We start from the raw sequence: 144,179 nt of genomic DNA, 5'->3' as shown, positions 1-144,179 counted from the left end.
ATCTGCCCTGCAACTGGGGACACCACAGGGGCTGCAGTGGGCACTGCTGATTTCTCAGCTCTAAAATCTGGTTAATGATTCGGCCATTAAACTGAATTTTGGCCAGCGCAAGCAGCTAAGGAGAGGTTGTTCCTGTGTCACCCCAAAGAAGATTTTCTGCTTTCTGGTTCATCCCTTCCCCATCACCCCAGTCTTAGGGGCAGAAAGGTTCTGAAGAAGTTGGGCCAAATCAACAGAAAAACTGCAGTTAATTACCTGGCTGCAATAATAAGTCTCATTGCCCTGGTGCTAAGTAGTTTAACAGGAGGTGAGTTGTTCAAGCAGCGGATTGCTCTAGAGAAACTTTCATAGTTAGGAAGCAAGCAATCCCATTTCCTTGGGGTCCTGGCAGCTACTCATGTGGCACAGTCCCTCTCGGTTGCATGAGTATCTGCCAACCACAGAGTGGGCAGCACGGAAGTCTTCATGTGTATCCAAGATGCTTTGATGAAATCATACAATCTGTCTGCTGAAATCAGAAAGGAACCAACTTCTGATGTGTTTTTAAATAAAAATAAATAATCGATGTAATAAAAAATACCAATAAATCTTAATATAATTTGAAATTGCCTATTAATGTTGCATTTGTGGGTTTCATAGAAATAAAATTAAGTTGTCTGAAACAGTTGCTACCTGAATGTCTGCAAAATATTAGAACAACATGTCTGTTAAACACATAGGAGTCTCTTCTAATACCAAACAGGAAAAAGCAATATATATCTGCCAATTTATAAGGTGCCTCTGCCTGGAATTTTAAGCCTCAGGTGTTTTCTTTAAAATAAATATTAAAATAACTTGCATTTTTCCACATAATGCAGACTACATTAAGGCAATTAACATTTAATTAACAGCAGGTTTTCCTCAGCAGGTCAGATTGCGAAGGGCTCACTGTTGTTGCCATAGAAAGTGGAAGGCTGGGCTGTTTAGTTTCCAGAAAAGGAACAGCTGTGTTTGAGCCCTGACAGTCTGAAATCATCCTGGGTAGGCTATAATGCTCCAAAGGACAAGGAGACAAGAAGGTTGTCATTGTCACAGAGACCATCTCAGGCTGCTGGAGAATGTCATCTACGTTAGAAATCACTGTGCTGTTGTTAGAGTATTTTTTTTAATTGAACTGCCAGTAGAGCTTTAAAACTCCTGTAAGCACTCAGTAAGCTAATTTAGCTGTTTTCCTCTGATATGCTTCTTAATTGTGTGAACAGAGCAGTGCAATTATTTTTTACAGTTTTGCTTTTCATCTTTTATTTTTGCTGCTTCTCTTCAGATTCTTCATTCTTTCTCTTGGTAGCCATTTGGGGCTTGTTATGAATATTATCCAAGAATAGTTAGATGCACACATTTCATTAAGAAGTCACATTGTTGCTCTGAATTGAAAGCTGCTATCAAGATAGTGCAAACAATATTTGTAAAGGGATCTTTAGAAAAGACAGAAATACTGAAATGAATATAACAAGATAGATGTAGTGAATCTGTAATAACACAGACTAATGTCTCCTGGGAAAAAAGAAAAAAAGCAATCTCAGTGAGAACTTGGAAGAGCATGGGGGCTCCCAGAAGGCTGGTGGAGTTTGCCTTTTCTCTTTAGCAGCTGCAAGACAAGCTTCTAAATGACGATATCGATGAAATACAATAGCAACAACAACTGACTGTATTTTCCAGTTGCATGATTCAAGGCTTAATGCTGTGGAAGGAGGTTGTCCTGGTCTGCTCCTAGACTTTGACAACTGTAGACAGAGTGGCGGTTACAGTCCAGGGCAGTCAGGCACAGAGATATTCGGATTGAGAAAAATCCCATAAATGGCTTAGTTTGTGGTTTTATTCCTTGATTCTCTCTAGAGGAGAGCAATAGATCAGCCTTCCTTTTGATAACAGATTTTAACCATCAAAAGTTATCTATCTGTTCTGGTGAACTCGTTAGGTCCCGTGCCTGTGTGTCTTTGCTAAAGGGTTTGGTGGAGAAGAACTGTGATGTAGTGACAGACGTTAGGGAAGTTGTAATCCCAAGAATATTTTACATATATATATATATATATATAAGTCTTATGAGGAGGCTGGGAGAGCTGGGATTGTTTAGCCTGGAGAAGAGGAGGCTGAGGGGAGACCTTATTTTTCTCTACAACTACCTGAAAGGAGGTTGTGGAGAGGAGCAAGCTGGCCTCTTCTGCCAAGTGACAGGGGACAGGACAAAGGGGAATGGCCTCAAGCTCTGCCAGGGGAGGTTCAGGCTTGACATCAGGAAAAAATTTTTCACAAGAAGGGTCATTGGGCACTGGCACAGGCTGTTCAGGGAGGTGGTTGAGTCACCTTCTCTGGAGGTGTTTAAGGGACAAGTGGACGAGGTGCTGAGTGGCATGGTTTAGGGAGCGTTAGGAATTGTTGGACTGGATGATCCAGTGGGTCCTTTCCAACCTAGTGATTCTATGATTCTATGTATATATATACATATATGTAATGGATATCACATATGTAAGTCCCAGGAAAAGGAATGAATCCAGATGACCATTTAAAAACAGTATGTTGGTGACTGCTATGTTGATACTGTTCCTCAGACTTTGGAGCAGACTTAAAGAAGCACTAAGTACAAGAAGAAACTAATCTGCTGAGGGCACACAGGCAGGAGCAACAGTCCCTCTAGCTGCGAGCAGCATGGCCAGCCTTCCTCAGCATGGTCCTTCAGTGGTGTTAGGTAACGCTATGGAATGCACTGGCCCAGGAAGGCCAAGATGTGTGGCTAAGATACACATGAGAAACACACCAGTGGAACGAAGCTACTGCTCTCTGCCTTCACTTATTGGTGCCAGGAACTGCGATCAGGAACTAAATCTTTTCTATGTGAATGCATTTTGGGCTGCTTGTCCTTGGTAGGCTCTTGGGAGCAGAGTAGGGCTGTGGGCACCCTCCTTACAGGCCCCAGAGGTTCAGCCACCAGCCAGGGCTACGCTCTCAGGAGCTCTTCAGGTCTTCTTTCTCCACTTGGGGGGGTTCTGCTTTATGGAAAAAGCTTCAAAAAGAGAACTAAAGTGATTTAGCACTGTACTTGTCTTCAAGCATAGGTCTATGTACCTTTGATGGGGGGCAATTAAGAGTTGTGATTTTCTCATAGTCCCAGTGTGATAGCCTACAAGGATAGCTCTTTCAAATCATGTAAGGAGTACAACACAGAGAGGGGGAGACAGCAGGTTCATATAAATTTGTATGAGGGCTAATCAAAAGATGGTAGGAACCTGCCTACTTGGGTAAATCAGTGCAGAGTCATCAGAGACGAAGGTTTCTGGAGTAATAGCTCCCCAATGCTCACTCCTACTATGCTGCTGACTATAGCAAAAGGAGCTTTGGAAATCTTCCTGTTTGGATGAGACAAACCACACCAAAACTATCCTCTATGGAAACACCTTACACAAGCAGGAGGAGGGTCATTGAGATTTCCTGATACCTAGATTGCCTAGCGTCTGTGCTCTTCCTGGGGTCAAAACAGCATTGTCTCCAAGGCATAGGACGTTGGAACACCCCCAAAAGATGTGCTCTGTGTGAGGGTGAGCCACTGCAGAGTGCAGACTGCTCCTGGACAGGCTGGGTTGTTTCTGAGCTGAGTGTGTAGGGCCCAGCTGTTGTAAATTGGTTGCTATGCCTTGTCTCTCACCTTTCCATTTTTCTTTTGTTTCACTGTTATTATAAAAAATTGGTAGATGGCTAATATTACAAGTCCAGGGCAAAGCTACTCATACGTTTAGTGTAAGGACATTTAAATATTTAAAGCAGATGGTTCCCAATGACCTTACATGTCTCCTTTATAAATGTATGTACTGTCTTATAGAGCCATCTGCATCCCAACATGCAGCTCATATGTTTCCAAGTGTTTCCTCGTTAACCAGCAGAAAACTTTATCTTCTGTCTGACATGAGATAAAGGTTCAAGCTCAGTTACAGTCATGCAAAGCAGCACTCCAGTTGGGAGCAGCATTTAACCCAAGGTAGTGAGGTGTTGTCGTCTTATCTTTACATACCAGGAGCATGAGCAAGGGTAGGATTTGATGCATACTGGTAGGCTTTCTCAATAAGCTGAGTCTGGGAAGTCCAACATGAGGACAAATGATTTGCAAAAGCATAGTGACTGGTAATGACAGGGCATGGACACTGCCTCATGCAACTGCACTGTCTTGGCAAGGCTTTTTGCAAAATGCAAAGCAATGCAGAGTGATGCATGATTTCCCATCACCCTAGATCAGCCTTGCTTCTTGCTCTGCTCTCGTACAGAAGAGCAAAGCAAAACTAGTAAAAGCAATTTTCCATTCTCTGAGGTAGCCAGGGGAGACAAGCTCTGATCTTGTGCTTGTATCACACTCCCTTGACTCCCTGGACTGGCAGCCTTCCTGTGTGAGTCTCCACTGTGCAAAGCTGCTCCATCATTAAAGCAGTTTCACTGCTTTCAAAGAAAAATGCTTTAATTTTTTAGGACTTGCCCTGTGACTGGCTGTGTGCTACCTGCACATTTTGGGTAGAAAATCATCCTAAAGAATTGTTCATAAAACATATATAAGTGGCAGGTAGATGGGAAGTGGCATTCCTCTAATTTAAATTTCGATTAGAAAAAGATACAGAAATGTATTACATGAGGAACTGCTAAGAGTTGTATGGAATATTGTGTTTTAAGACCTACTGTAGATCTATGTCGGTGCCTGTGAAAGGGAGTATAATTAGTGCCCGTACTCTCAGTCATATCAGACTAAAGGTAATGGGGTGTAAGAAATGGTTCATTAGGCTCTCTCAAGTACTTTTACTGTGTCCATACTATTTATACCAGCAGAAAAAATTCAATGTCTTTAAAATCAAGTCAAAGCATTCGCCTTAGATTCTTCAGTTTAAGAAATAACATTGAGTGATGATCTCTTAAAGTCAAATGAAAAAAAAATGTACATAAAAAACCCCCTTAAACTGATTTTATTAGGTTTCTGTGTCATTCCAATGCAGTTTCCATGCCTATGAAAATCCTGCCTCCTTCATTTGTGCCTCTCTCTACATGTTTGACTTGCATAGGGGAAAATCCGTGGACACAGGAGGCAAGCAGGCAAACACATAGCATTCATTTTTGAGAGATACATGTGTACGGAATATAATCTGCTTTCTGGCCCAAACAAAAGAGCAAACTGTGTGGTGAACAGCAACAAATGTGAGTAAGGGAATGGAAACAATGACTGATAAAAAAGGGTTAAAAAACCGAAATATGTGTAGCTTGACTAAGTGGGGAGGACAGGATGGCATGCTACAAATGTTTGAAGGGTGCAGCTATCAAGCAAGGGTGAGAAAGTTATTTAGGCTGACAAAGGAGATATAAGTAGGAGTAATAGGATCAAGTTAACAAAGGAAAAATTTAGGTTAAGAATCAAGAAAAGCTTACTGACAGCAAAATATATAATACCGCTTTGGAACAATTTCTCATGGGAAGCGGAGAAGCCCCACAACATGAAGCCCTATGCATGTAAAACTGAACTGAAAAAGCATTAGAAAGTATAAGGAGGATAAAATACAAGGTTCCTTTCTGTGCACCATAGGCTAGACTGGATAACTGGGAGCAGCTACCCCCACTCTCCATTTTGACTTTTTCTTGTTCTTTGCTAACAATGTGCCATTTGTACTTTCTAGAGAAGTAACTAGCACAGCAAGGGTAAATTTGGGAGACAGTCTATTAGCATAAATTACACTATATATCTACAAGGTAATAAGGGCATAGCAAAGACACATTGTACTAATCCCGCATGCAATTCTGAGTGCACTTTTGAACATACCACATTTTTTCTTTTGCAGTCTTGGGCTTCTCCATTTTCAGAATTTGCCCCTAGGTCAGTGCTTAGTCTGGTACCTTTGCAGTCTCTGGCAAGAATTAATGAGCTATATTTGACGCTGTATGGTCCACAAGTGGGATGAGAGACACTGCATAAAAAAGGTGTGGTGCACCCACAGCTCCTGGTGGCTTGAAGGTGGAGTGGTGGTGGTTAGCATGCTTTGGTGGCAGGTCATTTCCATGGCTCATGGGTCAGCAACTTGTTTTGCACAAGGCTTCAGAAACACAAACCCAGGATTTTAAGCTTGACATGGCAGGCAAATATTTCACAGGGACAGAAAGAGCAAGCAGAACTGCATGACCCTGTGGTGGCCTAAACTTGAATCTCTTTGCTTTTGGGCACTGGAAAGGGGCTGCATTAATCATTCCAGTTGCCCTGGGATAATATGTTTTTCAATTGACCTACCTAGGGCATAGATTGGCCCAGTGGTCATATTGTGGAAGGACAGTTAGGACACTCAACTCTTTAACATACAGACAATGAACAGCCGCACCCAGAGAGAATACACAATTGAGGCATCCCGATTAGTCTCATATCACAGGACAGATATATAAGAGGGAAGAGGCATATCCTGAAAGGAGTGTAATTATATACCTATGCAAAATATATACAATGTGCATTTAAGTGGCAACATAAACTTGGTCTATTGCCACCTCTTCTAATATCACCCTGTGAGAGGAAAATCTTCTAACTGCAAAATATTATTGGGAGGTTTAGTTATACTAGCATTATCAATTGCTTTTGCATATATTTTAGAAGATGTGGCACCTTGGTTTTAGGAGGTTATGGTTTCCCTCATACAAAAGAACAACTGCATTTTGGCTAAACTAGTTTAACACAAAGATGGAAGTGTCTCAGAAACTTTTGTCTTTGTATATACACAAACAAATCTGTGGTAACCCACAACCTCTGCCTTGGAAAGTGCTTATGCATAACTTATGTTAAATACCACTAAAACTGCAGGCAATAGCTCATGTGTTTCAGATAAGCTTGTTCTTCAGAGCTCTCCTAGGTACAGGAACCAGAATTTTAAAAGACAGTGAATCAGAATGTATACTGAGCCCTCACAGGATGTTGGACAAAGATGATGAAGGTTTAGTGATCATCACACATGTGCGTAGGCTTTTGTGATGAGGAAGCCCAATGTTTTCCTGCACACACATACTGTTGCCTGATGTTTCACAGAAAGAACTTTTGTTTACACTGAGAATTTAGATCTACTAAAATCAGCCTCTGCAGTCCTTACAAAGACAGAAGAAAAGCTAAAAGTCCTGCTGACTTCAATGTTTGCTGGATTTCTTTTTTTTCTCCTGTACTAGGACTGCACCATAATTACTCAATGAGCTGAGTATCACTCACTGTGTTTGATTCTTTCTTCTGTAAGACAAGCTGAAAAATGGTTCTTGTGTTCCATGTTAGTTTAGAATGTAACAACATCTTCTCCATGCAGAATACAGAATGAAAGGTGCCCTCATGTATTACCACGAAAAATATTTAAAATATTTAGTGAAATTCCAGTGTACCCCCACTTTACCTCAAAATCATTGTGTAAATCAGCCTGAATTTATGTTACTTTTTCTTTCAAATTGTCCTCTGTAGCATGGAAGTGCTTAAGGGGACCAGTAACGAGCCACAATCCTGCTGTGCCAGGCCATGTGTGAGGAGAGAACTGAAAGATGATACCTGTGTAAAGGATTTAACACTGATTACACGTGAGAGCACTAAATGATACCGGCATCGTGTTTACTGCACAAGTTGAAAACTCTGGTCTAATTCTTGCTGGCACCAGATTTGGTAAAGGTAAATCAGGTACTTGGTAAAAAGAAAAAGCAAGGAGAGTGCCAAATCAGATGCTTGCCCTGTGAGGAGGTACAGAACATCCCCTTTTCCAGGAAACTGCAAGGAGCACAGCACTCTTGCAATCACTCACACCTGCACGCTACAGACATCTTCTTTGCCCTGCCATGACTCATTTCAGTACAGTGAGGTATTTCTGCACAATGCCCTTTGTAGCAGTCTTTTGGATCATTTCACTATTTCACACAGGGCACCTTTGAAAGTAAATAACTCACGCTTTTTTTTTTTTTTCCTCACTTCTTTGTGGCTTTCTCTAGTTACACCCCAGCCCCCACCCCCAGTTCCAAAATTCAGGGGAATTCCAGAACATTTTGCAATTAGCTAAGGATTATATTTCCTTATTTTTATTAATTTTATGTAAAGTGGGATTTATCAGTGGAGCATTCATTGACACTGACTTCAATTTATTCTGATGAAACTGACTGACATCTGTGTGTGCTGTTCATCAGTCATAATTTAAACCATTCTTAATTGCATTAAATGTAAATTAAGACATTCAATTTCAGCCATTATTTTTCATAAAACACTGTGAACTGAATTTTAGTGGGTCATGAGATCTTACATTCAAAATAAATAGGGTAAATTTGAAAGTTACCATTGATGTTCATATTTCACCCTTTGTCGGCTGTATTTCTTTAGTAGCTTACTAGATTGGAACAATTAATTTTCTCTCTGAAGGGAACATGAATGGTTGAAGATGATGTAGCTGAGTTTTTAACAAATTACTTTATAATTTCTAGAGCTTGCTTGTTACCACAAAGTATTAAATGTATAAAGAGAAAATGCAATTAACCTTTCATCTAAACCAAATGACAAATTAAAACAGAAAATGCAAACCAGAATCAGCCCTCTTATTTTGGATTCAGAAGGCTACGCTGCTGGATTTATTTGCTGAGCTTTCTGGAGGAGGTTTTGCAAAACAAAACCTGCTTAACAATGAGAGCTTGGGTCAGGCAACACCGAAAATAATGGGAAGAGGTGCAAGCTGCCTTTGCTGTAAAGGAGGATGGTGTTCAATTTGTGGTTAGGGAATTGTCCATGAAAGGTTGGATATCTCATTTTTAGAAGTTAAGACCAAAGCTCCAACTGAATCCAGTGGACCCAGTCTCTGACTAGCACAGCAACCAGCAAAACTCAACAGTGAGGATGTAATTTTTAAAATCAAGTGTGTTTTGCTCCAGATCAAGGTATTGATGGAACACTGTGGCTTAATGGAGGAAACAAGCCTGCCAAGCTCCCGTTTTGCTGGAGCACAGAGGGACTCGACTTATCCTTAGCTTAACAGGCTAACCTTGGCAGGGAAAGCTGTGACAGCCCCTAGAGCAGCCCTGCCTGATCCAGCCTGTAATTGGGGGATCAACCTCCTGGGCAAGAGGCAGCCTGTGTCCATGGGACTCAGCCTTAGAAAATCCACACGCTGGATCCTGGCACTTGGGCTACTGAGATGGTTTGCAGGATGGAGCTCTTGGGCAAGAGCTGCAGGGTTTCTCTCTCTCGTTCCTTGCTGTGAATTTGGATGGGCAGTTACCTTATTGTTTGCCATTTTATACAGCAGGGCTGCCAGTCTGGGAGTGGATAGCATGTCAGTGTAGCTGAGTGTCTGCACTGGTTTAAGCCAAATGTTACACCCATTTGGCAAAACTTTCCAGGTAAGCTTTAGCACCTGCCTTGTCGTGTGTCTAGATTGTATGCTCAGAAGGTCCTGATGTGAAACAGTGGTGAACCCACCTGACACCAGTTTTCCTCCTAGCATACCACTAAGGAACTCCCTGTTACATGCCTAAAGCCCTCATGTGCCCCGGATCGGAACTTCCGTCCTGGGATTCACCCTTACAAAGTCACCAAGTAAAGTCTACTCTTGTGGCTACAGCTCTTCATTATGGGGTGCAAAAGCCAGCCAGCAAAGTGTGGGCCACAGCCCTCTCCTTACATGTATAGTAAAATTTTCTGTAACTATTACATATGACATTTACGTTCCCATGCCAGTTCAACTGGTGGAGAATGAAGTGTTGCAATAAGCTTGGAGATGGGTAGTGATGCAATCATTCTCCCAGTTTCTTGCTATTAATATATGTCTCTTACTCATTTTTAAAGATAGCATAAATGAGAGTACTGAATATAAATGGCTTTTGTAAGTCATTGAGATCAGTGAAGCATGTCATTGTTTGCTACTTGAATTCCATGAAAGCACTGGTTGGCTGAGGGGCACACTATATACTTTCCTCATAAATAAAATCCACAAACAATATTCAGTATGTTTAATGGTAATTATAAAATAATACTCTGTACAATGAGTTTCCGAAGCCAGAACTAGTTGTGAGTGCTTAATGATATGACCTTACAGTGTCATCTTTAGTGTACGTGATGCCTATATGCCGGCTATGTATAAATTATTTCTCTGGCTGTACGTTAGCAAACATTTGATTATGATTTATTTTGGGGTTCTCTGAAAGATGAAGCAAGTTCTTTAATATTAGCATTACTAATGATTTTAATGAGGCATTAAAATGTTGCAGTATTGTAGGAACATTTTTCTTTTTTAATATTATTTCATTAATAGTTTACATGAACGTTAATGTTAAATTGATTATGGAACCTGAAAGAGTAATCCACAAAATGTCAAAGTGCCATTAGCACAGTGAAAGAGCCCTCCAAAGGCAGGGATCTGGTAAGAGCTAATGAGATATCTCTGCACCACATAACACTGAAGCAGCTTTTTCTAAAATTAAGACTGAAAATTAGTTTTTAATATCCTTCACTTTGGGACTCTCCAGCCATTTCAGAGACTGAGTGTTCAGCCTCACATGCTCAAAAAGCCAGCTTAGACCCCAGGCCCAGAGACTCCCACATAATTCAGTCTTACGTATACAAGACTCAGTGAAAAACTTTAAAAAGCCAGCTGCAAAAATATTTTTTTAAAAAAAAGGTGTTTCATAGGATGTGACAACTGTATTTCCCATATATTGACACCTCTGCAAAGTGGATCAGCCGTAGGGATTTATGATTCACATGCAGTACTGTACGTATCACTCTTCAGCTGAACAAGAAAGAGCACAATGAACACCCCTAATAGATTTTGCAAAGCAAATTATTAACTAATGCGCTATTTTCTTACCTCAGCGGTCAAGTGTGTTCCTCTGAACATGGAAATACGCTGTGGCGGAAAACTTATATGGCAATAGGATAAAGAGGGCTGGAGAAAGATCTAATACATGTCTGTGAGGTTCTCCCCTGATTCACAAATTTGGAAGGTAGGAATGTTTTGGGAGACTTGTCCCATAGCAGCTCTTGCTTAAGCAACTGGTACTTACACAGCAGATGAACCAAGGTCTCACCAACCTTGGCAGCTCTACAGGGGAAAACTTAATGTAAAGATTAAGAGTTCTTGAAAAATTTAATCTATGTCTTAGGTAAACCCATGTTATCACACGCTGTCTATAGATGTCTTGAATTTCCAATGCCAATTTTACATTGTCTGGGGCAAATAAAATTTACCCTTTAGATCTGACTTCTTCTTATAAGAAAAAATCAGGTGGTGAACTGGCTTATCTTGTGGTTCCCCCTCAACTTAGTCCCATGCTATGGAATATGTAAGAGTATCCAGGGATGCTAACTTGTGTAAATGCATTATGTTCACACCAGAGTGAAAAGTGTATTTTCTTTTAAGTATCATCATCAATAAGCATGCCTACTTGCAGTGTCCCAACACCTGCTACGACATTACATACCAAGTCTTGACTACCGATCTCTAAGCCTTTCTCCCAGGAATTAGTTCCAAGATCCCAGCTTTACCACCAGGGCCAGACTCCTCCCAGTACCTTTCAAACAGAGACAGCCAGGGGTTTGAATATCCACGGGCCCTGAGCCCACGGAAACAGCCACAGGACAAGGGAGGCGGCTTTCATAACTTCAGCCTGAAGCATACTGGAAGTGGGCCAGGGCTTTGAACCAGTACAGCACCATTCTCTTTCCTAAACTGCATCCTAAAACCACTAAGCCCTTATATCACAGCAGACAAAACTGTGAGGTGTTGAACTTCTTGTGGTGTCTAATTTCAAGTGGAGAGGAAGAATTCAGACTTTCTGTGGTATGGGGCTTTCCCTTACACTCTTTCCCTTACAGGTGTTGGAGGGGGCTGAGTGCTCAGCCATGAACTGGATGTAGGCAAGGTACCAGCCTGGCAGCCCTGGGTGGTTTATGATTTGAACAGCTCCAGGTATCCCTCTTCAAAGTCTTACAAGCAACCACAATGCTTGAACGAACCCCAGGCAGAAGCAGGTGCTGGAGGGAAACCCTGGTTCTTCACAGCCTGAAGCCATACTGTGCCATCCTCATACCTCCAAATCATCTTCTCCTGAGCCGAGACTCAGGCTGAAACAGAGCAGAGAGCTCAGTCCCAGGTGGGATTGATCTCTCTCTCTTGCCTGTGTAAAACTCTTGTTGCCTGGTAATGGTAATTAATTACACCAACAACACCCTTAGGAAAAGCACTTCTCTGTCACAGATGAGGAAACTGAGGCTCCGTAGCCTGATGCCTGATGCTGCTTGGCTTCTGTCTGTCAAAACCTGTGAAAATACTTTGTAGAGGACTACAAAGGAAGAAATGTTTCCTATAGGCAAAACTCATAGACTACCCATTATTTCTGGAAACAAAAGGTCTTGGGGAGATTAGTCTTGACCCCTGTATTACAATGTTCCATAGTGGTTGTTACCAACTCTACCCTCCTCATAAAAATTCCTTGATTGATTTCATAATTGACATACTCAGGATAACTTAATTAAATTTCTTTTTTTTAATTTTTTTTAATTTAAGTAGGAAAACTGAGTTGAAAAAGAAGTTGGATCATTTCTTTCTACCATAGCTTGTTCGTCTCCCTTTGGTTGGAACACTGTCTTTATGTAGCTTTGCCCAGTACATGGACTGAAGTCAGCAAAGCAGTGCTGACTGTGGGGCAATGGGCAGCAAAACACAGCCTCAAGTAGCCTTGAAAATGCACATAGCTATCAAAAAGCAGACTGAGGAGGCAGTCTTCCTCTTTCCCCTTCCACCTTAGAAATTAATGGTGGCAAACTTAATCGTTAAACCAACAACTTAAGAAAAGCAGTTAAGTAGTTAATAAATAGATCATTGTCCAATAACAAGGAGAGAGATAATCAGCTGAGAGAGATGGTTCTGGCTTGTAAGCAGATTTCCTCATTCCTTTCCCAGTCCATGTAGAATATTCTTCAGTTTAATTTCACTTGAGAGTTCTGCACAGAAGCTGATGGTATGATCTGCTCCGTTATACTTAAGGGGACGCACATTTTTTAATACCATTTGTTTATACAATCTGAATTTTCCAGCTCGCATCTAATAAATGGAAATTATAAATCAGATCAGTTCTGATATTCTGAGTGCAAGGAACATTTTTTTTCCTGTAGACATCTGTTTTCTTAAAAATTGGTGTTAAGATTAATATGATACTAAACTGTGTTGTGTTACTCCCTATACCCTTGAAGCAAAACTAACAATCTCTCCCTCCACTTGTATGCAGAAGAAACTTTCACCAAGCCTAACAAGAGATTTTCCCTACGTAAATGCCACAGGCTTGGCCCTTCATCCGTTCCTAATGTTGGTGAATAAGAAGATTTAACCCAGAATCCTTTACCATTTGCAATCCAGCATGCTGGTTTCCTGCTAGAGAGAGCTCGGGGTGAATTAATTTTCAACTGAATATGCCATTGAAGAACAGAATTCATTAATAACCTATCAATGCAGACAGAATCAAACTGAGCTCTGGTGCAAATCCTCTAGGATTCAAAGGAAATACACAACTGCTTATGGGGCACAGAGTCTGTATATGGCTAGTTCCTGCCATCAGATCTGGATATACAGGCAATATTGAGTATTCTGTTTAACACTGTACACTTACATTCATTACCACTCAGAATAATAAAAACTTCCTATTTTACAGTGACATTTATTTACCGCCAAGCATCAGCCCAGGCAGAAGAACTCCCAGTTCACTCCTGTACATAATCTCAGGGTCTGTCATTCACATGTAGAAAACTCAGCTCTCTATTTAGCACAGTGTTGGTGAAAGATAGACATTTACAGGGCCCCTCTGCCCTTGAGCTGTTCCATTAGTGCATGGAAAGCACCTTGCAGCCTGTGACAAGCGCAGCAGATCGGCACTAAATCAAAAATCAGTGCCAGCCGGGGATCTAAGCCACCATGAAGGTCACAGCCATCAGCTGCATGCCATCTCAATCCAAACAAAACACGCTGGATGCAGGGGGATTTTCACTACTCACAATAGGAGACAAACACATCATGTTAGTGTAATCCCCCGATAGCACTGAAATGGGTAACTGACCTTTTAAATACTTCTGTGCATTTAATAAAACTTTGAAGATGGGGAAAAGAAGTGTTGGTAATTTTTGGGTGTTTTTTATAGTGTAATTGAAACGCTGGCTCTGTGCCACAGCAATCCAAAATGTTAACAAAGAAATTCTCTCCCAGTGCTGAGAAAGCTCATACGCTTTAAAAAGCTCATGAGTTACTTCTCTATATTCAATTTTACCCCTAAATAAGTGCTCCCTGTTCAGAATATTTTTCTTTACTGAATGCTAAGAAATTTACCTGAGTATCTTTAAGCATTTGATTAATCTGAAGGATATTTAAGTGAAGATACAGTTGTGCAGAGTACCTTTACGAATATTGTCACCCAGAGCAATGTCCAGAGTTGCATACTGTTAACAACTGCACAAAGCCAAATAGGGGGAAAATAGAGGGATAGGAGATTAAAAGGTTTAAGCAAGGCAGTCAAGATAGTCCTCTACCTAAGTTGAAAGGAGATGAAGGGAGATTGTATCGCAGCATCCGAACTGACCGAGCCATGTGCCTTCTCTCAGTCAGGCTGCAGGAGGGGAACCAGGTGGCTGGTAGCGCTACATACGACTCCCCACACTGGTAGAGACATACGGCCTGATCTCCTCACTGGAGACTGCACAAAAGGTGCTGGTGTCATACATAGCTCTCCACCTATGCTCCACAGAAAGTGCCACCAAAACCTGTTTCCATCTTCAAAAGTTCTCAGTATCAAGAGGATAGAGAAGGAATAGCAATGATGGAGGTAAAACCAGAAATATTTCCTTCCTCTGTGGCCACCAGTGACCAATCTCCCTGCTCAGCTCTTTGAGCTGGAGCTTAGGGTCTTCTGTACTGCCATGAGAGCTTGACCACTGAGGTGTTGGGTTGACTTGCAATGGAACTGAGTACAAAGGTTACTGTTTGGGGTCCCCAGGTCTTCTGCAAGTTCCCCCTGGATTCACAGACAGCTTGTGGAAATTTGGGTGTTTGAGAGCTAAACCCCAGCATCATTCTACTGATTTAGCCCCTTCTTGTTGGACATATTTTGGAGCAAATTCCCTAAGCTAACTCCAGAGAAAAATGTCTTCCTTTTCCCGGGTTCTTTCCCTCAGCATTTGCTCAAAAGGAATCCTTCCCATTCCCTCAGGATTAACTATGTGCTCTGATGGACAGGGGCTTTATTTCCCCAGCTCTACTGTAACTTATGTTCTGCAGCTAAAAAGTAAAAAAATATCCATGTGTCTGTGCGTGGCACACAAGGCCTATGGGAGGGCAGGATGATTTCCCTTTCCTTACAATCCTAAACTGCAAAACTCATGTGCAACTGCATGAGAGGAGAATGAAACCTCTTTGGAAATAAAATATTCAGAAGATGGAAAGGAGACAGTCTTCCCCTTGGAGATCTCTATCGACCAATTCGGGAAAGGACCATTTCTGTAGAAATGTAAAAAATATAAAACAAACGAACAAAAAAGGCTCTGAATGGGTAATATAGAAATATAATTTATGTAATCTACCTGAACAGATCTATTGATGTGCCCAAGCTTATTTTACCTGTAGTATTTCAGCCTTTGACAGACTAATTGGCTACATCATTAATGAGCTAACTTAAATAAGATACAAACCAATGCAATGGGTCAGGCTACAGGCTCACTGGTGCCCAGCAGTGGATATGTTTTCTTAAGAAAAGCGTTTAAGAAGCAGAGCACGTATAGAAGTAATCCCTCCCGTACTGTACTTCCACATCTATGGGAATCACCATCACCCAGATATCAAACCATGGTGTTTAAAAGCCACCAACAGACTTACCTTTCATGAGACTGCTTACTCCTTTCCTAAAACTACATCAATGTATAAATAAAATAAAATAAAAATGAAAGACACTTCAACTTTTTTTTTGGGAAATAAAGTTTTCCCTTAGAAAAGAATGTTTGCAAACATGAACGGCATGTTGGCATCACCATGCTGCTCTAAATGTTTGTTACTAAAAAAAATCAATGTACATGTGGCTGATCAACAGTTCATTTTATATAGTTCATTTTATATAGGTTATATACATCTTATATAGGTACATCTTTATATAGGTTATGTACATCTTATTTTTGAGTCATATTATATGTATCATCTGTAGTTCATTTTATATAGGTTATATACAACTTATTTTTGTGCTACTATTATATGTATTATCCGTATACTCGCACACAGACACACGCAAAATCTTCGCAACCTACAGTAGAATCGTAGAATCAGAGGATAGTTTAGGTTGGAAGGGACGTTAAAGACCACCTAGTTCAACTACCAAATGCCAGCTAAAGGCCGCGTATTGCGAAACTGGCGACTGTGAGGCCTTTGCGACTAGAGAGAAACAGGATGAAGTTTTTTCCCAGCCCGAGAAGTTCCCCGGGATCGCGAAAACCCCCCAAAGCGCCGCGGAAACGTGCGCTGTGGGCGGCTGCCACCTGGTGGCACCAGGGATGGACCCGAGGAGGAGAACGAGATTCCTGCTCAGGCTTTTTGTCCTTTCAGGCTGAGACCCGGGGCCAGGATTTTGTCTTAGCTGTGCCAGAGCTTTAGGTAAAAGCACGTGCATCTCTGGATGATATTATTTGATTTAAATTCTCCTTAATAGCAGCTTCGTTGACTCTCAAGCGAGGGAGGCAGTTGAAAAGGAGCCAGCGTGAAGTGTGCTTTCCTCTTTCCTTTTTCTTGTTAGTTAATAAAGTTTTTGTGTATTCATCATTCATCAGGAGTCATCCAGGGAGTGTGCTCTGTTTAAATGCTCTGGCTTTTCACTTAATGCGTCCCATCTGTTTCTGAAATAAATTGCAATAATCCGTGTTTAATGTTAATCAATGTATTACTAAATATGCAAATTATATTAAAAGACGTGGTTTGAAAAAGCTTTCATTTGTAAATATGGTAGCTTAAAACAGGAAGCATATCTAAAAGCCATTTAGATACAGTAGCCTAACTCTAACAGTGTGGCTGATTTATAAAGCGGTTTGCAAGTTGATCTTTCTCCCACAAGGGGATATGTAGAACTGTTGCATATCAGATTTTGTTAACATCTGATGGGTTACTGCTAACAGTGTAAAAGCCTAATATTCACAACCATGTCTCTTATTTAAATTAAGGCAATCTTATTCCAGCTTTCTAATTTTTGTGCTCATCCTAACATATGAATTTGCATGAAGAGTTTATGAATCACAGGGAAAGCAATTTGAACAAGCTTTTTAATCAGTGCTACATCTTAGTGCCTGATTTAGATAATTCATTGTTTAAGGGGCTCTTCTGGCCTTCCCTTCTCCTTTCTGAGGGGCCCAGTCTATCAGGCTAGCTGTCCATGACGTTGCAGCCACAGCCTTCCCGCTCCACCACATCACTTCGCGGGAGGTTCCTACGCAGGGCCCTTGCGATGCTGCTGCCGCTGTCAATGTGGTTACATACCCCAGCTCAAAAAGGCCCTACAGCAATGGTTGTGCTGCTTTGTTAGACACACAGCAGAGGATTGTTTGCACTTGTTGACTTTCATGGAGCAGTGATGTTGCATGCCATAGAAGTGCACATGCACAAAGTTTACAGGCAGGACTTGATACCTGCACCCAGCCTCAAGGCCCTGAATGCAGGAGAGGGAACATTGGTGAGGAGCATTGGAGAGAAGTTCCATCTGAGAAGATGAACATTGTGAGATATTCTGCAAACAGAGCTGTCTCTTTGTGGTCTTGGACCAAGACTGGCCATTGCCTCTCTTCTATCTTTTTTTCTTGTTTTCTTGCTCACACACCACCTACCCTCACAAGACAGATTGCTTGATGAAATCATCTCTTCTCCATGGTGGAGCAGCCTTACCTGGAAGCCCTGTGTACTGCAGGCAAGGATGGGTAGGAGAGGGAGCTGTGACCACTGCAGTAGTTGTTCATGATAAAGCTGGGGGAGAAAGCACAGGAATTGCTTATCTCCATGGCTAAAACTGCCTGTGCAAGGGCAACTGCTACAAGTCCCACCCTTCCCTGAAGACGGAAGCTGTCTTTTCCTAGTTTTGTAGTTTTCCTTCAGCTGGCAGCATCTGCTCAGTTTGACAACATATTTTTATCTTTCCCTATGCTGTGTTACAGAAAATCCTTGCTGTTTCAGGATATGTCAACTTCTAAACACACTTTTTTGAAAGGCAGTTTAGCCCACACCTTGAGGGATGGTCAAGTTGTAACTGCACGTGGAGACGATTCTGATTTTCTTTTCTCTTTCTCTCTCTTTTTTTTAAAAAAAAATTTTTGCAGCTTCCTATGAAGCAGTTGGTGAAATTTACTGAGACATTCTACAGTAAAAGGACCAGGAGACCAATTAATCATAAACTCATCTGTGCTTGATGAAGATATCTTGAACCCTCATATATTTGCTGTAATTTCCACACCCTTTGGAAATGTAGGCACAATTTCATATTAATTTGGGACTAAGGAGGAGCAAATCTGGGACAGTGTTGGCTGGATGTCTTTCAAAAGAGATTTTGATGACACACTGTTAAACGTTTCACGGCTCTGCCACAGTTTCCATGTGAAATTGAGCACACATGACTCAGTAGTTAAGTTTTGCTAATTTTTAGGTGGCCTCAAACTCAGACCTCATCCTATCCATGTATGTTAGCAAACCTCTTAGAATCCAAAAGTGTGAGCAAGGTTAGCACAAACTCTGTGACCCCAAACTATTGATTTCTACATGGCTCCATTTGTGACACCACTGCTACAGCTCAATAGCCCTGTAACACCACATTATCAGGCAAAGAGGGAGAGAGTGAGTGCTACTGATATACTGTCATGCATTTACATTCAAATGTATGGAAACAATCCTGGTTTTTCCCTGTAAGCTTAAATATAGGGAAATGAAAAGCTGAGAAGTAAATAAAAACTCCTACTTTCTCCTTGAGAAGAAACAAGAGGGACACACATATAAACAATAATATATGAATCTGTCAGAGAAACAGCTGGATTATAGGGTTGAGGGCTATACTTCCCCACATGGCTTGGAGCTCTGAAGGAAAGGTAAACTGCTGAACCAGCTGTGATTTCCCTGTTGATTCTTCGTGTGTTGCATTTAAGCGATCAATAGCACACACATAGGGACTCCCAGTGGTACCCTGGGCAGGGTGACACAGCCCCCTGGTCCTCTTGGTGGACAAAAGCCATGCGTGAACCTCTCCCAGGAAGGACTTTTCACTGCCACAACTCCATAAGTTAAATGCCCACTTCTGGGTCTGAAGTAGCAACTTGGTTTGACTTCACAAAGCAGTGCTATTCCTTCACATCACGAAGCCTGGGGTTTGCCCTCAGCACTCTGGGGATTTCAGTGATGGCCCTATGTTTAGTGACTGAGATTGCCCTCAAGGAATTTTTTTTAATCTCATCTAATCAAATAAAAAAAAAGTTAAAGTAACAAACAGGTCTGGAATGAAGATCCCTATTCATAGAGGATTTATTGACAGTACCTTTGAAAGTACTGTTTAATATGCAAGGTAAACAAATTAAAAATCCCAGCTTGTGGTCCAAGGGCATTCATAAATTAGAAATGACCCTATGCCCGCCCTAAGAGTGCTGATGATGTGAAAGCTGTGAGGAGCTGAAGCCTCTTGGGAGGAAAGAGTGGGTCAGAGGGGCTTTTGTTGAATGTACCAATCTGCTCGGCTTTGACAGGCTCTTTGTCTAACTTGGGAGATGACAAGAGGAGCTGAGCTGTCTGGCAAAGGTAGGGATGTCTGTCTGCACAAAGCCACAAGTTTATGAATCCGTCACTTTGTATTCACTTAACTGCTGGTACCTCTTGACTGCCGAGTCCAGAGAAAACACTCCCCATTGCCTGCAGCAATAGGGAGAGAAGAGCAGCAGCCTGAGTCAGTATCAAAAAGGGTGACAAAAGAAGAGTCTTAAATCAGAAATCCAGTAACACCGTTTTGCTTCACAGCTGTTTTCATCACAAAGGTTGTGTCTAACCCAGAGCTGAGAAAGCAAAGAAGTCCTACAGTGAACTGTGTGTCTACATCTCACTTAAAGGCTGTCACGATGACTAGAGTGGTTGCAGCATTGTTATCAATTGCAGCAATGTATTGGTGAGGTGTGAAGGCTGAGCTGTGTGTCTTGGTGCTGCCAAGGACCCACATAGGAGCTAGTCTTCTCTCCAATACACTCTGATACTCAATGTCCAGACTACACTTTTGCTTGGGAAAAGTTACCCTGTCCTTTTTATTTGTCCAACTGAGCCGTTTTGGCGGCTATGCAAATCCACTGGAGATTCTTACAGCCTGCTCAAGAAGGCCAAGCTCTAGGTTTGGCCCTAGGGATACACTCAGAATTTTCCTTGACCCTGTTAAGAATATGTGTAAAGTTCTAGCCCCACTGAAATAAAAACTAGCTGTACCGTCAGCTGAAGACAGTGCCAAAATGAATGTCCACATGCTCATCCAGGTGGATATCTATGGAAATACAGATGGACATCTAGGAAGTGCAGGAGGGTACCCTGACATTCTTTGGCTGCTGTATGAAGGAAAAAGAATTTTCCTCATAATTTTCCTTTGTTTTTCTTGAATTCTCATTTGGATCCAGAACTAATCCAGCTAAGATACCACATGGATGCAACTGCTGCTACAACAAAAAAAGAGATGGTGGTTCCAAACCCATATTCACAAAGCAGTGCTTGCAGAAATTGCAATGAATAGAATTGCTCAACAATCAAATGTGATTTTAAAAGCTGCTGCTGAAGGCCTGCCTGGCAATGCAACAAGTTTGCTGGACAGTGGCAGAGCTGCTTCAGCTGCTTTGGAAATCTGCACATTTCAAAAGCTATTCCTGATTTTTTGGTATCTGTTTAGAACCCGCTGGAGATGCATTTTCCAGAAGCACTGAACACTGACAGCTGTAGACAACTCTCCCTTGGTGGACAGTGCTCAACACTTCTGAAATTGGATCTAAAGCCTGGCAACTCAAATCAAAGCACCTGAAAATATATTCGCTTAAGATGGAAGCTACTGAGCTTTGTTCTGGAAAGGTCCACTAGTATCCAAAGCCTTGGTAGTTTTGATGGGAAACAAACTTAACTGCTGAACAAGTCTCTAATAGAGAAGAGCAAGAGACTGACCAAAAATGTCTGGTTTTAAGGTCTTAACCTAGTGAGTCTTTGCCACTTCTCTCTTGCCTTCACCCTTGCCCTAGGCCATACCCAGGAGGTTTCTCTTGAGCCTTCTAGAGTGCTGAACACGGTCAAAGCCACAGCACCGCCTGATTTGGATCTGCTCAAGAATACCACTCCTTCTCCATAAGTTTTGAAGGGCCTCAGAGAGGGAAGAGGAGCTTTGGACCTGATATTTCCCCATTCCCTGACAGGAACTGGAGCTGGAGTCACAGGAGCTGTGGCTAGCCCCAGGGCAGGAATGTCCCTCTTGAGATCCCTCTTGAGATAGGGGAACCGATTCTTCTGAAATTCTGAAATGTATCTCCTGAAATGTAGAAGTGCTTTCACTCTGGTTTTGTTCTTTTGACCAAGGGTCCTGGTCCCATCAGTCACCCATCTTAACTGCCCTTTCTTCGCCATTCTTGTCACGAAGAGAACACATAAAAGGGCGCTAAGCAGAAGATTGCACCTCTCACCTAACTTCTCTTGCAGCCCAAATGCAGCATCTGCCCTTACTAGCTCTGGAAAACAACCAAGGCAAATTTTATACTGGAGGAGCGAGAAAAGCCAGCACAATGACAGGACAAATGACACAGCTGGTTAGCTGGCACTCAAATACACTATGCTACACCATCCAGGCTCTTCTGCCACAAAATTAGCCTTCAGAGCAACAGTTTTAAGCTTCCAGCTGTACATAGTACAAGGATTTATGAGTTCAAGGCCAAAGAAAATGGGGCCTCTCCTGACTCACTACTTCAAAGGGGAATTTGTATGAAAAAGGAGCAAAGGATATGGCCTAATACTGCTGTCTTTTTGTGGCATTTCAGTAGTTTCATATGGAGAAGGGAATCAGAATTAGAAAATCATTTTATTTAATGACATACTATGAATTAATACAGTAATATTTTTTAACCACAGTACGTGTAGAAAAGAACTGTTCCCTAGCTAATCTTCTAAATTATTATGGCTCATCAATTGTAATTTTTGTTTGAACTTATTATGTAAAGTTGAAAGACATTTTATTTCAAACTATGCAGACTGAAATGTGAAAGAAAAGAAACCCTCAGTATATGGTGCTCATGTAACCTACGCTCCATTGTATTTTTTAACTGGAGCAATAGATTTTATAGTCAGACTCTCATATCACCTTTTGTAACTGAGCCTTTGCTTCTTCAGATATTTATTTGTTTGCTCTCCTGTAACTTGACTAGAATGAATAAATGAAATAATGCAATATTTTCAAGGATTTGGTTTTAATCTGTTTTTCTGAGCAGGAACATTCCTCTTGAATAACAGAAAGGGTATGCCAATGGAAGTCAGTTATCAGCATGTGGTCTACATTTCATTTGAGCAATGTACTTAAACACAAGCTTGCCTTTTAATATTTTGGTGAATCAATTCAAACAGTGCCCACTGGAAATGTGATGGAAAGACTTTGACAGATTAGACCTTGGCAAATAAACAGTGACATTTCCGCATTACCCCCTCTCTCAGTTCAGAGAGCAGAACAAAGTATACACATCTTTTAATCCCATCTAATTGTATAGCTGAAGTGGGTAGCTAGTGGCCTTGTGCCAGCCTAGTGCACCGAGATTGGAGCATAGGCAGGGATTTCTCAGAACAATCATCACGTCTGCCCCTACAGGCTCTTTCCAAGGCTGCCCATGTGTATATACACAGCCGGTTTGGGTTGTTCCCCTCACTTTTGATCAAAAATCCATCTCAATTCCCTGCCGCCTTCTAGTAAGTGTCTCTGCAATGCACTATGGAGGGCTGTTATGCCCTTTCCATTGTGTTTGGTTGAGCTGAATTTCTGATGTCACATGGTGTTATCAGCACTGGGGGTCAGAGTAACTGCTCCTGGTTCACATATGGTTGTGAATTAATCTTTTCTGACTGGGTTAACAGAGTTGTACGTAACACAGTGAGTAAGGTCTTGCCAGGATCCTATGCATTTGCCTTAGTAAATCCATGTCTGTCCTAGAAGTATCTCACGATTGTGATTGCATAGATTAGCTGCGCAGTCACGCCACACTGCCAATGTATTTCTATGGTCAGGAACTGAGTGTCACCCAGGAAGAATTAAACAATTAATAGTACAGTACATTCAACAACTCTTTTGGCAAGGCCCCACATGACACCAAGAAGTGACTTATCCTCTCATTGTGGTGACTTAATGTGGTGTAAGTATTGAAGGCTTCTGCTATAGCCACAGAAGTATTCACTAGAGCTAAGGTGGTGAAGCTTTCTCCATTTTGGACCTCTTTGTCCAAAATGCATGAAATTTCGCTATGGTCATCTGTCAGGATATATTTCTCCTCTCAAGAGGATTTTTTTGGGATCTCTCAACTATTTCTGAATTAGGGAAGACAGGAATACCCTGTGACCATTTTTGCCTTACAGTGAAGAGGACAGGCTATTAAAATTATATTTGTGTGCGTAACACTTAACCATAATGGTACCTAAATACCACTAAAAAACACAGGATGAAAAAAGGTGATCAGCTAAAATGAAGGTAACTAAACAGAAATATATCAGTTACAGAGTAGAAAACAGTAAAAAAAAGGGTTATTCATAAGTCTTTATGGGCAGATATACACAGCTTTGTTTCAAATTTTTTTTGAATTCAAAGCAGTTCTTCATTTATTCAGTCCGAAGTCCAGTGATACCACCTGCAACTGGCTAGTATGAAGTACAGCTTAATCCCTAACGATATACTGAAATGACTTTTCAGATGTGCTGTTCAGACTTTTAGGGCTGAATCACAACAGAACCGATGAAAATCTGAACTGTAAACTTTCCCTCTGTGTCTTCTGGCTACACACAGCTTTACACTGCTGCAGCAATTTGAGTTTTGTTGCTTTAGGAAGTGTGGTTGATGATACTCTGACTTACTCTCTCCTCATAAAATAGAGTCTGAAATATATCCAGGGCACTGTGTAGGTCTGTTTTTTTATTTACGACCTATTACATACCACTGTATCTTAAGCAGTAATTTAAATTAGTTCTGTTTGCTTTATTAAATATGATTACTATGTCTTTGTACTGCTCTATCCCACTGGAATCCTAAAGAGGGACAAAGATCCCATTTGTCTAAGTGCTGCACACATAAAAACTAAACCAGTCCTCCTTTCAAAAAGTTTATAATCCAAGCAAAGAGATTGCAAGGAGATGCAGGGGAGTCGCCCCACAGTGCATGTGATTAGGTGATGGTTTTGGTCAGTGCTGTAATTACAACTTGCAGCACATCAGCCCAGCGGTTTCTAAGGAAGTTGTGGTTTTTATTGCAAAGGGATATTGGAAGAAGGGATTTGAGGGTGCGGTGGGGGAGCAGTGAGTTTTTTTTGTGGGCACTCCTCTCATACATTTACTGCAGTGTGGGAGAAAGCAAATAGGTGTTTACCAGCAAAGTAACAACTGGGCATGTGATGGCTGAAACTAAAAAAACCCTACAAAAGTGACACTAGACCCCAGCCTTTGAACCATGAAGCTGATGGGGAGAGAAATGATTCAGCAGGGATCAGCCCAGGTGAGGATCTACTTGGGATGATTAAATTTACAGTGTTCTGATAAAGTATTCGAAATGTAACTAATTTTACCATAATTGTGATCTTTAAAATTTGAATGGTATCTTTTATTGAATAGTTGTTGCAGGGCATCATCAGCTTATGGACTTTAATGTCTGGAACATAGTATAATTTACATTATTCCATTCTCAGATTTCAAGCTGGCTTTGAGGCTACTGCATTTGAATTACCAAAAAGTACACAAATCGGAAATTAAAACCAAACCAAAACAAAAAAAGGATCAGAGCACGGTGATAAAGTCTTTGTTCAAATCTACCATGAGAGGGAGGAAAATTTGTTTTTAAACAAAAGAATCAGATCCATTCCTCATGAAAACAAATGATTTAGAAAAACAAGGTTAGAATGCCACCTGGGGGCTTGTATTGCCATCACACTCCACTTAGGATCAGAGCTGCTTGTGATTTGTACTGTCAGATTAAAAAAACGTTCACTCAATTTTCTTCATGAAGTACAGTTAGACTATCTGCAACTCTCATGAAAGTGTTATTCCATTTTATGGTGCCTGCTTTCTTAGACTGTTAACAGGAACATAATATAAGAAATGAGCATTGAAGAAGGAAACCAATTTGCTTTGCAAAGAGAATATGGGTTAATGTGGGATACTGCTTCTTTTCACAAATATATGTAAACTAAACACAAGATACAAAAAAAAGGCATATTTATTCACAATATGCAGTAGAAAATTCTAGATTACGTAAGCCATATGACAGAGAATGCCACAGACTTCATGGAAGCAAAAAAGTGATCACTCAAGCACAAAAAACCTGTAAAGCAGCAAATCAAAGCATTAAAATTGGAAATAACAGACCACATTTCTAATCCGTTGAATTAGTATTTCCTTTATTTTAAGTTAGGAGATTGCAAGCTCAGGGTGGCAAAAATAAGAATTTACCTGAATCTTTGCCAGAAATTACAACTAAATACAAATTTCTGCTGTCAGAAACGTGGGCAACCTCTCCCTGCTATTAGTATTCACACACACTTTTGATGAGATTTTGTGATTTAGATCAGATAGGAGAACTTGATATGCATTTTGTACTCTTAGATGTTAAATCTAAAGCCAAAGGGAGAGAGGTAATCCCATTTCCTTGAGAATTTTGCTAAGTCACTATTTAGCTTTTCCTCAGTCAGCAACAAAGCAACACTGTTCTCTATCCCTTTCCAGTCTCTCCAGATTCTCCATGAAGGGGCACATGGGAGCACTGCACTACCTGACTCCATCTCAGTTTAGATGATGAGCTGCATTGTAGTCATAAGACCCAAAAGCACTCAGATACCTGCTGCCGGATCCTCCCATTGAGGGAGCAGCTCCAGAAGGGCCAAAGACCTGTGAACCTGGCTGCACTATTCCACGCTCTTTGTGTCAAGGTGAAACATGAAGGACATCTCTCTCTAGGGGCAGAGTTATTGTATTTTTGCCCATATCCTGGATCACCTGAGCAAGAGAGAAAAAAGGCAGCATGCAAAGGGGATCCCATATAACTGGGCAACACATGAGTTTCTAGTGTAGCTTCAAGGGTAGCTGAAACCATTGACTGGCAGGGGTAACAAAGCCTTTTCATGCAGCCCCCAAAATTATTTGCACTTATGAATCTGATTCCATGCACTTCTTTGGCCCATGAGCAACTCCAGCAGCTCTTTACGAAAGCAACCAATCCCTTCTTCAGCAGGGAAACATTTTTTCTCTGATACAACATTGTGACTGGTGAGGCAGAAACCCTCCCGGTATACATAGAGTCAAGTACCACCTGTGGCTGAACCTCTGTTCCATACAAGCTCCTTGTGGAATTTAGATCCAGGCTTACCTAAACCAAGTTATTATCCCAAACTTAGTGCAACCAGGACTCAGGCGAGGAGGGGAAGCTCAATGTGTTTGGGTGGCACTGCTGGCTGATCTCTCACCTTCCCTCCTAAACCTCTATATGTTGATGTTTAGATGTGAGATGTAGTGATGTGACAAAACTCATCAAATCCTTGAAGGAATGCCCCCAGGTTGCCCTGGTCTACCACAGCAACTACCTTCCATCACTAAAGGAGCTGGTTAGGCGGAATGTCCTCAAGCATCATAACCATGCAAGTGACACTTATCTGACTTATCCCCCATCACTAAGGGCCACTTTGTAGCTCTAAGAGGGCCTACAGGTTGAAAGGGATAACTTGTCTGCAGAAATAATGGGTGTCTGAGCATTTGCATCACTTACCTGACCTGGGAAATGCAAGGTCAGCCACTTCCCAAGGGGGTGGATTCAACCGTCATTGAATATACGGAACATCAGAATGGATTTTTAAGACTTATACGGCTGTCATGGAGGAGTATAGTGGATGTTGTCCATTGAAATATCATCTGCTGGCTAGACTACTCTGCTTTCAATTCTTTGTTTGTTTTGTTTGTTTGGTTGTTTTTTTTGTTTGGTTTTTTTTGTGGGTTTTTTTTTTCTGCTTTAATACATAAAGTGGTTTGGACTATATTTCATCCTGGTAGAGTATGAAATCCTTGAAGGCATTTTTCAAATGATACGTTTGTTAGACACAAGGGAAAGTACTGTTTGGATTAGGCACAGATTTTGAAACTGATTCACAGCTGTCTATATCTCATATGTATATAGCCTGATTCAAAGAAGTCACCTTTAAAATAACATATTCTAGTTCCTCCTTTGTAAAAATCTCTCCAGGTAACGCTTAAAATAAGACTGATTGCAAGCTGAAAATGCGACGTATGACTGTGACACAAGTGACAGCATTGGGAGGAGAGTTACAAACCCCATGATACTGCTGCACAGTACTTTCACTATACGAAGCTCACAGGAGCGTCAATGTCATCACAGAGTTATCAGGTGATGGTAAAATCACTGTTTCTCTAGGCTCAGAATTTTTAGAGATTTATGTTAGTGTATTTGGTTCATATAACAACAGAAGCCGTGCAGGAGGTACACAATTAGCATGACACATCAGAAATGCCAGTTAAGAGAGCAAGAGAGAACCCAGTGACTGTTTCTATGCCTAATCAATACAGCAAAGGCCAGGATCTCATTGAGGTGAGTTAAAACAGAAGCTGTTGTGCTAGAAATTGGAAAGAAAAGGCATCCCTTTGTTCAGCTACAAAGGCCTAGGAACAAGCAATGCCACACTTGTGGAAGAGGCTCTCTTTTTGCAAATGCAATCATAACATGTGCTACAAATTTCTTGCACTGACAGCTATCCTCAAACTGACCCATCATTTCCATATTGTTCAAGAGCCTTATCACAACCCTTTGGCAATGGCCAATGGTTGACAGCAAACAGCTTGTAGAAGACACTGGATCTCAGCCTGGCAACTGGAACACTGTGGTGAATTGCACTCTTTATCTAGACATCACGACAAACATAGCCCCTGTATAAACTACGCTGGAAAACAGAGAAGTTGTTCTGCTTCCAGATGCATTAGATGTTCCAATGCATTAGATGTTTGGAATAACAACATTTTTTTTTTAAGATTACCAGAAAGAATTTTAAAGAGAAGTAAATACAATTTCACACAGCATACAAAAGGAGACAAATGGAAGATGGAGTAAAAAGGCTGGAAGCAGACTATGATGTTAGTTTAAAGAAAGAATTCAAAGATGTTGAAAATGAAAATGAAGATGTCTCCTTGCACAGGAGACAATCCTTCACAAACTTCTCCAGGGTGGTTCCTTCCCAAAGGCTGTAGTCTTTCATGAATTGCCCGGGCACCGGTCCCTTTCACAGGGTTACAAGCCTGGCCAGCAAACTTGCTACTGTGTAGAGTCCATTCTCTCCACAAGTCTGCAAGTCCTGCCAGAAGCCTATTCCAGTGAGGGCTCTCCATGGGTCACAGCTTCCAGCGTGGGGTCCTCCGTGGGCTGTGGGTAGATATCTGCTCCACCGTTAACCTCCGTAGGCTGCAGGGGGCTCACCATGGTCTTCACCACTGGCTGCAGAGGAATCTCTGCTCTGGTGCCTGGAGCATCTTCTCCTTCTTCACTGACTTTCATGTCTGCAGAGTTGTTCCTCTCACATATTCTCACTCCTCTTTGCAGCTGCAGATTGCTGTTGTACAACAGTTTTTCTTTCCCCTTCTCAAATATGTCATGACTGAGGCGCTACTACCATGGCTGATGGGCTCAGCCTTGGCCAGCAGTTGGTCCATCTTGGAGCCTGCTGGCACTGTTTCTATGAGACACGTAGGAAGCTTCTGGCAGCTTGTCACAGAAATTGCCCCACCCCTGTAAACTCTCCATGACCAAACCATTACCGATGCACCATCAGAGGCATGCAAGGCTTCATGTTCACCATGCAGGAACCTGGTGCATTTCTAGCTCCCATTTCAAAGAATGCATTCCAGCATGCTTTTCACAAAGACAGATGCTGCCAGGAAAATTAAAGATCTATGTTTATCTACCAGGATGTTGTTTGGCATTGTACTGCAACACATTTTTTCTATCCTGTCTCTTCCAGTACAAATGTGAATATGCAGCGTAAGTCAAAACAATGAAGTTATGGCGGAAAGGAGAGGTAAAGTCAAGCAATGTATTTTCCTCACTGCATTGAAGAAGAAATAAGGTCCTTACTCATCTTGCCAACCTGAGCATGCAGCATACCTTGTTCCTGCAACTGTTACAGTAAGTGCTGTCCTTTCTCTTTGTAAGCTTTGGAAGGATCACTATAGATACTGTGTTTGAGGATTACAGGCAATACAACTGTAACGAGTGTTATGCAGTGCAGTCTTTCTTTCCAATAAAGGAAATACAGCCAAATGAGTCACAGTTGCTAGTTTAGAGTACATATAAAATTATTTGCGGACACTTCCAAAGATCAGATTGGTGATGACAAAATATTACCATGGAAACCCTGGCAGATATAGCTGTATGCACAAAGTAATCCCACTGGCTGTGCCCTTAATCTGCATGAACTGCATCTCTGAGCTGGGAATCTAGCACAGCTGAACTGAAATGGAAAAGCAGGAGAACACTAATGTAGAAGTAAACATCTCCTGCTTTAAAACTAGTTTATGGCTGTCAACTTTAGTTTACTCAGAAGCTGGAAAGAACTCACAGAAGTTCGCAAATAGCAATGCTCAGGTTGTATGTCACCAATACTTGTCAAACCTATGTCACTACAGCAGCATTTCCCCCCTAGACATAGGATGTATTCCATCCTTTCCACACATAGGCCAGTTACTACTAGAAGTTCAAATTTTAGCAAACCAGCATTATGTCCTGCCATAAGTATTAGGGAAATCTCAGGTACATCTTATGATCCTGTGTGGTGTTGATGACCCGAAACAATGTTGGGTGAAAAGGCAACAAGACAAGTGAAATGTGTAGATTCAGGTGTACAGAATATACAGACGTACATGACTGCTGGACATGTTTATACAGATTGGGGGTTTCTTTGTTACCTGTGTCTGCTGAAGAATGGGCTTTGTCAGGCCTTTTAGACTGGGTTTTGTGATCTTATTCCATGTGCTCCTAAAATTGAAAAACACTGCCAGGATCATTGTATTAAGGACAGAAGGGCAGCAGGACTGTGAACTACATGAGGATGTTGTACAGTCCAGTGGTGCAGCTGATACTGAAAATACTGAAAATACTGGCAAATAAACTCTCTAAGACTGGTTTTGGGGTTTCAGAAAGCAAACATCGTTTTAATGCAGGCCTGGGCAACATAAGGAAGTGATCTTCATCAATCATGTGCAATGAGACAAGACTGGATTACAGAATATATTTCCCACTTACTTGCATGTGTAAAAATATTCCCAGAAATCTTATGCATATTCCAATGCTTTCCAAGGTCTAATTTTAAGGTTATTATGAGCTTCACAACAGTCAAAACTCTTGCTAATTTGGAGCTTTGAAGCCAGGTCTTTGTCTGAGCTTGCACTTGAGACAGGGAGAGGCTGCAAACAGAGGTGACTACAGAAGACACATCTGTTCAGCATGGATCACACTGCATGTGAGATCATGTTATCATCCCCGAAGAATTTATAGGGTCTGGAAAAACAGCTTGAAAGAACAGTGAGACTTTCTGACTTTCAAAAAAATACAATTACTTAGGTGAAACTTTACTTAAGCGTAAATAAAAAATAATCCACTTCTTTTTTGTAACAGTAACTACTTCTTGGATCAGAGCCCTGTTTGTATTTCTTGCTCCACCCCAGCAAGGAGGTTGCAGACCTAAAGGAGGTTTGATGAAGGAGAACGGAAACAGTCGCAGCCAAGGGAAACCTGTTTTATACAGAAAATTAACCTTAGAAAGGAGATAAGGCGGTCACAAGAAAGTGGTAAAAACTGTTCTTTTCTCGCAGCATAAATTCCACGTGAAATTGGAAGACCAAGTAACAACCTATTCCATCCTGCCCCATCACACGGAACACGCACTCGGCGATCGACTGCTCAGGCCCCGCCGGCCCCGCCCGCTAGGGGCTGCTCGGCGCTCGATTCAGAAGGCCTTTCCCGGCGACGGACTGGGGCCGGGGCCGGCGGGCGGCGAACAGGGCGGTGCGAGGCCTGCGGGCCCGATGCTGCGGTGGCTGATCGGCGGCGGCCGCGAGCCGCAGGGCCTGGGCGAGGTACGGGCGGTCAGGGCAGCGCCCCTCGGCCCGAGGAGGGACCCGGCAGCGCTGTCCTCTCGGCAGGAACGCTCTGCGGCGTGTCCAGAGAAGAGCGACGAAGCTGGTGAAGGGGCTGGAGAACAAGTCTAGTGAGGGGCGGCTGAGGGAACTGGGGTTGTTTAGCCTGGAGAAGAGGAGGCTGAGGGGAGACCTTATTGCTCTATACAACTGCCTGAAAGGAGGTTGTAGAGAAGAGGGTGCTGGCCTCTTCTCCCAAGTGACAGGGGACAGGACAAGGGGGAATGGCCTGAAGCTCCGCCAGGGGAGGTTTAGGCTGGATATCAGGAAAAAAAAAAAGCCCAGAAGGGGTGATCGGACACTGGCAGAGGCTGCCCAGGGTGGTGGTTGAGTCTCCATACCTGGAGGTATTTAAAAGACCGGTAGCCGAGGTACTGAAGGACATGGTTTAGTGGCCGATAGGAATGTTTGGACTCGATGATCTAAGAGGTCTTTTCTAGCCTAGTGATTCTATGATTCTGTGAGTCTATGACCAAGCAGCACTGTCTCCTCAGCCCAGGGCAGGGACCAACCCGTGCTGTCCCCTTGATACAAACTGTAGTTTCTATTACAAAAAGTCAGATGCTTTGATTAGCTAAAGTAAAGTTTCGTCTAAGTAATTGTATTTTTTTACAGAATGTCCCTCTGACAGGTGTTTTCTTTCAGCTATTTTTTTTCCAGACTCTGCTTTTTCTTTCGAGATGATAACATCTTGTTTCAAGTCTGATCTGTGCTGAGCAGATGTGTTTTCTCCTGTGATCACCTTTCTTTGCAGCTTCTCCCTTGTCCCAAAGGCAAAGGTCAGGCAGTGCTGGCTCTGAAGCTCTAAATCGGCGACAGTTTTGACTGTTGCAAAGCTCATAATACCATTAAAATTAGTCCTTGAAAAGTAATGAAATGTGCATAAAATTGCTGGGAGCATTGACACGCCTGCCTGTGGGTGGGAAAAGTCCCTGTCCCATCTCCTGTCTGGCTGCACGTGATCAATGGAGATCACTCCTAGCTCTGGTAAAAGGTGCTTGCTTCTAGAACTCCAAAAAGAGTTTATTTGTTGGCATTTTGGCTGTCCCCTCAGCCTGGGGCCACAGGCAGGCCAGGGATGCCCGTGGGGACAGCCACCCTTGGGCAGTGTGTTGCTGGTGGAGGCTGAGGGAGCCTTGGAGCACTGTGAGGAAGGGGTAGGCCGGGCAGGAGTCTTCCCGTTGGGATAGGTTTGCTGTCCCATGGTGGTGTGGCTGGGCCCTGCGCTGGGCTCTCCAGAGCAAGGGCCCTTTAGGGCTAGCTCAACCTGTGACTTTTTCTGTGAGAAGGGTTACAGCCTTCATTGAAGAGAAAGAGAAGAAGAGTAAAAAGACACAAAAGCAAGCAGCAGAATCGCCAAGCTGAGCTGGGCTCTCCAGACCCAGGAGGCCTTCAGGGCTAGCCTACTGCCTGTGAAACTTTATGGCTGTTAAAAGGGGTTGTAACCTTCATGGAAGAGAAAGAGAAGAGGGTTATAAAAAAGCATAAAAGCAAGAAGCAAAACCCCCAAGCTGAGCTTGACCTGGAACTGCAGGGCTTGGCAGCCTTCCTTGTCAGAAGCATCCTAGAATCCTCTGCCCTGCTCAGCAGGTCTTGGATGAGTGAAGTTTCTGATGTATAGCTTGCTAGCATCTGAAGTCCTGTCCTCCGGACTCCCTCATTGATAGTCTAAACTGTAGGCAGTAACGTATTATTTCTGTGGCTGGCTTGTAGTTTGTAATACTCTCCCAGTGTTTCTTCTCAGTTTCTAATCCATAAATAAACTGGGCCTGTGTAGTGTATTGAACATTGATGTCCTTCCTGATGCCTTACATAGAAAAAGTGTTTACTTGATTTGAGGAACAGGTTATGTGGATTTTCTTGTCCGCAAGACTCTGTTGAAGTTGTCAGCCTGGTCTCAATGAGAGTTAATTAACATTATTGCTGAGCTCCTTACACTTGGTGCTTCTGTAGTCTAGGCAAATATGAGGAAGTAACTATTTTTCAGCTGCTGTACATGAGGAAGCCATGGCAGTGTCGTGGTTTATTTCAAATGCCAGTAGATGGTGGAAATGTGGGCCTGTACCTGTTTGAATGACTGTATTTAGGAATGCCTCCGGCCTTTGACATCCATGTCAAAGTGTTGGTTGTATTGCAGTCATATTTAGCAGGTTTGTGTGTGCAGTTATTTTAAAAAGGAAGATGGGAGATATGCAGTAGCTTTCTAAGGTGTTAAAGAAAAAAACGTTTGCGTGTCCATCCCTGAAGTTTAAACTCTGACTGTGGCTTAGTTACACTGTAATTTAATAAAGCATAAGCGTGAGTAAAGATGTAGTCCAGTTCTTCCATTCTGCCAATTATAGCTTGGTTAAACACGATCTTCAGGACTTTTGTTCCCATTACTTCCACTGGTTTGTTGAATAATGGTTATCATTTTGCTTCTCTGTGGAAAAACTGAGTAACAGATTTTGGTAAGGGTTAGTCCCCAAGCTTCCCCCCCCCCATTATGTCATATTGTTTAATCTAAATGTTATCTTTATAACCATTATTTCTGTCTGTACTCTCCTTAAATTAGGAAGCCCATAGCAATTTGTTGGCTTTGAACTTACTGGTGTTCATTTCGTGTGCTGTGGCTTCTGCCAGTCATGAAAAGGCCATGTGTCATTAGAATGACATTGCACTGGGTGAACAGAGAAAGCTTCTGGCAAAGCTGTTCTAAATTCATGAAATGAAAATTTCTTCTTGCCCATATGTTTTTTTCACTGAGGAATTGAAAGTCATTTACATTTAAGCTTCTGAATCTCTTCAATTGATGGCCATGGTTTATGTCTTTAGCAGGGTAGCTCTGGTAATGAGAGTTGTCTGACTTCAGTAGCATCATGGTCCGTATAAGCTAATTCATCATGCTCTGTGATACATACATGTATCTGTATACATTTGTATCCATGTTTTTGGTGAATTTTGTCCAAAACACTTCTAAATGCTTCAGGTCAGAAGCTGAGATGAGTATTGTGGGGTTTTTTTACTGATTATTGTAGTGATTTTTACAGGTCCTCCATAAAATATGCTAGCTGCGAATGGATTCCACTAGCAAAGCATCTAGCTTTATCTTCTGAAAACTTGGTGTTGCTACAGGAAAGTTCAATTAATAGTTTATATCAAAAATAGATTTCTTTCTAGAAAGATTCTAGAAAGAATGCATGTGTAACCCAACACTTTAGTAAATATTAATGATGATCTGAAGAGACCATAGCTTGTACGACAGTACTGGGTGAAAACCTGTTATTTTATTGTTATCCATAGTACTTCATCAGTACTGTACCTTTCAATATTCACAGACATTCTTAGAATTAAGAAGAAATAAGACTATTTACGTTGTTCAAAATAAGTTGTTTTGTCTTGTACTGAATAGGAAGCAACAGTAGAATATAGAATTGAGATGTTAATGTTACCAATTCTGACTTTTTCAAAGTGGCGTTACAATTGTTTCGTGAATGTATGTTTCTTTTAGTAAATAAAACCAGAAATCTTCTGGCAATATATTATTGATAATGTCATCCAGTGATGCTGAGATTTGCTTAGGATTTTTTGAACTCTAGCTTTTTTAAGGAGTGTTTTGATTAGCTTTTGACAGCTGAACTCCAAGTTTCTGTATTTGTCCAACTTTTCTTTATAACTGTGCGGATTTTACTTGCATTATTTTAAATAGGAACTGCTATTCTCACATAATTGCATAAAATGAGGAACAGTTGCTTCATGAAATGCATCAGATAGCACAAAACCAAGATAAAATCACAGGAACTAGCATTTTGACAACCTCTTCATTTTAAAAATAAACACGGGTTTCTTTCCCTATTTATTAACTTTGTCATTCTTAACTTCTGAGGAATAGTGTCATAGTACCAGTGCAGAAGTAATAGAAAGTAATTTATTATTCCTGCAAGAAAATGTTGACATTTTGGAGGCTAATATATTTGTCTGTCACGTAGGATTACCTCTTCTATATGCTGCATATTGTACAGCGTTCAGTAATTGCTGTTTGACAATGTGGGTTCTGTTGAAGTCCTCAAAGAACAGGCAGTCGTGGAAGTAAGATGATATTGACTGTGGTGTAAAATAAATCTTGAAGGAGAAGGGTGCCATCGCTGAGTTACTATTGAGCTATTTAGAGTTGGGTTTTTTCTAATAATGTCTAATAGCAAGTTGTTCCAGGACATGGAACCTTACATACAAAGAAAGGTGTCTTGTATTGAAACAAACAGATGACTGAGATTAGCAGAACTGTTGTGCCTTGAAACTGCAGACTTATGCCATATTTTGTTGACCTTGCCTGGTGATGAGCTTGCTCTGAGTGATTGATTGTTCTTTTAATTAATAGTCTTGTTGGGGGTAATTGCAGATGCTGTTGCATAAAATGATTGATCATTCTCTGTTTTTTTTTTTTTTTTAAAAGACATTTGCATTGGTGTTTTGTGAGTAGAGTCCCAATGGATGATTTATGTATTATGTAGCAGAAAAGCATTTATTCTTATTTATTTTAAATATGTTGTCCTTATATAGGATTTTAAAAATGAATGGTAGATGAAAGATATGAGAGTTTCACAGGCCTCTCAGAAGAGGTGTAATTTAATGAAAAAATGAATGTATGGTGAATTGACTTATGAAGTGGGCTCCACGTGACAGCTTAGGACTAGGCTGGGTTTTCATCTTTATGTATCAGTCATTAAAGGAGTGCAAAATGTTTTTGTTGACCGGAAAATGCTATATTATGACTTGAAATACTTGCCACAGAAGGATATTATTTACTTAAAATAATAAGAAATTATCTTTTGTAACGATTTTCATTAAAGCAAAATGGTATTTCAGAAGCTTAATTTTAACTTCAAATACAATTAAACATTCAGTCACATTATTAGACATTACAGAAACCTGATAAAAATAATTATATCAGTACAAAATAACTTTCATTTCTTTTTTTATGATTTTTAGAAATCATCTGTGCAGACAATTGGTGAAGAACAAATACAGAATCCTTACACAGAGCTTCTTGTGTTGAAAGGTCATCACGATATAGTACGATTTCTAGTGCAAATAGATGATTTCAGGTATGAAATCACATTTCAAATTGTTTCACGTCATCCTTGGCCATACTTCGTAGAATATTTATGAAAATATAGTGATATTTTTAATCCTCCCATTTTATTTTTGATGGGGAAGAGCGGGAAGGGCCTGGAGTTAAAAAGGCAAGGGATGAACGCTCCTTTTTCTTGATATGTTACTACATATTTTGGCTTATCTTTTAAGTTATACTTCTCTGAGAAAATAGTAGTAATGTAGTTATGTTTCTTGGTACAAATTAATTTATTTGAAATAAGTGCCTTTATCTAATTCAGCTGTTCTTTTTCAGGCTGTTCCTGGGTTTAATATTCCTTTCTGTACGTGCATTCCCACACTTACTCCCAGGCCAGTGTGCAATAGTGTCTGCTAGTGTTCTGAGTGGATGCATATGCTTCATGGTTTTTATTTGAGGATAGCTGCTATTTCACATTTTTGTTCTACAAAAAAATGTAATAGACTCCTACAGATACACAACAGCAGTGGTACATGGCATTCCCAACAATATTGAACATTGCTATTCCTTTCTTTCCAATTTTTTTTTGCTTAGTTCTCTAAAGCTTCAGTTAATGTAGCTTTTTTCTCAATGTCTCAAAATTTTCACCACTTTATTCAGAATTACTAGTTAGTAAAACTCAACATATGCCTAATCTCTACGTATCTCCTCCAAATTGATCTTGCTCAATCTTGGTGTATTTCTTCTTTGAAACCTGACAGTTCCTTTATTTCTGTCTTTCAACTGTTAGCTTTGTGCACGTTTTTTTATATATTCGCTGACAGCGTTTATCTGTTCTGTTCTTAATTCCTTGTAACTAGCTCTAACTTTATTGTGAAATCTGAGAATGGACTTATCTAAAAAGTTCAAAACTGGTTATGAAGCAGAGACTAATTCACTGTGTTTACGTTCGTCACCTTGGAAGTGTGTTCTACATTATGACCTGGCTTCTATCCTAGTTTTGTCTAAATTAGCTTTGCATGTTCTCTAATTTAACTTAATTCTGCAAGAGAGAAAATGTTTATCTGCTTTAAAAGTAAAGTTGTGAATCCTTTAGTCTATTATAAATGTAGTGACTCTTGGCTGATGTGGAAAATTAACTAGAAAACCTTTAGAACTAAGAATGTAAGTAGCAGACAAGAGTCTCTCTGTTAAGGACCTGCAGCAGTTTTTGTCTTAATGGATTAGGCACAGAAGGGGATTTCTAATATGTTCATCAATACAAAGTTAACATAAGTAATAGTTTGGCTTCTATCTTCCAGTATACAGCAGGTGTTTTGTGAAGGAAGGTTCTCCTTCCCCATGCACAGCGATCAGGCAGGTAGTCTTGTCCAAATTTAAAATGCCTGCAGAATCTTATTCTCTAATAATTTTGTAAGTGTGTGTATATCTCTCTCTCTATATATATATAAATGGAGAAATTTTAGCTTAGCGGCTTTAATTCTTAATGTCATAAATATATATGTTAGAATGTGCATTACCATTAAGTTTTTTTTTCTACATTAAAGTAATCCACCAGAAGATTCCTATACAATAATGTTCTGGGATTTTTTTTCCCCAGACAGGTTATTAAAATATCCATTCCTTAACGTACATTTTTCCCAAAACACATAATAAAAGGAATTTCTTACAGAAATATCAGAGTATTCTTAGATTGCAGGCACTATCTGATGCAAATAAATCTTTTACCATTTTGGGCTTCCTTGTATATAGCAGGTAAGCTATTTAAGCTAAACCAATAACGGTCAGTGTAAAACTACAGCCTGGATGGCCACATCGAGGATAGGTTATAAAGTAGCATACGGATAAGAAGTAAGTTACGTAGCTGGTTAGTATTCTGAGACTTTGAGGAGTTTAACAGAGTCGCTTCACTGGACAGTAATTCTAAGGTTTTATTTGTCAAGAATATGGTAGTTTCTGGATTGTTAAACAGCTGATAATATTTTTCACTTCATTCTTTTCAATAAAATTAGTCTTGTTACTCAGCTTCTGAAATGTTTGTATTTAGTTTCTGCAGCTATTCCTTTGTGTGCTTTTTGTCAACTGTTGTAAGCCAAGTTTCACGCTTCAGGTCTTTAGATAATATCATCTTATTGAGAATTTTGCAGAAGGATTTTCTTGTTTTCTCAGTGGCTCAGCTAAAACCAGTGAGTGGAAAATTTTCTCAGATTGGTTTTTGAAGATACTAAATAAATCCTGTAAAAATGTAACAGAAAGCTGTTTTTTTTTTTCTTTTCTCTTGTATTTTTTGAACATGAATTGAGGGTCATATTGATTGGAAGATCCCTAAAGAAGGCTAAGCCTCAGCAAGAGTCGTCCAAAAAATGGGCTGAGATAAAATTACATGTGATACTCTAGCATTTGACACATTTAAACTTAAACAGAGTTCATAACACATTTTAAGAATAACCGTTTTTGTTGCTCATTTGATCATTCCTTGCTCCTTCAGGAAGCAGACGAGGTTATAGATGATGGTGATCATGACTGGAAAAGAACCAGATGACCCATGAATTTCCACCTTGGTGAAGAGAATGTAGCTGTAGGATAACTGACCTTAATATGCCTTTATATTTAAACAGAAATCCTGTTTAGACAATGAAGAAAATATACAACAGTAGCCTATTGAAATTCTGTGTTGGTGAATTACACTTATGTCTCCTTTCAGACACCAGTTTTTGTCCCAGACTTTTGTTCAAGTGGCACACAGTTCCACTGTTATTAGAATTTAAAGGTTTGTTGCTGAATTGTCGGAGTTTATTGTAAATTCTTGACATGACAAACAAGGTATATTAGAGCTAAAAGACAACTAAAAATAAGATACTAATGTTACCAGAGGTATGCATGGAAGATTTTTTTTTCTCTAGCTTTTTTAAAGAAGGGGCTTAATTGGATATAAAATAATGAAAGATATGAAGAAAATATAATTTACACTTTTTTTTTTTTTTTCCTTTTTACCATAATGGACTAGAACAGGAGTTTATATGGGAGAAAGAGGGGGAATCCCCCTATGGCGTTATACCTGAAAACTTAATCTGTTAGCAAGTTTCACTAACATCATAACTGCGAAGAGGTTGAAAGAAAGGGCATATGTATAGTTAATGAAACCGTTCACAGCTGGTAATGAAAAAAAAATCAGAAATGATGTAGCCTCTCTTTTTCATTACATTTTTGCACATAGTAAAAATTTTAGTTCTCTAAATATTAACTATTTAACCCTTGGTGAAGGCTTAAAAAAGAAGCAAACATTTAGAAGGTAGGTACATTTGCAAGTAAAACCTGAAGCAATTTTCTGTGAAAGGTCTTGCTTCTGTTCTAAGCTTTCTCAGCTCATAGTATGTCTCTGCTGGGATAATTGGGTTGTGTGCTATAGCGTAGCTGTGGTGGTGATAAGGTGCAAATATGGGCAACTAGTTAGATATTCACTCTAGCCTAGGGAAAAAGACTGAATTTAGGTCAGACTTCGTTGATGTGGGATTAATACGCTAATATGAACGTGTTTTTTCCTCATATTATTTGCCTTCCTGCTGGATTTTAGCTGAACTCAAATGCACTCCCCTTAACAGTTCTTTTAAGCCAGAGTTTAAAGTATCATGATAAATACCTGAGGTCTTCTAGTTCTGGGATGAGCTCAGGTGAGTGGTTTTTAAGTTGTTAGATGTCTTGCAGTCAGTTGGCTCTGACTGACCATACTTGGGTTTAGAATTCACTGTTATTTGGTGTACAAGATATCATATTTTTAAACAGCAGGACGATTAAGTCTGTAATGTGGGATTCTATTTATAATAGTATATATTGAAATTCTTAAGTTTGTTATTGCATTAAGTATATGTTGATAAACACCTATTTAAATGTGCTGACTTCACTTTATAAACTATAATTGAGATTTACCAATATGTGTTTATTCTTTAAAGCTGGGGTCTGATGTGTCTTGTAAATATTTTTCTTATGTAACTATTTACTGCTTTACCATTACATTATGTTATATTGAAATTTTCATAGCTTTTCCCCTCCCCGCCCAGGTTTGCATCTGCAGGAGATGATGGAATCATATTGCTGTGGAATGCTCAGGTTAGCTCATTCTTTTGGGGAGTAGCTTGTGTGCCATGGAGAGGGTAGAAGTTGGGGAGAGGAGTTAGAAATGTCTAGTAGTGAAAAAAGCAGAATAAATAAGAATTGCTGCAGAGCTACTGTTGGAAAATGTAAAAGTGGAGGGAGTCTGTCAAACCTTGGTTTACAAAGGACGGCCAGAGATGTAAAGATTATGTGAACTCAAGAGAACTAGTTTTAAACTTTGAATGTTTTGAGAAGACATAGTGATTTTAGAGAGATTTGAGGTTAAATGATGATGTGGAAGGCAGAAGTGTATATAAACTTGTGGCTTTAATTCTTATTTCTAAAATATTTTCGCTATTTACTGTAGACACTGAAATGTTGACTAGTAACAAATGCATAGCAATGTCCCAATCCTGCTAAGATTTTTATAGATATTTTTTAAGTTCATTTCAGTGGCTTTATTAGAAGTCTCTATTTGTAGTATAACTGATTAGACTAAGTTGAGAACTAACAGAAAACTCTATTGGAAAGGCACCAAAGTCGGTGGAAATTAAACATTTCATGCAGAACGAAAACAAGTCCTTACTTGCTTGCTGTGCTAAAAATCTTCTTATAACTTTTGAAAATCTTTCTAAGACATTGAATTTATCATGGGAATAGTGCTCTGTAAGTGTGCTACCCACTGTTCTGCTCTGTCTCTCTGTATCACTGACAAAAGTGTAGAGAATGAATGAGCATTAAGGAGGGCTAGCATACCAGTTAGATTGTTCAATAGGAAGTCTAAAAGAGAGATGTGCTGTCTAAAGTATCTAAACGTAGAAATTAAAGGAGAAAGAAATCTTGGACTATAAGCTTTCTTTGAACCTTCTGAAAAACTTACGTATGACATTTATGTAATTTCAAAATGTGGAAAGGAGAACTTGAAATTTTTCCTCTTTTTGAGCAGTGTGAATTAGTGCTTTGCAGTTGCTGAAGGTCTTTATGTAATTCTATAATTTGGAAAAGGAAATTGTCTTTGAGCACTCAAAACCCTGAATGTGATTATATACACTCAGTGTTCTGAGCAGACTGTGAATGTAAAACTCATTTAGATATCCAGCTTAGGAACCATTTTCTACTTCTGTAGGATTTTTATTATGTTTTTTGTTATTGCAAATATTTTGTAGTTTTTAAATAAAAACTTAACCCCCAAGTGTGAAGAATGTACATTTATAACTTCCCTGTGTTTTAATTGTATGGTTGAAACGCTAGTATGCTTCTGCCTGTTTGTTTGTAGGGTTTTGCTATCTAACAATACAGAAGAAGTAGCTGCAGTTACCTAACCACCATTGTGAAGCTGTAGATAATGTACACACTGCATAAAGCTGCCAGGAAATTGGCAGTACTGTGTTTGACATAAATAAAAGTTAAGTTTGTCTAAACATTAAAATAAAAAAAACCCCACTTTTTCAACACAGGGTTTGTCGACAAAATCTGAGTTACTGTAGTATCCATTACATTACAAAAGGTGAATGGCAAATACGTGCAAAAAATGAGATTAGTTTAATACTGAACTTAGTTCTAAAGGGCTTTTAGAGGGGTTTTTAACTATTAATGTAGTTTTTATTATGTAGTACTCCTTTGCATTTATTCTTAATGCTATGTAATTCTGAGTAAGATCTTGAGTGGAATTGGAGGTAATAGGAAGTAAATCCATAAATTACTTTAGAAACGGAGATATTAGACTATTAGAGATTCTTGCTTTCAAAAGTCATTTGGTACCTATGTCATGTGCTACAGTAGGCATTTTCCAAATTTTACTCTTAATTTTCCGTGGTTTTATTTTTCAGACTGGAGAAAAACTTTTTGAACTTCATGGACACACACACAAAATTACAGCTGTGGCACCGTTTTCTTCGTCAGGTGCTTCTGAAAAAAAAAAACATTTGATTTTATCAGCATCAGCTGATAGGACAGTTATTGTATCCTTAGGTCTGGAGAGGATTCAAATTTCTGTGGACTTTTTGTTATTTTTTACTTTTAAAGGCAGCATTGAGAAGCTGCAAGTTGTTTAAATTTAATTGCTCATAACATCCAGTAGATGTTACTGTATTACACTAGGATTTTACTAGTTATTGCACGCCTCACAAGTAGATGCGATCCTTACTACAAAAATGAATCCGCAACAGACCTTTATAAGTATGTAGTTTTGGCCAAATATTGAAAATACAGTTGGGGTTTAGAAGACTGTTTCTCTGCATACCCATTTCCCAATCTGTAATTTAGTTACAAACACAGCAGTTATATTTATAATATACAAAACTTCTAGTTTCCTTAATGAATAAAGTCAGGTTTGGGACTGCAGTACTGGCAGACAGGTTCAGAAAGTGTCTTGTTTTCATTCTACTGTAAAGGTAAGCTGAGGCAACCCTAGGTGTGGTTGCTTTGTTTTATATGGGCAAATGTGTTAAAATGAACAACAGTGTTTGGTTTAAGAACAGGTGTATAATGAGTGGCTAAGTCATGGGCACAATTGTTAATTTGTTTGTGGAACTGCTAATGCTTTAGTTTTCTTTTTGAAAGGATATAGAACAAAAGTAATTTTATAACTTAGTTCTGTTACTGTCTTGGAAAAGGCAGCCTACAGTCAAAGAAGTTGTTGAATCTTAATAGCCGGAAAAAATCACTGAAAAAACAGTGTTTGCATCTTTGGTGGGAAAATGTACTATAAATATGTAATTAAGCCTGTATTTCTCAGGAAAGTGACACCTTAATACTGTATTTCATACTTACAGCTTTATCTAGCTAAAGCTCATCATCATTTCATTGCAAAATTCCCTGTAGAACTTTTGGAGGGGACATATATCTGATTTTTTGTTCCGTAGTGTTTGACAGTTCTTCAAAGACTGGATGTATGGTTGTCTGGAGGGAGTGATCTATGTGTTTGGAACCGAAAATTAGATCTCTTGTGTAAGACCAGTCATCTTCCTGATGCAGGTAAAAATGTAAATGACTCATTATGGCTGTTAAAGTGAGAGTAAAATGGATCTCTATAATGATGCAAAACCAACTTGGCAAATTCTCTTTAATTCTAATGATAACATTATGCATTGGAGCCTCTCTCTATTTTTTTAAATGTCAGACTTAATCGTTACTACAGAGTTAAGGCTGCTTTTAATCTCCTGTGCTGTGTGAATTTTAGAATATATCACATCTCAGTAACTGTACATCAGCTTCAACTTACAGGGCTATTCCTTGGATGCTGATTTATAAATGTTTGCTGTAATGTGGACCAGATCCTTTGTCTGGCTTTCTCTGTTAAAGTGTGAGGGCTTTTTTATTCCTAAGTAGGGCTTTGTAGTAGTAGAGCAGTAAAGATTTTCCTTTTATTATTAAAAGTCAGTACTGTTGTTGTAGAAAATGCAGATTTTGCTAGAAATGCAATAAAGTTAAATCAGATCTCAATGTGAATCATGCTTTCCTATTAATCGGTTGATGTATTATCTGTCCACATGAAGAAAATTGTTGCATGTTATTGCATATGTTACAAAGATACCTACAAAGCCATGAATTGATTTCAAAGTTGGGACCAATATTTTCCTTATTTTTGTCATAGAATGGAGTAGTGGTAGGCAAGCCCTTCTGAGTCTTTGAGGATGTTAATACTGCTTTGTGTTGAATACAATATATCGTGACAAATATCACTTGGAAGTGGTGCTCTAGTGCTTAGCCTGAGGTGCTACTGAAACTCTTATACAAGGGGTCAATGGGATGTGTGCTATGGGCCTTCTCTTCCCTCCTAATCTCTTGCTTTCTTTGTGGGGAAAACCACAGATTGCTTATTCCTTGGCAGCACCAGCTGGAGAAATTGTGTGCAGGATGAAGGCAGAATAAGTGCAAGCTGGATGTTTTCTTGTGCCCTGCTCTTCTTCAGGTGGCTCTGCACTATATTTTTAGTATCATGCATACTGTGGTAGTATCACTACCTAATAACTTTGGTCGAATATATATTTGGAGTCTCAATAATTACCACAGCATTCTTAATGTTGCCTGGCATTAAGACATAGACATCTTCATTGTATTTAAAATAAAAAGATTATTGATTCCCAACTTCATCTCAAGTTCAAAATTCAGAATTCTGCTGGATTCAGGACTAAAACTCCTGACTCTACCTCCATCTGAGGCAATCTCTTCACTTCCACTGCTGTTTAACTTCTACTCCAGGCAATATGCCTTTATTTTGATAGTAACTTATAAGTGGAAGAAAGATTGCAAAGAAATTTATGAATAAGGAATTAACAGTTTGCTGTGTTTTCTTGTGGCTAATCAATATCTTTATCTCTCATACCTCCTGTATTTTTTCAAAGGTATCAGTGCTTTGGTTGAATTGCCTAAAAATTGTGTTGCAGCAGCTGTTGGCAAAGAGCTGAGTAAGTATGTTGCATTTCTGTTAAATGTCCATGTTTGCCTGTAACAGCCTCTCATCAGAGGTATGTGTAAAGAGCACACTGCCAGAATTGTATAGGAAAAGTAAATGGTACCAGAGTGTGATTAACGTTATTCCTTTTTTCCTTGTTTGACAAAGAGGCAGACAACGCTAATCTCATTCAGGAATTTCTTTGAGATCTGCATGACAAAAGTTTTCTTATTCTTTGTTATTACTTTTGTTGCCCACTTTCCAGATCTAATTGGGGTGATCTGCCTAGAGAAGGTCTGGAATTAATTATTTGAGCTGTCAGATACTAGGCTTCTCTAAAGCCTCCTTATTGCAAGATCAGGAGCATGAGATACTGCCAATCTCATTGTGCTGTCCAAAGCTATAAGGGGACAATGTGATAGTTTATGTTGCCCACTTGAAGACAGGGTTTTTTATGTATACAAACAGTAAATCATCAGCTAGCTGTCAGTGGAGAGTCTTTAAAATAAGAACATTTTATAAAATTACTGAAATTTCCAAGTATGGAAGAAAACCCAGGAGAGAAAGTAGAACACTGAGTCAGTAGAACAGCAGACTTCACTCATGATGATTAAACACTTAGATGAACAATAGCAATCTGATACTCTAACCAAAGAATGGGGAGCAAATTAAAAATTGTCTTCTTGTGTTTAGACACTGGTTTACAATGTAAACTTCCATCTGAACTTCCCACAGTTCTTCTGAGTGCCCTTCAGATATCATAAAAGAAATTCCAAGACTGCTTAAGATAAAGTCTTAATTCCTGAAGATTTTGATGGCCTTATTAGAGAATACTGCATCATTTTGAATAATATTTTTCAGTCAGATGAGTCCTTAAGAAAGGTGTTTTGCTTTTAGTTTAGTTATCCTTAAAGTTGTCCAATACTGTTCACTTCTGCTTTCTGGAACTTGTGATGTTGACCCGATTCTCTGAATTGCAGAGTCATTGGGCTGAAGTGTTTTATCCTATAGTTGCTGTAGTAAGAGGCTGTTATAACAACACTGAAATAATTTATTCCCTGTTGTTTTTGGTGTTTTGGTGTTACGAGTGTTCATAAGTGGCTTTACACATCTTTCACTGTCTCAACTATGATATATTTTAGTTTGTGTCTTTCTGAAAATTATGTGTTTTATTTAAGCATAGTTGCATTTAATTCTGAATGATAAAGCTTATTTTGACAATTTCTCTATCTTTGAAGTAATTTTTAGATTGATTGCTTCTAACGATGGATCCAAAGGTTGGAACGTCCTTGAAGTAAAACGCCTTGTTGACCATCAAGATAACATTTTGTCATTAGTCAGCATCAATGGTAAGAGTTGTTTTATAATGTTACTTGGTTTGTTAGTTACCAGTGGAATATTCCAACTCTCAAGTTTTTATTGGGACCAAACTTTTAACTGGAATGAAACTTCATAACTAGAAGATATACCTTCCTGCGTTGCTGCAAATACAGTGAAACATGAAAATATTTATGGATTTTTTTTTTATTTATGGATTAACAGTGAAGTCTAATCAGGCAGGTTGTCATGTAGAAAAATCTGAAAAGAGGCAACATCACTGATGGGAATGGAACTCTGGGTCTTCTTCCTATTTGGAATGTTTAAAATCCTATTTTTTCTTGTTCCTTCTGGTTCTTAAAATGGAATATACAGTGCCACATTATTTGCAGTTGTAAACACAAGGTAACTGAAAGTTCCCAGTGTGCACTTGTGGGCCTGCATATAGGTCCATCATTTAGATTTGCAAGATCTCTGTTGCTCATTCAGGCAATACTGAGCTAGTGCCTGAAATTATTTGTAGTCCAGGTACCAACTGATTCTACTTTGTTCTTCCCTGTCTTTTTATAGAGGATATGTGATAGATGATCTATAGAGGATATGTTTGTCCTTCGGGCTTATTTGTGTCAGTGTGGTTGACACAAAGGTGCTGTGGTACAGAGGCAGCAAGACGCTGGAAACAAGAAAAGAAGGGTTTTCTATGTAGGCAACAAATGATCTTCAAATACTTGCATACATCTCTTGTGGTGTTCCTTGCCTTTGCTCTGCAATACTATGCATTGTGACCAGTGAATATTCTCATTCCTAGTTTTAATTTTACAAGTGAGTGCTTGTTTCCTTTTGCATGTCTAAGCTATGCTAGGTAACCAAAGGAGTACTTACTCAAAGGGAGGGAATTTGTCCAGTTAATTATATACTGCACAATCCACATAGCTTCACTTGAAGACGGGTACTTTTAACTTTCTGTGTGAAATGAATGTTTTTTTGTATCATATGATTTCTATGTGTGGGTTTTTTTTTTTCTTTTCCCCTCCTCTAGACTTGACTTTTGTGACAGGTTCTTATGCGGGTGAATTAATAGTTTGGGATGCACTTGACTGGACAAAGCAGGCATCTGAGTGCAACTTCTGGGACTCCTCTGTCCATCCAGATGCACAGCCAGAAATTAAGTTAACCCAAAGCCCAAATGAAACTTCAGTTCAACACTTAACATCTGATGAGGAGGTAAAAAGCTTTAAACACAGTAAACTTCAAGTGAGCTATCATGACCTTGCCACAGAAGGCGAAGCGTTTTGTGTTTCCAATTTGCTTGTTTTAATAAGAGAGGCTTCTTAAAAATATGTACAGCTATTTTTCTACAGTCAACAGTTTTTGTAGAAATCTTGGTCATTGAGCTAACTGAAAATTATATGTTGATGGTATGGGAACTAACATAATGGACTGCCACAACAGCATTTTTTTTTGACTGACAAAGTTGTTTACAGTAGCACTAGAGAAAAATAAACAGGAGTAGTGTTTTGATGGCATGCATGTTTTGTATTCCATGATTCTAGAAATGCAGTTTTGACTATAACATGACTCTTGAACAGTGGTAGCTGAGGGTACTATGGCAGTGAATTAAAGAATAGTTATATCTCTATGCTTAGTAGTAAAGAAACATTGCTGCTTCTGTTTGGATAGGCTATACTTAATTGTACAGAGTGAAAACACTGTTCCAAAACACAGTTGACTGCAATGATGATTTGGAGATAATCCAAGAGTTCTTGGTCAGCATACTTAGGCAGACAGTTGTTTAGGAAACAGTAAAAATCCTCAAGTTGTTGTTTACTGTGGTGAAACGTTACCAACTATTTCTGCCAAAACAAATGATGTTTCAGGGTTTGGGTATGGTGTAATTCTGTTTTTGGGCCTGTAGATTCATTGTTGGGGAATGATTAAGAAAGGAATTCCTGGAAATTGATTCAGAGAGATGAGCTGTAACAGAATAATAGCTATAGAAAAACTTAAATGTAGTCTGAAGGTTAAATAGCCACCAGATGCACTTGTGTCTGAAAGAAACATTCCTAGGACACTGGAGAGAGAAACATTGGTAGTTGTGGGGGGAAACAGATGCAGTTGTCTCTGAAGGTTGGATTTCCAGGAGTTGTGTTGTGGGTGCCTGGTTCTAGAAGGAGCAAAAAGACAATCCTGTTCAGCATGAGTTCTGTAATTTGGCTTCAGAACATTCTAACTCCCTGCTTGAAAGCTACATGAGATGTGTTTTAAGGTCAAGGGGGAAGAGTTTTAGGAAGTTCAGAAGTTGTTAAAACACTGAATGTGGAGTCTAGGACTGCTGAGGACTTTCTTCTTTAGTTCATGGAACTAAAGAATGAGGACTTTAGGTCATGGAACTAAATTGAACAAATTGCTGCAGAATTCTATTTTTTGTGAGATTTTTGAGTGGTGGGAGAGGTCATTCTAGTGTTACATGCTGAAACAGAAGGTGCTTTTTTTGGGCTCTGTAGATGGAAGTGGGCCTATCAGGGCAAAGGTCCAGCATACCATCACTTAAACAAGGCATGTTCAAAAGCCAAAATATGTACTGAATGGAAGCCTTTTGCACTGCCATTGGTACTAAATATTTATTTTGTGTATGTACACACAATTGTATGTTTGTTCTCTCTATAATTATTATAGGTCATGAGGGTGTCCAGGTCTGATGATCAGTAAGCTCTTAGTGGCTTTGTAGGGCTGTGATGGTTATGAGAAACACCAAATCCAAGCACTTTTTTGAAGAAGAGTGCTGAATGCAAAATGGCTCCAGATCTTCGCAATATTGTGTAATACATTTCTATGAGAGGGTGCTTTTTCTACACTCAATAGGGCTCAAAGGCTTGGGCAAAGATGCAGCACAGCTTCCTGTATCTTCAGTCTCTCTTGATAAAACAAAAGTTTGCGAAAACAGTGTTATTTTAGTGTAAGAACATAAATGTTTAATTGCAGATGTCTGTTGATTCATTGGCATCTTTGGTTTCTACTTAGACTGTAAGGTACAAGATGAAAATACAAAAATGAAACAACTGCTTAGAGGTAGGAGGACATCTCTCATTTCCCAAAAAACTCAACCCAATATTTTTTCTATAACTTGCTGATTCCATTGGTTTGGAATAAGACAGTAATGTGAGGACAGAAACAAGGTAGAGAGTGCAGGCTAGATGATGTCATAGGACTGCTGGAAATCCATTACACGGAGGGTGATCTTTCAGTGTCTGTTTCTGTAAGTTGTTCCATTGAATTTTCTTTCCAGTGTGTGTTTGCTGCTGTTGGGAAAGGCATATACGTATATAATCTTCAAATGAAGCGTGTGATTGCCTGCCAGAGAACTGCTCATGACTCCTCTGTACTGCACATTGAGCAGCTTCCAAACAGGTACAAGTCATGGTACATATTGCTAGTGCAGTAAAGAAAAATGCAGAACTTGGAAAGGTGGCTAGAGACAGTCTGCAAAGCTATATCTAATTTCTAGGGCAGGTACTTGATCTTTGGTTTGATCTGCTTTTATTAGATAGAGCTTGTTGATCTGATTTTTGAAAATTCAATGTGAAATAACTGTAATCCAGTATGCTCGATGCACACCTCAGAGTACAATATCTTGGCTATTTTTAAAATCAGACTTGATAAAGCACTTTCGTTTGTCTTATGAAAGTATAGTTTAGTGGCATTTTACTTCTACAAACCAAAGGCCTATGGCATATGCGGTAAATATGTTTCAGTAAGTATTTCGTAACAGTTGAAATGTTTTAATGAAAAAGATAAATTCCAGCATTTTTTCATTATCGCTGAATTTCTAACTGGAACTTATTTTGATGGCCAAGTTGGACAATTAGCTACACATATGTAATCTAGTAGTTGTGTTAGATCCTTTATGCTCTTGTTCAATGGAATAAAAGTCTGCCGGAAGCTTAAAAATTAGGGCTTTCATCTTGTAAACACATGTGCTGTTCTAAACATGTAATGAAAAGGAGTTTGCTTCCTTTTGTTCTTTTTCCATAAGAAAAATGGTTTTCCTTAACAAAAGTAAGCTGATGGAAGCCAGTTTGTGCAACTGTGTTTTCAGAGTCTAGACTTGTTATTTTTGGTTTTGCAGAGTGGTATGTACTGTGGGTTTTTTTCCACCGGTTTTCTAAGTCCAGTATAGTTTGTCCTGGTGGGGGTGCACCTTGTTTTATACAGAACATTTCGATATCCTGCAACGTTTGAGAGCTCTAGTAAACTTGTGTAGAACCTAAGGCATTTGTTGTCTGTTTTATGGAAGCATTACAAGGTGACTTGTGCTTTTCACTGTCTATGCTAGTGTTGCTTATCAACTGTTTTTACAGGCAGCTGATCTCCTGTTCAGAAGATGGCAGTGTGCGCATTTGGGAGCTCCGAGAAAAGCAGCAGCTGCCAGCTGAACCAGTCTCAACAGGTTTGCTAGTAGTGGGAAGTAAAAAGAACATTTAAAAAGTGTTAACAGGAAACCCAGTATTCACTATATAGGAGTACTGAGGCTTACAGTCTTTGTAAGAAGAGATTATGTCTTGTGCTCAACCAATTGTTAACAGGTGTGGAAGGGAAGCTGAAGAAGGCGTGGGTGTACAAGTCCTCCAAGATCTGATATGGGAAATTAGAAGGTCCGACTGAATCAGTTCTGTGCCATATGCTTATTTAGTGTTTAAAGTTGCATCAGCTGTGTTAAGAAAAATTATGACCTCTAGTGAACCTTGATCCTTTTCTCCTTATACTGATTATGCTGGATCCTCTGTCATGCAAGACTGAATAGTTGCAGGACCCTGTAAAGAAAACTAAAGAGAAGCTTACAGATGAGCAGCTGGCACAAAAAAATAGTGTTTTCCACATCTCCTCCTTAAACTTGGAGTGAGACTGGGACTTGTTTTGAGGCTATACCAAATCTTATTTATGTACTATCTCTGGGCGTCACAGTCCTCAGGGCTAGTTGGAAGTGTTACAGGATGCATTTTACCTGAGTGCAGGCTTTGCCTGTGTATTGCTTTGCGCTCATTTGACTAGGCCAGCAGCTTCCCTGGGCAGTGGTGGTTGTGGTTTTGGACAGGTGCTCTGCACTATATAATTACTATTATGGACTGGGAACAGGAATGAGCTGTTACTCTCTTGTAGGACTTTTTTTTATTTGAGCTGTGAGTCATTTTCTTGATATATCTCATTGACCTCGCTGTTTACTTGTTAATGGTAATTTTTGCAAATATCTTTTTGCTGCCTGGGTTGATTTATAAGCTTCTTTCTAGGCATGTCTTCAGTATTGCTGGTGAGAGCTGATCTACACAGTTCTGCTTCTTATTGTAACAAGTGAAGTGGTATTTGGTTTTATATCGGAAATTTGTAGCTTCTGTGTTGGAGACATTTGAAAGAAACCATATGCAATAGTGAATTAGGCGAACTGCTGTTGCTTTGCTCTTTTTTTATTTTAAGGAAGTAGTTGTTCATCTTTCCAGTCATCTCACTTGCACCAAGGACTTGGACTAGCGCACTTTATGTGTTATATGCTGATGGGGCTGAGGGGAGGGTCAGGAAGAAAGCGTGAACTGCTTGTGTACAGAACCCAGCTTTCTTACAATTACACAGTTCTTCTGGAGGCTGTGGCATAGATCTGTATTCTCTTGCTATCTAAATGGAATGTGTGGAATACTAACTGTGCTCCAGTTTGACTGATAGTTTTAAATCTGAAGGATCACAGAATCACCAGGTTGGAAAGGACCCACTGGACCATCGAGTCCAACCATTCCTAACACTCCCTAAACCGTGTCCCTAAGCACTTCATCCACCCTTTCCTTAAACACCTCCAGGGAAGGCGACTCGACCACCTCCCTGGGCAGCCTGTTCCAGTTCCCAATGACTCTTTCTGTGAAGAATTTTTTTCTGATATCCAACCTGAACCTCCCCTGGTGGAGCTTCAGGCCATTCCCTCTTGTCCTGTCCCCTGTCACTTGGGAGAAGAGGCCAGCTCCCTCCTCTCCACAACCTCCTTTTAGGTAGTTGTAGAGATTAATAAGGTCTCCCCTCAGCCTCCTCTTCTCCAGGCTAAACAACCCCAGCTCTCTCAGCCGCTCCTCGTAAGACTTGTTCTCCAGCCCCCTCACCAGCTTCGTGGATGAAGTGGGCATTGTGAAAATGGGCAATTCAGCATTAGAAACTTGTTGTTGCCTGCATGCAAGCACTCTAATATGTTAGTGCAGGACACGTAGGGGAGAGATTGGCACCTCATTTCTCTCCTTTTTGCACAAGTAACAGTTTAGGAAGACTGAGCAAAAGTAAACATTGTCCTGCTTCTGCCTTTTCTGTTAAGCAGTCCTTGGATTTGCTGCTAAATCTGTATATTATCTCATCCAAGTGAGATGTTTGTTAAATTACAAGTAGTAAGGACAAAAGACAAAGTAACTAGGTTTCCTGTCCCCCTCCAGATTAAAAATCCAGATGTAGAAATGCTGCACAGTACAGTACTTATGTCATTTTGCCATGAAGACTGTTCTGCTTTTAGAATTTAAGTGACTCCTGTCGTTCTCTCTTTGGCTAGAGGAAATAAATTGTGTTTGTGATTTTTGCCAAAATAAAAGGTTGTTTTTTGTTTTTCCCCAGGGTTTTTCAATATGTGGGGATTTGGAAGGGCAAACAAGCAGGCAAACCAAGCTGCTAAGAAGACGCAGGAGAATACACCTATGTATTTCTTGGAGCTGGTTGGCGATTTGATAGGTCACTCATCAGCTGTGCAGGTAGGTCATATTCAGTAAGAACACAAAGTGAATTTCCATTACTAGTGTAATTTTGGCAGTGTTTCTTAAACAGTTCTAACTTTCGACTGGCCTGTTCTAGAGGCTGGAAACACATTGATTGTGTAGTATATTTAGTGCAGTATGAAAACAATACATACTAACTTGGATTTCTCATGAGAACTCGAACACTCACTGATGCCTGAGGATTGTATGTACAGATATATATATAAAGACACTACAGATAATCTATTGGGGTATTCGGTTTCTTTATAGACTGTAAACAATACAGCTGAGAGCCATGTGTTTGTTTCAGATTTCATCTTTGCTATCTAAACAAGGTTTCATATAAAACAAAACCCATTCAGGAATTTTGTAGTCCTCTGTGCTGTGAGTCTTAAGGAAGTCTTTTAATTTTAGATCAGGTACTATTCTGTTCTTCTGTCTGCCTAAGAGGGTATGTTTTTGATTCAAATTGCATTTTCCCTCCCCACTTGTTTGCACTTGACATAACCATTTGAGTAACAAATCACTTTCTTACAATGGACTTTGGGGGAAGGGCACATAGAAAGGAGTGGTGTAGTTCTCAAGTAGCTGTGCTAACAAGTACCTATGAGACTGGATTTCAGAACTGCTGCTGCCAAAAGTTGAAAGGTGATCCTTTCTGCTGCGGGGATTTCTGCCAGGCTTTCTGCCTGTCTCTTACCATCTTTCGTTCTGAAAAACTGTTGAAAGAGGCCCTATTATTAGTATGGAAAGTTGCTGTCTAAAAAAGAGAGGACATAGTGTGTGTAATTCAAGAGGCAAAGAAGGTGAGAGGCACATGTTGGAGGAGGACACTGCAGAGCCAAGGGGTAATTGAGATTATGGTGGATGTGATTTCCTGCAATGTTTTAAACACAGAAATACCATTGTTAAACTCTGGGCGGACTGCAGCAGTTGAAGCTAGAAATGTTGAGTGGTGATTAAACGTGATGGTCAAAGATGTCGGCTTGGCCAGTAATTTCTGCTGGAAACACATAGCTAGTAAATGGCTGTTCCCAGAGCAGGTAGGCTGAATCACAGTCCTTGGGCTGAATGTTCCCTTGGGCAGATCCCTTAAGCAAGCTCAAGAGTCAAGAACAATGCAAGCATGCTATAATGGCATCGTGTGACCTGATTCCATTGGTGTTGTGTTGAACTGTAATGAATGGCTAATTGTAGGCAGCTTTGTGGAGGTCTCTGAAGTCAGGGATGACTACGTGACTTGTCAGTTCCATTGTTCTTGCAGAATCCTTCCACTGCTACTGTACTTCTCTCCTGTGATGCAGTCCTTACTGGTTTGGCTTCCTCTGTATGACCAGGCAGAAGCTGATGTCTGTCACATTTGTTTATTCTTTGATCCTTCCAAGCCTGTGGTGTTGAGTGGGAAGGGGAAAGTGTACGCGAGTGAAAGAACAGTGTTAAGAAACCAAGAGGTCAGAGTTCATGCAAGTCACAAACTCTTCTATAACTTCCTTAGAACAAGTTTCTTCAATGTTCTGTACAGATAGTTTCCCTATCTATAAGGCTTTATTTCTTCTAAACTGAGATCTTTCAGTGTGAATTGCTGTTTAGAAGTTGTGTTTGTGTAGGGATTTTATGACGCCTGAAACATATAGAAAGTATACCTTGTGATTTTGCATGCTTGTGTGCAAGCAGAACCATTTCAGAGAGGTGTATTTGTTTAGTCCCACTGTGCACTGAACTTTTAAGCAAGCTGACAATTTCATGTAAGCATCATGATAATAGTAATGGTTTCATTGCAGATGTTCCTGTACTTTGGTGAACTGGGACTAGCTACATGCTCTGCTGACCACCTTATTATTTTGTGGAAGGATGGTGAACGAGAATCTAGACTCCGCAGTTTGACACTGTTTCAAAAATTGGCGCAAAATAGTGATTTGCAGCTCAAATTTTAAATTGCTTGAATACAGGCTACATACATATAAACTGGATGTCTGTTAAATGTGAGGGTAAATGAAAGTCTCAGGTGCTGGGAATATGACTACCAGTAAGGCTTACATTTAATGTCATGTGTTACACTGGAATTTTTATTAGGTGCTATTGCTGTTCTAAAAGGTGAATTTTGCATGTTGAAACTTACGTGGCTTACTCAGCAGAAATGGTGTTCTCTTGAAAGACTAAAGGTAATGATGACTTATTAAATAGTTTCTAATATTATTCACAATGTTTAAAAATATAGGTGGATGTCAAAATTAAGATCCATGAAATTCCTTAGATGCATCATAACTAAAGCAGTTGGGAGTATTCCATAGTGTTATGTGCAGAAGGGATGCATAAAAACAATCTGAGGCTTCCTCCTTTATATAACTTATTTTTTGAAATTAAACTTTAGTTACTGATGGCTCAGATTTATATATCTACAAAAAAAACCCTAAAGAAACCAGTTCTCAAATAGAATTTTGCATTTGAAGTTACTGCACTAAGTAAAAGCAAAAAAGAAATGTAGGCAATACCAGTTTGTCAGGTTTTAATTTAGGCAAAGCAAGGTATGTAGATATCCCTCACTTGTGGCAAGTGCATTTTTACTGTGCGTTAACCTACAGTACTGGAGTTTATACAACACAATTACCATGTCTAGCATGAAGTGTGATTGGTTTAGCTTAGTCTTTCCTTAGTGTGTTCATTGAATGAATTTGAATCTAATAAAAAGCACTGGGCTTGCCATGGATTACTTTAGCATGTACAATACTTCCTTGTGCAGCAGCATTTGATGTGTTCAATACTAGAAAAACACTTCTGCTAGATGAATACTAAGTTTCCAGCTGAAGATTGACTGCAGAGAAATTTGCACCAGGTTTGTAAAGTTAATACTATTTTAGTGTTTAAAAATAAAAAGCCCTCATGTACACAATGCCTTTTTCAAGTATGAGATAGCAGCAGTAATCTGCAAGCTAAAGAGAAGTGGGAGGAGACCCCAAACTAAGACAAAAAACCCAAACCAAAAAAATGAAGCCCCAAAAGCAAAAAAAGCCAATCCCAAACCAAAACATCCAGCAACATTAGACTGGGAACTGATACAAAGAAACTGGGAGGGAGGAGGAGAAAATGAGTGGCAAGTTTCCCTTCAAACTTACAGAGAAGAGCTAGAGAAGGGGGGGAGTTTGGGAAGTTAGTGGTTGTTATGTCATGTGGAAGAGGGTGCTGCTGTCCTTAGGCCTACTCAGATCCAGCACTTGAGCAGCTAAGAAGAAAATCTCATGCGGCTTTTCGGTGCCATCTGTTCCCTTTGAATCAATGAGAACTGTTTTTAGTTACAGGAGACTACAGGCCTGTAATTCCAGGCTCAAGATCCAGTGGCTGCAGTAAAAGCAATTAAAATAAAGGGCTAAGTAGCTCTGACAAGAGCAGAAGCAAGAGGAGGGGGACTCCAGCTTCCTAAAAGAAACGAAGGAGCCTTTTAGATTTGCTTCTCCCAGCCCCTACATGCACTTGCCTTCTCTCTACTATCCAGAAGCGAAGCTTTGCCTCTTGAGCCTGACCAAAATCTTCCCTGGAAGGCAGGGCAGAAAGACAGAGAAATTTTAGGCTATATTTCCCACTCCCCTCCTCCAGCCCCGCCCCCCCCCCCCCCCCCCCCCCCCCCATTTTAGTCAACTTATACAACTAATCCTATGAGTGTAGAGCTCAAAATGACATATTTTTTTTATAAAATCAATAAAACAGCAGATTGAGAAATTGTTAAATTACACTCTCCTTTAATTCAGCAAGTTTAAGTCAGCATTAAATCTTGACCTGCACCTCCTTTGCTCAGGGTGTCTATAGTATAGACCAGCCTAGGAAAGGCATTTGAATGACAGCTGATGGTAAAATGCCTTTGGGTATATGGTATTAAACTTGAGAGAGGAAGGCACTAAGTGTTTCTGCCTGTCAGTCTGCATTGTTTCAACTTGTCTTCATCAGCAAGCATTGCATTTTTGGCTATCCCAGTGCAAGCTGGGGAGATCAGTTTCTCTTCAGCTCTTTTTATCTTGTTTCAATTGAGAAATAACAGTTGTATATAAAGTGTGCATTTACTAAACTTTGACAGCAAAAGCTTATAAAACTTATTTTTTTTGGAGATGGTTCTACTATCTTCAGTTATAACCAGAGAGAAGGAACATCATTTTTTTATGATCTTCTTATTCCATGAGAACAACTATTTCATTTTTATGCGACTGCTTTTAAGTGACTACATGGTAGACCTCTTTAACTGAACAGTTCTAGTCACAAAACTCACTGTGCTTTTTATGGGGATGTAATGCAGCCTTTAGTAGTCTACATGTGAGTATAAATATTTATATCTATCAAAAGTGCCATTGTTCTCAGAAACACCTCATTGGTAATAGATGTCCCAAGGGTTTCTTCCTTTAAAGATGGTTGAGTTGACTGTATTAAATTGAGTTCTTTGAGCATAACAGTGAACACAGTAAGGCTAGGCCAGCCCACATCTGTTAAATAAAAGTTTGTCACTTGCTGTTGAGAAGTGCAGTGAACAGAATTAGGGTGACCAAATTAGAAATGTCACCTTGTAAATTTCTTTCTCCACCTTGCAGTTAAAATAGAACTCCATGTGTTCATGTCATGAAAGTAAGTATCTTTATCAGCCCTAGCCTTAATATTTGTACAAGGGTAGGGTTGATAAAGATAGGGCTGTACTATATCTGTGCACTGGCAATACCATGAAATATGCAGCTGTTAGTCAACTGGACAGTTTATAGTTTAGGACATCTGCCACAACTGGCACATGAGAATTTATGCTGATTACCTTTACTCTTATAGAGGATGTATCTCCATACAAATTACCTGTTTACTTAGTCTCTGACTATGGGAATAAACACAGAATCTTGCACCAAGTGTACTGATTCCACATGAACTCCTTATCTCATGAACCAGAACTGAGGCTGAACTTTTTTCTCTTAGGTTCCTTCCACCATTCCAATTTTCTTTGTTGTGATGGAAGTGTGACAAAAATAATGAACTGAAATGTTTTACATGGATATGCTCTTACAGTGTTGCTGTATTTAACAAATTAAATAAAGATGACAAAGCTTTGAATCTTGTGAAATTCTTTTCTCTAATACAAGCTGCAGTGAGCATTCAGTCATGAGAATAGTTAAGGTACAGCCACTGAGAACATGAGTTCTAAGTAATGGAATGGTAAAAGCAGAGCATTTCCTTTATGAAAAACAGGTTCAACTTATCTGAATAAAAATCCATTGAAGAATGTTGCGATATATAATAAAAAAGAATGAATAAACATACTTCACGAGAAACACCATTCTTCAAATATACACAATGCAGCATTTTAATACACAGCTATAACAAAAGTAAGGCTCTATTACAATTCTAACAAAAATATAGCTTATATACATTTCTCTGCACATACACTTTATGAATGTTTCCTTTTGTTTTCAGAACTTGGTACAAAACATACAAAAAAAGTTGGCACATTATGTAAGATACCTGCCATAAATAACAATTACCGTAAGCCTTTTCCACAGCAATCTGAACTCTGTTTGGTTTTTGTGGTTTGTGTGTTTTATTTTGGTTTGGTTTTTTTCCCCTTTACCAGCTTCAGTGCTTGATACAGCAAAAGGGAGGCAAAGAATTTGTTGCAAGACCTTTCCTTTTTTTAGGAGTAATGTACTACTACTTCAGCTGAAGCCACAGCCTTGACACTCTTGCCTGCAGCCTGGAGTGCACAGTGTTAAAAGTCAGCAGTTCTGCTATTATTTATTAACTGAATAGTCTAAGAATAGTCTAAAATTTAAATTCATGTTCATGTTCTGCATGTGATTAAAATGAGATATACAAAAATAGGCATTTTTACTTTGGAAGCTTTAGCGTAAATTTTATCTCTTAGAACTAATGAAAAACTATGTTTGATTTCTACCTTATTTACATCTTCCGAAATACTTTTTACATCACAAAACAAACCAGCATTTTATTAGGAGAGAAAAAGCAGTACAAATTATAATGCTGTTTATAAATTACACCCTAGAAACTTTTTTTTAAAAAGCGACAGGTTCATCCTAGAAGTAAGTAGCACAATACATGGACTTACCATAAAATTTAGATCAGCTTAATAAAACTGATGACTGTGTACAAACACCACTTTATAAAAACAGATGTGGATCAAGTGCCACTATGTTATTTGTGTAAAATTTGACAAAACATTGCATGGTAACATCCCTAAGATGTTAGAGAAACGTGTGGATGGCACCAGTTATACAGAACATGCTTATTTTCCTGCATGATATCACCAGTTTTAAAGGAATTTGACTCCTACCACTATTTTATATGGAAAAGAAAGACAACATGGTGCTCTGAGAATCTCTGTAATAATAAGAAGGTTGTTTTAAATAATGGTGCAGGGTTAGGTTTTTACTGTATCCTATTTATTGAGGTTTACTTGCTCTTCTGTGCCTGTTCTTATTAGAACCATGGATCTAAAAAACATAGAGAACTGAAGAACATTGATAAAATTGAAGCAAATATATGCTAGGTAAGTGGGAAGTTTTTATGCTTGCTTGTCAACCTACTCTACTGGTGACTAGATTACTTGTCTGTTTGAGAAAGTTGTGTGAAGTGTTAGTGAATACAGTTGTATCAGTTACAAGATTTGGCAAATCTATATTCAGTATAAGAAATTAGTTTCAGAAATTCATTTTCTGCCATAAAGTGTTATTTTCAAAGAGCACTTATTCATCTGTGGATTATGTAGCCTTTTTGAAAACATTTTTCTTTAGGATTCAGGAAAGCTTAAAAGTGATTAATAAAACGTTTCCTTCTTGCCATGCAGTCTTAATTTCACTGGAAAGGACACACCATCCCTCTTGTAGCCAAGTCAGTAACTGATTCACAGTGAAACTGGTAGATCAAGAGGTCTGTCTTTCTTGCCTTAGTGTCAGTTATTGTTTTCTGATGGAGGCCTGAGACTCTTGCACTTCAACTCATCCAGTGTTTTCCAGTGTTTGTAGTTATTAGCCAAGTGTTGCATCAAAACAGGCAGATGTGCAAATGCTGAAATGTAGAGGAGCAACATCTGTACTATGTATATAGAAGGGGCAGAAGAACAGCCTGACCTCTGGCATTCTCCTACTCTCTTCTGTTCCTTCAGCTGTACGTTAATGCTAAGAGAGGTAAAAATTTTTCAGTTTGTTTCTCTGTCAAGCAAATCAATCTCTTAAAGTATGACTACTGTATTAAATGCTGCTAGACTGTGATCTCTCTTTCTGTGGCTCAGAAGAAATAAATTGCTAAAGGAAAAAAAGACCTACATGAAAAACATCTTAGCTTTAAATCAAGCTTTACTTCTTCCTTCTTTACATAGACTGGTAAGTGCTCAATTTTCTTAATGGTGGTGGTGTGTGCAGTACAATGGGCTTCAGCAGCATCAGTGCTTAGATCCGATGCTGTACTGTTAATATACGGATACTACCCCTGAAAACATTTGACTCGTGGCCATCTTGAGATTATTCATTTCAGTCTGGAAATCTTTGCCTCAGAGCAAGGGAGAGAAAACCAGAAGTACTTACCATCCCATGCATCAAACATATCTGTTATAAAATAATCAATGAAGGAAATTTGAGACTTGGGGATGCTGCAGGTGTTTCTATCAAATACTGGCATTACAACAGGCAGACCCTGTCTCTTCTCTTCGTCAGTCTAAGAAAACAAAACTTCAGTTAGCCCCTAGAGCTTTTGCTGGCTTTCATGCTGGAGTAGCAAAGGCCAGAGGATTACATGAATTGCAGTAGGAGATTTGAGACAAACCTTAGAACCGCTGAGGCGAACTGCCTCAATTTCATATGCTTTACTTCTTCTGGGACAGGGACTGAAATCAATGCCTCTTCCTTTTCACAAGTACTCTGTTACTGTAGTGGTGCAATTGCTGTTGGCTCTGGCGAGACAGAACGCTCTTATCTGGTGATGAGGGCACATTAGGTAAAACTGGAGAATGGGGCTGTAGAGTCATTTAGCAGAGGGCAGTTTTCCACATCTCTAGTGGCTGTTTCAAATCATTTGTGTTTTAAGTGAGAAGGATGTTACTGTCACTGCTTCCTCTGTTTGTATGAGGTTATACAATGAACAGAAGTAAGGCTAAACCCTGTAACCTTGTCCACAGCTGGAAGAGGACTGGTTTTGCTGCACTTGGTATGATGGAGGAGCCAATTACCTAAACAGTCTTAGAATTTAATGACAATCCCCTCCCCTCATTTTAAAGTAGTATAGGCAGCACCTAGTGCTGGAACTGTCAGCAGAACAGTCCCCAGAATTGCCAGATGACGTAAAGGAAGAGCAGGACAGTTCTCGGTGCTTCACATTGCGGCAGGCAGGCTAGTGCCCAAGACTGGCAACTTAAAGATAGCACACAATACCTTGACTGCTAATGACATACAGCCTAATTGATTCTTGATCTTACCTATGAAGTGACTGCATTTATTCACTGAGTAAAGTGAAATTCAGACATGTCCCAGGCACTAACTACTATTTTCTTTCAGTAATAATGATAACTATCGCAAGCATGATCTGAATTTGGATGGTAGGCATGCCTGCCTTTCTGCCTCTTGAGTCATACCTGCTGATTTCCACACCATGAATGGCAAATAAAAGCTAAGGATCTATCAGTCGTTCAAATAAAGAACTAGAGTGTTTCACTTTTGGGAAGCTGGTGCATTTGTGTTAGAAAAACTGAACATTTAGAAAGGCAGTTGAGCTTCCAGTTCTGTCCACAGAGATCCTGTGTGATAAGCATTCACACTGCCCACATGCCTGACGTATGGCTGGCCACATCATCTGCCTACTGTGACAGTAGCTCAGGTGCCATCTTAGAAGAGAAAGTGCCAGCACGATGACTTCATGGAGAGCATTGTCAGGCATGGATCATCATGCTCTCTTCAGAGAAGGTATTGGGACTAGAAGCTGGAATGGTGACAATCTTGAATTTCAGCCAATTACATTGACTAATAAAATAATTTTGGTTTTGGCCAGACAGAGAAAGTTGGAAGTGTAAAACCTCCTTTCCAGCATTCTCTGCTGCAAGCTTCACGGCAAGCAAACTATGTGTCTTTGACTGGGGTGAATTCTGCATGGAACTGAGAGGCCAGTTCTGAACGGTGACAAAACCCACATGCCTGGACTCTGTGGTGATGCCTCGTGGAACAGTAGACCAGCCTATGTGCACTTGCTTACATAACATAATAATCAGATTATAAAAACATACATACCTGTGCAAAATACTCCTCTGAAATCCTCCCTGCCCATTCAATACACAGCTCTAGTGGGCGACATGGATTTGCTACATCTGCACATTTAATCATCATGCGCTTGATCAGTGTCTGGTTGTCTGGAAAATTCTTTATATTGGCTGTACACTCACAGTCACTGCCTTCACTCTGTAAAAGAGAGCTGGTTAGAGGGTTGGATGGCCAGCCTTCCTGCTAGCAAGAGTGAGGGCATCATTATGAGCTCTATTGCTCTTCGGCAATAAGTGAGCACCCAACCTGACACCACCTAATTTAATGCACAGCACCAGGAATTTCTCCAGGAGGAGATGTCTGAGAACTGCAGCCTTGCCAAGTAACTAATGATAGCCCCACTACCTCTGACAGTGGTGGGCATTTTTAGTATTAATAGCAAAGTTTGTGAAACATACAGGCTCTTTAATAGTGAGGGTGAGTTACCCTTCTTTGCATCCCAGCCTCACTGCCTGGGAACAGGACAGAAGATAGGGGACAATCCATCAACTGCAAGCTGATAAACCATCCTCGTTGGTGAGTGTTTAAATTTGGGAGTGATGATGGTAGGGAGCTGCTCCATTTTATGGTTTCTAGAGTTGTGTTTTCATTCCGAGGTTAGAAAGCTGAGGCAGGCCCAGGGGGCTGAAACAACTTGCACAACTGACTGTTTCTTTCACGGTGAGAGAAGCAGGTCTGTGCCATTCAGCTCTAGTATGTTTGTTTGCAGATAAAAATGTCACCTTTCTACTGGATTTTGAAGCCTTCAGTGTGGAATACTTTTTGGTCTTAGTTACCAGCGAGGGTGAAGTCTCAGCAGGAAAATGCAGGAATGCAGACTGACTGTAGAAAGTTTTATGCCTGGCTGGCAGTAAAATACTGAACTGCTTATTGACTGCTTTGGTGAGTGAGTGGAAGGGACAGAGTAGTTGTTGCAAGAGCCATAGTCTGGGTCTTGAACAGTTTAGAAAGGCACAGGTATATGATGTTCCTTATTGAGTAATAAAAAGACTACCTCAGCTCACCATGACATTAACACTATTCTCAAAATAATATATTTGTGTAATTACGGCCTCCCTTCACTGGGAGTCAAAAATTGAGCATAAATACTTTTTACCTCCACAGCTAAATTAATGTCCTCATGGTTTATGGGGAGGTATTTTGCAGTGATTCTTGCCAATTCGGCATTAATCTTCCAACTTTATGTTTAGCAGTTAATTTTCTTTTCAGCATGAGTAGGCCAACAAGGAACTGCTAGATTACCCCTGCTTCTTAACTGCTGTTCAAGATCAAGAAAAGAAAGAGCCACCGTTAACAATAAGGAAGAGAACTACCTAATAGTGGGGAAAAAAATGAAGTCTGTAATAAAAGTGGTTCTGTGCTCCATTTTTGCTACTCTCCAACTCTTCTAATTTTTAAAATAGCCTCTGCTATAAACCATTAAGGTAAAGGACAGTGAGTAAAAGAAAATGAATCAGAAAGGCTGATTGCAGTAGAATCTCCAGACAGCATTTAAAAGTTCTTTAGGAAGTGCAGGAACAAATGCATTCATGGGATAATAGGGAGATGCCCAGAAACATGTTCAGAGCTTGGAAAAAACCATGGTTTCAATGAGGCTTGTCAATCTAAATCCTATAGGCCAGTGAGGAGATGCCAGAAAACTGAGAGATTTTGAAAGGGTGCTTAAGCTGTCAGAGGGAGAAATAAAGCACTGTGACAAGCCGCATTTCCCAGTGACTCCTCAGCGGGCTTTTTTACAAACTGGTGGAACAAGCTGCTATCTGATCTACATTTAAGTACAGAGAAACCTGAGGTGGGTATTTCCACACCAATGTGGTCTTCCACCACATTGGACCTTCCTTTCCTCTGGATCCCCACAGTCCTGGCTTAGCCTGGAGCTAACCCATGAAACACAGTGCCAGGCACTGTGCTACAAGCACAGTGCAGAAACAGTGATATGGGCCCCAGCAGTGCCCAAACCACGTCCTCCCATGCTCTGGGACTTCTGACACTGAAGATGATCGGACTAATTTAGACCCATCCAGTGAGCCCTCAAGAGCTTGGAAGTGCTAGGGAGTACAAGCAGTCTCCATAGAGCCACTGAAGTTCAGCAGCATCTGTCATTTCCAGCTCAAACTGTGAGGAGAATGGACCTCAGCAATCCCTAGAAACAAATCAGTTCAACTTATTTAATGCTGTCCCTAAAGTAGTAAACTCCACCAATCCTGACTGTTTTCTGCACCCATGACAGTCTGCAGTGCAAAAACTCCACTTACAGAGAACTGACAGAAGCTACCTCTATTTATGTATTTTTAATATCACTGACCTTCGGTTTGGTCTGATTTTTTTTGGTCAATGTTTCTAGCAAAGCACTATTTTTACTAAGCTGCGATGGGATAGATTTTGCTTAGGTGAGTGATACTGTCCTGGAGAACTCTGTCAGTCACTGTGAGCTCAACCTCAAAAAGGCAACAAGAAAAGGTAAAGAAGGGCCTGGGCCGGGAAACTCAGACATATCTTATGAAATATACCCTGGTTAGTGATGGAGCATTAGAGTATGTAATTGATATGAATAAAGGCCCGGACATCTCAGGTACAGGGATGAGGTGGAGAGGTCTCAGGAATCAATTGAGTTATTCTTTGTGGCTCGAAGGCTCCAGATTACAAAACCATCAGGGCGGGTGCCTCAGTTATAATCCCAGGCTGAGGCAAACTTCACTGTTCGGAGGCAGGATGGTAGGCACAAGTGCCAACCTGGCTCCATGCACAGAATTGTGCATATACAAGAGCACCCACCTGCATGCGATGTGAACACCAGATGGCTGTGAAACCAAGGGTTATAAAATGAAGTATTTAAATGAGCTAAGGGCATAGAACACAAGGAAATAGAAGTACTTTTTTACACTCTCAGGTGTGAAGTCACAAATCCAATTACATGTTTTGGGCAGTGAATATTAATACAATGTGAATGAAAGGTATACTTCACGTTATCTTGGATGAACTTCACTGAAATGTCTGAAGGCACGAAGCCCTACAAACACTTACATGTGAGCTGGTCTCCTCAGATGCCACTGGCTTGTTGATGCTGTTCACAAATTTGTTCACATGTTCAAAATGCTTTGTCATCTCTGTTGCCAAAACCATATCAATAATGGCCTGGCGCAATGTCCGGTAGTGATTTCTAGGAAAGAAAAACAGTTCCTGCTCACAAGCCTGCCAGACCGATCTCTGTCCTCTTCTTGTCCCTGCTTACACAGTCCTGAAAAACACTGCTTGAAGGCTCATTCACATGAACCAGCACTTTTAGAGTTATGAATGGTCTAGGGTTGGAAGAATGGATGAGATCATGCCTCTCTGGGTTCTTCCAGCTCTAAATGCTTGTACTGCCTCCCCCCTCCCCCGCCGTTATTTTTGACTAATGAAAACCAACCCCCTGAAGTCAATAAAAAATTATTATTAAATTTCATAATGCTGTAACACTAAGACACCTTCTCCAGGAACAGCATCAATATATTTCTATCCCATTGTATGATACCTTGGAACTCAAACCGCAGTTTTTCTTCAAAAAAACAACAGTGTTACAGGGATAAAACAGATTCCTCACTTGTTCGAGGTCAGGCTTTTTCCTTTTTTCTCCCACCTTGTCCCTGCAAAAGCTAGGCTAATGCAATGGGAACTCCCAGCCTAAAAGCATGTCCAGCAACAGGGTGCCTCCAACTTTGCCAGAGTTTCAGCTCCCTCTGTTACCACCCCTTTCCATCCCATGTGTACACGGCAGTGCCAGCAAGCATGTGGCCACGTACAGACACAGCATGAAGCGTCTGGTTGCTTCGGTAGAAATGTGTGGCACAAAAAAGTAATTTTGAAGCTCCTGCAATGAAAAGGCAGCGGTTCAAGATACAGTCTTGAAGCTGCCAAGTAGACCATGCCAGTGCAATCTATAAAAGATTATCGAACGTCTCTATATGCTTCCGAAGATACAAATAGTAGGTTTGACAGGAAAATTAAAGCCTTTTTAAAAATCATGTCTACATATGACTCTGGAAGAGGTTAAATATTAATGTTTTTATTAAATTTACGTTTTCTGGTTTAGAAGGCAGGCTCTCAGTCTGCCTCAAACGAACATCCTCAAACAAGCAACCCATACATGCACACTTCCCAACTCTAGCAGACCCACCTATCAATATTCTTGAAAATGTTGTATTTGCTGTCTTTAATTGTAAGCTGGAAAGCCAGTGCTGTGTGATGACTCTCTAATACAGCTGTATCATTGTAAAGGACAGCTAATTCACTGCCTGCATTGCACAGGAAAGAGTTGGTCCGTCCAGGGTGGTCTATGTCATGAATGGTGGCAGCTATTAATGCAGCCACCTCATCTAAATGGTCAAGACTTTCCTACAGGAAGAGAGAAAAATTATGATGCAACATAAAAATTACAGTAAATAATTTCTCATAATTTCCAGATACCCACCAATATGTAACTGTAAGCTTGAGTGCAGGGATTCTATCTCTTTGCAATTGTTTTCCATTCACTGCACTCACAGGTTACCTACTACAAAACTCTCCCTCCCACCCTTACCCAAACCCTCTTCTTCATGAAGCTTTTTACTTCACTGTCACCTAAACATTATCTTTGGATTAAATCTTCCAACACCAAATAGATCCTCTAGTGTTTTTTTTCAACTTTATGTGCTTCCCTGAATGCCTCTGTATTTACGCTGGTCCTACAGAGCTTGTGTGTTTTAGAATAGGATACGATATTTCAGTTGGAAGGGATCTACAACAATCACCTAGTCCAACTGTCTGACTACTTCAGGACTGATCAAAAGTAAAAACATGTTAAACAGTGACAGGCTTGGGGCATTGACCACCTCTCTAGGAAGTCTGTTCCAGTATTTGACAACTCTTCTTGGTAAAGAAATGCTTCCCGATGACCAGTACAACCCCCCGCTAGGTGCAGCTCTGAACTATTCCCATGCATCCTCTCACTGTATACCTGGGAGAAGGGACCAGCACTTCCCTCTCCAAAACTTTTGCAAAACTTTATTAAGAGCTGTTACTAACAACCAGTTACCAAGAAAGAGAAAAGAGCCATGTTCTCCCTCCCCCCCCCGTTGTTGCTACTTAAAAAGGTAAATTCTTTACTCATTTAAATGGACTTTAGAGAAACTTTGTGGGCCTGCAGGAAGCCAGTTCATGAAGCCAGGACCATTATTTAAGTATACATCTGACTTCTGAATGAGACAAATAAATTGACAAACATTGAAATCCTAGCCCAGAGGACTCTCAGGTAATAGTTATACCTTTACTCTCTCACTCCCAAGAAAGAAGGCAGTAGCATGCAGAACATCCGCTGCGTGTGTAGAGTTGTGGTATGAATTGGAAGAGTGGTAGTTGGCTTCAATCACCTGCAGCCATGCTCGCAGTGTTCCTTCTGAACAGTTTAAAAACTCAGAAACCCCAAATCGGGCAAAAACTTTTAAGCCCAAATACACTAATGGCCTGAAAAACAATAGGAAAAAAAGTGTACTGCTGTAAAATAGGAACTTCTGATGTTTTAAAGACTGATGGTTTTGACAAGGAAAACAACAAAACCTTGAAAGTAATGTGCATGTGGGAATATCAGACATTTTAAATTGCCCATCTAGAACCTCTCGAAAGCCTGGTCACTGTTACAAATTATTACATCTACCATCCTTTCAGATATCATTTTAATACAACTTGGTGCAGTTCCACTAGAATTTCACCAGTTTTTGAGGCTTCATAAAAAAATTCTTAGAAGCTCAGGTGTTTTTAATCTCTAACAATCAATGAAAAAATCTTTATTTTTTTTTTTTGTCAAGGAGAAAAAGCAGACTTGAAACATGACATCAGCACATCCTAAATTCTAACAAGCCCTAAGACAAAACCAATCAAATATTACTGTTTCAAATAATCCTGTGACTTCAGGAGGTCCAGATTTCTACTTCCTGACTATATGAAGTTGGCAATGTATATTGATGTTTCTTGGAACAGTTCTTAGGATCAGGTTACTATTTCATATGAACTCTTATAGCTTTAGGAGGACTTGATCACTTTCTAGCACTGAGGCAGCAATCTGCCATCAGTACCTCCTCTCCCCCACCTTGGATTCCAAATGCTTACAGGCAGCAGAAAACTATGTGTGTGTCGGGGGGATTAATGTCTAAAACTGAACTTCCAAACTCTCAAGCAGAAGCCTGTTACTTTTTTGCTTCAAGTGGTGTGGGCTGGACTAAACAGAAGTGGCATGTCCTGACTCCTACCAGCAGTGACCTCAGGCTCTTGGTCCTATTACTGCTTTACCTTCCATCCCAGTTTTGTATCCCTATAATCAAAAGACACAGTTGCCTCAGAGCCTCCTAAATCATAGGCTGATTTAAAAGAGGGAGAGGAAAGGCTTGCTTTTTCCAGCACAACCAATTGCACATCAGCAGCAAAAAGGAGTATCTGTGGGACATCTAGCACGTAACAACACAAGGTAGTGTCACCTGGACAGAGTGGATGTAAGCCAAGCAAGGTACAAGCTGTATGGAGAGACACAGACACAGACACAGACACACACACACACACAGAGACACACACACACACACAGACACACACACACACAGACACACACACACACACACAGAGACACACACACACACACACACACACACACACACACACGTTTCTTGCTTCAGTTTTTCCAGAGCAAAAAGCCTTCTGCTACAGCTCCTTAACAAGCTTTTTGTGGGGACTCAGGGAAAGTAGTCCAGTACCTTTTATTTGTAACAGCCTCCAACTCAAAAATATTGAAGTCCCAGCTTTCCTCATTATCTAGGAGCTGTACGATACAAGGTGGAACATCATTTACGGTGTTTGGCACTGAAAGGTGACTATGGCTCAGGTTTGTATCTGTTGAAACGGAATTTGGGAATTATACCATTCCTGGATTATTTCCTCCCCTCCCCATACACAGAATTCCATTTAGAAAACAACCCTTTGTCAAGAAAAACAACTCCTTTCCTTACATGGAAGAAAAAGTCTGTAAAAGCATATATTATATATGGTTTATATTATTACAGATTATTTGGACATAAACCGAAATGATCAGTGAACATTTGTTTAAGTGAAAATTTAGTTTTTTCCTAGTTTGACTTTCTACATTTTGAAATGTATTATTTTAATTATTTGAACGCGCTTCAACTCCAAAATGGTGGCAGTCTAGCACTGGTTCTGCAGTCATTTAGACAACCATTTCCAAAGACAGACATCACACTGCAACTTATCTTGGAGCTCTGTGACATTAGCATCTACAAAAGAAGTCACATATGCAAAGGGAGGTTTAAAATGGTGGCTTACTCTTAGAAAACACGTACTCATTTCCTGACAGTCTTCTTAAACCATCCTGAAAAAGCAAATTTATCATTAAGTTTTAGGCAGAGTAACCACGCATCATTAAATGCAAAAACACTACATGCGCATTTTCTTTAGGTGCCATTCCTGGGTACTAAAAGCACTGCTCCTATTGTAGCACCGCAAGAACCATCCTTGTTTTAGTATTTCTAAACAGATATGAAAGGATACAGTATGAGATCTTCAAATGATAATATTAACTATACAGTATATTGCTCTGCTTGATCATTTGAATGGCACCTGCAGGGCTTCATCACTCAAAGTAACAACTATAATTTATTTTTCATTTTCTTTCTATTATTTTGGAGAGAGTTAGCTCAGTGTACAATAAAAAATGAGGTAAACCATGATGAAATCTATGTGGTCTGTCTCTGGCAGCCAATGTTGCTGCTGTTACAGGACAAACTCAGAACTCGATTGAAGTAACCTCACTCTGAGACTTGACCAGCTGTAGGGCAATCCCTCTAACTCCATTTAAGCTTCTAGAGTGTCTAAAAAGCATCTCCTCGAGACAAATCAGATTGGATGATACAGTTTCTAGTGGTAACCATATTCACTGTGTATGAAGATGAATGCACCCAATGAACCGAGACGTGGCCATATCTTCCTACATCTTGTTGCCTACTGTTAGTAGAGAGGCCAAAATAAGTGAAATGATGAAGAATTTTGAGTCCCTTTCCTGTTACTTGTGAAATTTTTGCATCCTACTTTAATGCCTACTTTAATGTAAGACAATGGTGGCAGTAATTTCATCTTCACTGATTCTACTCACAGTCATGAGAGCTCCAACAAGATCACTGGTGTGAGGATCTCCATCTTTGGTGCCTAACTGAGGGGAGTAAAGTTCTGTTGTTCGCAGGATTTCCAGAACTCTGTCCAAGGCCTCTGCTACTGTGATAGGGCTGTTTTCCTGGGCAGCATTAATTATGTTAATAACCTGAAAGGAGATTAAGGAGGAAGAGTGAAGGGCGCTTTTGTCCTTTCTTATTACAAAATTTTTGTTCTTGGCTTGATTAGTGCTACTTCCCATTTCACAAATGCTATGTAATTCCCTTCAGCTCTTTAAGTACAACTCTGAAAATGTAAATTTGTGCTCTGATTCCCTGGTATCCATCTGTTATTTATAACTGCCAAACTCCTGGGAAGAAAAAGCAAAAGGGTGTGAAATATCTGAAACAGTTGCAGGTGGGTAGACCAAAAATTAGCCATGTCCCAGTCCTGCAGCATAGCCAGGGCTGCCCAGGATTGAAGTAATCATTCAATCCCCAAAGGAAAAAAGCAAATAAACTCCTGCATGCGACTCTCATATCCTGGTATTGGATGTAAAGCCTTAATTTTCTCAATGTGATAATGAAGAGCAGAGAGCAGCAATGGCTGAGCTGTGGTTAAGGGAGAAGATGGCTCTTTGCCTCCCAGCTTGTCTCTCAGCTGCAATCTGGGAATGCAGCAATGATACAGCAGCACAAATGACTGCTCCTGGCAGTGACAAGACTAAGAGGGAGAAATCCCCAGCGCTGTCTTCTCCAGCATTGAGAAGCTGCTGTTGGGAACTACAGACCTCCCGGCAGGCATGCTTGGGGAGAAGGAAAAGAGTCAGCTGCTCTACCAGGCACTTGGTCCTGGGAAGTAAAGAGCTTGATGCCAGGAAGTGAAGATGGGAAATGGTAAAAAAAAGTTAGAAAGTGGGAGATGGCAGGCACACAGATGTCCAGGACAAGGAGTTGTGCAGGTGGTTTGTGACAGAAGAGTTTGTGTAACATTTATAGTGAAGAAAAGATGGCAATAAAGTTGGGGGACAGAATATGATGCAGGTGCTCCCTCCTCTGCATGCTGTCTTATAAACATCAATGTTAAAAGCAAAGATGAAACAGGTAGCACACGCCCTCATACACATGCATGGCCCAACACAGCAGGATCCTCCTCCTGGCAGAAGCAGTACGGACAACCTTTCCCCTTTTTTAGCAATGTTCTTTATGGCTAGGATTTGGAATGAGATGCAGAAAGTGATAAGGCAAAAAAAAAGTAATTACTTTATTAAATATGATAATTTCCTTTTTTAGCAATCTTCTTAATGACTAGGATTTGCAATGAGATGCAGAAAGTGATAAGGCAAAAAAATGGAATTATTTTATTAAATAGGAGGTGCAGAAAACCTCTGTCTGTCCTGCCACAAACTACATACTTCCCTATGACAGCAACCCCAAATTTGTTGTGGAAAAAGCAAGGCTCAGGACTCACCTTTGTGATAGGAGCTTCTATTGTCATTGAGTGGATCCTTGCCATAGAAGAGTACCGTCGGGACTGTACACTTGGAGCTGCCATTAAAGAGAGCACCATTACATGCCAGAGAGTGTAAATCAGATGACAGAATTTAAAGAGTGCAGAAGGCTGTCACTGGGAAACAGCATGACAGAATCCAGTCTCATCTCCCATTTCTTCTGCATCTCCCGTCCTGCATGTTCTTGCTTTACTGTTTAATTTCCTGCATTGTTGCCCACCTCCTTTGCAGCCATCCTTCACTTCTGCTGTCAGTTTTTCTGTCCGTCCGTCACTTCAGCTATAGTGAAATGAACCTATACTTAAGCTGTATTATATACTTCAGGCCCAGAACCTGCCACTCTTTGTTTGCAACACATCACTGTCAGAAATAGCTTCTGTGAGAGTATGTGTGTCTATGTTCCTCATCTTTACGTGACACAACTTCTCTAATGAAACCTATTCCCACTCCCCATAAGCTGTGCTTCCTTCAGTACGTACCAGGGCAAAAAGAAATCTCTACCACCACCATCCCAGCCACAGCAAGTGGTCACAAATAGGATCAGGAGCAGAAGTACCGCTCTCAAGCAGACTGCCCCCGTGCCACGGCAAAGGCACTCCTCCTTTCTGTGAAGGCACAGCATGCTGCATGCACTGTAAAGTGATGCTGGTACTCATGCTGGGGCACTGCTTTGTGAATCAGAATAAAGAAATTTTACAGCAGTTACAAAAAAATGGAGTAATCTCTGTTTAATCAGCAGTGAATCTGTCTGGTTCCTCTTTCATTCTATATTTCATTACCTAGGGCAAGTCTGCTCTTTATTTATAATATCATTCTTAACAGTTGACTTACCATCGCTACACTGAGATGTTATTGACTTAATATAGGTTGAGTCTTTCCTTCTGTTCTTGTATTTAAATGAATGGGATTCTGTAAATACAAAACAAAAGCTTTAAAAATGCATCAAGTAAGATCTCAGCAGAGTCTCCTGCATCTAAAATGCTGAACATTTAATTAAACTATCTTAATGATACCACATAAGTGGGGAAGTATTGTAATATCCACACATCAGAACAAGGGACTCGGTGTCTATCAATTTACAGTAACTTGTCTGAAGTTACCTGGAAAGTTGTTTTGCAAAGATGTCAAGACACCTTATGGAAAAGAGGAGTCACTTCATGTAACTTAAGCTGCCTAAAAGCAGCAGTCTTTTAGGCTGTCTTTGTCTAAGGCAGTTGTCAACGTTTCTACTTTAGAAGAGGTGTCTCAGACAGGTGGATTGAACCCCTCCTGCAAGTCCCTTTTGCTCGCCACTGGCCACTGAACAAGCCTGAGTTTAACTGCCTAGAAATTTAGCCAAGTGAGAAAGATCCTGTCTCAGTCTATACTCTTCCAGCCCAAACACAATTCAGACTCAGCGAGCTTATACTTTTAATTGCAATAATTGTTTGTACCCCGTTTTAAGAAAAATCCAACATGCAGAGGATGACTATAAACACGCAATTAGGCTTCTGTGAAAATTAACCATGCTCCAAGCTGTCATTCTTGAAATTATCATTTGCTAAATCAAGAGAAATTATCACATTCAGACAAATGCAACAGCTAGATGAAGAGAGCCTCAAAGAAAAAAAAAACCCAAAAAATAAAAAAAAAAAGACTTGGTAAAATTTTATAATTTTATTTTCCTCCAAAACATTACAGCCTGCACTCTCCATGATGTTTAAAAAACAGCAACCATGCACCTATGCACCTCTCTGCAAGACTCTCTGTAATACCTGTTCCCAGAGTACCTGAAACACCACTCAAAGATCAGAGATCCCAGCAGCTTTAAAAAAGAGATAACCACCATATAAAGAATAATAAATGTCATACAACTGATATTCTCAACACAAGGACCGATTGGTGTAACTGTATTACAAGAATATATGCAGTCTGTTTTTAGCAAACATGTTAGTATACAATTCTCCAGGACTGAACATACATCCATCTGCAAAATGACTGAAATACAATTTTCTTTACCACAAATTTACAAGACAGCTTGGGCCTTTTTATTTTGTTGTAGACCAGACTGGAGAAACTGAAGGCATTTTCCTCTGTCAGCAGCTAAGAACAGAGAATAACCAATGCACATTAAATTATTTTCTTTTTTTATTTTATAGGATTCCTCTTTCAAATCCCTTTCCTGCATTAACATTTGGAGGATTTTAACATAAGGCCTTGAGTGGGAACAAACATTTACACATAAAATGAGCTGTAAGCGTCAGTAGCAGACAAGACGACTCTCCTTGTACTAAAAACAAACGAGCAAGTTGAAAACTTTGCTACTGCCACCTAGAGAGTCATAAGTGCATAAAAGCTACTCTGTGCCATGCTACAATTTCATATGAAAATTTTAAATGCCTAAATAAACAAAATTCCTTCACCTGGTGAGTGGGATGTCTCTCCATCTAGAAATGCCACAAATCACACTATTACAAACAGCATGATAAACATGGATTGGTTTTCTTCCCTCATCACATACTAGTATATGCCCACGGCTCAAGGAATTTATTCTTGGAGCACAACCATGGACTGCAGGGAAGGTTAACCTACACCACATACATGTGACACTAAGGTTACCAGTTTTCACTGCACTGCAGTCATCAACATGGCTTCATGGGATGTGGCTTCCCAGTCTTGCTGAAATCTGTGGCAGTTATAAGGAAACCTAAATGCCTCCCATAATCTGTATAACATGTTAATAAGCTAGTAACTACATGTTGACCAGTAATTCTCACCTATTGTTTGCAGGAAAGAAACAGTGAGAAAGGAAAACTGCATTTATTACACGTACACAGGAGCAAATAGGTTAACACGTGGTGTATCAGTTCTGATTGCAGCAACAGTACTAAGAGCAGCAAATAGTGTTTATTATCTCTTCTCGCCCCTGCCCATTATTATTTGGCATCACAAAGCTCTTCAACACCTGTATGCATCCTCATGCTACTTGAAAAAGTAAGGCGTGTCAAGCCGCCCTTCCCATCTCCTGGTGTGTTGTATCCTCTTCCCACGTGAAGCTGGCTAGCATTGCACAGCGATTTTGTCCACTGTTTCATAGAGGAAGGGCTTCAGGTGCCAGAAAGGCACAAGAACCTATTCCCTCAGAGTAAGACAGCAGTTCTGCATCTGGCTCAGATCACTAGAATCACAAGCTTAAAACCGGCCTTTAGTGCCTCTTTCACAGAAAATGGTTATTTCAAACACTGCGCAGTGTTGGAAGAGGAGATTATCCCATTATACTCCACACCTTTAGTCAAAAGCTACCTGCAGAAATTACTGAGAGCTTGAACATCCTCTCTGCAAGTAAGCAAATCTTCCTGAGACACAGGGCAAGGGTTGTACAAACACACTGCGACAACTCACCACTGGCTGGACATGACCAGCTCTAGCCTGGACACTACAGGCAATTGTTTTAGCCCTGTGCCGGGGCCAAGCCAACGGCCTGCTGACAGGTCCTGAACTCGGGAACACTAGGACAGGTGTGCTGGCACAAATCAGCACAGTTCTACATCAATGTCAAATAGGAAGGAGTGCTGAGGTACACCATCTTCAGGATCAGACACTGTTTTAATTCAACAAAGAGCAATGCATCTAAACTCTGAATGTGCAGCAAGAGCTCTGCACAGGGGACTGAATTATTAATGATGGTTACGAATCCAATTTGTGGTGCAAAATCAGAGCAGCTGCCACCCGTCACTGTCCATCTGCTCTGACCATCGGCTCAACAAAGACAACATTTCATACCAACAATGCAACTGGACACAACCTCAAGCACACAGGTATAAAGAGGTAAACAATAGTATTCTAACCTGACTGTGAATTATCTCCGGTGTTCTTCTCATCACAGTGACTCTGGTAGAGCTGAAGATGCACCACGGGTAAAATATATACATAAGGAAAATGAATAGAAAGAGGTTTTAAAAGGTCTGTATTCAACACTATCCTTATCCAACATTTACTACTAAAAACCAGAAAAAACCCAGTGTTTTGTAAAGACTCTTCTTTAGGTGTAATTAGATGTAGAGAAATAATATGAAAAGATGTGCAATGCAGGAAATCACAGATACCACGGTGCTTTTATGTGCTAAGTTCCTGTTTAAAGCCTGTGTCTGCCAAAGAACTGACATTAACTTTTTAGCTAGTGTTTTAAGTGCAAATTGCATATGAAGCTCAAAGATTCAAGAAATAAAACAAAAAAAGAAAAAAAATCCTAAAATATTATTTCCCCCCCTCTGTACAGTAATTTTAAACTAATTTTCTTAGTGCTATTTAAGCTAATTTTGGATGCATCCTTTCATGGGTCAGTGATAAACTGGACCTCAAATAACTCTGCTACAGAAACAACTCTCCAGCAACTGAAGGGTACAGGTAGCTCTCATCCATCAGAACTTTATTTCCTAGTAATTTTTAATCATTCTCATGAATGAGAGCTAAACACAAAATCTTAATTTTTTGTGATTCTGAAACATCTTGGGTAGGTCCACCAATAAATATTTCAATCTTTCTTAGAAATTAAATCAGATATTTCCATCACCTTAAAGTTTACACCTATTGGTTAGTCTACAATAACACTGATTAAATATTCTTCTGCTTTTTCATCCTGCTCAGAAACAAAAGCACAATCTGTCCAAAACATGACAGCTTAGTATCTGCTAATTGCTTCACCCCATTCTTTCCTTATGTGGTTACAAGAAAGTATTTTGGTATTAATAGGAAAACTGAACAGAACTTTCAGTTCCTCAAGTCTCCCCTCTAAAACTAGCACATGACATACATAGGTACACCTAAAAGACACACTAAAAAGGACTAAAAGTCATGTATTACCTTTTTTGTGTATTTACTAGAGAAGGTATACGTACTCTCTACTTCCAATGAATAAACTTCAGTGCTTGAGACCACACTTACACATTATTCATATATGGGAGTTCAGTGCTATCAGTGACAGTCATACTGTCATCTAATTTATGTTGATTGGCTCCTCTGACTAGATCCATCACCTCCTATAGCAAAGCACTAGATTGCATGGAAGCAAGAAATTCATGGTTTCAACCTGTGAGTAAAAGTCGAGTTCAGGAAGGTTGCATTTACGCGCTTTTAGCATCCACATAATTCGTGACAGTGCATGCTGCAGGGACCCTACAGGGATTATTCAGGAAAAAAAGGAAAGAAATCATACAAATTATCTTTTCCATCATTCCTGCAGACCTTCCATTGTTTTTTTCCCTGTTGCTATTATTGGAGAGAGGAGAGGGGAAAAGGGTGAAAGGGAAAATGAAGAGAATGGAAGGGAAAAAATACCCCAGAATTCAAGAGTAGCTTTTTATACTGAGTAAGGAAAGGAAAAAAAGGAAGGTGAAATTGTGCCCTTATGGTCCATACTAATCTTGTACAAGAGAGTATAAGTAAAGACTCTCTCCAGAAAAGTGATTATAAAAGCTTAAACATCTCTCTTGTAATCACACTGGAACTCTCAGTTAGTTTCCAAAGAGAGAAAGATTAAGAAAGCTCATGAGATACCATGAAATGACACAATGCATCTGAACTGCTCATTCTGGCCCCAAGCTGGAGCTTCTCTCAGAGCCCATGGATGTATCTCTGTCTACTGCTCAACTGGCAGCAAACATTGGCACAGTTCTTTAAGTGTTCTACTAAAAAAAAAAAAAATGAAGCCACATTTCAGTTTTGAATACTTCTCTTCCCTCTTTTACAAGCATGACCTGAAAGAGATACATAAGGTCAGTTACCGGATTCAAGTTGTGTTAGGGAACGTTTAGATTGGATATTAGGCAAAAAAATTCTTCAGTGAAAGAGCGGTAAAGCATAGGAATAGGCTGCTGAGGAAAGTGGTGGAATCTCTATTACTGGAAGTGTTAAAAAACCATGTAGATGTGGCACTTTAGGACATGGTTGAGTAAGCATGTTGGTGTTGGTTTGACAGTTGGACTTGATAATCTTGGAGGATTTTTCCCAATCTTATTCTATGATTCTATGATTATAAGGGCAGTTACGCAGCCAGTCTCGAGCCAATATGTTCTTAAAGAGGTGAAATACCACCTCTGTGGTAAATTTATGAATGTGTAAACTCCTAATCTCAAATTGACAAAGGCAGCACTAACCATTATGTAAGCTTCAGCACATGGCAACAGTCACATGGAAGTCAATCCTTACTCATGAATCTTCACCATACGGATACTTAATAAAGTTTGAAATGCACTTTTTTCTGTGCGTAATTCTAACATGCTTAATTTTTGTATGGGATGAAACTCACACAGAAATCCATGAAGGTTCTGACACAGTGATTTCTTGTCATACTGCAACATTCCTTACAGAAGCTGTTAATAGCGACAAATAACACATCTACATTTTTTAAGGTGAAACAATGCATAATAATGTAATGGTGTTTCTAAGTCAGTATACAGTGTCTGAATGCTGAGATCAAGCCATTTACAATTATGTTGATGCAGCAAAATACCAGATATTTCCATCAAAGTTTGAATCATGACAGCTTTTACTACTCTTTAACTAAATAAATAATTTGTTTGGTTTCCTTTTATCCTTCCAAAAAAGAACTACCTGTGGTTTGAAAGGATACTTCATTTATTTTAGGGCAGAGAAGAGATCTACTGCTGCAAGCATCCAAGCATGGATTTTAGGGAAATGACAGTGATTAAATGTTGATCAGAATTGATACTATCACATTAGTATTGCTTCAAAAATAACTCTAAGAAGTCATGAATATAACATAGGTATTCCTATACATCACCATCACTGCCCATCTAAAATCAAAAGAAAAAAAAAAAAAGCTAATCCGAAAAAACATACTCAAACCCTCAAAATTCATGCAGGCTCTTTGAATTTTCCATGCAATTAGAGAGAATCTGATGCTTTACTACAGGCAAGAGATATTTCCATCACAGAAGTGAAACAGAATAATTACATAGTTCTATTGGGTGCACCTTGCTTTTTCCCCAATAGACCTTAAGTCTCTAAAGAGCTTGCTTTCTGTTAAGTTGTGGTCTCTAACATTTGTGGTACACCTCTACGCTTGTGGTGAACCCTTTGAAGCCATATTCCCTTTACACCAAACGTGTAAAAGCTCCCCAGACCTATAGCTCATTGTGTTAGTGCTTTATTTACCAATAATTGCTAATGAATCAACACTAAAAAATGAATTGATGGTGCTTCCCAGCAGTTTCAGTATTACAGGTAATATGAATGTGGCCTTGGACACAAATCCCTAACTAAAATTTGTTTCTTAAGCTTACTGGTTTAGGCGGCCCCATAAACATATCTCACTTTCAAATCAACATCAAAGCAGCTATAAATGAAACAATAACAATGAAGAGTTTAAAAAAATGAATTAAAACCAAAACCATGTAATTTTAGCTCTGCTTCTATTACAAAACTCCTGTACTACAGCCTGAGTACTTTAAAATATCCTTCTACTCTAAGTGTTAGTTTGCTGCTAGTGCTAAAATCCATTTTTTATTTCAAAGATGAGGTCAGTTTAAAATATTTTTGATCCTTGTTTTTCAGTGACAGACCTTCCATGTTCTTCCAAAAGCTGTGTGGAGTTCTCCCTTGACTTGTTATTACCTGCCCCCACAGACACTTGCACAAGGGAAGTGGTTTCAACAGCCAAATCTTACAGAAGACCACCTATGAATTTCTTCCAACAGTACAAGTTTCCCAATAATGTGTTAATATTCAGTATTGTCATATTGAGAAGAAACAACTAGAAATAGTAGTGACTTTCTAGATATATTTTAAACACAAGTGCCTTTATCCACCTCATGGATAAAAGCATATTAAAGTCCTAAACAAATCAAGATACATAACCCCTTTGGTAAAGAATGTGGAAAAATACCATGTTTCCCAAGCACATCATCAGCCTAAAAAGTGGCCAGCTACTTCTTCAGCTCCTCACATTCTATTTCACCTCTACAGACCACAGGCTAAAGACAGATTTCACTCCTTTGCTCACAGAAGTCCATACTTCTTAACTCTACAGGGCATGTACCTAAGAGTACTCCTGAGGCACAAAGCATGTGATACAGTCGCTTCAAACACTTTCAGAGGGAGAGGTCCAGGAGCAGACGACAGCAAACAGCTACCCATGCCACCAGCTTTGTCGTGGGACCTGCTTGGGTGGATATGTGGCTGGACTGGAGAGACTAGGGTCAACTGCTACTGCTGGTTTACTTGGGTTATAGTTTGGATTACCCCCCCCCCCCAACAAATGTTCTGATGAGCATGCAATGTCTCAGCTTCTGCATGAAGGCTACACTTCATTCAAGAACCACACATTGGCAAATCTTGTGACAGCTGAACATGGGTCATTATTTAGACGTAAGTACCCCAGATCAGGTTGGTAAGAGCAGCTCTAGAAAAAAGCCCCTGAACTTCTTCTGGACAATGGGCTATGTTGCTCCACAGTATAACGGACTCAACTGTCACATCCCTGCTCCAGCAAACAAAAACCTTTATTTCTCTACTCCTCAGTCCTGCAAAAGAAGGATAGCTCATGCAAAAGCTGAAGTCTTCTTGATTGCTCTAACAACCAATGCGAATCTCATTGACAACACAGATCACATCCTCTTGGTGAAATATACATTTCTAAACTAAAAATACCAGTTTACTAAAAGTGATGGGAATTATGATGTGAAAGAAATACTATACCTGTTTGTTGCTTTCATTGGTATTATGCAGCCTTTTGAGGGACACAAAGTGTCTTATTTTCCTAGCAACAGAAATAATCACTTGTTACCATATTAAATGGCAAAACCAGAAATGAACTGATAACAATTCATTTTTCTAAAGCAGAGGTCTTCATGTCCTCATGAAATGAGAGACCAAACCCAACAACTGGGCAACAAGTGCTCCTGAGTTACAGCTATGGTTTTGTCCCAGGACACCTCATGCTTTTACACTTGTAGGAATTCACCTGCACATCTGGAAGCAGAATTTGCCAACCTGCCCATGCTACACTGCAAAGGTGCAAGCACATACAAACATGGGGAATAACCAGCTATTAGTCCTTCCAGCTGACTGGTTAGCAGTTTGGATACTGTAGAATACCTCTATAAAGAAATGCATAGTAACGTGAACGTATACATCAGCTGACTTTACAGTTCTTTTAGCCATCATGACAACTCAAAATGGACAAACACCAGCAAAGAACATAACCTTCTCAGCTTTACTTATTGTTACCACATTGCTTCAAGTCAGCAGTTGTATTGTCACCCTGCTACTCAGTACATGGAGGTTCATCTCAAACCAATGGAGAAAGCATAAAAGAGGCTCTAGAAACCAGAAGGCAATTCCGTTCTGGACAAGTTAATTACCCTCCTTGACCCATCACAGGTGTTATCTTCACATGCTGCCGGATACTGTCTCCTGATTTGCTTCTTGCATAGTAAACTCCTTGCCATTCCTAAGCAAACACACACAATGAGACAGGATCTAAGAATATACAGCTTGCAGTGAAATCTTTATTTATTATTACATAGTACTTACACACTAAATAATTACATATTATTTCATGGTTATATTTTTTAAAAAATAGAGTAAGATTTCTTAATACAGAGAGCACCTTTAACAGATATTTGCTAACACAAGACAGTGTAAATATGTTTCTCTTGTGAGACCGTATAAAACTTTTACAATTAACTTTAGGAATCATCTACTCTGAGGGGTTACAAACATTCTTGCTAGGTGTTGCTATAAACAGCAATGACTGCAACACATCCAGAGACTATCTCCCTTAGGAGGAGCAGAAGAAAACTCTGAGCTAAGACCCACTCACCTTTGAAGCTGCCAGTTGTCAAGCAATATGTATGCTAAATTACAGAAGCCCTTTACTCGAAGATGTCCTTCAGCTAACCTCAGGTAATCAATAGCCTATTCTCCCTCCATGGCTGCTTTCCCATGACTATGGAAAGCTGCCAGTTGTCAAGCAATATGAAGCTGGAAAATGAGTGGATGATATCTTCTCTATCACAGACAAAGGTAGATGGATGCAGAAGCCATACACGGCCTTTGAGCAGGCAGTGCTAGCAGCTGGGCAGCCTCTATAAATAAGGAGGAGCAAAGCAAGAGTGACCTGCAAGTACTGTTAATAAACCACAGTGAATCTGCAAGTAACCCCCAGGCAGTGACCCTCAAAGCTCAGATCATTGCTGGAAGTGACTTAAAGGTTCAAGAACTCCTCACAGTTAATGAAGAAGAAGGTGAGACAGGGAAGGGTAAGAGGCACTTCTACAGCCCATGGGAGATGGGATGAGAGAGTGTTGCATGTGTTAGGGGAACATGTGGCCAGCAACAGTCATCGCTTTTGTGGCTCATTACCACCATGGCAGGAATTCAAAGTGCACTGTAGATATTCTAACTATAGTTAGAAAAACAAATCCCACTGGGTGCTGATACATTGTGGTCAAAGCTGATTATGCCACAAGGTGCTTAAAGCAGGCTGTCAAAGAAGGCTCAGTGGTTATGACAGAACAGTTAAAACTTTTGGTTGGATGACACAGCTACCTGAGAGAGTAATGGGAGGACAAACTATAATGTTCCAACTAATAAAAGCTCCATGGGCTCCAAGCAAAACAGAAACACAAAAATGTTTTTGCATTGATCTTAAGCCAACAGATTGGTAAAGGAGTTCACTCAGATCCTAAAAACAAAGCTGAAGAAATCTGTAGTCATTTGTCTGAGGCATGGGCTGTCGTTGTCCTCCTGAGATATCTGAGAAGCAGGATTTTGGTCTTACATGCATACTCATGAAAAAAACATTTTGTGTTCCTAAACATAGAGGATTAAAAATAAAGCAGAACAGAAATCTAAAGCAATTTTGCATGAGTTTATTTTGTTTGCTTACCTTTCCTTTTTTAATAAATGTGTTGATAGTGTCTAAAAGATCTGCGCAGTTTTTATCGCTTTTTGGTAGTTCAGTAAGTTCCTTGCCAATAAGCTCTACTTTCTGATACCCCATCATCTGTTCATAGGCTGGATTAACATACTGCCAAAACACAAGTACTTTAGTATAATATGAAAGAACATACTTAAAGGATAATTACTCACATATAGCCAAATTGTTACATGTTATGCATTTAAAGCCATAATGACCCAACCCTGCAACTGGGTATTTTTCATATAAAAATCCTATGCAATGGTGAAGCATTTTATTGAAGTAAGGAGCTGAACAGAGAAAGCGACATGTAGATTGATATCAGAAGGCACAGAAAGAGAACAAACTTTTTACTGTATAGGTTATCTAGTTCTGCTACAGATTTCATGCCGCTTTTTACCATAAACAGCCTTACTTTACTCAAAATTATCATCTAAATAAAGATTCTGAAGGAAAAGGCTTGAAATTTAGCAGGCATGAATGTGCAGCATCCAGAAATAAGGCAGTTCATTGCAGAGGGCTTTTTAATGGACAACAGAACTATAATACTGAAATAGAACAGAAACTATAGGGCAAATATCTCTTTAAGTTTCCTTTCTCCAAGTTCTACAAAATAGTTAACCTCTTCACCCCTACCTGAATGACATGATCTTCACTGGTTATTTCTATAGCTTCCTGACAATGGTCTAATGCTGTAAACACTGCGTTACAAGCCCTGAAATTAGCAAATGATTCACATTAGTTTTATTGTTAGAACATTTTGCTCACTATAAATACATTTTTATATTATACTTATTGGTAGATGAATCACAAAGCAGCATGTTGTTCTGACTAAACTATGTCACTATCTCCATTACGATTTTTCTTCAGGAAATTCAGCTTTAGATATCCCTGTTAACAGGTTTTCACTGCAGATCACATTGTAAAATTGGTCATGAGTACTACAGCATCTAATATATTTCTTTCTCCAAACATGATCTAGACAGCAGGAACTAAGAATTAGCAGTACAAATAAAAAATGGCTGTTACATCAGAAGAGAATGTTTTGAGATCGTTAAAGACAGAAAACACAGAAAATCGTCACATACAATGTTCTCAATACAAATACAAGCAAATAGACCAGCACTATCAAAGAAGTTACAATACTGCATAATTAAAGGAGACAAATTTAAGCCATCTCAAAGTCCTAGTAAGAAAAATATAAATTTTCTTGCTTTCAAGTTATAATTCAGTGACAATTTCAATACATCTTGATCTTTGTTAAGAGCCAAACTGATCTTAATTTCCCTTTTTTTTGTCAGGACTAGCCTTGAACTAGTGCAGGAAAACAGAAGTCTCATCTCCTTGCTAGAAAATTTAAACTGCTTAAATACTAATTTACACAGGATGAGATTAACATAGGCCCCTAAGATTAGAAAGAAAAAATACATATAGGTATAAGTATATGTGTAGGTATATATGTATATATAGGTATGTAGAGGTATATATGTATATACATACATGAAGATACATGAACATATACATATAGGTATAAATACATGTATATATATGTATATGTACACATACATGTATACGTACACAGGGAGAGTGCTTAATAAAAGAAACAACCCAAACATCGTTGTTTTGATAGACATTGGTACTTATCTTTGATCTGAACTAAACACGACATAATTATCTTCCATGTACCTCTCACTGCAGGAAGCATAAAATGCACCATGCATAAACATTCTTGCATACAGTTATTACCTAAAAGGAACATCTTGCTCCCAGGCTGCATAGTGGAGTTTGAATTAATACTAATGACTGACTGGAAAGTTAAGAAATACATGACATTGCTAGTTTTGCTTATCACGTAAGTAACTCAAAGACAAAGAGGATAAGCAAAGAAATATACACAGAATCACAGACATACAGCTGAGCAGTTAAAGATTTGTACAAAAAAGTATTGTATACAGAAGATGACAGCAGTATTCCACCTCAGACATTAAAGGAGATCCTGATGTAAGTTTATAAGTGATTGACTACCAGTACAACCCAGCTTCAAACTGTGATTTTGTGCTGTGTAAAACAATTAATGTATCTCAGAGATAGATGACTGTCTGGTACACCAGCTGCTAACAAATGTCATTACATAAACACTCGGCATGAAAACACACAGCTACGTTTGCTCTATTCAAATTTTAGTATTTTCATGTGATCTAGCAACTGGGCCTGCATCTACCAAACACTTCGAACTACTTAGCTATTCCAGAACTGCATCTGGCAGTAGTAGCAGCCACCCCCAAAAATTACCACCATTCTGTTCACAGTATTTTGCAATGCTGCTAAATATTCCCAAATCAGTCATGTTGAGAGGTGACATGAATATATATACATGCACATAAATATATATAATGTGCATTATCAATATACAGCAGACACGACAACACAGAATAAATTAAAAGGAAGTAGGCACACAGTTTATGTAACTACATTCAAGAGAGTAAAATGGGTGGTATGTTGCTGTTTCCAAAAACAATACTGATGAAAGAACTGTCAGTAGATGAAATGCTGCTGGACACTTAATTTCCTTCCAATTTTAATATTTTTTAAGATTTTTTTAGTAATTGGTATGAATAAGTGTGCAGAAAAATGTTAGCCAATGTAAATCCTTTTTCCCGTAATGGAGTTTTAATTATCTGCATTCATAATTGATATTACTCATGCAGAGATGCTCAAACTGTCTTCGCATATTGTTCTTGAAAAGAAACATAAAGTACAAGAATTGTATGTATGTATGTATGAATGACAGCTTAATCTCTTTATATTAGACCGATATTTCTGCTCTATGATTTCTTAATTTCTAAGTCACTAATTTCATGTTGCATTTACAACTGAACAACAAACTAAGCCAGGACCACCATAACACCTAAATAACTTCTAAAATTTCATTTATTTTCCTGTTGAGTTTTAGAAAATATCTAGAAAAAATTGTCTTTTTTTTTTCCCCTGAAAATTTTACTGTAATTGCATTCTACGTGCACAAATACATAATCGCTTGAACATGAAGTTATTGGGATAAGTTTGCAAAAAAAAACTTACAAAAATCTACTTCTTAAACAGAGAAACTGAAACCTGTAGAGAGGTGATAGTATGTTTTGTAGATAGAACTGAAATTAATTTATAAAACCTTGGGAACTATACCTTCTCTGCTTAACACTCAGACTCAGGGTCTTTTTTTTTTTTTTCCCATATAGTGGAATTGAAAACATATTTACATGCATGTATGAGTACCTGTATTTAACATAAAATTAATTACATTAAAGAAAAAGTGGTAAGGGAATGAAAGTAATTTAATTTCTCACTAAGACTAAAAAGAACAGTGCTCTAAGTCTGCCAAGTGTTGTCCAGGCAAGAAAATAAAAACTCAGGGGAGCTGGATCAAGCCTGCATTCAGCTCAAGCTATCAAATACGAAATTTGATGCACATGAGACCAAGAATGACTTCCTGAAGTTTTACCATCAAATAAATTTGCAGCCCATAAACCTTACACACAAGACAGCATTTTTAAAATGCTGTCTCTGCAATTAAAATGGGCTGAAGTAATTATTCGGCCATATTTCTGCTACAAGATCTTGCCCTGACTGTAATGCTGGTAGTAAATGCTGCTTAAACATTGCCACATTCTATATGGACACTTCAAGACATGTCAGACACAAGCTAGCATCAGAATAAAGGATATATACTGCATATTGCATTACGGAAAGCCATAATTTTTACCACCAGTGAATGAAACATACACCAACCAAGCTTTCTCAGAGTACGAGTTACTAAGGCACTTAAATTTGCCCTTTACAAAATAACAGAAGCAGCAAATAAGGGTATAGTACGTTGTTTAGCATACAGATACAAAGCACATAAATACAAAGCTGGGAGGAAGCACAAAACAACCTGATACATTTATGTAGACCAAGCAGTTGATGTGTGCAGTTTCTTACATTTCTACATACCGTAATTTGAACTGAGATCGCACTTCCCCATGTTCTATTTGAACCAGTTCATTGTAACAAGCAGTTATGCTGCTATTCTCCATGAATTGCTGGAAGACAAATCAAGAGCGCATGAAATAGATCGGAATGGTTTTAAACTGTTATTTCTGTTCTTGCATCTAAAACTCTAACCTTATAAAAAGAGCTGGGATGAGTCCAGCAAAGGGCCACAAAGGTGATTAAATATCTCTCTTGTGAGGAAAAGCTGAGAGAGCCAGGACTGCTGAGCCTGGAGAAGAGAAGGCTCAAGGAGGGATCTCATCAAGGTATGTAAACATCTGAAGAGAGTGTGTAAGAAGACAGAGTCAGGCTCTTTCCAGAGGTTCCCTGTGACAGGACTAGAGGCAACGGGCACAAATGTAAACACAGGTGGTTCCCTCTGAGCATCAAGAAACACTTTTTTTTTTTTTTACTGTAAGGGTAACTGAGCACTGGCGTAGGTTGCCTACGGATGTTGTGGAGTCTCCATCCTTGGAGATCTTCAAAAGTTGTGTGGATATGGCCCTGGGCAACCTATTCTATGTGGCCTTGCTTAAGCAGGGAAGGTTGAGCAAGATGACCTCCAGAGGTCCACTCCAATCTCAATGATTCTGTGATTCCATAGAAATAAAAACGTCTAGTTGTACCTTTTGTATTCAGTAATCATCTTTTCCCCATGAATCACTTTTTAGTTCTTAAGACAATAATGGCAAGTATAAAAACAAGCTGAAATTTCAACTTTGAGTTTTCCCATTTGGATTTAGCAAGCCAGTTAGAAACAGATATCTAACGAAAACCAATCACAGTCTCACACAAAACTAGTTTTGCCTTGATGTTTCATGATGAACATCGATCCTTAATTCAGAATGGAAATGGAACACCTTAGAGACATAAAACATTAATGTTAAGAAAAAAAAGCTACTTGGCATTTCATTTGTTTTCAAGCAAAAATTGCAGCTGAAGGTCAGAAGATGAAGTAACTTTGCTCCACAAATAATCCTGCTGAGTTGTCACTGTGAATTCAGAAGTCCAGAAAAGTATATAAAGTAAGGAGCATGCTGACAAGAGTTAACAAAGATAGGAGATGGGAGAAAATGTCCCCTCTTTGTTAGACAAAGGTAGTACACTGAAAGGTCTTGTGCTTGGTCCTGCTGAAATCAGAAACTTTATGTTGATACAAGAGAATTAGATTCTCTGACTTAAAAGTTAAAGTGTACTGCTCATTAGTAAAATTCTGCTATGAAAAGCTAAGTCACTTCTTTAGAAATACAATTCCAGTTTTCACAGAAAAAACCCAAACCCGTTACTAGTTCTCACAGGACTGCTGAATGCAGAGTCAAGAAGCGGCACTCAAACCTTTGACGAGCCAAGATCAGCTTTTAACAAATCTACACTTCTCTCCTGTATGAAAAATTGTGTTGCAGGGACAACGGCTTAATCTCAAGTTGCCAGCAAAATGTAAAAAAGTAAAATTAAAAATAACTGTTAACATGGACCTATTTCACTCCTTACCGTTAAGATCTTAAAATATTTCTGTAACTCTCACTTTGTATACTAAGTGAATTCATGGGAAACCAAAAGATGCAGCATCAAGTTGGCAGAAGCAATGGTGCAAATGATGTTGCATTTTTGCATAACAACCTGCCTGCAAACAAACTCGTCTTCTACAGCACTGTAGATTTAGATTTTCTGCTGCCATTTACTGACAGAAATCAACTATCTCAGCACAAACCTTTGTCTAAGAATCAAGAATTGCAGCTTGTTGAAGTGCTAAACCTGCTCTTAACTGTTGTATAGTATTCTGCAGATTCATGGAATCTCTTTGTTTATGTTTTTAGTACTAAGGTAATTCATTCACTGTCTCATTTAAAACTGAGAAATCAATTTGGACCTGAAATAAAGCAGGAAATGTTTCCTTCTTATAATCTGTGCATTTAAATGAGGTACACGAAGACAGAGATGTATTAATCCTCAAATATTAGAAGGCACAGAACAAAACCTTTTTAAAAAAAGTTTAGTATTTATACAGTATGTTTTGACTTAACTTATACTCTTAAATTACATTTTATTTCATTACAATTGGATTCCTATACAGAACTTGGCACAAAGCACAAGAGTTATCAGCTAGTAGGAATGCATCATTCTTCTTTCTTAGCAAGAAGTACTAGGTTAAATATTAAAAATTTATTTTGTTGCAAATCAGAAAGCTTTCATACTAGCTGGTCAATGAGAATCAATATTTGTTCAGGAAAAGAAGTAAAGTTCAAAATATAAGACAAGATTGCAACTGAGTCACTGCAAACATTAAGGTCCTGTTTGCTACTTTAAATCATAGTTAAAAATCAGTTGGGAAGCCAAATCACTTATTTAAATTAGTGCATCTTAAGTAGGCCATCATTATTAGATTTATGAAGCTGAGAGGAAAATAAAAAATCAGCAAAATAAATGCACTGCATTAACACCACCATTAATATACAAACACAAGAGTCGTTCATGATACAGGGAAAAAAAATCAGAAGATGTAATAAAATAGACAAAGAGGATGAAAAAACAGAAATAAGCCAGCATAATGGATAACGTCAAAAGAATATATAAAATTAACAGAAAAGGCTTCCAAAGTCTCTCTCTGTTCATAAGATCTTTCAGTGATCATGGTGGTCCAGATCTGGATAGTCATCAGCCACCACGGATCTAATTAGCAGAAATGAAAAGTGATTTCTTTAGGACTACTTACAATGTACGTTATAGTTATACATAAACATAGAAAGATACTACTTTAACGTAAATACACATGAAGGCAAGAGAACATTTTAAAGCTGAATAATCGGCTTTCACTGCATGAAAAAAAATATGATTATTTGCAAGTGTATACTCCCTAAAAGATGAAAAGATTTCTTTGGAATCTTCAGATCTAAAGCTCAAGTAAAAAGACTTATTATGCCTATAAAATTCTCCAAAAAGGTGACAGACAAATTGGTTAGAAACTCAGACAATTTACTAATCAGGTTGGAGATGCATTTACAGGACAGCTACAACCAGACAGAGTGATTGCAGTCACCGTTTTGTCAAGGGAACAGGAGGAAGATGATGAACAAAACCACAACAAACTCTGATATGACAAAAAGTGATAAAGTAAAATAAAGCCACCAGAAAGCCTGAACTGTAAAAATAAAAACACTGAAGAGAAACTTATAATTTGAACAGATATGATTTAAAAAAAAATATTTAATTTTGCTGTTGAGGTAAGCATCCCTTGCAAACACTGTCTCTCTCTTTTAAAAAGGATATTTTTCTGTTCTCATGTGTGTGTTTGTGGGGTTTTTTTGTGCTAATGGATTTAGTCCCTACTGATCCCCATCCAAGCAGAAATAATTCCTGCGTCCACCCTGCTGTGAAAATAGGATCTTTGACATTAGTTGTGTTTTAAAGATTTCAAAACAATTCCAATAGAGAATTATGCAAGATCGCTGATAAATTTGGGACAGCTAGAGGTAATGGTTAGAGCAGCTGTCAGGTGCAAAAATATTTTACTTTCCCAGGCAGACAATGCACCACTGAGACATGTCTCAGAGCTGCACGGTACCTTCTCTGGCTCTATTCAGTACTACACCTACAGGTATAATCTAGCCTCCAAAACATATTGCCTTGTCTTGTTTTTAAATGAAACACTAGACTTGAGAAGAAGGAAATATTTCTTTGAAAACACTGGAGCCCACCACCCCTCTTTTGAGAGTGATATACATATAGAGAAAACTATACTAAACAACCTGCTCTCTTAGCCTCATCTTTTCCAATTCAAAGCAGAAATGCTTTTGCCTCTACAGCACCCTTGCAGGAGGGGCAAGATCCATTACCTCTTTTTGGGGATGATCTGCAAATGGTGCCTTTCATGTATGTTCTGCTTTGTAAAGCAAACTCAAGCTAAATATGTGTTAGTTCAGATACTGGACTCATATGAGCACATCAGCAAGAGATTCTGCCTGGGTTAATTTCCTTCCTTCCTTGATTTTCCTTACTACAGCTAATTGTCCTAACTACATATAGTTAATCCTTCCTAACTACATTGTCTACTGATGTGCTTCTATCGCTTCAGTACATAATCTTCCTTATGAACAGCTAACTTTAATAGTATAGCAGATTTATATTACATTAACATAGCATTAATATCCATCCAAAGCCACTCACATAAATGTTGGAAAGGGGTAAGCAACTGAATGCAGATTTTTAGAGCTGTTTCTGCTCTCTCCAACAAAGCAGTTGCAGGAGAAACAATATGAGCTGTTATCTTGCCTTCTGCTTCATGTACAGGAGACGCTCTTATGCTCTCCTGAGAAGAATGGGTTTAAGCAACTGCATAGACCCCATGAAAAAAAATTATTCACATCAGGAGGCTTGCATTAGGCTTGCAGTTTCCTTAGAGAAGAAATCCCAGTTTGAGGCACACAGAGTTGCCTAGGTGGCTAAACCAGCATACTGCAGTATACAGGCCAAGCTGGGTCCTCTATCACTGCTTTTGCAATGCAGTCAATACAAAACCCACCCACCACGCAGCCAGACTACAAAAATTTAATCTAGATCAGCTTCTCCTATTTCATACCCTTCTTGGACACACTGTTGAATAGAAAAGAAAAGCCATTAAATTGCCACTGGTTTCTCATGAACAATTTTTTAACAGAAAGAAATGTATAGTTTTCAATTTGAGGAAGTAGAAGTGTCTGTAATTTACAAAGCAATAATGGTTACTAAATTAAATATGTAATTTATACATACCCTATCAAAGCCCGCATTAAGAAGGGGAAGAACAGAAGTCTCTTCTTCGTCAGCAGATCTACAAAATGAAATCATAGAAACATAGAACTGTTTAGGTTGGAAAAGACACTTAACGACCATGGAGTCCAACCATTAGCCTAACACTGCCAAGTCCAACACTAAACCATGTCCCTAAGTGCCATGCCTACACATCTTTAAAATACCTCCCGGGATGATGATTCCATCACTTCCCTGGGCAGCCTGCTCCAATGCTTGATAGCACTTTCAGTGCTTTTTCTTAACATCCATTCTAAACCTCCCCTGATGCAACTTGAGGCCATTTCTTCTCATTCTGTCACCTGTTACTTGGGAGAAAAGACCAATATGCACCTTCTAGAAGTTCCTTTCCGGTATTTGTAGAAAGCAAGAAGATCTCCCCTCAGCCTACTTCTCTCTGGGCTAAGCAACCCCAGTTCCCTCAGCGGCTCCTCATAAGACTTGTTCTTCAGCCCCTTCACCAACTTCCTTGCAATTTTTGGATGTGCTCCAGCACCTCAAAGTCTTTCTTGTAGTGAGTGGCCCAAAACACAAATGTCAGGAAAGCAGACTTCCAGCTTTTCAAGGAGACATGGTCCTCCAAGACAAGGGAGCGCAACAGAGCTGGAAAATATTTAATGAAGCTTTCCATAAAGTGCAAGAGAGCTCAGTGCCTGTATGTAGAAAATCAGGCAGGAAAGGGAAGAGATCGGCATGGCTGAGTCAAGACCTGTTGGTTAAACTGAAAAAGAAGAGGGAATTGCACAGGTAGTGCAAATAGGGACAGAGAACCTGGGATGTGTACAGAGACACTGCCCCGTTGTGTAGGAATGAGGTCAGGAAGGTCAAGGCACAGCAGGAGCTGAATTTACAAGGGAAGTAAAGACTAACAAGAGGGGCTTTTACAGGTAAATCAATAAAAAGAGGAAAGTCAAAGAGAACGTACCCCCACTGATGGCTGGAAATGGTGATCATGTATCAACAGATGAAGGGAAGGCCGAGGTATTTAACAACATTTTTGCCTCAGTCTTCACTGATAACCACTCTCCTCGCCCCTCCTGGGTCATGGGACAGCAAGATGGTGACCGGGGGGTAAAGTCCCTCCCACAGTAGAGAAAGATCAGGTTTGTGACCATCTCAGGAACCTGAACAAACATAAGTCTATGGGAACTGAAGGGATGCATCCCAGAGTCCCAAGGGAATTGGCTGATGTGGTTGCCAAGACACTCTCCATGATATTTGAGAAGTCATGACTGTCAGGAGAAATCCCCGGTGACTGGAAGAAGGGTAATGTTATACCCGTTTTTTAAAAGTGTAGAAAAGACGACCCTGAGAACTACTGACCTGTCAGCCTCACCTCTGTGCCTGGGAAGATCATGGAACAGATCCTCCTAGAAGCTATGCTAAAGCACATGGAGGACAGGGAGGTGATTAATGGCAGCCAGCATGGCTTCACCAGGGGCAAATCCTGTGTGACCAACTTAAGTGGCTTTCTGTGATGGGGTAACCGCAGCAGTGGACATGGGTTAACCAACGGATGTGATCTATCTGGACTTCTGTAATGCCTTTGATACGGTCCCCCACAACATCCTTCTCTCTCGTGGAGAGATATAGTTTTGATGGGTGGACGATTTGGTGGTTAAGAAACTGGTTGGATGGTCGTATTCAAAGAGTAGTGGTCAACAGCTCAAAGTCCAGATGGAGATCTGTGACAAGTGGTGTCCCTCTGCAGTCTGTACCGGGACCAGTGCTGTTTAATATCTTTATTCATGATATTGACAGTGAGATTGAGTGCACCCTCAGCAACTTTGCAGATGACACCAAGCTGACTGGTGTAGTTGCCATACCAGAAGGACAGGATGTCATCCAGAGGGACCTGGACAGATTGGAGAAGTGGGCCTGTGAGAACATCATGAGGCTCAACAAGGCCAACTGCAAGGTCCTACACCCGGATCGGGGCAATCCCCATTTTCAGTACATGATGGGGGATGATGTGATTGAGAACAGCCCTGCACAGGACTTGAGGGTGCTGGTCAATGAGAAGCTCGACATGAGCCAGCAATTTAGACTAGACATCAGGAAGAATTTCTTCACCATGAGAGTGGTGAGACACTGGAACTGGTTGCCGAGGGAGGCTGTGGATGCCCCATCCCTGGAGGTATTCAAGACCAGGCTGGATGGGGCTTTGGGCAGCCAGATTTAGTGGGATGTTCCTGCCCATGGCAGGGGGGTTGGAACTAGATGATCTTTAAGGTCCCTTCCAACCCAGACTATTCTCTGATTGTATGATTCTATGAAAATAGAACACAGTATTTGAGGTGCAGTCACACCAGCTCTGAGTACAGTGGCACATTCATCTCCCTAGCCTTGCTGGCCACGCTACTTCTGATATAAGCAAGGATGCTATTGGCCCTCTTGGCTACCTGGCACAGTGCTGGCTCATGTTCGGTCAGCGACTGACCAACAGCCCCAGGTCCTTTTCCTTCAGGTAATTTTCCAGCCACTCTTCCCCAAGTCTATAGTGTTGCATGGGTTGTTGTGACCCAAGTGCAGGAACCAACAGTCAGCCTTGCTGAATGTCATACAACTGGCCTCAGCCCATCAATCCAGCCTGTCCAGATCCCTCTGTAGAGCTTTCCTGGGCTCTAGCAGATCAACATTCCTGCACAACACCTGGTGTGATCTGCAAACTTACTGAGGGTGCACTTAATCCCCTCAACTAGATAATTGATATTAAAAAGATATTAAACAGAATTGGTATGTTGTATGGTCACACAACATTTAAGAATTAGATGGTACCAATTTGACTGAATGCAGTAACAACACTCTTGCATAAAATACTTACGTAGAACCATATTATTACAGAAGTTGATCTTAGAGTCATCTTATATAGGTATTTGCAGCTATTACTACAACCAGACAGTTATACCTACATCAAATCTGACAGATACTCTAGAGAAGTCCTGTGTCTCTTTGCAGACACACAAGGACACTAAAAAAAGAAGGCATGAAGAGAATAAAAGACATTATGTGATTTCCCATGAGAAAGAATCTAAAAAACCTGCTACTAAGTAAAAGGTGAAGCAAGTCCTAAAGTCTTGCTCAGCAGTAAATGTTTACTTTCTAATTTTGGCAGGAATGGTTCTCCTGTCACTCTATTTCATAACATTTTAATAGACCTAAGAAGTTAATAAAATTTGAATGGATTCAGTAGTGTGCAGGAGTTTCAACAAAGATAAAGTATCTTTCTTGACGGTATTTGATAAAAATGTATTTAAGTTAGTAAGAATTCAGTCTGAATACACAGGGTGTGAATTACCAAATAAGGATTTCAGCAAAACATTCTAATGAATGTAGTACCAACAGGACTGAACCTAGAAACTACAGTGTGTTATCTGATCTAGTTATTTCCTTAGAAAATAATACAGTTTCCTATTTTTTTTTCTTTTAGAAATCAATATGTAGCTTTCTAATTTTCTTGGTATATATTACATTATGATCCTCTAAAGGTGCTAGAGTTACTACCAGTCTGTATAAAGAGAAAGTTATCAAATACTTAAATAGGCCACATAATGCATTTCAGGTAAAATAATATTAAACTTACTCTATAAGGTTTGCCAGCAAGATACTTCCTGTTATTTAATAATTATTAAATAGAGCATTCTTACAAATTAAAATAAAAATATCTCACAAAAAATGTAATACTTACATGCATGGAACCACAGCAAGTATTACGGTGTGCTCTGATGGTTTTGTGGCACGAATAGACCTGAGGAAACAAAACCCTATCAGTTACACCACATTCTTTCTCAGTGATACTCTGAGTATCTTCACAGACAACATAAATGAAAATCAGGACTGAGAAACACCATTAAAGCTAGAAAACAGGATATCACACTGCCAAATCCTACCTCTCCCCACGTAGAAAATCCACTTCCATTTCACTATCAGATTCTTCAAATTTTGATCAATCCAGTGAAGAGGCAAGAGCTCCAGGATGTGAACAGCAGCTCTTCAAATCCGTTACATAGCCTAGCAAATGTTTACCCTATTTATTTACCTTACTTGGGGCAGAATGCCTTGAATGCATGGGTCAGAAAAGTCAGTCTATACAATGCATTTTCAATATCCATTAGCTAATTTAAAGAAGAATCTCCTACGCTTTCTCCCATATTTACCACTGCCCTTCTACTTACTGTAAAATTCTCTTTATGAGGATGGGAAATGATTCAGGTGCATGCAAGTAAGAAAAGAGGGTTTAGTGATTGTATATGACATATCATCCTTTATAAAATGCTGAAAAAAATTTTTAGCATTTTACATATTATTAAGAAACTGAAAAAAAAAATATCACCAACTATCAGAAAATGTCTCTATTCACCTTTTATTGGCTGAAGATAAACATGTAAAATCATGTTACACTGTCCTGAATATACAGTCTTTATATTTATTTCTTGGTCTTTTACAAGAACTTAAATAAGTACAAGTATTTGACCTTTAAAAGACTCCTTGTCATAAACATGGAACATTTCAGCCCAGGACAAACCGAGAAACAGGGAACGGTGTATGGCAAGAAATCCATGCTTCAGCTGAAACACTGTATTTTAGCAAAGAATCCCAATAATAAGTGCTTGCAAACTCAGAGCTGCTAAGACAGAGACATGAGGACAAGAAGAGTGACATGAACTTTTGTGAAGAGCTGGCAGTGCCTGAACCATCGGACAAACAAAAATATTCCTTTGAAGTACTGCAGCTTCAAACTTTGCTTAAGTTATTATTGCAGCAAGCAATAATTTTGCAACAACTCTGATTTACACTCCTATAGAACCCCATGACCTAAAGAGATGATTGTACAATTCAGCTTTACCAAAAGTGTATTTTTCATATTGTTGTCCTCTTATGATGAGTGCAAACCTCCTGGTATCAATTCCCAAACTTCCATCTTACTAGAGTTTTGGGGTTCTTTTTTGTTGGTTTGTTTGTTTTTAATTTTTGGTTTGGGTTTTTGTTTGTTTGTAGGTTTTTTGGGTTTTTTTTGTATAAAATTAGGAGGTTTGTTTTTACGAAATATATTCTGAAATTCAAGAAAAGCTTAATGTCCTCTAGGTTACCTGCAGATATTTTCTCCATCAAAATATCTGGAGTTCCTGTGATCTATAACAATTATTTCCTGGTGCTTATCAAGAAAACATTCAAGTGCTGACTCAGGAGTTCGGGCAATATTGCAGCTGTATCCAGCTCTGTCACAAGCCCACCAGAAACCATCACTTTGGTTGTCTTCTTTTGCAAAAATCAGCAAAACCTGCAAAGCATAAAAAACAGGGGTACCTCATTAAATATACAAACAATTCTCTACATGGTGCAAATCTTAAACGCTTCTGTTACACGAAACATTGAGTCTGCTTTGAAAAGGGGAAGATTGAACTACAGACTGTAAAATACCTGCGGCAGTAGAATACCTGTCTTAATACACAGAGTGATTATCAACAGATAAGCGACATGTAACTGAATAGGGCAGATATTTATGACAAAACCAGCTGAAGAGTCTCTTCTAACTCATGTCCAAACTCAATCAGCAGCCACCCATAGTAGGTGGGTGCTCAAACATCGCCACTCATCAGGCCATTCCAGCTGCACGTGCTTTTAAATGTAATAAACTCTCTGAAATGCAACTGCCTTAATTATTGCTTTCCAGGCACAGCCAATTTATGTAACACGGTTTTATTCATTATTTCTCCTTTGACGTGCAATAAAGTGGAGTTAACCCAGATACTTTCAAAACTGAAAACAACAACAGACAGGTATGGACAGGGCTAGAAAAAAGCTGATTCAAACTGGAAAAAAGCTGATTCAAACAATAAATGGTTCCAAATTACGGAACAAATACATGGAGCAAATCTATGCGCAAATCTTGACAGCTTCAAGTAAACACTTAAGGAACTGCTCTCACTATCAGAGAGGATGCCTGCTGAAATATTGTTCTAAAAATAAAATTAATGCTGTAGGAAGTCTGTTTGCTAACTGACACAGAATGCAGGCTGAAAACTGTTGTATTTGTGTAATTCTTGTGTGAAAGGAAGTGTTTTTAGAAGAGAACAGATTTTTCAGATTTTCCACTATTAAAGTGATGAGGCACTGGCACCGTTTGCCCAGGGAAGCTGTGGCTGCCCCATCCCTGGAGGTGTTCAAGGCCAGGTTGGATGGGGCCTTGGGCAGCCTGAGCTGGTGGCATGTGTCCCTGCCCGTGGCAGGGGGGTTGGAACTGGATGATCTTTAAGGTCCCTTCCAACCCAAAGTATTGTATGATTCTATGATTCATCCTTGCCCTATAATACATATATTAACAAATTACAGCAGCTAGGAATACAAGTTATGTAAACAATCTCCTTCACAATTCGCACACATTTACCACAGCAACAGCTCACTAACCGTGCCACCCAGGGTGACAGACGAAGAAAACTGCTAATTTAGTGCATACATTCTGTGAAAAAGAAAGACCTCAAGAAGTCAAAAGTTTATCCACAGCTATTCATATTGCACAGAAAGGCAGCAGCCACAGAATATTCTATACACAAAGCAAAACCCCATTAATTTCACAGATAAAAGTAATACCTTCACTGAAAGAAACTGTCTGAGTAAAATATGCAAAATCAACATCCTTTCATCTGTGCTGCTCTATGTAGCTGTGGTGTCACCACATGAAATTCAACATCATCATCAGTCTGGGGTTTGGAGGCTCATTTTTTGATATCTTCCTTCTCTCAACATTCCTAGTTTTGAAATAAAGGATTGCAAATGCAATCATTTACCGGCTGTAAAATAATGGAGCTTAATCGAACCACCTGATCATCCACTTGTAACTAATTAACACTGTGTGAATCCTTTTGCGAATATTATCTTTAATTCTTTTTTAAAAGTATTACTACCTTGCTTTCTAATTAACATTCGTATGAAACTTACTACAAACCACCAAAACATAATGCACCTAGAATTATATTGCAAGGTATACTCTCAAAGTTATGATAGAAATATAACAATCCATATAAACAGCACTGTCAAGGAAAAGCTTGATTTCAATCTGTACTCCTTGGCAAAAAAAAAAAACCCATGTAGCTACTTGTTGGTGTATAACTTGTCAGTGTTGCCGTAAAAAGGTCGCTTCACTCAGTACTGCCCTTGTTTAGGAGCACCACGGACTTGTCCTGTGGAGAGCTTACTTTTGATGATATATTGGAATTTTAATCATTCAAGTATTTGCTTCACACAACTACTCTATGTGTCGTTCCCAGTCTACCATACAAATACAGAAAATGGACAGAGATTTGCTTTAAAGAGCTGAAAATGAAATGAGACACCATCCGGGTATGGACACATATGGTACCACAATGAAACCAGAAAATTCCAAATAGCAACTTAAGAAGTAAAAATAATGCTCATAATTATTTACGTTATTGTATCTCAGGAAGAGTGCTTTAAGGAGGAAGACACATAGTGACTCTGAGTTAAGTTAGGGAGGAGCTTTTGTTACACTGAAAATTGGCACAGGGGAACAGCAAAATGCTGTGTATCTTCTTGCTTCATTTGCAGCTTAACAGGGAAGAGCACTATCATCATAACAGAAATGGAGTTCAAAGTCAATGCTGTGAAAGAGATGAGGCCAGTGAACATCCTAAGAGGTGAGAAGACAAAGTGTTTGAATAGGGGACACATCCACACCTGTATCAGCCCTGGTAAACACTTCTGCAAAAGGATAAAAAAAGCTGTCTTATATGCACTAAACATTTACAAAAAACCACCTTTCTCTGTGTCCTCTGGAAAAAGCATCTTTAAAGGTGCTTTTATTACAGTCATTTCTAAGGTGTCAGAACAAAACTATGCCTATTTGCAAGTCTTAGTACAAAACTGTGGAAGAGAGGCAAACTGTGTGGGGAGGGTGTTTGGAGGATCTGAGATAAGTTTGCTTTGGAAAAAATTTACTTTGTTCCCTTGCCCCTTAAGGGCAGCAACACCTGGGTCATGATGTAGTACAAACCAAACCAGATTTGTCCTCCATCACAGATGATTATAAAGTACAGTGAGGAATCTATTAATGGTTTATGACAGGTCACAGTCACAAGAAAGGTCACCTCTCAAACGAAAGAAATGAGACATTTAAGGTTGGCACAGGTGTCCCATAACAGCATAAAACACGCACCAGAGTACAATGAACATAACTAAGAAAAGGCCTGCAGGCAATAATTTTAACAAATTGAATTGACTTATCAGACAACTGTGAATGTGATTAATCACCTAAAAATAGATATTTAAAATGTGGTAGTCAGTTGTTTGCACTGGAATAAAAGATTAACATGTATTTTTTAAATGCATGGATGTGTGCAATACTTGACAAATTAGCTGAGGTAATGTAGCTTCTTCCACAAAGGAAGTGGGTTTACATGAAGAGTTTTCCCTTTATTGTAAATAACTTAGCATGTGGCAATGTCTTTATGGAAAACTCTTTAGCTAATGGTTTTACTTAAGGACTGCTCTCTGCTTTACTTAACGTCATCTATGGATTCTCACTTGTGTAGTGTAGGGACAAAATAAGATCTACACTTGACAAGATACCAAGAAGAATGTCAAACACTTTAAAGAACAACAATACACCCACTCTTCCTGTTTATATTAAAAAAACTTCACTTACAACAGCTAACAATAGTGTAGTATATGTACAGTATGTAGTATATAGTACGTAGTATACAGTACATATTATAGAGTATATTTTGGCAAATCCAGTTACTACAAAGTAAAATCCTAACATAAGCACTGAGAGTATTTGTATTTGTAAAATATCTGCTTGACCAATTTTCTGAAGACAATCACAGTCTAAAGTACATTTTTCTCTGAAGAGTTCCACACTTTTACATTGAAAATCCTTGCAAAATCAGACTGGTCTACTGCTGAAGCCACTGCTCTACAGTTTTATTACAATATAAACAAATAGTTTCATCAGATCAAGTCATCAGTAAGACTGAATGCTTAACACAGAAATAAAACTACACAGCTTGTGTATATACACACAATTTATTTTCCTTGAGAACAGCATTTCTTCCACATGGAAGTTTTTCCTCTCGTAGCCAGATATGTGGGTAAAAAACCTAAACAAAATATAAAAAGTGACCGGTGACTAGAAGTCTCTGTATTTTACGAAGTTAAGTGACCCAAAAAGTGAATTCAAATGAGCGCTGTATCACTAGCGCATTGTTAAAGACTAAGAGTATTCCATTTTCTATCATCTGAGAGCTCTAACACTCACTATAAGCTGAAAATAATGCTTGGCATCTGTTTACTGGGACAGGAACAAAATGTACAGAAATAGAAGCAACTACAGGTAAGAGCTGTTGGTTCTTACGCTAAAGTTCAACTTGTCTTGTTCAAAGTGCTGTGATTTCTTGGATTGGTGACCTGTAAAAGCACAGTTCTCTGTCCAGCTGCCCAAAACCTAGCAAAACTCACAAGGTTCCTAAACTTTACAATGGAGGTCTCTGCTTCAGTATATCAGAACCGAACAGTTTTTAAGGTCAAGAGGCAGCTCTTTCCCATGCTAATACACATACACTGATGCTGACAGGGCATATAAAAGAAATGATAGATGTCAATGGAAATCTAAGCACCTTGTTTACCAAGTTAATTTACTAGTAGATCTCTTCTCAGGCAATCAGATAAAACAAACCACCAATTACCTATCCCACATGCCTTGCACAAGTAAAATGAAAACATTGCACTTAACTATAGGAGTTGACCCTTAATTTCTTAAGCAATTAACGCTGAAATGACTATATCAAGAAAATGAAAGCATCTTACCTGAATTGGGTCTTGCGTCAGTCTCATGGGCCCAATTTGTACTTCTGTAGCTGAAGCCTGCTAAAGAAGAGTAATACAGATATTTTTTCCAGTCTAGTTCTTAACAAGACAGCATTTTGCATATAAGAATGAAAGATCAAACAGAACCACGAAGGACTCTCAAAAGCAGGTAGGCATATGGGTAGCAGCCTTGATTTAGTTGCTTTGAAGTGTACCTTTTACATACACATTTTACCCAAATTCCAATTTTGTTTTATTAGCCTCTAAGTTAAAAATTGTAGGGTTTTAAATAAGGAAATAAGAAGCACCACCTTCTTCCCCCTCTTTCCCCAACAGAGTATCTTGGTCACACAGAAGGACTTATATTTTCCTTAAGACTACAGAAAGCTATTTTTTTTCCTCACCAAATATTGCCTTATTCATTTGAATGTTGTACAGAACATGTATGAAATGTCTTGTGACATATAAACAACAACAATATTTTAATGGGTTTGGTTAGGAAAAAATAGACTTTCCAGACAAGACTGCTTGTTTTGATTGCAGATTTAAAATTGTTTTCCAGAACCACAGCCTATAGTTTGCAGGAAAAGACATTGCTACGATGTGAGCCATGCCATTTTCAGAAGACTTAAGAGCACATCACAATTTAAAGCTACTGCAAGAAAGCCAGAAGTTGGCTGTGGCTTTGTTGTTGCTACATTTCCTAGGAGCTGGATTATCTCAATACTTTTCGTGTCTTGATACATTTCAACATAAATCTCCTATACCTTGCTGATTTGTTTCACTTCAGACCATTAGCTACAGAAGGTTGTTAAGCAACTGAACAATACCTATGTCCTCTCACAGGTACAACTACTTAAGGAAAAGAATCTTTGAACCCTTAAAATATTGCTCTCCTCATGCGTATGGAGGATTACTTGCAATTCAGCAATCTTCAAAAGGGCAGATTCACTGCTTTCTTGGTAGCAGTTACCCCAAATGCCTGGTTAAAGCAATCACCCTACAAGACATGCAGTTTGAACAAAACCCTAATTGTAGGCAGATTTCCAGGACTGTTCTCTGACAAATAGGAATCCTGGAGCCTTATTTCTGCAGTGTTTCGCTCTGTGGTGCTTGTTACTTTGAGCCTCTTCTTCGAGTATTACCTTACTCTTAAATTTAGCATTTTTCAAAGGAAAAAATGGATACACTCAAAATGGTAAAAGTTACCAGTATTCAACTTTTTTTCCTTACAGAACACAATACTTTGTTAAGTATTAACAGCCTTGCCTGCATGTAAGACAGTGGTATTATGTACAGTTACAACGGACACATTGGACTTTCATGCACTACTGAGCATTGATTCTTCTCAGCCCAAGAACATACGTCAGAAGATGGTAACAGGCAGTAATCCAAAACGCTAAACTACAAAGGCCGTGACTGTTTTCCAAAGCAAAATCTGCCCTAATGTATGTGTAGTTAACCTCTCCTTTTCTCACACAAAAGCTTCAGTTCACACTTGAGCTTCTGCCATAGCAGAATGTATCTTAATGCCAGTAGGCATATCAAAACAGAAACTCAACCATGAGTTATCAGTAAGATTAGAGAAAAAGTTCTCTGAAAGATCCCAACCCCTCCTCCCCTCCACCAGAAAAGAAAAACCAGCACATTCACACTCCAATGCTATCATATTGGAAATTCTTAAACACATTTTATATCATGATTCGCTTTGATTTAAAGAAAATGAATTAAAGTATTCTCATTATATGGACATGTAAGAATATACAACAGATTAGGGTGAGTATCAGTGCAAGACTTCTTTTTCACAATGCACAGCTCCAACAGTCCCAGAAGGCACTGATCAAGAGCCTGGGATCCTTAACAAAAGACAGTTAAGATACAGATATTTATTTTATTATTCCTGTATTAATGCTACTAAGGAACTGACATTACAAATGAATGCCTTCCTCTTTTCTACCACTTCAGAAGACATCCAGCTTTAATTATTCTGTTTTGTCCAAGACTGAATAACTGTGTCCAAGACATAAGATTGATGCAGGCATGTTTATCAATTCCTTTGCAGAGAATCCTTCATACAGCAGCTACTTCTCTTAGCCTGGGTATTTAGAACAACAACAAAAAAAACATACAGCTGTGGCTCAGTGTTTCTCTCCCTGCTGCTGCTGTGTCATCCTCATGAATAGAAAATACATGAGTAGAAGGACCTAAAAATCAGGGTCTCTCTCTCTGCCCTTCTCCCAGTTTCAGGGTGAACCTGGGAGACGCTGCAGTGTCCAAAAGATTGCCATGTACAACCTTCAATTCCTTAAAGTGCTCAACTTCGTTGCTTATACTCCACATGGAAACAGATGGGAACCTCAAATTAGGACTGGTAATAACCCAAGCATCTAAAGGGTAAATATGCCTTCTCATCAGATCCTGGACTTGGAGTTCTGAGTTTTGCTTTACAAGCTGAATCAATTTCTTGGATTTATATGCCCAAATTGACTGTCTCACTTTTCTCCTTCAAAATACAGCTAGAGAAGGCAGCAAGAATACCAGCATGAATGCCTGGCCTTCACGAATATCCTATGTATCTCTCCTTGGCCTAAAGGAACTAATTCCACACCTTCTTAACTACTAGAAGAATCTGAACATGTGGACATTGCATATTATTTATACCATGGCCATACCTCTGCTCACTTCCTGACTTAAGTAAACATCTTATTCAAATTTTATCTCTCATTATTTTATTGAATGGAATCTCTCATTATTTTATTGAATGTCAGGAAGGACTGCTAATAGATGTGCAACCTAAAATCAATTCATACAGTAACTCACGACAAACTTCTCTGGCAAAACATGGAGACAAGCCTGGTTCCAAGGAGGTTAGTGAGAAAATCCCTGATTTCAGTAAGCAGAGGAATAAACACAGGATCTGAAGCAAAAGGATTCAGGAGAATCACTTACAAAGCAAAGAATTGAAGTCAAAGTCAATGGTAGTTCCTTAAAAGTGATATTTTCATGTAAAACACTGATCATCAATTACCTAACTATCATAACAGTACCATTAGGCAAAATGTATTTACCATTTCATTAAAGTTCCATGCTTTCAAATCACTAATACAAAAATCTTTACCCCCCCCATATGCCTGCAAACTCAGAGCCTCTACATTTCCTGTATCATCACAACCACTGTAAAAATAAAAACTAGTTAGTACAGCAAAATCTTCTTGAATGATTCTTCATTGGTCCAGGGCAACAACAGCGACTAGAGTCAACTAAGCAGTGATGAAAAGGTGTTGGTGAGTTCAGCCTCCTGGAAAGGCTCAAGATGGATATGCCAGTAGAGAAGTATCACATAGACACCAATGTCCCTAAGGACACACTTCTGCCCTGAAGGCTCCTTCACCCTACCTCCTGTTTCTTCTTTCTCCCTTAGTCACTCTGACACCAATGCATCCCTTCCCTGACCTTTGTATTATGTTTACAGACCTCTGACTCTTTGGTTTTGTAAAACAATTAACATGACTCTCCTTTCTACCTAGCTCTCACAGCACTGCTGCATTCCCCTAGCTCCATCTCCCCATCTTTGCTAGGGTTCATTTGCATTTCTTTCCATTTCAGCTCTCTCCATAGATGCTGCTGATGAGTGGCTATTACGTTATCTATATTTGATTATACCACTATTTTCAACCTCAAGCCACTTCTCTTTTTCCCTCTGGCTAAACTGATGTCATGAAAAGGATTACAAAGCTGTGTGACCTCAACACTGGTCTTAGCCTCGATGGATTTCTTTACAAGACATAGAGCCCACAGCTGTTCTCTAGCATCTCTGGCTTGGATCTGCAATGCACCTGATCAGGCTGTTCAGCTCCTGTTACATCTTTCAGCAAATTCATGAGCTTTTCTTCCCACATTTCTTTTCTTTGTCTTGTCTTTCTTAGCAGAACTATTTCCCAGTATTGCACTTCTTCTTTTACTTTTTTTTAACACTTCAGAAGGTCCTCCATAAGACATCCTCTAATTTTGTCAAAGATCTTGGGCTGTTTTTCCCCTCCACAAGTATCACTGCAGGGAACAAACATTAGAAATACTGAACTAAAGGCCCATTTACCTGGAACAGAAAACCTAGATTTTCTTCTGAGTTTTTTTTTTCCTTCTGTTTCTTGATCACAAGAGACGCATGATTTGCTCCAAAATTACAAGTCTATCGAGTACTTGCATCTATACCCCTTCGCTACAGACCTCTTCCTGCTTCCAGCAACAGAAATCTCAGCTTTTCTCTACGCATTTGTCTAGCTGTCATTTCAGGTAAAGCCCCCTTCCAAATTGGTGCCTCCCACATCAACCTCTGTCTGCAGCTTTCTTTTAGTTGCTGTAAGCACTGCCACAAAATTTCCTCTGTTCGTACCTGCAATCTGTAAGCCATTATCTGCTTGAGCTTCTCTTAAATCCCCTCTACCCTAACTCCTTCCAAATTTTGCTCTTTCTATGTTATCTATAAATGTGACCTTTCCTTTTCAACCACCTGCAGGTTTTTCATCCAGCTCTCTTATTTTGCCTGTAGATTATTACAGCATCCTCCTCTTTAGCAGTGACATAAGAAAACCTACCAAGCTTACATTCAAATTGCTGAAGCATGCGGAAGGCACAGACAAGTCTTCTCTGCAGACGACAGCAACAGAGAAAACAAAATAAAAGGCTGCAAGCAAACCTGTCTTCTCTCCAAAGACTCTCAGCTTATTTCTTAACTGTACGTGAAGTATCCCTGCTCCCTTTGCCTGGGATGTCAGGCAGTGCAGCCTGGTTGTTGAGTTTTCAAGTTCCCAAATTTTTATGATCTCTACATTTTTGAAATGCAGACAAACAACAACAAAAATAACTCCAAAAGCCATGCCCCTAAGTGTTCCAAGGGCTTGTAGATATGACGGTGTCACTCTTACAATACAATCCTCTCATCTTTGCCGCTGTTAGCAATCCATCCACAGTTACAACCTACTCTGTCAAAAGTGGCAATACTACATCCAGTTTGCATTGTACAGCCTTTCCACAGTCTTGTAAACAATATTCATGGTTGTGGCTTTTTTGTTTTGTTGAAAAGCAAACACACCCATGGCCAGCACATGCAAAAAAAAGGCTGGTATATGCAACATTTTTATAATTCTGTAGGTTTATTCTTTCAAATAGTATCCACATAACTGGATTCTTGCCTAAAATTTATTATCTTATTTTACGCTTTTTTCTGCCCAATGATATGTTAATGAAATGTCTACCTTAATTAAAAGTAAGAAAAAGGCCAAAACCAACATCCACACATATTTTGCATAAAGCATTACATTTTTTTCTAAAGATAAGACAGAGGGTGCAACCACATTAAAAGAACAGCCCTGAATTTTCATCAACCTTGAGAAAAAGTGTTTTCCTACATTTTCAGTAATAAGTCTAGCTCTTATTATTATAGAAAACACAACCAGAACCAAGCTCTCCTTAGAGGAAACTTGTATGTTTAGAAAATTATGTCCTCTTTTCCCTATAATTATAGAACTCCAGACTGAAGCAAATGGAATCTGACTCTTCGGAATTTAGATCTTTTTGTTTTACAAAACTTTCAGTTAAATTTAAGAATATTTCCTGTTTTTAAGAAAGTGTTTTTTTCCTGTTTTTTAAGAAAGAAATTGAGAGGCAACATTTTAAATAAGTTAATGCAAGCAAGAACCCCTAATCAAAACCATTTTTACAGAATACTCCATAAAGAAGAGTATTAGATGTTTTAATGACCATAACTCAAGATAAGCATAGATTTTTTTTCCTTACTATATTAATTTAGTAAGGTCTGTAATATCTTCGCATCTTAGTTTGAACTCGTACAGAGTAGCATTTCTCGAGTCTAAAGATTTAATCACTTAAAGTTTATCTAACACATCAGGAAAATTTTACTGTGCAGTTTTGAGTACACTCTTCCCATACATATAAAAAATCATGCTCCACAATGGATTTTCCTCTTCCAGATATTGTACGTGATTTTGTTGACAAGCAACAAACCTGAAAATCTCCTTCAGGAAAAAACTCTCTTTTGTAGCTATCACACACACAACTATTCAACTGGGCCAAATCCTCAGTTCAAGACAACACACACTGACGCACACAGCATGAAAACACTACACATAAAGGCAATAAATTGGACCCAAATCCAAAGACAATGTAGGTTTGGCAGACTCTGCTGTACTTTCATGTATGCATCTCAAGGGCAGAGTTCACAAAACAGCAACTGTTTCTTCTGCTTCCCAAAAGCAAGCAGAATTAAGATTAGGCTCTTTTAATGACTTCAGTTAAAGTTATGTCACTTTACATAAGGGAGTTGAAAATGCGAGGGAGAAAATCAAGGGGAAGAACAGCTCCCCTTTCCATGATCGTCCTCACCTCTGCGCTACGAAATCAGGCTCCTGTTGCACACTTTCTCCCTCACCTATGATCCTTGCACTCTTTTTTTGCAGTGACTTGGGCCTGAATAGAAGCCTTAAAGCATTGTCTAACTTCCTTTTCCACTCACCATTTTACCACTAACCTTACTTTCCCCTCACTCACCTGGGAGAGAAGTATGTGAAGCCCAGCTTGGCTGGGCATAGGCTATCATGCACCAGATAAACGAGCTCACTGTTGTCCCTGCATTTCCCATGTACTCTGAGGATACCACTCTGACTTCGTCCTTCAGGACCATAGAAATGTCTCTCGCTGTGAACTTCACGTATTCTTCAGTGTGAGGTATGTGTCAAGACCGCATACCTTAGTAAGGCTAAAATAGCCAGCAGTTCTGGATATAAGCACAAGTCCTCACAAAAGCTTTAAAGTCTAAGTATTGAATGACTAAAGCTGAATCTCTGTGAGCTCCACAGTTAGTAATGTGTTGGATCTGAAGTTGTTTTTGACTTTTGTTCTCAGAACCTGTTCCTAAAACTGCTTCTGCACAAAGCTGCAAAGATTTGTCTGATCAGAGTCAGCTTCGGGAACAAATGTTAATATTCCTATCTTTCTTACTTCATCCTCATTCCACTCTACATGATTTCCTGACTTGTGTTTCAAATAAGAAATTTGAAAAGTAAGTATGTGAAAACAGAGATTTATTTCTTCTCTATTTCTTACTCCTTTCCCCCCCTGCAATATAATTCATCTATTTTTAAGTAATTACAGACAGTGGAGATAAGATTGAAACAACAAGATTATACAACTTCAGTGGTAAGCAAAGAAAAGCAAACCACTTGGATGCAGGTAAAACCCTTAAAGACATGGCGGGAGAGAGAGGGAAGCAAAGGGCAGCTAGCACAAACAGGTCACAAAAATTGGATCATCCTTAAGAGAAAAAGAATTGAGAAAGATAAAATGTACCAGTGTGAAGTTGCTAGCAATTATAGACAACCTCTTGAACAAGCAAGCTAACACCTGTAATATAATTCTGTGATCTCTAACATAATAAATATGTCTGATAAAAGATCATAACCAAAGGAAGAATATTATATTAGGACTTTTTACATCCTATTCACATTTTGGTAGCAGCTTCTTATGAATACATTATCATAACAGGAAGTACAACAATTAAGTAGAAAAGACAGAGGTTCAACCATTATTTTGTTAAATTTGGCGTGCCAACTACCGTTGTCAGCAAGTCCTCCATTGTGCTCACAGCAGCAGCCGCTTTGAGACCTGTCAAGGCAAGACTGGCTACAACCCCTCCTCCCCGAGCTGTCCATCTAGGAAAGTACTCATAACTTATAAAGCATACTGTTAGTCTAAAGTCACACATTTAGAAATGTAAAATTAACTTAGCCTTCCAAAGACTGACTAGCAAAAAACATCTGGAGGTTGTATGCATACACCTGAGGGGCTGCCAGCTCAGCATGTGCTCTGGAGACTGTTCAGTTCCTTATAGCTCATGTAGAAGGTGCTGCCAAAATAAACTGCAAGTCCCACTTCTGTGCTGGGTTTCGGGGTACACTTCCAGGGTCTGCAACATCAGCAAGGGTTTGCTAGAAGACGGTTAACATATTTGAAATTCCTCCTGGAAATCGGCAAAGGAAGAAGTTAAAATATTTTAATATGTGAAAAGAGTTTTCCACAAGTCTACTTCTCCTAAAGGGCAATCTGTCTCCTTTCTCATCATTCAATATATGGCTGGCTTTGGCTGCTACTTGTTGGAGGACTATTTTTCATCAGGGAGATTTTGACAAGAATCTGTGTTATCAAATGATTTGACAGTGCTGTTAGAGTTGTAGACAATCTACCTAGTTTCTTACTGAAGGAGAAAATTTTAGTTACCTTGGCTTTCACTGTTAATCTAACAAACTACACAGTGCTTCACCGAATGTGAACAAATGAAGATTGAGGTGAATTCACAGGTTCTCTTTTGCCTTCAAGACCACTAAGATTATGCCTTTGAACAGTCAGAGCAGTTGGAAGCAGCAGCTCAAATACCAGTTTACAGTGCAGACATAGGAATTAGGGACTTTACTCCAGGGTTAAAAAGAAGACAACTTTTTGACCCAAGCTATGTACTGTGTTTTTAGTCTACCACTTCTCAAACATTATTCAACGCAAATACTACTAGAGCTCAACGTCAACCTTAACATAGAGTGGTTAGCAGGCTGCTTCTTCAGAGATACTTGATGAATGCCAAGAAGGGAGCTTTGGCTTAGTATCATAGAATCATAATATAGTTAGGGTTGGAAGAGACCTTAAAGATCATCTTGTTCCAACCCTCCTGCCATGGGCAGGGACATCCCACTAAATCAGGCTGCCCAAGACCCCATCCAACCTGGCTTTGAACATCTCCAGGGATGGGGCTTCCACAACTTCCCTGGGCAACCTGTTCCAGTGTCTCACCACTCTCATGGTGAAGAAATTCTTCCTAATGTCCAGCCTAAATCTGTCCCTCTCCAGTTTATACCCATTCCCCCTGGTCCTATCCCCACAAGCCTTTATAAATAGCCCCTCTCCAGATTTCCTGTAGGGCCCCTTCAGGTACTGGAAGGTCATTATAAGATCTCCTCTGAGCCTTCTCTTCTCCAGGCTGAACAAGCCCAACTCTCTAAGCCTGTCCTTGTAGGGAAGGTGCTCCAGCCCTCCGATCATCTTTGTAGCCCTCCTCTAGACCCATTCCAACAGCTCCATATCCTTCTTGTGCTGAGCATTCCAGAACTGGACACAATACTCCAGATGAAGTCTCACAAGAGAGGAATAAAGGGGCAGAATCACCTCCCTCGATCTGCTGGCTACACTTCTTTTAATGTAGCCCAGGACAGAGTTGGCCTCCTGGGCTGCGAGCACACATTGCCGGCTCATGTTGAGCTTCTCATTAACCAGCACCCTCAAGTCCTTCTCTGCAGGGCTGCTCTCAATCACATCATCCCCAATCATGTACTGAAAATGGGGAGTGCCCTGACCCAGGTGCAGGACCTTACATTTGGCATTGTTGAACTTCATGAGGTTCTCAGAGGCTCACTTTTCCAGTCTGTCCAGGTCCCTCTGGATGACATTCCATCCTTCCAGTGTGGCAACTATACCACTCAGGTTGATGTCATCTGCAAAGCTGCTGAGGGTGCACTCAATCTCACTGTAAATATCATGAATAAAGATATTAAACAGTACTGGTCCCAGTATGGACCCTTGAGGGACATCACTGTCACAGATCTCCATCTGGACTTTGAGTCACTGACTACTACTCTTTGAATACAACCATCCAACCAGTTTCTTAACCACCAAATCGTCCACCCATCAAATCCGTATCTCTCCAATTTAGAGAGAAGGATGTTGTGGGGGACTGTGTCAAAGGCTTTACAGAAGTCCAGATAGATCACATCCGTTGGTTAACCCATGTCCACTGCTGCGGTTACCCCATTACAGAAAGCCACTTAAGTTGGTCATACAGGATTTGCCCCGGTAAAGCCATGCTGGCTGCCATTAATCACCTCCCTGTCCTCCATGTGCTTTAGCATAGCTTCTAGGAGGATCTGTTCCATGATCTTCCCAGGCACAGAGGTGAGGCTGACAGGTCGGTAGTTCTCAGAGTCGTCTTTTCCACCTTTCTTAAAAATGGGTACAACGTTACCCTTCTTCCAGCCACCAGGGATTTCTCCTGACTGCCATGACTTCTCAAATATCATGGAGAGTGTCTTGGCAACCACATCAGCCAATTCCCTCGGGACTCCGGGATGCATCTCATCAGGTCCCATAGACTTATGTTTGTTCAGGTTCCTCAGGTGGTCACAAACCTGATCTTTCTCTACTGTGGGAGGGGCTTTACCCCCCTGGTCTCCATCTTGCTGTCCCATGACCCAGGAGGGGTGAGAAGAGCGGTTATCGATGAAGACTGAGGCAAAAAAGTTGTTAAGTACCTCAGCCTTCTTCTCATCTGTTGATACATGATCACCATTTCCAGCCATCAGTGGGGCTATGTTCTCTTTCATCTTCCTCTTCTGATTGACTTACCTGTAAAAGCCCCTCTTGTTAGTCTTTACTTCCCTTGTAAACTCAGCTCCAACTGCTCCTTGGCCTTCCTGACTTCATCCCTACACAACCAGGCAGTGTCTCTGGTCATGTCCCACATTACCTGTCCCTGCTTGCACTGCCTGTGAAGTTCCTTCTTTTTCAGTTTAATCAGCAGGTCTCGACTCAGCCATGCCGGTCTCTTCCCTTTCCTGCCTAATTATCTACATATGGCAACTGAACTCTCTCGCACTTTGTGGAAAGCTTCCTTAAATATTTTCCAGCTCTGTTCTGCTCCCTTGTCTTGGAGGACCATGTCCCAGGGGGTCCTACAGAGTAATTCCTTGAAGAGCAGGAAGTCTGCTCTCCTGAAATTTAGTGTCCTGACTGTAGACCTCACCTGTTCCATATCCCTCTGGGCCTTAAACTCCACCAGTGCATGATCACTGCAGCCCAGGCTGCCACCGATCCTAACATTACTGATGACTTCGCTTGTACTGGTGACCATAAGGCCCAGTATTGCTTCTCCTCAGGTGGGGGTCTCTATCAGCTCGACTAAGAAATTATTCCCAACGCACTCCAGGAGTCTCCCTGGATTGCCTACAGCTTGCTGTGCTACTTTTCCAGCATATGTCTGGGTGGTTGAAGTCCCAGAGGAGGATGAGAGCTTGTGAGCGCAAAGCCTCCTGTAGCTGGATGAAGAAGGCTTCATCAGTTGTCTCTCCTTGATCGGGTGGCCTGTACTATACACCAACCACAAGGTTCCTGTTGGTTCTTCCATCTTTATTTTTTACCCACAAGCTTTCAACCTGTTTGTGGCTACTCTTCAACGACAGCTCTTCACATTCTATCCCTTTCCTGAGATACACAGCAACGCCTCTACTCCTCCTTCCCAGTCCATCTCTCCTGAACAGCCTGTAGCTGTCAATAGCCACGTTCCTGTCATGGGACTCTTTCACCAATATCACCTCCTCCTATTTCTCAGTCCAGACAGGCCTAGCTGGAAATAATTTCTTACGGGTTCAACAAGGCCTGTTTATATCTTCCTTTGCCAGCTACTGTAAGGCACCTACATATTATCTCAGCCTGAAACCAATACTATATTCCTCTCGCTGCAACTCAGAAAAACAAACAAAAAAAGAAACAGAGCAAAGATGTTTCTATGAGTGCTACTCACTTATGGAAATTTTCTGAATTGTCTTTGACTTAGAAAAAAACTCAGCTGTGACTTTGATCTATATTTTACAAAAATACCAAAAAAGCTCTAAAAGAATAGGGTATTCGTCACTTTCTTTGAAGACAATGTTCTCTCTCCTCCACTCCTTCAACACTGCCAGATAGTGTTTGATTCACTGTTCTTCTGTCTTGATTCTTTGAGTCTGGGGACAGGCAGCTGAAGCCGACTAGTTTGGTCTTTTAATGAACATTTTAGCATCTACAAGATACAATTTAGAATTATACCTAGAAATTCTATTAAAAAAATAAACAAACCCCATCGACAGATCCAAATTGCAAATACACAGTGCAACCACCGATAAACCAAAAATTAAGCCTTCCCAAGTTTTCAGAATAACAGATACATATATGCACTTTTTCCACTATAATCTGATACTGACTCCAAAATCCAAAAATAGCATTTAAGTATATGTCATTGATCCTTTTATCAGGAACCCACAGACAGATGAATTATTTCCAGAGCAGACCCTACCATCTCGGGTAGCAAGTGATGTTGTCTCCAGTAGCAAAGCCTTCAGCTCAAAACCATCTGTTATTACGCCGCTACAAATTATCAACATGAAAGTCCATGCCATGTCTCACACTAGAAATTGTGCAGACAACAAAAATCAAAGCCAAATTCTGATCAAAACAAGCAACTCAGGTTCTCACACTGAATAAATAATTCATGATCACATTTAATTCAGTTTAAGTTTCTGTTTTAATTTTAACAAAGCCACTGCAGATAATCCAGACAGTAGCAGTAGTGTGTCAATCTATGACTCCAATACCAACATCTGGACATCACCTTCTGGGACATGCACGGTGCCCTGCCCACAGGTGTGTCATCTAACTGAGCCATATAGATGTTAAACCAAACCAGCATTTTTCAACCTCTGTCTTTTGTCATTCAAGGCTAAAGCACTTATTAAGCTTGTCTCATCTATTTAGGTCATAAATCTCAGAGGCAAAGATCACCTGTCACTTTTATAACACTTCACATAACAGGACACATGGGCTACATAAGCACATATAAGCTCTACTAAAATACAGACGAAGAGCAAGCAAGAGAAGTAGTTGTTTTGACTGGCATAGAGTTACGTTTCTTCATAGTACCTGGTATGGGGCTATGTTTTTTGATTTTTGCTGAAAACAGTGTTGATAAAAGAGGGAAATTTTCATTGTTGCTGAGCAGTGCTTACATAAAGTCCAGTCCTTTTATGCTCTTCAGCCCACCCCACCAGTGAGTAGGGTGCACAAGAAGCTGAGAGGGGATGCAGCTGGGACAGCTGACCCCAACAGAACACAGGAATGTTCCACACCATATGGCATCATGGTCTGCATATAAACCTGGAGGAAGAAGGAGGAAAGGGGAGATATTTGGATTTACAATGTTTGCCTTCTCAAGTAACCATTACACGGGATGGAGCCTCGCTTCGCTGGAAATGTCTGAACACCTGCCTGCCAATGAAAAGTAGTGAATGAATTCCTTGTTTTGCTTCGCTTGCATGCACAGCTTTTGCTTTACCTATTAAACTGTCTTTGTCTCAACACATGAGTTTTCTCATTTATACTTTTCTGTTTCTCTCTGCCATCCCATGGGCATATGGGGGAGTAAGGAATCAGCTGTGTGGTGCTTAGCTGCTGTCTGGGTTAGACTATGACAGTGGCACACACGGAATCACTACTTTGGAAAAGACCTAGGTTGGACCATATGGAGTCCAACCGTACCTGTCCACTACTAAATCATATCCCTAAGCAATTAATCTACCTGTCTTTTAAATACGTCCAGGGATGGTGACTCAAATCCTTCCTTGGGCAGCCTGTTGCAGTGTCTGATAACCTTTTTGGTGAAGAATTTTTTCCTAATGTCTAATCTGAACCTCCCCTGGCACAACTTGAGGCCATACCTCCTTGTTCTATCACCTGTCACTTGGGAGAAGAGACCAACACTCACCTCGCTACAATCTCCTTTCAGGTAGGTGTACACAGTGATAAGGTCTCCCCTCAGCCTCCTTGTCTCCAGGCTAAACAACCCCAGTTCCCTCAGCCGCTCCTTGTAAGACCTGTTCTCCAGCCCTCTCACCAGCTTCGTTGCTCTTCTCTGGATGCACTTCAAGACCTCAATGTCTTTACTGTGGTGAGGGGCCCAAAACTGAACACAGGATTTGAGATGTGGCCTCACCAATGCAGAGGGTAGAATCACTTCCCTGGACCTGCTGGCGACACTGCTTCTGATACAAGCCAATTGCCATTGGCCTTCTTGGCCACCTGGGCACACCGCTGGCTCATGTTCAGTCGGCTGTCAACCAACACTCCCAGGTCCTCCTGTGCCAGACAACATGAAGTGGTCAGAGGAAGCTCTGACCTAGAGAAACAGAGTAGTGGGTGTTAGACATGCCTGAAATATTCCTACTTTGCCAAAGTAAGAATTTCCCCGATGAACCTGGAAACTTAAGTCATCCAGTTGTAGAAAGTTGAATGCAGTAATATTAATTTCACTGCCCTTACTATACTCATGTAAATGCCGGTAGGATCAGCATCTTATGTTAGGGTTTAACTTTTACATACAGCTGCAACTCAAATAAGCTGTGCAAAAACATGGAAAGAAGGCACTGCATTGTCCTTCAGCTGGCTTGCTGCACCACAGCAAATTATTACATATGCAATAAGCAGTAGTCATTTTTGTATTACTTGTCACAATTTCAACAGTGTGGAGGAAAATCATTAAAAGCTTTCTCGAAGAAGACTTTTTTTTTTTTTTTGGACATTTTATTCCAGCATTAAGAATCCAGATCCAGCATTACAAGAGTCATGCCTGTGTTCTACAGAGTGCTCTTACTGCTTCTCCAGTTTTTATGTACTGACATCTATTTAAACAGAATATAGTTATTTTAGTCCACCACTACGCTTGCCCATCATTAGCATATATTATGCAACTCCCTACCAACACAATACTGAGAGGATAAAATAATTGCAGTGTTATTTTCTCCAAAGACAGTGAAACACAACCTTCGTAAATGTGTCAGCAGCCAGCAGTCTCTGCATGTGCGCAATATGAACTTCCACACTCAAGAACTAAAAGCCGAAGTTCCAGCCGCTGAACGCAGTGTTAACTGCCACAGTTTCTTTTCCTAAAGAATAGTTTCAGCTGCCTATTTTCAATGCATCTTACATCGCAGAACCTAAACTCTGAGCACCAGTTTCCGTTTGGCAGTCTGTTTAATTTTATTTTATGAGCAATATCATTGGAGACACAGAGGGCTTCTTATACAGTTAAAGGTAACATGACCCAAATGCCCAGCATGTTGCAGAATTATGTAACTATTAGGCAACAAGGAACTGTATACATATCATGAACTGCAGCATAATATTAATCTCCTCTACAAGAGGTTACATGGACAGTTCAAAGCCTGACACTTTCTATGCGCCTATATCTAAAAATCCTGTCTCTGAAAATCATAAAAGACTTCATTTTCAATTCACTGACAAAATTTTCACCAGCAAAGCTTTTACAAGGCATGATCTCTTCATTTCAATGGATTAGACTCAGTATCACATACAGGTTCACTGAAGAAATGCTTATGGATAAATTACTTACAATCTAACTGACAATCTATGAGATTACAACAGAAAAATATATTGCCAGCATTCTCTGTCACATATCTGTCACATAACTCTTTGGTTTACAGCTGTCATTGGATGGGCTCTGCAGAGAAAAATGTTGTATTTCTTCTTTAATACTATAGCTATTCATATGTGCATATCACAATACAGAAAACATTAACTTTATAAATTTCTTGCTGAGTCACATTCAGTTTTCAAAGAAGTTGAAAAATATTTGATTGACATAAGCTGGAGGAAATGAGCTGCCAAGAGAGCAGGAAAAGTGATTTGGGCAATCACAGGCCCATCATATTTGCATTCATGCTAAAAAAATCTGCGCCAGAGCTCTATGGAAGAGCTAAGACACTGAGTTACGTTGAACAGCAGACGTAATGCAGTATCATTTTACCCAACTTACTGGGTCACCCTAATATGAATGCTGATAAAAACTACATAAAATGACAAAAGTAATTTTCTAGACAAAGGAAACTTAATAAACCCATCCTGTTCCAGACTGCTGGAAGGCATTTGTTGGGATGCCACAGGCAAAGCTAGTAAAAAAGTTGCAGAAAATGAGATGACTAAAAAATCTGCAAGGTAGGCAGGGTAGCAAAGAACTTTGAAGGCAGGAGTTCTAGAAATGGACCAAAATTCAAACAATATGAAGTGCCACACTATGTGTTTATATGTTGCTATATGTTAGAAGCTTCTTAGCTGGATACAACACAAAAAGTAGAGGTAACAGCTTAGGACTCCCATCAGAAAAGTGACCAAAAGTAATTTTTGCGAGTTTTCTACCTCCAAAACAGAGAGTAACAAAAGTAAACTTCTTCAAGGCTTTGATGACAATAAAGGGGTTATAGAAGTTGTTTTTTTACAATTGCAGAGCCCAGCTTTCTGACTCAAGAGTCTTTTCCAGAAATTGCATTTTACTTTCATATTACAAGTTGCCATTAACGTTTAAAGGCTTCCCCAAAAGTAAATGAGAGCTGTTGGGCTGGAGGGCCTCGCAATAAAATACATGTGCAATCAAATGTCTCTAAGTGTTGTGACTGTTGAACATAAAAAGCTCATTTCTGGGCATACATAAACTAGTCTGACTAGTTCACTGGTTACATCTGCAGAAACCTTGTGATGAAGTGATAACACAATATAGATAGCGGAATCCTCCACACTGAGTAACACAAGAGCATCACTGATTATTTCAGTTATGGCACTACAAACATATTAGTACTCTTTCCAGAATTTAGGCCCCAAGTCTTCAGATCCATATACCGTTATCGGAACAAGGAATTTTCACATATGCAGCTCTTCCTGGGGGAATACCACTTTTGTTTTTTAGACCTTTGTAGCGACACAAAGCTGACCAACTCTTCTATATTTAGCGGCCAGATACAGGTTAAAACCAACCCAAGGCTGTTTCAGACTTCTGAGTGCAATGACCCAGTGGAAATGTAAAGTCAAACAAGTGCTCTGGTTTTTCCAGTCAAGCTGGATAGTTCTACCTGTGCGCTTAAACATTTGGCTAGGTCAGGCTTCAATGGAGGCCAGGATTGCAAACACAAAACCAGCAGGTGCACTGGGTCAGATCAAGCCAGCAAGCTAACATCATGTCTCTGAGAATGGCCAACAATGGATAGTACTTACAAGACCAGGGCAAGCACATATGATACCTCCTGCATCCATTCCCCTCCACACACCTTAGAGATTTCCAAAATACACAGAAGTAATTTTTGATTTATTTATCCTCAAAAGATCTCTCTTTCACTTATTTTTTTAGTGTTCTGCTGAGCTCATGTTACACATTCCACGGAGCACTATCTCCTTTTCGCACGTATAGCTGTAAAGCAAGGCACAGTCTGACACATTCTGTAATTTGCAGCCATTATGTTTTTCATGGAAACTGCCATGTATCAGGTACAGATTACTCAGAAAGCTTTCATTAAACATAGCGCAAAGCCATTTTTAAGTCCTCAAGGTAGATATAGTTGTATTTTCAAAATCAGTGTGAATCAACGTATCCCTGAATTTACAGTCGGCCCGAGACATCAGCTGTGACAGCCTTTTAGGCAGTTTAACAGTCAGCATGGTGAACTTATCTTGCAGAGATCTATTCTGAAATGGGAGTTTGTCATGTGGCCTTGATGTACCACTTACATGCATCTTGCTCAGTGGCTTTGGTGCTTTTTTTTCACCCCCTACAGAAACTGAGAATGCTGCCTCTTAGGGAGACCTTAGGAAAGGAGTCTCCCAAAAACTTAGTAGTAAGATGAGAAAAAATGTAAAAAGTAACCTTGCTAGTGACAAGAACTGTAGGGATTTTATAGAAGCATGCATTGCTGGCCCATTTCAGCACCAATTTTGTAATGAAACTGCAATAAGTACAAAGTACATAAAAAGTGATATCCTCCATAGAAGTCTGAGTGCCGAGTTATACTTAACATTCCGTGTTTTAGAAGTTCCTTTTAAGTTCCTCTCACAGCTTCCAGTAGAGGTACATACACTTGCAGATACAGTTCTTTCTGTAAAAGTTCTAATGAAACACATTTGCATTAACTGGCATTTTTATATTCCACTTCATGAAAACAGCCCAACCAAATATCCTTTGCCATTAAAAATAAAAACTAAAGAAAGGAATTATCTAGTCTGATATTTTAATTTCAATCATGATGTATTCTGAAATATCTTTAAATGATTCCGTCACTCTTACCACATTTAAAATACGATCAGCTCCAAACACTTACCCTGAGCCAGCTAAGGAATATACATTTGGAAATTTTCAGAGGATAACTAAAAGTAACTCTACACACAATCTCCATTTTTCTCCACAATGGCATCTTTCTCTCTGGATTGGGAACTATCCTTCCAGCCAAGAAGCAGTCAGCTAGGAGCTTGGCCCTGCTTGATGACACTGATAGAACCTCGGCACAAGAATCCTCACTGCAAAGCAGGAACTCTTCCTGCAGCCAGCCATCTCAGGGAAGCAAAAGCCACAACACTAAAGCCATTGGGCCACCTCAGAACTTGGGACACAGAAGTCTCAAACTGACTTTGCCTGTATCAGATCAGAAAAAAATTTACCCTATTTCTACATGTAATAAAACTTACGATTTAGTGGTTATTGATCATGTTATCAGATGAACAAAGTGAAAATACAACGTTAGAATAGAAAATTTACCTCTGTTAACAGGAAATAAGATTTTTTTCCTCCATTTCTCATGATACCTGTCACTTTAGTTGAGTTTTTCTTTGTTGCATAAGACACTTGCTATAAATTACAATAAAATTTTAAGCAGGTTTGAGTAACTAGATTATAGTATGAACACAGTAACTTCACTGGTACCCACCACAAGTTATTTTATTATCCTTGGACGACTAGTGAAGGCACTGCAACTGTGTACAGAACAGAATAAATACACTCTACTTGGCAAGGATTTATAAGTGAGCTGTAGTCAAAAGCCTCATTCTGAGAAAATGAAACAGCTGTGAGAGCGTCTATCTTATTTAAGATGGCTTGGTTTAATGGTTGTTTATGTTGTTGTTGAAAGGCAGACTGCAGACATTTCCGCCTGAGATTATTACTTATCACCGAAATGTGTACAGCATGAAGCAGTACAGAAGTCTCCATGAATTTTTATGTACAGAAGAACACACATGATTGACTGTTGTTCACTTAGCTTTCTGTTGCTCACAGTAATACCAGGTAAGCATTTCATTTGTATGCTTCCTCATATGACTAGGTTCTCCATGAAAGGAAACATAATGACCGTGGATTGAGTAACAGCCTACTAGTCCAATTTAAAACACTGCCTGGCTTCTTTTGACTGATTTGGACTCAGATGCAAACCAAGTTAGAAAGCCTATTTATTAAAAGATAGCTTGCTAAATTCTTCATCTTAGTGCTCCACTTCATCTCTCTCTTCAAACGAACAATTTTCCATTTCTATATGTGCTCACTGAACACATCCACAAGCATTAAATACAGACACTGAAGCCAAATCTGTAACAACATAAATGATGTTATGTCCTGTGGTAAGAGTAAACAATAATTCATTTCATTTTTCCCTCTGAATTGTGACCTAACAGTGCAACCTCTACCACAGATGCAAAATACATCATTGCAAAGAGTAAAAAAATCAAGTCAATTCCTATGTGAGGAGGAAGAACAGCGAAGAACAGCAGCAAGCACAGCATTTGTGGAGCCACTAAGCCTTTACAAATCTGATCCAGTTGTCCAAGACCATCTACTTGTCCCGTACAATAACAGCACAACTGAGGTTTTCAGGCATCTGCTAAGGCCTCTTAGTACAAGAATGGTTGCGTCTCAACAAGAACAATGAGATCTTGGTGCTATGCTTCCAGCCTCAAAAGCATACATTGTTGGGCTGTTAGGTGTAGTAAGCACAGGTAGCTGCTGAAGTATATATCCAGCCTCCTGGTGTCTGTTTCACAGCTGATATTGCTGTAATCATCAGTCCTCAAGCTTTAACTTTGATCCTTTGGACATCCCAAATGCAGCATGAAGTGATTGAAAAGTTACCATTGCCAGACGGTCAGAAATTTTACAGTTGGATCCCCCCAGCCACCAGAAATTTTTCATCTATTAGAAGTATTTTGAAGGAGCAGTAAATCTGTTATGTGTTCTTAAAATGTGTGTCCACAATCAGAGTTTAATTGATCTCTCTCCTAAAAGTTTCTTAAGAGCACAAAATTTTACTGCTGCCCTTTTCCATTCAGAGAGTCCTAAATCTGTGAGATGACAATGCCTTGAGGGAGTAGGTCTCCAGTCCAAACTCAAAGATGATAATGTAGGTCTAGTATCCATTTTACAACATCAGTTACACAAACTGAAACACCTTGCAACTATAAGCAAGTTGCCTCCACCTTCCTTTGTTTTGCTCCAGTGGATCCTGTGTAGCTGAATTACATGAGTTCCCACATAAAGCAAGCTTATGTTGAAGAAATTCCTTACTCAACTGCTGATTAACATGCTATACACAAAAAACCCCAGTACGTGTATCATAAAATACCATTTCTCAGATTTGGAAAGGCAAACTGCATGATGTATTAACACCAGTGAATAAGTGTGAGCACGGTAATTAAGAGTAACCATTTCACAGGCAACCACCTGCACTAACCATGCAGGAAAACAGTGTTCTCTGACAATGTTTTCCACTCAAGCTAACAGAAGCACAGAGTCCTTTTCAATTTTAAGCTATCTGCAGACTATTTGTGATCAAATGAAAAATAACAATAAAGTGAACATGAAAGGATGACTTTAAAGGAATTACTTTCAACACAGCAGATCTTTCAAATCTAAGGGCAGGCCACAGATGTCTTACAGCAACAAGGGGGGAAAAATCCTTTATCTAAAAATAGTCTCTGGTGGAACCCATTAAAGCGATTTCCTTCTTTGAAGACGGTTCATTACTGAACTCTTTGAACTGTACAGATGGTCCCCAAGCAACTAAAACGTCACAGGGCCAAAAAGTATCTTTATGTGCATAGGCTGTGGTAGCTAATTCGTACCTGCAAACAGACAGCAAAGGAACCTTCTGAGTTCATAAAATAGGAAAGAAAGAAACAAACAAATTAAGCCCCAAAGTCTTAAATGGTTTGAACTAATTTTTTAAGAGAGTTTCTCTCCAACTGCTAGCTCTTCTTCTTGATCTCTGTAAGCATGTTTTGCAACAAAATGATAGGTGCTAGGACAAAATCCAGGAACACACTGAAATACAAGACTGTTTCACATATATTCATGACAGCCCAAACCCCCAGGAGAGGCATGTAGATCTAATTCACTGCAGGATCTTCCCAGAGGTTGAGTGTCATTCTGATCAGTCACACTAACTGTTATTTTATTGATAATTTTATGATATTTCACTTTCTTAAATATCTGGTTTCATACCTGAAAATATCTGATATATAAGGTCTGATATCTCCAACACCAGAATGCAGAGAATTTAACTTAAAATTATGAAATTTTAAATATGTTATTTTTAAGACCAGCAAAACCCTTGCTTACAGTTTAAGTCTTTACTACTATCTGTCAAACACAAAGTTTTCCATATACTAATGATGTGACAAACAAATATGTTCTGCTGCTTACTCCAAGCTCACCTCAAGGGAATTGTAGTAGTAAAGGTAGCTCCGTCAAAATAATAAAAAATAATCATAAATACCAGATTGCACCAAAGAAATGCATCAAATAAAGTGACGACATTTATACAAAATCACTTTTGAGCAAAAAAACTGCCATTAAGATTAAATTCATTCCCACGCACCAGGCCCACAGCACTAATACACTGCAAGTCCTCACCTGGCAATATCCTATCTGGGCCTGGAACACAGGAGTGCATGCTGTCCTCTCACAAATCTGTACCACAGGTATCTGCACATCATAACAATTCTCATCCTTATGCTGTGCTTGGTGATTTGGGGGGTTGTTTTATTTTGTAATATTGGGGTTTTTTTGTTTCTTGTTTTTATGGGTTTGGGTTTTTTTTTCGGGGAGGGGGGGGGAAGCAGGAGGGAGTATTGTTTGTTTGTTTTCTTTTCCCTGCTCTTTTTCAGAACTCTCTTCAGGACAATATGACCCTCCTACAAAGCTCTCTTTCCTGTCTTACAGTGAAAGCACTGATATAGCTACCAACATTCTTCCCCCAACTATCAAAACACGACAACAAACCAGCATGGTTTGTCTGGAGCACTGCAGGAGAAAAAACACGTGAAGCTAAGATTTCTTTTTTTTTTTTCTTTTTTTTTCCTTTCAAGAGTATAGAGCTGGCACTTGCAAACAGTCTGGTTAGTAGTCTAGACAAATTACATTGATTTAGAAGGAGTCCTCTGCTGTTGCGACTGGGTAGGAAATAAAACCACAGAAAAGCACAGACTATTAGGCTATTTTAGGCAGCACTGGACACATTACTACAACTTTGTAACACAAAATACTACCTGTGCCTTTCCTGTTGCAGTGAAACTGATGTGCGATTGTTTTAGAAATACATTAAGACTACCACAAACAAACTCCACAAATAGCACCTTCAAGATGATTGCTACAATCCACAAAATTTCTTAGCACTGAGTCACAAGCTACGTTTTTACTATGTAGCTATAAGATCTGAACAGAAATCACCAGATTCACACATCACACCTCCTCAAGTCTTCCAAGTGCCTCTGGCATCCTGTGCCACCAAGATAAATCTTTTTTCTCCCCCAAACATCCTTTTACCGTGTGCTCCTCGTGCCCAACTATCTCTGGCTTAAGTCTCTGTCCCAGCCTCCTCCAGCTTCTAACAGATGCTTCTTCCACAACTACCCCAACCTTGACTTGACCAAACACATCTCATTCTGATTAGTCCATCTCGGATCTTCACTTCATCTGTGTCTTCTCTAACCATCCGCTGCACCTTCGTAGTACCCTAGCTGATCTTCTTATGTCTGCAAAAACCTCAAGAACAATGATAGCCAAAGACTTCCTAGGTTTCCACCAGCACACTGTGGCCGCCACCCAGAGCTCCATGGGGACGGGAGCACTGTTCAACAGCAGCAGCCAGCTCTGCCACCACTCCTCACTGTACCATGTCCACATCCCACCACACCATGTCCACAAGAATGTAAGAAATCAAAACTTCCAAGGTCTCTTGCTATCCTGGCCTCCCTCATTTGCAATCCAAGGCAAAGGGAAGCAGCCTGAAATGAGGCCATGGCAAGGTGTACGACATTGCAGTTACTCACCTCTTCCATGAGTCACAACACTACCTAGCACATAAACATAGCCCTAACCATTTAACACAAGTGAATGCTTTTATTCCAAGAAAAAAACATACAGCCTTTTCCTGGAGGCTTGTGTAATTTCATTATATAATTAAACAGCTGTTTTGGAAATGGTTTTCTTTGCAGTATGAGGAAGTAGTGATTCATCAAGACAGGACTTTTGGAAATGTATGGATTCTAGAGAAGAGAAATGCACAATAGCCAACAGTCCAGGAAGTAGGGGACTCATGGGAGAATTTCTTCAGACTCTCTCAAAACAGAAAATTGAACTTGGATATCTCATCTCCAGTGAAAACACCCTAGGATCACCACCTAGGATCTCAGAGTTTCAAATGAAATTTAATTCACTTTGGAAATGAACACACACAAAAGTTAAAGCCTCATTCCCCTTCTCCTTTCCTAAAAGGGATTTCTTGGTTTTCTGGCTAGAACAATGGCTTGATAAGTTGCATTTCAGAAATGGACACAATGATTACTGAACATAACTGCAGGTGAATGACAATCACTGATAACATTCAAGATCACAGTGATCTTTAAACAGCCTTCCAAATCTGTGATGGAGGACGAAGAAAGCCTCTTTTGCTGTCCTTGTGGTGAAACAGGTGACCTAAGAGCAAAGGGAAAATGGACTGCTGGAAGTGGCTCCAAAGCTCACTTTAGAGACCTCATGCCCAATTCCACATTTGATTAACCTGACTCTTTTACAGCACTAAAATATATATGCTAGTAAGTATATATACTGGTAAGTCTATCACTATTTTGACTAAAACACGCATAAACCAAGAATCAGAAGCTGCGCCCTTGCCAAATAAAAAAAAAAATTGTAATTAAATATAACAATATATGAAATATAATTAAATGTAGGTTACAGCTCTACATGCAGTAAACTGTCTGTGAGCACAGTTCATTCTACGCTTATAAACAGCAGTTGAACAGCTTGTTTCCCAAAAGCTTCAAACTTCATTCTGCCCATTTAATCTCACTGCCTTGCCTTGCAGTGGACATTACTGACCCTCTCTCAGTTAACTGTTGTTTCTTTGGATTTCTTATTTAAATGCAATTTCATAATATCTATAAACCTGCTCACACTTGACTGCTTTCTCTGTGAATTCTATGCGCTGGCATCCAAGAGACCCAGATCTCTGTAATTTCTGCTCCCCTCTTCCATATCCTGAAACCAACTGACATTGGTCCAGCTTTCCTGTCCTTTTAGAAAGAAAGCTGCCTCTTCAGATGGATGAAGCCAGGGCAAGAGATCAACAAACTGTAAATTTACATCAAAATTAGTTGTGTTTGTTCAAATCAAGTAACCCACATTATTATGAGCTTAATATTGAGAATGATTCTAAAGTAGCACCACTTAGGTGAGGGGCTTCTCAGCACAAATTTTAGCTCTACTCTTTCTGTATTCAAGACATGGAATAACTGGCACTGGATGGCCAAATTAGCGCCTAGAGATAAAGAGATTTTTTTTTTTTCTTAACAGTTCTCCAGAATAACTCTCTATTCACAGAACCAGAGGTAATCCAAAGGAACAGAATGTCTCTAATAAATTTTGTTCTTTTATAGCTGACAATAGAGGTGAGAAGGACTTCTATAAATAATTGGATGCTTCAGGCTGGGGCAGTGGTTGACACAAATGGTTGACCTGCAGGGGAAAAATAAAGCTCATGAGAAAATGTACTAATGGTCCTCTCAAGTGAAGAAAGTTACCTGCACTAGACACTAGCTCCAAAAGCCTCGGCAGCATACCATCTTACTCAGAATTAATAATGTATCTCCGGACAGTACTTCTTCCTCACACAAAAGGAAAGGTGACTCAAGCTTCACAAGATAAAAGCACCAGTGTTCTGGGGGAGTTGTAGGAGCTCCTATAGAATGAGTTCATCATACTTTATGGCCTGTGAAAATAGCCCAAAGAAAATGCTCTCAGAGAAGCAAGAGGACAGTCAGCTGTTGCTGCCCTGCAACACCTGTGACTAACTGGGCTCGAAATGCACCTCTTAAAGTGTGCCAGTACTACACAAGAGATCATTAGATGGCAGTCATTACTGTCAGCTTGTGCCCTCAACCACAAAACAATACACTTCAAACACACACACTGTGTTCCACAATGCTCTGTACATTTATCTCTACATTGGTAAATGTGACTGGTGATTTTCTGAAGCCATAATCCTGCTACCATTGACTTATTTTGAAGTCCATAAAATACCGGGTTTGGTTACCATGACAACACTTCCCCAAAAGAGTTAAACTCTACTACACCATAAAACACTTCACATGTTATTTCCTAGCAACCACACACGTAAATACAGCCTTTGCTGAAGACAATTAAAGAAAAGTTACATGTACATTAAAGATAATTCTACAAATTTTCCCTTTGGGCTACACTGAAAAATCCTGTAACTGAGACAGATGAATATTTAAAAAAAAATAAGAGGAGTGACCCACAGACAGACAGAAAATGCAGACAAAGAAAGATCTACAAGGAAAGGAAAGTACCCTGAGATCTGTCCGCAGTGCAGGTGGTTTCAAGTCACAGTGCCTTTGAGGGAGCAGACAGATAGTGCAAAATGAGACACAACAGTCGCTCAAATAGCTTGTCTGCCTCGTACTATGAAGATTTTAATTTAACCCCCCCAAAAAAAACCAACAGACAACAAACAACCCCCTAACTCTGCTGCTTTTTTTTTTTTTTTATTTTTCCAGGTAGAACTAAGGCTGTGTCCCCAGCTCTGGTTGCATTAATCTGACAAGCTTACCCATAAGCACACAACATTTCAGAGGACATAGGACATAGAAACAAAGATCCTTTTAACTTCTATAGGCTCTTGGTATCATTACACAAAACTCAGGGCTAATTCACAGAACATTATTAAAGTTATTGAAAATATGCACTTTGTATGACTCCTTACTTCAGGAATGCCTATGCTCTATAATCCAACCTCATCTAGGAACCTCTGGAGCTAGATGATGTACAGCAATCTGTCTGAAATAACAAACTCCTTGAGAAGCTGAAGGATTGACACCAAGAGCAGCAAACGTTTTTGTGAGTCGGGTGCCTCAGTGCTCATTACAGCAAATAGTGCATGATCATCATCTCAATGTGATACATGTCCAGGGAGCAGAGATGGTCCTCAAGACATAAAAGAAATGTCTACAAGATGTTTTTGTTAGCCTTGTCTCTGTCTTAGACTACGCGCAGAGCAGGTGTGATGTTTAGTTTCACAACCTAAATATGCTCAACTACTCTGCTGTCTAAACCACTACTTAAAGTATGATAGATGACCAGATTATTCCTCACTTGAAGGAAACCATGTGCCCACTTTCTGTATCACACTGTACTGATCATTAAGGATTGTCAGCTGTAGAATTCAAACCTATCTCCTGCATCCCAAGAGCATGCACTGTTTCTCAGGGTATGTGGCACAACTTCTCAACTTTGAATTGTGTCTTCAGTCATGCACTCAGTTTCAATTGAAATCCCTCTGCTCTGCATTCAGTGCCACCATGTAGTATCAGAAACTGTCAAAACATCCACATCAAGATCCTCAGAAGATAAAACCTCAGAGCCTCACTTTTGTGCATAGTAAATGAAAGAAAGCAGAAAACAGATGCTACTCACACCCAATTTACCTAAAACAGATTGGTATCTTGAGCACTGAAAGCAAATGTTCTGAAATAACTTTTTACTGGAGGACTTAGAGGGGCACAGGGGTTTTGAGACGTCTGTTGACTCTCAGTGCAAAATGGTTGAGGCATATTACTCTCTTAGAAGCTTCTAATGCTTTTCTTTTCCTATACAAACTAATGGGAGAGGGGGGGGGAAGATGCATTTTATATTTAATGATACCTATCACCCAAAACAGTTTGGGAAGTTCAGAATGTTGTATGAATCAATACAAAGTAAGTGTGATCTGCCAAGCTGCTCTGTCTCCTTTGCCAAGTGGTACACAAGCTTCCGAGGAAAATTCTGTAACACTTCTCTTGTCTAACATTGCTTAAGAGCATAACTACAGTCATCGTTTAAGTTTACCTGCACCATTTGAAGGAGAAATGAAAAGGTCAGATATGGAGCAAAAATCTTTGCAAAAGTCCTTTTAGTGTATTCATTTAAGAAGTCTGGGCTTAGTCCAAGAAAAGCACTTCTCTACCAGCAATTTTCTTTACGGTAAGATTTATTCACACCAGCACCTCTGAGAGAACAGCTAGCCTAAATCAAAAAGTGACTGCACTGTAACATAGTTCAACACTTTTTGGCCTGCCCCAATTTTTTTCCACCAGCTTTTAAACTGCACAGTAGAGGACTCTGATATCTTAGATGGCCTATTGAATTGAGAAATGGATATTTATCAGTCTAAGTTACAGAGTTGAGATTTATTTTCCTAGTTTAGCTTACATATTGTACATACCATACCCTACAGAACATAACAGCAGCCGCTTAAAGAGTAGAACACTTCAAAAAAACCAATAACAAACCAAGAAGTGCAAGAAGTACTGTGGTTTTTCTTGAATGTGATACTGCTTTAAAGAGAAAAAGCATATTTTAAATCATGGCAATGCTTAGGGTTGCATTTCTCCAGAACTCGTGGACCTGATGCAACTCTCTCAGTACCTGGATTTCTCAATACTCTTCTTAGCACTCTAATTTCTCAGATTTGTACTTGGCAGCTGTTCCCTGTTCCCCTAGATTTAAGAAAAACAGAAAAATCATAAAAGATATGTGCTTGATGTGTTGGGGCGCATCCTTCTCCTCAATGCTTCCACCTTGGAACTTAACACAGACTAACATTGATAATAAATACTGTCCCATCATATTTCTTCTTATTTCTGAGATTTGCTTCTAATAATTATTTTGCTATAGAAAAGCCTGAGAATTGTCAAAACCTGTTCCTAGTGTGAGTGACATTCAAGAGAGGTTCATAAACATATTCTTCTCTTTAACAAAGAACATAGGATAGGAAGAACCAAACCATTACAGCAGGTGTTCTTGTTTCAAGAAGAAAAATAAGGTAAACTAATCAATAGAAGACTGCAAGGGGAGAAAGACAGTTTCCCACTGGACTACATGTTAACAACAAGAACCTTAAAAATTGTTTGTTCTTGTAGTCTTAAGTTTAGCTAATGTTTAAGTATCAAGATGTTCAAGAGGAACATATCTAGGCATGCACTTTTAGTTAAGATTTGTATTTAGCTATCATTAAAAGATGTATTTGTAAATATAAATAAGGTAAAATGTTAATATGCTTTCAAATCCCCAAGGAAGTGTGCAAGAAGCTGTTTACTGCTTGCTAAACAACTGGTAGTGTTGCACTTCAACACCAGAAACGGTTGAGCAAGGGGCCAAGCAGCCACTAAACACCGAGTATCATCTCGCACTCAATGTTATACTTCAGTGCTGTACACTAAACTCTTTGTATCTTCACACAAGGTGATGCATGGTTTCAGATATTAATACTGTTTGCTCTCACGTAGTGTTTGGTTTTATTAAGATTGGAAGGTGGGTAAGGAATGCCTGTGTTTTAGATGAGCATCTCTGCCCAAGTAACTGGCTGAGCACCAGAAACTGTGGTTCCTATTCCAAATTAGGGCACAGATACATCTTATAATAGTTAACAAGTCCACTTATAATAGCAAACAAGCTACCTTCATCAGGTAACCTATAGATATTTGTTATTAAGCTTTTGAGATGCAAAAAGAAACACACATGCTAGAGCTGTTAAATAATTACTCATAACCAGTGTAAGAAGGTTGTGACCAATGTATCTGAATGTTCTGAACAATTCTGAACTTTTTATTATAGAAAGCAGAAGAAAATTAAAATAAAAAAAAAGGTCATTGTCACACTGACCCAAATGAATAGAGGTGGACTTAAAAAGTAAGGTCTAGGTAAGCCATATATTTTAAGTGACATGGGATTATTTTTGGTTTTATGTTTGAACTGTCTTGGGTTGAAATCATTACAGGTTGATTTCTTTTAACACTAGTTTAATATTATAGTATGGATGAGTTTTAAAACCTTGTATAAAGAGAGGGTCAAATGTAAATAATGCAATATTTGATTGTGTAAACAACAATAGAACAGTTTAGAACAGAAAACGAAGACAAATGAAGCAGCATGGTTTAAGGAGGTCAAATAGTTACATTAGTGGAACATTATAGTACCGCAAAATAGTGCTAACAGCCATTTGATTCATATATTTGTTTTGTCCCCCAAACTCAGTTAGATGAGATTTTAATGTAGCTGATAAAAGCAACCAATGTTTACTAGACACTTTTCCTGTTCCAAAACAACTACAATATATCTCTTAATCTTTGAATTTATGTGGAAATAAGTATTGCTATGAATGTACTATTGGAGGACCTGATTTCCATACTTCTCCACTTCTTAGAGCCCATCAGGTATCAAGTACTATTTTGCCTTGATGACAGTTCTGTAATAGTCCTACCTTGCTTTGGTCACACAAATACTCACATATGATATTAACCTGCAGGAAATAATGCCAGGAGTGACAGAAGAATGAAGGCTGTAGCTCAGTTCAAAAATTATGTACAATATTTTACAGATCTCAATTCTTATAAGAATAGAAGCATTTCTACTATATCGTTGAAACAGCTGTTAAATACGAAAAAGCATCACTTCCCTTAGGTTCTTGGGACTCTCATATTGTAAAAAAGAACCCAAACGATCCAAACTAATATTAAAGCGACAATTAAGAATTTCAAAACCACCTGAAGTACGTGCGCTTTTAATAACCACAAAGTTGACAAGTATATTTGTTTATATGAGCACATGTTGTAATAACAAACAATAAACAATTCATAAGAACAGAAAAGAGCATTACCATTTTTAAAAAATATTTTTTTCAAATCTCAACACGAAGAATTGTGGAGGAAGTTTTATTTTACTCTCCTCTACGTTAAAAAAGTCATATCTCGTCTTTAATGTATAACTTTTTTACTTCAGTCCTGCTCAGACTTTGTCCTTATCACTGATTACACAGGTTCTGTTTCTGAATGAGTAAAATAATCAATGTAACCACAGACAATTCTGCAAGTTTATCAGCATTAGAACAAGCAAACTGATCATGGTTTGTCCCATGTTTGTTTTTTCCCCTCTTCTGTAACCTCTCTCACTTATGTTATCCTTAGATGATTTCCAGATGGTTTGTGTTATACAAAAAGGTTATATAATCTCTTAATTTCTTAATTACGTTCTAAAAAAATACAAGGATCTATTTAAGCCCACAGAATTACTTTGTGACACACTATCCTGCTTTATTAGTACAACAGAAAAGTGACTTAAGGTGCAGCTGGGATTACGGCACCATTTGTTTCGATAATAAGCTTTGGAAGAGGGCAACAGAGCAGAATTTAAATCTTTGAAAACTTCCTGTGAAAGAAGTGAAAAATCCATTCCTATTAAGCAAAATTAATAAATAAATCGGGAGCAATCATCTCTTAAGAGCTGAACTTAAGTGAAGAAGTCGGCGAGCAGCTTGCAGCAGGCACTGAGAGGGGGACCCGAGCCTCCTGGATGAGCAGAGAGGTGACGCCAGAGGCAGAGCCCCTGCCCATCGCCCCCGCGAGCACCTCCTACCCCAGCGAGGAGCATCGCCTACGTCTGCAATTATAGCGGTTCCCAGCTGAACGTCCACGCCCAGCTGCAACAGCTCATTTTAACCAGGTACAGGAGAAAGAAAAAGGAATAAAGAAAACCCAGCAGCGACTATGGGCTACTACTGCTGAGAATTAAGCAGGCGGAGATTTTATCCCGGTATATGAACACCTCTCTCAGGTGTTGAGCTCGAGGCAGCCCCTTCCCGCCGCAGCTCTAACTCCATCGCGGGGCATCCGGGGCTGCGGTGGGAGCGGGGCATCACGGGGGGGCTCTGGGCGTCCCCCCCCCGCCGTGGTGCCAGCCCGGCCCGGTCCCCGCAGCTGCGGCGTCAGCGCGGACTAGGGCAAACGCTCCCCACAGCTGCATCCCTCCCGCTGGAGCATCCCCCTGTCCCAGGCAGGCGGCGGGGACCAGGGAAGTCCCGCAGATGCATCCCGCCCGCTGGAGCATCCCCGGGTCCCAGGCGGGCAGAGGAGACCAGGGCAAGCGTTCCCCGCAGCTGCATCCCGCCCGCCAGAGCATCCCCCGGTCCCAGGCGGGCAGAGGAGGCCAGGGCAGCCCCGCAGCTGCATCCCGCCCGCCGGAGCATCCCACGCTCCCAGTCGGGCAGTGGGGACCAGGGAAGTCCTACAGCCGCATCCCTCCCGCCGGAGCATCCTCTGGTCCCAGTCGGGTAGTCGGGACCAGGGCAGTCCTACAGCTGCATCCCTCCCGCCGGAGCATCCCCCGGTCCCAGGCGGGCGGCGCTCCGTCCCCGCTGCGGCCGCACCAGGAACACCCCCCGCAGCGGACAGGGTTTACCTTGAGGCCGGCGGGGCCAGTCTGTGTCTCCGCCCTGATGCCGGTGCGGGCGGGATGGCCGCGGTGCTGGCGGCGGGGGGCGGCGGGCGGCAGGCGGCTCGGGCAGGCTCGGACGGAGGGAATGGAGTCGGCCGCGTCTGTTTTGATGAAGAGGCCGTGCAGGGCAGCGGTGCCCTGCGAGACGGTGGCGGTCTGGTTGAGGGAACTGGACTCGTCCGAGTCCCGGCAGTAAATCACGCCGCTCTGCGAGACGTGGATGCTGGGGGCGCAGCCCATCCCTTCCCTTCCCCGCTCCGCTCCCACCTGCCACCTCCCCTGCGCCGCGATCCCGGCACCGCCCCCGGCTCCTCCCCGGCACCCCCGCCCCGCTCCCGCAACGCCTCCGCGACCCCAGACCCGCCGAGAGCCCCCCCGGCCTGGGCAGCGCCTTACGGAGGGGCCGTGGCCGCAGCGTCCTTGGGATCGCGGGGAGGAGGAGGAGAAGCGAGCATCGTCATCGGTAGTGCAGCCCTCTCCGGACCCTGGCAGAGGGGCTGCTTTCAAGCCTTCCGTGCCTACAACGTGACACCCTCTCCAGTTGTGCCAAATACTCTTTCTTTTCCTCTTCTTCCCCTGTTCTCCCTCTCTTTCCCTGTTCCCCGTCTCTTTCCCCTCCTCCTCCTCTCTTCCCCCTTTTCCCCCTCTCTTCCCCCTCCTCCCGTTGTTGTCTCCCTCCTCCCCCTCTCTTCCCCCTCTTCCCCTTCTCTTCCCCCTCTATTCCACCTCTTCCCCTTGTATTACCCTTATCTTCCCCCCCTCTTCCCCCCCTCTATTCCCCCCATTCCCCCCCCCCCTTTTTTTTTTAAGTAGTTAAAAATACTTATTTTGACAGTCAAAACGCACCTACTTTTCCTAGCCATGGGTGAGCTAACCTCAACTGTTTTCAGGGAACAGTTGCACCCACAGCAAGTTTGGAAAAAAGACCAGGATTGTTCCACAATTTTTGACACTGTTTTTCAATTAGGCCAATATGCAAAGACACAAACTGCTATTTTAGCCTTTATGTCTGATATCTGCCAATGCCTGTTTCCAGTCTCTGGGGAGATAATCAAGCAGCATGTTTAATGCTACAGAGGTTTACACACTTCCTTAGCTTTCCACAGTGAATAGTTTCATTGACCACAGTGAAACTACCTACAAGGTGTAAAGCTAAACATGTGGTTTCTAAATCTTTGCAAGTTTTAGTTTGAATCTCTCTGTTTTCAGTAGCACATTATAAATCCTTCAGGAACTGGAAATGTCATCCAAGCAGTATGCTGCTTGCCTAATGAAGCATTTATCTGACACCCAGTTACCAATGAATACTTGCCTACATACGTTTTCTTCTCCTTGGAGTCTTGCCTGATGTTTGATCCCTGTTTCTCCACCTAGTTTTTAGTGAGTGATCGAAAAATACTAGAAATGTGAAGCATAACAAGGATTGTGATGCTGAATGACAAAGTGCTCTGAATATATTAGTTTGGCTCCTAATACTCCTGAAGCACTTTCCTGGATTAGAGACCAGTTTATTCAGAAGTGATGCTTCACAGATGGAATGCCACAGTTTAGAGAGACTTAGAGCCTTTAGCCTCTGTCTCTGCTGATCCATGGGTCATTGTAAGTATGGCAATATGGACATTCAGTTATCCATCAAGAACTGAACTGAGATCACTAACTGGTTTGACAAACTATGGTTTCCAAGTTACCAGAGAGAGCCTGTGTTGGACAAATTTCTCTAGGTATTTTTTTTCCCTACTAGTTGTCAATATTCACAAACCAAGTTGTGGCTTATAGCCTGCATGTGCTGTATGTTTGCATGCTGCCATGCTACTCTGCTGATGGCTGTTTTTTGAGGAACACCTGGAAGACAGGCTCAGTATGAGCAAAATGAAGCAGACTATGCTTCATTATCCAACTATGCAGCCAGTTTTGCTGCTTAGGCTGCATTTCTGGACGAGATCTTGTGTGTTCCAGAGCATAACAAACTTCGTTGCAGATGAACATGTCCTAAATTTGCATTTAACAACAAAAAAGCAACAGTCGCATGTATTCCTTGCTATATTTTCAAGTCCTTCTCAATTTCTGTTAATGTTTGGGAAACTAAAATTGGGGATTTGAGTTACCTGCCCTAGACCACATCTGAGATTTGTAGCAGAGTCAGGAGCTCAGGAATGTCCCCCAGAACCCATGCATTGGTGTAAATGATCTTGCTCCAAAAGACCTTTAAGAGTTGTTGACTATCTAGTTTAAGACTTTGTTCACAGGGATTTACCCACTGCAGGTATCAACAGTATCTAGAATTCTAAAACAGGACTTGAACATAAATTATGTTTTGACTTTGCAGACTGACCTTGGTGAAAATGTCATGTCACACCCTAAATTGTGTTGCTAGCTATTCACAGTCCATTTTTACTGAATTCGTATTAGTGATGTTATTTCATCAGTTAATCAGTACCTAGGTTTCCTTAGCATCCCAGTACTCCGGTTTCTGCCCTGTTCCTGCTGAATTCTGTGACAACTTTGCTATTGATTCCAGACAGCACTGCAGGCACCTGCGCATTCTCCATTCACACGGACTTCCCCTGCTTAGGTATAACATTTGAGTTGATGGCAGAGTATAAGGAATAAGAAGTCACAATTCTGGAGAAGCTTTGCTAAATGCAGCTCTCAAGTAGCTTTCCCTGTGCTGTGGGTTTTGGTGTAACAGGGAAGGATTAGCATTGAAGAGGATGAGCCTGCCTCTGCAAAGTGCCAGAATGCTTGAGAGGAGTGAAGGCTGGATGATGGGGGACTATGTCGACTGCTGAAAAGGAACAGAATAGGCAGGAGAGTAACCTAACGCTTCGTCTGACAGCAGGCGCAGAGAATCGCAGGATGGTTGAGGTTGGAATGGTTATCTGGTTCAAACCTCCTGCTCAAAGTAGAGCCACCTAGAGCTGCTTGCTCAGGATGGGCATATCTTGATGTTTTCTTAACATCTCCAAGGATGGAAATACCACAGCCTTCCTGGGCAACTATTCCAGTGCTCACTCACCCCCATAGTTCCCTTATGATCTTCAGAGGGTACCTTCCATGTCTCACTTTGCATGCATTGCCTCTGGATTTGTCACTGGGCACCACTGAAAAGAGCCTGGCTCCTTCCTCTCTGCACTCTCCCTTTAGATGTTTATATACATTCATGAGATCCCCCTGACCTTTGTCTTCTCCAGGCTGAAGAGGCCCAGCTTTCTCAGCCTTCCCTGCTATGTGCGGTGCTCAGAAGGAACTTAGAGAAACGGAACAAACAAGGGATGATTATCATGAGCAGAGGCTGGAGTGAGGCAGAGTGACTGGGTGTGGAGGAGGAGGACGACTGTTGTCTGCTAAAAAGCGAAGTGAAGAAATGGAAAGTTAAAGATTCCTTATCCTAACATTGGTACTCTCTCTGCATCTTGCCTACGAGAAGACAACCACGGATTTACTGGGTGGGGGAAGAAGGAATATTTAATACACACATATGCACACTTGCACCACCTTTTGTGCCACACTGAAGTCATGCTACTGCAGTTACTTCTGCAGTTTGCACTGGTTGAGGCTCACTAAAATGGAAGGCTTTCCTGTGAGTAGTATGTACTAATTCAACCAGAGACTTACAGGAAGGACAGTTAATGTACTGAGGCAGACTGCCCTCAGAAATGCATATGTTGGGTGGCCCTAGAGTTAAGCCACTGCATCCGACAATTGGAAGCTATTCAACTGCAACAATTTTTCCAGTACTAAAGAACATTTACTTGCTTTAGTTGTAACTGTGTAAGCCCTAACAAATTTTATGCTTAGAGGAAAATGATTTCTTACCCATGACTAATTTCAGCTTAATGAATCTAAGCATATGAGTGATTCTGGAAACCATCAATGGAAACCTGAAGCATCTTACCTTTTTTTTTTCCAGTAAAAAGCAGAGGATATACATTCTCTATGGTGTTTACACCCATAAATCCCTCTACAATGAGGAAAATACACTCCTCCAAACTTTATATCCCTTCCAAAGCCAGTCATATGCTTCACTCTGACCTCAATATTAGAACTCTGTGCTATGAGTATATTGGTAAGTTTATGTTGGTATTATTGGAGGTAACATCTGTAAATCCCAGTTCATTGCAGTAAGGATATACTACTTCAGAGGTCACATTTTACAGAGACTTAAAAATCTGGTACTTGACAACCAGCTGCTGAAGACAGTTACCTCTATTCATGGTTCATTTACTGTAAAACTAGTTTAAGAATGTATAAATAAGTCTGTATAAAAAAAATTACTAGGCTCTTAGGAGGATCAAGAGTTCCTCAGTCCTTTCATATTGATTCATCAGATTTCTAAACTACAGTAAAAACTAACATGCTGCATACCCATATTAGAGCAAAGTAAATACCTAGACATTATTTAAATTATCCAGACTGCATGCTGTGTCTTTAACTTAAAATAGATATGAGGAAAATAATAATCATGGCTCCTCGGATATGGCTCCTCTTCTCTGTATACCTCTCTTTTGTCAACCCCCTCCCCACCTCTAGAATAATTTTGTAATCCATAATAGATTATCTAATGCTAACTTCGTGCTTTTATGCGTCAACAATACCAGAAGTGACGGTGCTTGGACAACAGAAAGATATTAAATACAAGAAATGAAGATTGTTTCTTTTGCCTGAGAAAGAGCACAATGTATTTTTCAGCCCACAAATCTGATGGCTTTCACACCAATGTAATGAGTAACTTCATTGAAAGCAATGACCTTTCTCCAAATCAATCAAAAAGAAAAATCAAGTCCATTTTTCCCTGCCCAAAGCTATTTTCATATCATAGTTTAAAAAAGTTATTTGTTGCAGCAAAACCGTGTTTTAATTTACCATGGGCTTGTTATACTGTGTCTAGGTACTAAATCTTCTGAGAGCTGTGAAAAACAATCTCCCAATAGCACCAATCTACAGTAAGATATCCTCAAGAGATATTTTTCAGACAGTGGGTTTGCTGGTATTGATTGCTAATCACACTATAAAACCTGACTTCGGTCTCCTTTTACAGTCAGATTTTGACTGCCTCGGACAATACCAGCTATCTCAGTTTTCCCTGGAAGTTCATAAAATACTTTTTGCACTACGGATACTTTGCAGTTGGGTAAAAAGAGTCACAGAGAAGTCCATTGCCAAGCACATTCAAGGGATCTGAACTGAAGAGGGAACTCAGTCTAGTTTCCTTTCTGCTAGCGGTCCATGCCACTGGAAATGCCATGAGGCACAAATTGTGCTGAGAGTGCATTGAGGGGCAAGGACCTTTCTCCACCCTCTGCCTTCTACACACCTTTACACGCGAGCAAGGAAGAGGTGCCGTTCCTGCCCTCCTCCGTTTGCAGCTGTTTCCCTCTCTCAGGGGCAGGAGAAGATGCAGTCCTGGTCTTTTGTTCCTCACTGCTGACATGTCATGATCTGCCTCAGGAATGTAGATTTCCTCCTGGGGACAGACACCTGTAGTCGTGTTCCCTAGAATGGGCCAACTTGGCACCGTCCTTCCTGCCAGCATATTCTTGAGAGACACAGCAACCCTTTACTACACTGCTTTGAAGAGGAAGCATAACATATAGAAATATACAGAAAAGACAGGCTGCAGCCACCAGCAACATCTTTATAAGTTAACATTATTCCCCTTGAGGACCTCAACTTTTTGCAGGACAATGGCCAGATATTTCCAGTCCTAAGCAAGATTTCTAGAACTACAGTGATAATATCAGATTTAAAAGACCGAGACATCTGCTCACCACCAAACCCTCTGGTTTGCCTTTGAGCAGGACTGAATCAAGTACTTCACAGCACTCAAAGTGAAGAAAAGCAACTGTTTTTCTCCTACCAGCACTGAGAAGTCCCCCGGGACACTTCAGTGGTCATATCCTCACAAGAGGCTTGTTCTTTGCTCCTTATTACTTTAGCAACTTAACTATTCTTCATTTATTCACTGTTCTGTGGGAATATTTGAACACTCGCACAGGAAATCGCTCTCCAGTGGTGATTGCATTGGTCATGCATACTGGACACAGGTGAACACAGTTCCTGGGGAGCTGACCTGATCTAGCGGGGTCAGGCAGAGGCTTTGGGGGAGCATCAGCAGTAGGACACATCTCCTCCAGCCCCAGGGATGCTGCCTCGACGGGGAGATCCCCTGGACAGTGTCAGCAACCAAAGCCACCGTGTCACCACTCTGGGCGCACTGAAGCAGTGTGGGATCACCTCAGGATTACTCTGCTCCCCCTCAATCTGCCAAACCTCCCTTACCCTTGCTCCCAAGACCATACGCTGCCCAGGTGAGTGCGGCAGGCTGGTGTCTCCCCCAAGCTCCACCACCGGGCTTCAAGCACTCCAAGAAAGGGAGCTGCCTCTCTGGGGCTCCACTGCGGAAGGAGGGCAAACAGCTTCCCCAAGTTGTCCCAGCCTCACTTGCTGTCTTTGCCCCATAGAGATAATTTTTTTACCCTAATTGGGATTATTTTGTAATGGGGAAAACTGCTCGGGGAAAGCAAGGTGAATGAAGTGGTCTGAGCCTGGCTTGATTCAGGATGCTAATGGTTACAAAGCCACAGAGCAGATAGCTGGCTGCTGGTGCATTTCAGGATCCCTGGCTAAAATCCATCCTCACAGACGAGGAGAGGGGAGACAAACTGAGGGGTTGAGACTGCTGCATGACTCTCACCCGGAGGAAATCTCAGCTGTCAGAGGTGGGATCAGGCACATACTTCAAACAGCCTGTTTTCATCTTTGAGATAGTCTAGTCTGTAGCAAGTACTGGTAGATGGAATGCATCATCTTGGGACTGACATCTTTAGGCTTGACTGGACTTGACTCCCTCTCTTTGTTTCTCTCTCCTTCATGCTTTAAGAACACCTTATTGCTGTTTTCCCTTTCAGAGTGTTCATACTTCTTGGGAGTTCATTAATACTGCCAATACTGTCATTGCTCTGTAGTGGTACCCAAGGCTTCGTTGAAGGTGATGGACAAGATACTCAGCAAATGCAGTTAATCAGTCTCCATCCAAAAACGTCAAAGACTTGCACACAAGACAGTGGAGAGCACGTGAATGTCACAAAAGTAGCGCAACACGAAAGATGATTGGGAGCTGTGGGAAAAGTCGCAGTCTAGTCGCAGCAGCTGCTTAGCCAAAACCCCACAAAACCACAAACCACAACACAAAATAAACTCAAAACGCTGAACCTGTGCAGAAAATAAGTTCTAGAGAGGAGAAGTAGAATGAGTGTGGGTCAGCAAGTTATGTCAGATTGAGGCTAGGGACTATGAAGAGCTGCCCTACTTCTAGGGGAGAAGGCATATAGTCAGCAAACACAATTCTCCCTGAGGTCCCCAAAAAGCCTAGACAGTGCACATATTGAGATGTCCTCAACAACAGGTCAGAACATCCCCCCCACCCCTCCTTCCTGTGGCCATACACCTGCAAGAGCTGTTGTCTGGCAACTCATGTCCTTGGCACAGTCTCAAAAGTCCTGATTCTGCACACATGAGCTGGATGAGAGGTTTGCTGTAGCCTCAGCTGCATACAGCTGTGCTCTCAGGCACTTAGGACTGCAGCCTTGGCATTATATTCGGGGGTATAACATTTCCTCTTCAGCACTTCTGCACAAATGCCAGGAGTCAAGCAGCCAACTACAAACCTCAGAATCAGCTTTGCCCAGTTATTTTGAATGATTGTCAGACAGGCAAGTATCACAGCCTGTCCTGGGATCCAGTTTTCCCTGGGCAGACAGGCAAGTTAGGGACTAATCAAAGCCTGGCTTTTACTCTTGCCATTCTGTGCAGCAAGGCTGCCTGCCCAACAAAGACTCAGGAAAAGGAGGAAGATCTCGTCCAGACAAGGCATCATGATCAGGGCAAGGTGCTCATCTGGACACAAGGGCTCAGAAGTTCCCAGAGTGCTAAGTTATGGGTACAGCCACACAGACTTTTTTCCAGTTCTCACACAGGCCTTTTGCTGCATTTCTCATTGCACCGTCCTCTTAAGTCTTATACGGCTTTTGAAGGCTCTTTAGAGGAATGCTGAGATCAGCCACATCATCAATTCTTTGCAGACACTGAGAAGCCAACAGGGGAAATGCAGAAGGCACAGCCCCATTGCTAACAACCACACTCAGTACGTGGCATACAAATGACATTTTGTGTGCCCTCTGAAAGGAGGATGCAATCCTGCAGTGACTGTGCAGTCAGCAAGGCTTTCCCTGAGCAAAGAGCACAGGCACAGGTCCATTCTCTTTTTATTCACCTGTGACTTGGGATCAGACTGCTAGCACTAAGTACAGTGCTTCAGAAGTTAAAAAAATAACTCAATATTTTTTCTGCGGAAAGGGCCCAAATGTAGGGGATTATTCTGCCTACTTTTTTTTTTAGATGGAGAAGTAAAATAAAAAGTAAATTGTCTGGGTTTTTTTAGTACATTTTATGTGCATGTAAATTTCAGCATGCTCTAAGGACCCCACTTCAGGCTTGGTATACTACTCCTGCTGAACTTAATGGGAGTGTGGCTGCTTATATTTTAATGAGGGTGGAATTAGTCCCTTCGTTTGAACTTCATAGCTTTTATATTCCCTTTTTTATTGTACTATTTCATCATTTTTAATTTGTTTCTGCTGCATTCTAAGAACACTGTAAGTACACCCCAGCGTCCCGAATAACATCATTACACTCTAGTATGCAAACTGTGCCTTCTAGGGGTTAATGTATGTGGACTTAAGTGCTCCTTCAGGTTGCATTCTCATGCCACTTTCTTGGGACTCTCTTATGTTGGTATCAAGGGGGTAGCAATTGGAACTCCCTTGTTCTTTTCTATGCTGCTCACTTTGCCCTTTCTTGCACACAGCCAATTACGTTCCAAACATTTGGCCTTGCAACTTTCTCTGCTGTCTGTACCTCTGTATTCCTTTCATCGACAAACCTATTTGTGAGGAGCAATTTCCTGAGACGTTATTCCAGCCATATAAGAAGTAAGAAAGTGGGTGTTTGCATATCCACGTGAGTGGACTTCCCTGAATACAGCATCTGTGCCCTAATTGTATCATGAGACCAATGAAGTTCATGTTTCTTATGCAAGGGAAATGCTCATTCCATGGATTTGAAAGAGGTATCCAACATATGTCATAGATAAGGCCTAGGATACTGCTTTTGTTGTGTGAAATCCCCAGTGTGTGTAAGCAAACGACAAACTCCAGCTGCAGACCAATGAATATTGGTATAGCAAGGTCCATAGTCTATTCCTGCTTTCTTACCTGGCTGCAGCCTGGTGTAACTTCAACTCAAAGCTTCCACACACAGTTTATGAAGGGACAAGATGTAGGTATCTGCTGGTAGACAGGCTGAAGTGTGCTTGCCCAGACACTCCTTTCTATTCCAACTGCAAGGACCAGAGCATGGTCCACTAGGCTCAGGCAGACTCCAGAGCTCAGATTAACTTTGCACTTGACCATTTGATCGGCATTAGCAAAGCACATGATAAAACAGTCCCAATCTTGCAGACAGACCCAGTCCCACGAATGGCATCCTTTCTTATACCTCTACCATCAAAATTTCCTTCTCTGATTTTATGGCAGGCAAGAGTAGGATCTCTCAGCCACATAGACAAGACGTTTTTTTTCATTTTAATTTATATTTGGCCAGCATTGGAAATGATGCTACATCCCAACAGATAAGAAATCATCTAAAATTAGCTATACTTAAAATAAAGAAACAATTTTTATCTCTGAGCATTCATAACCTATGCATCAGTTAAAATACAACTCCTGAGAGGCCATTATTTGCCAGACTGCAAGCCAAACTGGAGCATAAAACATGGTTTCATTGTTTTTTTGTCTAATCCTCATACACTACCTTGGGTTTCATCTCCCCTCAAGTTTTCAGGTCATCACAAGGACAAATAGAAAAAAAAATCATTAAAGGTCGACATTGGAACCTGAGGCAAGTAGATACCCAACAACACTCTCTGGCAGAGAACAGCTGGGTGAATAGGGAACTGCCTGATGGAGATTTGTTACGTGAAGTGTACTCAAAAAAGTATTGGTTTTGCCACTGGTTAAGATCTTAGAATCATAGAATCTTAGAATCAGTAGGTTGAAAAAGACCTCCTAGATCATTGAATCCAACCATTCCTATCAAACACTAAACCATGTCCCTGAGCAACTCATCTACCCATCTTTTAAATACCTCCAGGAATGGTGACTCCACCACTTCCCTGGGCAGCCTCTGCCAGACCCCAGTGACCCTTTTTGTGAAATTTTTTTTCTGATATCCAGTCTGAACCTCTCCTGGCACAGCTGGAGGCCATTCCCCCTTGTCCTATTGCCTGTCACTTGGAAGAAGAGGCCAGCACCCACCTCTCTACAACCTCCTCTTCTCAAGGCTGAACAACCCCAGTTCCCTCAGCCGCTCCTCATAAGACTTGTTCTCCAGCCCCTTCACCAGCTTTGTTGCTCTTCTCTGGACACACACCAGAGCCTCAACATCCTTCTCGTAGTGAGTGGCCTATAATTGAACACAGTACTCAAGGTGCGGTCTCACCAGTGCCGGGTACAGGGGCAGAATTACCTCCCTGGACCTGCTGGTCACGCTGTTTCTGATACAAGCCAAGATGCCATTGGCCTTCTTGGCCACCTGGGCACACTGCTGGCTCATGTTCAGTTGGCTGTCAACCAACACCCCCAGGTCCTTCTCTTCCGGGCAGCTTTCCAGCCACTCTTCCCCAAGCCTGTAGTACTGCACAGGTTTGTTGTGCCCCAAGTGCAGGACCCAGCGTTTGGCCTTGTTAAACCCCATCCTCTTGGCCTCAGCCCATTGATCCAGCCTGTTCAAATCCCTTGGAAGAGCCTCCCTACCCCCCAGCATATCCACGCTTCCACCCAGCTTAGTGTCATCTGCAAACTTACTAAGGATGCATTCGATCCCCTCATCCAGTAGATAAAGAGATTGAACAGGGATGGCCTCCAGCTGGAGTTCACTCCATTTACCACCACTCTCTGGGCCCGGCCATCCAACCAGTTTTCCACTCAGGAGAGTGTGCGCCTGTCTAGGCCAGAGGCT

The 144,179-nt window shown here is 40.1% G+C and overlaps 2 protein-coding genes across 6 annotated transcripts; one reads left to right on the top strand and one right to left on the bottom strand.

Moving 5' to 3' along the window:
* The first annotated feature begins 31,270 nt into the window (after positions 1-31,270).
* On the top strand, positions 31,271-56,095 carry WDR41 (WD repeat domain 41). The gene is made up of 13 exons (XM_054053794.1): positions 31,271-31,397; positions 36,426-36,541; positions 40,566-40,614; positions 42,429-42,560; positions 42,930-42,992; positions 43,464-43,575; positions 44,946-45,008; positions 46,234-46,344; positions 47,352-47,536; positions 49,599-49,720; positions 50,671-50,759; positions 52,946-53,079; positions 54,864-56,095. Exons 1-13 carry the CDS (start codon positions 31,347-31,349, stop codon positions 55,014-55,016), a joined length of 1,380 nt encoding a protein of 459 aa, XP_053909769.1. The 5' UTR covers positions 31,271-31,346; the 3' UTR covers positions 55,017-56,095.
* A 154-nt stretch (positions 56,096-56,249) lies between these two features.
* On the bottom strand, positions 56,250-133,530 carry PDE8B (phosphodiesterase 8B). Of its 5 annotated transcripts, none has more exons than XM_054053793.1 (23): positions 133,500-133,530; positions 133,068-133,241; positions 101,591-101,650; positions 96,859-97,049; positions 95,457-95,516; positions 91,733-91,790; positions 86,945-87,033; positions 83,591-83,669; positions 82,925-83,065; positions 81,396-81,484; positions 80,731-80,791; positions 75,861-75,912; positions 72,865-72,942; positions 71,994-72,070; positions 70,528-70,692; positions 69,702-69,747; positions 69,119-69,254; positions 67,643-67,841; positions 66,517-66,734; positions 65,385-65,520; positions 62,331-62,498; positions 60,639-60,768; positions 56,250-60,123 (listed from the first exon to the last, which is right to left on the bottom strand). In XM_054053793.1, the coding sequence occupies exons 3-23, from the start codon at positions 101,615-101,617 to the stop codon at positions 60,008-60,010; spliced, it is 2,316 nt and encodes a 771-aa protein (XP_053909768.1). In that variant the 5' UTR covers positions 101,618-101,650; positions 133,068-133,241; positions 133,500-133,530; the 3' UTR covers positions 56,250-60,007. The 5 variants fall into 5 exon arrangements, with proteins under 5 accessions (XP_053909768.1, XP_053909767.1, XP_053909764.1 ...); XM_054053792.1 differs by having other exon boundaries at positions 133,068-133,310; positions 133,500-133,520; XM_054053789.1 differs by lacking the exon at positions 133,500-133,530 and having other exon boundaries at positions 133,068-133,343.
* Positions 133,531-144,179: the final 10,649 nt, after the last annotated feature.

Source organism: Cuculus canorus, chromosome Z, assembly GCF_017976375.1.
Source record: "Cuculus canorus isolate bCucCan1 chromosome Z, bCucCan1.pri, whole genome shotgun sequence".
Lineage (NCBI taxonomy): Eukaryota > Metazoa > Chordata > Aves > Cuculiformes > Cuculidae > Cuculus > Cuculus canorus.
Note: the sequence above shows the minus strand (reverse complement) of the source record. Positions and strands in the feature narration are given on the sequence as shown.

What these genes read in the sequence shown, in the direction of transcription:
- WDR41 (XM_054053794.1), top strand. Translation starts at nt 31,347, where the DNA reads ATGCTGCGGTGGCTGATCGGCGGCGGCCGCGAGCCGCAGGGCCTGGGC. An exon ending in GTGCAAATAGATGATTTCAG is followed by an intron (nt 36,542 to 40,565) that starts GTATGAAATCAC and finishes CTCCCCGCCCAG; the next exon opens with GTTTGCATCTGCAGGAGATG. An exon ending in ACTTAACATCTGATGAGGAG is followed by an intron (nt 47,537 to 49,598) that starts GTAAAAAGCTTT and finishes TTTTCTTTCCAG; the next exon opens with TGTGTGTTTGCTGCTGTTGG.
- PDE8B (XM_054053789.1), bottom strand. Translation starts at nt 133,343, where the DNA reads ATGGGCTGCGCCCCCAGCATCCACGTCTCGCAGAGCGGCGTGATTTAC. An exon ending in CTGGCCCCGCCGGCCTCAAG is followed by an intron (nt 101,651 to 133,067) that starts GTAAACCCTGTC and finishes ACTCTTCTTTAG; the next exon opens with CAGGCTTCAGCTACAGAAGT. An exon ending in AACATCTCAGTGTAGCGATG is followed by an intron (nt 72,071 to 72,864) that starts GTAAGTCAACTG and finishes CTTTAATGGCAG; the next exon opens with CTCCAAGTGTACAGTCCCGA.